Source organism: Capra hircus, chromosome 16 (assembly GCF_001704415.2).
Source record: "Capra hircus breed San Clemente chromosome 16, ASM170441v1, whole genome shotgun sequence".
NCBI classification, from domain to species: Eukaryota; Metazoa; Chordata; class Mammalia; order Artiodactyla; family Bovidae; genus Capra; species Capra hircus.
Genome location: NC_030823.1, coordinates 36,333,343 through 36,477,521, shown reverse-complemented (window position 1 = coordinate 36,477,521; position 144,179 = coordinate 36,333,343). Strand labels below are relative to the sequence as shown.

At 40.2% G+C, this 144,179-nt stretch overlaps 1 long non-coding RNA gene across 1 annotated transcript; it reads right to left on the bottom strand.

Annotated features, from left to right (window-relative positions):
• On the bottom strand, window positions 85,404–141,541 carry LOC108637754. Its single transcript, XR_001919254.1, has 3 exons — window positions 141,233–141,541; window positions 89,484–89,589; window positions 85,404–85,709 (listed from the first exon to the last, which is right to left on the bottom strand). It is a non-coding gene; the product is annotated as an uncharacterized LOC108637754 (long non-coding RNA).

The following is a 144,179-nucleotide window of genomic DNA, read 5'->3' as shown; positions in this document are numbered from 1 at the left end:
GAAAGTGCAATTAATGTTCATCCCTTCCATTTCATAAAATTTCTGATAAATTAACCCATTAGAGGAAAGTTTATATTTGTTATATAATTTGGTGCATTTTCTCAATTTGGTACAATGGTTAGATTCAAAATGAAGGATAATGGACACAAGTCCCATAAGAGAGCTGCTGGTTCTTTGTTGAAATATCTGCTTACACCTTGCTGAGGGTAGAATGAGAGTTAAGGATACCTTACACACGGATTCTAGGTCCCATGGACTAGATCCTTTCTGGAAGTCTTCACTATGGTGCTGCTTGAGATGCCATCAAAGACCCCCATCTCACCATCAAAGGACAGTTTCCAACCCCACCCTCAGCAATCAGTTAATCATCAAGGTTCTGAAGAGTACAGGACAGTATCAATCACTTTGTACAGCAACCTTGTAAGAAAATGTTTTGGAAGAATTATATTTCAGTGTGAAGGGTTTACAAGACAAAGGGGGATTAAACAGAGGCTGTCTGTCATCCCTCTCAGCTTGAGAATTAAGTAAAGTAAGCTTGGGAAAATGTGTGGCATGTAGAAAATTCTCAACAAATGTTGGTTGCCTTACCTATCTCAAAGCTGCGTGTGTGTGTGTGTGTGTGTGTGTGTGTGTGTGTGTTAGTGGCTCAGTCATGTCCGACTGTTTTGCGACCTCCAGGCTCCTCTGTCCAGGGGATTCTCGAGGCAAGAATACTGGAGTGTGTAGCCATTTGCTTCTCCATCAGAGCTTTGTAGTTTTATCCAGAAGTTTCCAATGACAGGATATTTACTGTTGCTATTTAAACCAAATGTCATGTGGGAACAATAGTATTAAAATGGTAAGAAGTTTTGAAATAGTTTCCTTTTGTCTGACTATAAAAGTAGTAGTATATTCCGCATGTAACATTTGGATACAATAGGAAATGTAAAAAGGTACACCAGAGACATTATAGTTGACACATTGCTGTAAAGACTTTTAGTTGCCCTTTTCTATCTTTTCCTCTCTCTTTTTTATAAAACTGAATCACAATGTTCTATACCCTGGCTTTTGTACTAACAAAAATATCATGAATACTTTTAGACTGTTAAATATTCTTAACAATTGCATGGTCTACCGTTTTGTGGTACCATTTTGTCTACCAAAGCCTTTGATTGTGTGGATCACAATAAACTGTGGAAAATTCTGAAAGAGATGGGAATACCAGACCACCTGACCTGCCTCTTGAGAAACCTGTATGTAGGTCAGGAAGCAATAGTTAGAACTGGATGTGGAACAACAGAATGGTTCCAAATAGGAAAAGGAGTATGTCAAGGCTATATATTGTCACCCTGCTTATTTAACTTATATGCAGAGTGCATCATGAGAAACGCTGGACTGGAAGAAACACAAGCTGGAATCAAGATTGCCGGGAGAAATATCAATAACCTCAGATATGCAGATGACACCACTCTTATGACAGAAAGTGAAGAGGAACTAAAAAGCCTCTTGATGAAAGTGAAAGAGGAGAGAGAAAAAGTTTTCTTAAAGCTCAACATTCAGAAAACGAAGATCATGGCATCCGGTCCCATCACTTCATGAGAAATAGATGGGGAAACAGTGGAAACAGTGTCAGAGTTTATTTTGGGGGCTCCAAAGTCACTGCAGATAGTGACTGCAGCCATGAAATTAAAAGACACTTACTCCTTGGAAGAAAGGTTATGACCAACCTAGATAGTATATTCAAAAGCAGAGACATTCCTTTGCCGACTAAGGTCCATCTAGTCAAGGCTATGGTTTTTCCTGCAGTCATGTATGGATTTGAGAGTTGGACTGTGAAGAAGGCTGAGCACCGAAGAATTGATGCTTTTGAACTGTGGTGTTGGAGAAGACTCTTGAGAGTCCCTTGGAGTGCAAGGAGATCCAACCAGTCCATTCTGAAGGAGATCAACCCTGGGATTTCTTTGGAAGGAATGATGCTAAAGCTGAAGCTCCAGTACTTTGGCCACCTCATGAGAAGAGTTGACTCATTGGAAAAGACTGTGATGCTGGGAGGGATTGGGGGCAGGAGGAGAAGGGGACGACCGAGGATGAGATGGCTGGATGGCATCATGGACTCGATGGATGTGAGTCTGAGTGAACTCCGGGAGATGGTGATGGACAGGGAGGCCTGGTGTGCTGCGATTCATGGGGTCGCAAAGAGTCGGACATGACTGAGTGACTGAACTGAACTGAACTGAACCATTTTGTGAATATATTATTTAAGTAATCTCTAATTTTTAAACTTTTGGATTATTCTCAGCTTTTCTCAATTATAGATATAACTGATAGAAACTCATTTATAAATTATTACTGATTATTAAATTAGAATAAATTCTTAGAAGTAGCATATTGACTATTCAGCAATTTAAAAAGCAAAAACAAAATCAAACTATAAAGTCATGAAACATGAATGAATCTGAATTTCATTATGCTGAGTAAAGGAGGCCAGCCTGAAAATGTTATATAATACACAATTCCATTTTTATAACACTCTAAAAATAAGCAAGGGCTTCCCAGGTGGCTCAGTGGTAAAGAATCTCCCTGCCAATGAAGGAGATGTGGGTTCAATACCTGAGTTGGAAAGATCCTCTGGAGAAGGAAATGGCAACCTGCTCCAGTATTGATGCCTGGGAAATCCCATGGAGAGAGGAGCGTGGCAGGCTACAGTCGATGGAGTCACAAAAAAATCAGACATGACTTAATGACTAAACAGCAACAACAAAAAAAAAAGGCAAAACTACAGAACAGACAATACATAAGTGGTTTCAGGGGGTAGGTGAGGGGAGAGAGTCTGAAAACAAAAGGAATTTTCTGGGGTTTTTGAATTGCTCTGTATCCTGTGATGGTGGTTATTTGCCTAAATACATAAACTCATCTCTCTCCAACAGAAACATTAATTTTACTGGGTGTAAATTTTTTTGTAAATTAATTTATATATTTTAATTGGAGGCAAATACTTCACAATATTGTAGTGGTTTTGCCATACATTCACATAAATCAGCCATGGGTGTACATGTGTTCCCCATCTTGAACCCCCTTCCACCTCCCTCTCCATCCCATCCCTCAGGGTCGTCACTGGGTGTAAATTTTTTAAAAAATTTTTAAAAAGAAATGATATTATGGTGTTAAATGATATTTCAAAGATGCTTTCCAGAATCTTAACATATGTAGGTGAAGTTATATGTACACCTGTCTGTGTTTATTTATGATTAAGAGATTCCCATCAATATTACACCAATTTATAGTCCTACCTGTGGGGTATGTAAATGTTCATTTCTGAAAAGGAGAACATTTCAAAGCCAAATAAACAATAACAAGAGAGAATTCAATACAAAGAATAACAAAGTTGCAATGTAAATCAACCTTCTTTTCCTACCATGTATTTCAACGGGGAGAATTCTGAGGAAGGGAGTCTTAACACATATCAAATTTTGGCCACATTCTTGAGAGGAAAAAATGAACAGTGTGTTGAAGGGTTTGTGCCTTAAGAAATTTGGTAGACGTAATGGCACAAGAGATGATACGTGCTTCTGTGCATGCCATCACGTAGCTCCTGCCCTCCCTCTGCCCACTGAAAATGACAGGACTTGGCCTGCTTACAGCTCTGGATATATGGGGATGATGTTCCCCACATGGCCGAAGGGAAACGACTCAGACATCTGCATTCCTGAGGCCAGCTGAGTGGTGTGGTCCTGGTGAATTTCTGAAAGTTTGAATCAAGGTGGCCACAGGAGTGGTGTTACAGAAGATTAATTTGAAGTTGTTTTTCTCCAGGTTTAGAATGAACAAGTAATTTTTAGTAGAAGAAAGTTGGTTGCCAGGCACACTGACCATTTTTCTATGTGGGCCTGATGCCTCATCTTTCTTCAGATAATACTTCCACAGATCATTGAAAAAATACATGAATTGTATTTTAAAGTCTTTAAAAATTTCAAACAAAGAAGAATATATAAATCTCCCACAAATTCATCACCTAGAGATATATTATTCTTTCCTTTATGGTGTATTTAGCTCCAATTTGTGCGTGTGTGTGTCCTTGTGTTTCTTTTATATAATTAAAACCATATTTATACACAGTTTTATGTCTTATTTTTTCACTTAAATACAATACTGTGATAAAACATTTTTTGAAAACTTGTTTTTTCATGGATGTGTACTATTTCATTGTATCAGTTCAATTCAATCGCTCAGTGGTGTCCAACTCTTTGTGACCCCAAGAACCACAGCACAGGCCTCCCTGTCCATCATCAACTCCCAGAGTTTACCCAAACTCATGTCCATTGAGTCAGTGATGCCATCTAACCATCTCATCCTCTGTTGCCCCCTTCTCCTCCTGCCTTCAATCTTTCCCAACATCAATATGCACTAGATTATTTAAAATTAGTTAAAATTATTTAACACTGTTGAATGTTAAATTTTCTTCCATTATTTTACTAACTTGAGTAACACAATGACAAACATCTTCTAACAGAAATCTTCTCTGCATTTCTGATTTTTTCCCTAAGATATATTTTTCAAGAAACATACATTTGATATATCTGAGAAAAGGAACTGGCCAGTAAAGTGTCAGTCACTCAGCCATGTCCAACTCTTTGTGACCCAGTGGAGTTATTCAGGCAAGAATACTGCAGTGGGTTGCCATGCCCTTCTCTAGAGGATCTTCCCAACCCAGGACTGAACCAAGATCTCCTGCACTGCAGATAGATTCTTTACCATCTGAGCTACTGACCAAAAATTTATTTTTCTCTTATTTAATTTACATTCTGCTTGTGTGTTATAGGGCCATCATTTCTTTATGGATTCTATTCTTTGTTTGTTTTAAAACCATAGATGTGGTGTTAACGACCTCTCAGCTTCTAGTTCAGCTCTCTGATCCTGACCACCATCTCAAAGCCCCACACCCATTTGTCAGATATAAAATGTTCCCCATGGACTGGGGCTGTTTTCAGGACAGCCATCTCTCAAGTCCTCAAGTTTCCTTCAACCTCTCCTTATACATCCTCCTTGGACTCTGAGGCCACTTCCAGCAATACGGGTACTTCTCCCTCAGATCTCAGATTTGATCCCAGCTTGGTTCGCCTGTAACAGAAAATCAAAGGTGTGGTTCCCTGGAGCCTTCACAACTGCATTTCTTTCCGATTCTGCCCAGTACGAGGTTCACACCTGCATCACATTTGCATTGAAGTCGAAAAGAAAAACACCCTGAACATGTCCAGAGAGCCAATGATAGGAAAAACCATGGAACTGGTTGAAATTTGTGAATTATTACTCTCTAAAATGAAACCAAAAGGAAGCAGGGCTACTGTGCACCGGGAGCCCATGTGAAATGCAATGAGTTTTATTGGATTGAGTCTGGAGTTTAATATTAAGAGACTGAGGTTCTGTTTCAGTGGTGTGACTTTATGAAAGCAGTTATATCTTCTTGGGCCTGCTTCTACCCAACAGAATATAGAAATTAATATTCCCCACTTCCTTGCTAACACAATATAACCTTTGAAAATGTAAAAATTCATGGTCAGTCTTTTTTATTCCTCAGAGGGAAAGGAGTTAACAGATGACCATTTTTTTCCTAAAACTAGAACTCAGATAAATCTGGTTTTGCATTTGGCACTGCTGCCGAAATACATGACGATCATTTATTGTTGGCATAGAAGCTTCTTGATGACACGAGGCATGTCTAGAAGGACCATCTCCTTTAAGATATATCCAACTAGTGTACATCAAACACCCCCTGCTGCTCAAGTAATTGGCTTTGCTTCCACGTTCTTTAGCTTCCACTTTTGCTTTAGTTCCTCTGCCAGGGCTACACAACATAAAATCCCATTATTGTTGAGGTCGCAAGGATCGGTTATTCATTCCAATAAACGCTGAAATCTTTGTCTCCAGGCTGAAGCTTGTATAATTGTAACAACTAGCATTTATTAAGGTCTCACAGTGTGACGTGGACTGTGCTAATAGCTTTATAGGCATTTTAACATATAATCCTCACAACCACCCTTTGAAAAAAGGTACAAGTCTGTTTCTAGTTTTGCAGATGGGGAAATTGAGGCCTTACTGGTTAAGGAAATATGCAAAGGCTGATGCTACAAAGCCCTATAGAACTTTCAACTTTGAGCTTTCCAGTATATCGTAGTAACTACCTCCTGAAAGAAGATACTTTAGTGTGTAGCTTCTCATTACCCTACTCAATTGAAAATTAAAACTGTAGCAACTTTAATGACAAAAGCATTCAGTTCTAGGTTGTTACTGTTTCCTTTTCTGTGAGAGGAGTTAAATTAGCTTGGGCTTTGTTGAGCTTGACAGCATTCGTTTTGGCTTGTAAAATTTTGCACATTTGGTATGGAAATTACCCAGGGAATATGACTCTTATCCCAAATATGCCGTTTATGCCGGAGTCAGTTTGGGAACTATAACCCCTCTTTTCATGTGTCAGAACTGGTCTTTCTTTCTGTGGAGGTGTTTTTTTTTTTTTTTTCCATTCACTAGAAATGTGTTCTTTTACATGTTTCAGACCTGAAGAACAAACTCTATCAGGTGTGTTTATTACTCTGTTGAGCACATCACTAGTCTGTCTCCTCTCCTTTTTATTTCTAAAGGGACAGTAGCATCTCTACCAAGAAGTTGGTGTGACAATTCTTTATAGAAAAATAATCTTTCATTTAATGGTGCTTTAAGAAATGTCCTTCAAAAAGGAACTAGTTGATATAAAAATAAGTCCGAAGTATCTATGTATATGATTCATATCCAAGTGACTCAAGATTTCTTTTTCTTTGCTAAAATGTTGAGGTCAGAAAGATGGATATCCTAACTAAAAATTCTGAAAGTTAGAAGGTATTTGTTTTCTTATAGACTTTATTAATATAACTCATCTCGATATGGTTTATGTGATGATATTTATAGGCAGGCACCCAGAGTGTGGTAAGTCTGTGTTGCTGATGAAGTAGCTGGATATTTCCTAGAAAAACTTCAGAGCCTACTGAAAATCTACTGCTATACAATGTATAACTACTCTATCTCCCCAAGGAAATGGACTGAAGGAGAATTTGGGGGCAAGGATAAGCCAAATGAGCATATAAGGTCCAAAACTATATACTTCAGAGCAAGACCAGCATCATTTTAACTCCAAATTATTAGCACTATTGGTAGTTTTTCTTTCCATTACTTTAAAAACAATGCATACTTCAACAAATTGCTCTGTGGACTTCCCTGGTGGTCCAGTGGTTAGGACCCAGCACGTTCATTGCCATGGCCCTGGTTTCAATCCCTAATCAGGGAACTAAGATCCTGCAAGCCATGCTGCATAGGTAGAAAAAAAACTGCTTTCATCTTTTATCCATTTGGTTATTTCACTCAGATATTTGGTGTCCTGAGTAGAGTGGTCCTCAAATATCAGTGTCCATAGAACTTACCTGAAGGGGTTGGTTAAGTTATAAAATCTTGAACCACTGCCAGGGATCATAATCCATTGAGTTTGGGGAGATGCCCAAGAATCTTCCTTTTGTCAAGCTTTCAGGACATTCTAAGGCAGGTGCCGTTTTGGGCACACTTTGAGAAGCAGTTTTGTAACATAAAAGGCATAGGATGAGGTCACAAAAGGGTACAACAATGGAAAAGACTTGTTTCTCAGGAAATTCCAAACTAAAAAGGATAATGACTTTTTAATATGCATGATAAATGATAATAGTAACCGCTATTATGTGCCAGGCATCATTTTAGATTGGATAGCTGTTGAATGAATCATCCCAACAGCACTACTCCCATTTTACAGTCGAGGAGACTGAGGTTCATGAAGATTAAGGAACACATCTAAGAGTGGGAGCCCAGGCTCTTATGTACATCTCACTACTTCGGTGTACATCATAATATAAGGCAACACATAGTAAATGTTGTGAGAAAATGACACACTCAAGCTGGTTTAATGAGTACAGTGGAGAAGAACCTCATGTTTATAAGTGCTCAATGATACCTTGACCCACATTTTTTAAAAATTCAATCTTCATCGCTCAGTGAGCTATAAATTATCATTTCATTGTTACCTTTCATTTCCACATATACGAAGAAGGCATAGTAAAATGCCTTGTCCCAAGAGGACTGAGTAAAATGGTAGCTGGAAACTGGCATGGTGCTTGACAGTAAGCACTCAACAAATGTTGTTCCGTCGCTGAGTTGTGTCCAACTCTTTTGTGACCCCATGGACTGTAACCTGACATGTTCCTCTGTCCGTGGGATTTCCCAGGCAAGAATACTGGAGTGGGTTGCCATTCCCTTTTCCAAGGGATCTTCCTAGCCCAAGGATCAAGCCCACATCTCCTGAATTGGCAGGCAAATTCTTTTACCACTGGTCTACCAGGGAACCCCCCCAAAATGTTAGATACTACTATTTTCACTATCATTATTTATAGTTGAGAAATCTGAGGTTTAGAGAAGTTGGTCAAGGTTACCCACTAGCAGTATCTGGGATTCAAACCCCTATCTGCCCAGCTTCCTTTTACATCCCAGCACATAGCTTTGGGGAGAGAAGAATGCTCTTTCAGCTCTGATGACCTGGGAAAGCTCCATGGAAGAGACATCACTAGAATCAGGCCTTGCTAGATGGGTAGAGTTTCAAGGGCAGAAATGATGGGAAGGCACTCCAATTTTTGCCTGAGCTATTTAACCTCACTGAAATTATGTCTATAATTTAACAAAACCCAAACCTCTCAAGACTTTGGCCTTCAGAACTTCTGCCAAAACAAATTTCAGGCAGGTTAAAGAAAAATGTCCCTGGATTCCTTCAAGATACTCACGTGAAATGTGCAGAGAAAGCTTGTGTATTTAGAGCAGAAATAAAAATTGGACCACAAGATTGCTACAGCCGATCGAACACAGTGTCCTAAAGAGGCAGACCACAGACATCCTCAGGAGTTCTGAGTGTTAACATGAGCTTGCAGAGACCACGGCACCATGGACATGGCCCTGCTCCATGGGGTGGAGTGGAGAAATTTCTGCTGCCACAAGCATTTCAGGAGGAAACTCATAGGCTTAAAAATGTAGCCCGAGTCCTTGGAGATACACTGACAGGTTTTAAATCACTTATCAATGAATTACTCTTTCAGTGCAATCCACCAGGGAAGAAAATCAGAGCCCCTAACAGCCTAAGTTTCTCTACCAGTACAATCAGGGCCCATGTGTGCAGAAAGGGTTTCCCTAGGAACTTCCCTGGTGATCCAGTGGTTGAGAATCCACCTGCCAGTTCAGGTGACACAGGTTCGATCCCTGGTCTGGGAAGATCCCACATGCCCTGGAGCAACAAAGCCTGTGCGCCACAGTCACTGAGCCTGCACTCTAACGCCCATGAATTGCTACTACTGAGCCCATGGGCCACACCGGTGAAGCCCTCACACCCTAGAACCTGCACAGTGCAACAGGAGAAGCCAATGCAATGAGATGTCCATGCACTGCAACTGAGACTAGCCCGCTTGCCACCACTAGAGAAAGCCTGTGTGCAGCAACAAAGACTGAGCACAGCCAAAATGATAAGAATAGGAATAAAATTTAAAAATAAAGAAAATAAAGGGCTTCCCCTAACTCATCTAACTAGAGGCAGAGGCAGGGCTACTAGGTCTTGCTCTCCTGGCCCCCGGGCCAATGTTTCTTCTCCATCACAGCTCTCTAGCGGTAAAGAACACACCGGCCAATGCAAGAGATATAAGAAATTTAGGTTCAGGCCCTGGGTTGGGAAGATCTCCAGGAGTAGGGCATGGCAACCCACTCCAGTATTCATGCCTGGAGAATCCCATGGACAGCAGCCTGACAGGCTGTAGTCCATAGGGTACCAAAGAGTCGGACACAACTGAAGCGACTTAGACACAGCTCTGTCAGCCCCACAGGTTCTCTAGAAGGTGCCTGGAAGAGAGTGCATTGACAGTCTTGCCCCCAGGGATACCCCTGAAGAAAGGGGCTTTACGAAATTCCTTTTATGCATCTTTAGAAATCTCCTTTACATTTTATCCCTCTATGGGAAAAGTTTTTTATTTTTCCGTCCATCCAAAAGCTTTTTCACTTAACCAGCTTGTTCATTTATTCATTGATTCAATAAATATTCATGAAGCACTTATCATGCACCAGACACTGTGCTAGTTTCCATGGAGATGGCAGTGAAAAGGAGGGATGACAGTTCAGTTCAGTCACTCAGTCATATCCAACTCTTTGAGACCCCATGGACTGCAGTACAACAGGCCTCTGGGTCCATCACCAACTCCTGGAGTTTACTCAAACTCATCTCCATTGAGTCGGTGATGCCTTTCATCACCTCTGTCATCTCATCCTCTGTCGTCCCCTTCTCCTCCTGCCCTCAATCTTTCCCAGCATCAGGGTCTTTTCCAATGAGTCAGCTATTCGCATTAGGTGGCCAAAGTTTCAGAGTTTCAGCTTCAACATCAGTCTTTCCAATGAACATTCAGAACTGATCTCCTTTAGGATGGACTGGATGGATCTCCTTGCAGTCCAAGGGACTCTCAAGAGCCTTCTCCAACACCGCAGTTCAAAAGCATCAGTTCTTTGGCACTCAGTTTTCTTTATTGTCCAACTCTCACGTGCATGCATGACTACTGGAAAAACCATAGCTTTGACTAGATGGACCTTGGTTGACAAAGTAATGTCTCTGTTTTTTAATATGCTGTCTATGTTGGTCATAGCTTTTCTTCCAAGGAGCAAGCACCTTTTAATTTCATGGCTGCAGTCACCATCTGCTGTGATTTTGGAGCCCCCCCAAAATAAAGTCTGACACTGTTTCCACTGTTTCTCCATCTATTTGCCATGATGTGATGGGACCAGATGCCATGATCTTCGTTTTCTGAATGTTGAGCTTTAAACCAACTTTTTCACTCTCCTCTTTCACTTTCATCAAAAGGCTCTTTAATTCTTCTTCACTTTCTGCCAGAAGGTCTCATCTGCATATCTGAGGTGATTGATATTTCTCCTGACAATCTTGATTCTAGCTTGTGCTTCATCCAGCCCAGTATTTCTCATGATGTACCCTGCATATAAGTTAAATAAGCAGGGTGACAATATACAGTCTTGACATATTCCTTTTCCTATTTGGAACCAGTCTCTTGTTCCATATCCAGTTCTAACTGTTGCTTCCTGCCCTGCATACAGGTTTCTCAAGAGGCAGGTCAGGTGTTCTGGTATTCCCATCTCTTTCAGAATTTGTGGTGGTCCACAGCTTGTGATGGTCCACACAGTCAGAAGCTTTGGCATAGTCGATAAAGCAGAAATAGATGTTTTTCTGGATCTCTCTTGCTTTTTCAATGATCCAATTTCCATGGAGATGCCAATGAAAAGGAGGAATGACAATATCTACCTGTATTGAGCTTACATTTGAGTGGATGGGGAGGGATGGTCTAAACAAGATAAACTTGGTCCATTGGAAACAAATACTAAGGAGAAAACAAAGAGGAAGATAGATAGGAAGTTGGGGGAAGCAGGGGGCAGGAATGAAATTTGAGGTAGGATAGCCAGCGAAGGACTTACTGAGCAGCGAACATCTGGGAAGAAGCCCCTCAGGTACCCAGGCAAATTGACCAGCAGAGCAAAGGCCAAGGCAGAGTATACCCAGCACGCTGGAGGCAGGGAGGGGCAGAGCGGTGGAGTGGGGTGTGGCTCTTCTCTGATTGAAGGGAGTGAGGAGGGATGTCAGTGGAGAGTTTTGAACCAAAGAGCATCTTGATGCACCTTAAGTTTCATCGATTCACTTTGATCACTGCATAGAGAGAACACTGAAGAGGATGGGGTAGCAACAGGAGGCTTACTCCGTTACTGAATTCGCTAGAGCTAGAAGGTATTGGCTGTTACTTTTGAGGTCCTCTAAATGCTAATGATCATTCTATTTCCTCTATTTCCTAAGCCTTGTAAATTTTTCTACCTTGACATCACGTGCATAGAACAAGCTCCAGTATATATTCCCACTGCTGTTTGTCCCCACTAATTCCAAACAATGACAGCTCAGAGACAAAGAATGACAGGGAAAACTGAATTAACAGAGAGAAAAATACTTCATACTGGTTCTCTCACCACCCACTCAAGTCTCCTTCTTATGCATCTTCCTTTACTTCAGAGGCTGGAAAAATGGAAAATACGAAGATATTTTCCAGACTTTCTTATAGCCACGGCTTTCAAGGTGGTTTGAGTTCCGTCAAGCAGACACACCACTTTAAGCCTCAAAGGCAGAAGTGAGCAAAGGAAGGTGGTGGGCATGTAGAGAAAGAGGGACCTTCAAGAAAACATGATGAGTGTGTGTGGAGCAGGAGGGTGCAGGGCAGAGATAAGAGTTCTCTGGGGAGAGCTACCTTTTACTGCCAAAGGTGCCGCCAACTGCTGAGCAGTAATGCAATGGCAGAGAGACCTGTCCTTAAAATATATTCTCCTGGATACACTGTCCTTGGCTAGTACCAACAAGCCCTCTTTGAGATTTTGTAAGCTTCCAATACAGGTAATAAATCTTTTCTGATTGAATGAGTTCAAGATGGCTGCAGAAGATCCAGCTATCTAATCTAACTTTTAGGCATCAGGAAGCCTATGGAAACAAAAGCAATTTCATCAGTGTTCTGCCTCAATTCCAAGGATACTTACTGGAAATCCTTCACAAAAAATTTTAATTTACATCTCATTATTCATAAAAATGTAGTCACATAGCCATATTTAGTTTCAAGAGGGCTGATAAATGTAGAGATTTAGCGAGACCCATTTTTATCTCAGTAACAAAGGATAGCTGTTAGTAAAGAGGAAAATGAAAATTAGATAGTCAACTTGCAGTCTCTGCCACAAAAGTATGAATTCTTTTAGAGCTCTTGATAAATATTGTTAAATAGCTTTTCAGAAATATTTATACTCTTCTCATCATAGAAAATTAAAAATATAGCATGGGGAAACAATTAAATGTACATGTCCAAATGTATAACTGTAGTCATAAAACTGTCTCTTTGTATCAACAAAATTTTTCCACAACTATTTCAGTTCAGTTCAGTTCAGTCGCTCAGTCATGTCTGACTCTTAGCAACCCCATGAATTGCAGCACGCCAGGCCTCCCTGTCCATCACCAACTCCCGGAGTTCACTCAAACTCATGTCCATCGAGTGGGTGATGCCATCCAGCCATCTCATCCTCTGTCGTCCCCGTCTCCTCCTGCTCCCAATCCCTCCCTCATGCGACACATTTTGCAGCTAGGTTCTCTTGAGAGCAAGGATCTTTGCATGCTTGTTCCAATACTTTGGCCACAACTATTTAAGTGCCTACAATACACCAGGCTCTGTTCTAGAAACTAGGAAGCAAGGATGGAACAAGCATGCAAAGATCCTCGCTCTCAAGAGAACCTAGCTGTAAAATGTGTCCCATGAGGGACCGCGCTATCGTTTATATGGAGTTTTTAGGGTTGGCCAGTTCGATGTCGTTGATGGTTGATAAACACTGTGATTTGAGTTTTGGAATGGTTGGCCTGAAGCATTCTTTTCGACATAGCTTGTTTAAATATAGAGTCTATGGTCTGTTGAAGGCACTGAGAATATGTGATAATACAGTTATGTTGCCAGTATACATTAGCAAATAGCACATTACTTACCTAACTGTTCTCCAGGGTGCTCTCATGTTCAGGGATGGGGAAAGGAAGCCTTGCAGCAAAACTCTCTCATCTAAGACAGTGATCCAGTCAATGACGTAAAGAAGTTAGAAGTGTGTGCAGGTCCTTGCAGCATATCTGAAAGCAAGATCCACAACTATTTCATTGTTTAGTACTCCTTTTTATTTGGCAATAAACCCTTTAAGTTACCATGAACTAAAAAAGAAAGAAGACACAAGGAGAACATGGAGGGGACTGTGAGGGTGTATTATGATGCGAGGTTGAGAAGGGGTAACAATGGCAGGTGAGGAAACGTGATAAGTAGCAGGCCTGGCCATGACACTATATAAAAATGTTGCCATTCCATCCTGTTGTACCTGGGAATCATTAAACATGTAAGAGGGACATGATGTCATGAAAGCAAATACGAGGATAGAGGCACTATTAGCACAGTGCCTGGCACCTAGTGAGCCCCTACTAAAATGTTAATTATTCAGATCTTATAATTAGTATTGTTCCTTCATTATGAGCATACTCTGGAAGCTCCGTGGAGGATGAGCAGGGAGTTGTGAGATTAATAAAGAGGATTTGGGCAGTTGTCAGTGGTGAAGAGAATGTAGGGAAAAGAGATTATCAGGAGGAGAACAAGACTTACTGGGAGATAAGGTAGGAAGAAGAATGGGATTCCTACATGGGTGTCTGGTTGTATGGTGGGACCGTTCACTAACAAAGAACATATGGGAAAAGGAATATATTTGTGGGGGCGGGCGGGGGAGGTGAGATGTCTTGGGGACCTCCAGTTCAACATGTCCTCTTCTGCCACAATGTTCTGTTCCAACCTAAAACACCAAGGTCTTGCCATTTCAAGAGACCTGCTGGACTCAGAATCTCTGTTAGAACAATGTGGAGAACAAGACCAATTGTCAGCTCACTCTTTTCTTGCAAACGGCATGTTATTTCTCAGGGACTTTGAAACCTCTGAGCTAATGTCCTAGAGGAAGCAGCGCATTTGCTTGGGTTCCTTTCAAGTCTAGTGTCATGTGAAGAGGTTCATCAAAACCAAGTTTACAATTTCAGTTTTCCTCTGCTCATGTCAGGGACAGCAGCTGAGAGAGGGGACCAGCGGTGCAGGCCCCTCAGCCTCAGTGACAGAGAGCAAGCTGGCCCTTCTGGAGCTCTGTGTGCCCACCTGGATTATTTAAAGTAAGAGCTGAGGAAAAAAAAAAAAAAACATGCTTAAGGACAGCCCACCTGTGGGACTAACTTAGGAGTAACTTCTATAAGGAATAAACTTCTGGTAAAACATCCCCACTCCTAAAATGTAGAATATATTTATATTAGGTATTTTGGAAAAGCAAATGATGGACATAGAAATTAAATACACATTATTAAATTCTGTTTTACCTGCAGCTCACTTATTTTCAGGCCCAGCATAATTGCTTTCAGACCTCAAGCCTGCTGAGTTGGTGATTTCGTTTGGCTCTGCAGAGTCATTGAGACTCAACTCCAGACCCAGGGATAACAGGGCCCTATTTCCTCTAGCCCCCAAGAGGGTCAAAAGCAGAGCCCACACCAAAGAGAAGGGAGATGAATATTTTGGTACTTCTCTGAGTCTTTCCTTCACTCACCCAGGCCACTTGATTAAGTTAAACCTAATCCAGGCTCTTTCCCTGCCCCCATACTCAGGTAACAGCTTTAATTGTTTTTTAGAAATATCAGCGTGCCATGTAGTATAGTGAGTCAGATCGGGATTAGAATCTCATTTCCGCTTCTTGGGAACTCCAAGTTAACTTTATCCCTCTGAGCTCTCAGTGTCCACACGTATAAAATAGGGCTAATAGTAGGACTTAGAGTGCTGTTGTAAGACTGATTAAAATAACATGATGCGTATAAAAGTCACAGCATACTACATTGTGTTCTATAACCTGCAGAGCAGTGTATAAATGATATTACAGGGAGACAGATCAAAAGCGCGTGTTCAATATGGTCAGTGCATCAAGGCCAGGCTATACAAGTCTCCAATAATAAATCACTGAATCTTAACTAAAGACTTTTTAATCAAAGCCAATATTCCAAACGAAGCAATGACATTGGTCATCTACAGTATTTCTGTGAGGGGAGAAACAAGACATAATTACTTTTACAGAAGTTCCCACCAATTATTTTCAGAATACATAAAATCTGTTGTTTTCATCAGGGAAATCAATTTGCGCATTCTGGGGTCTTGTCTCCAGCAGTGACAATTAAAGTTGGAGAAATCACTGAGCACGGCCTCTATCTTTCCAGAAACCTTCCTGTTCATGGGTTAATTCCTCCTTATTCCCCGAAGATTAGACCTGTAAAAACTTTAGGACTTAACACAGGAGATTCAGTTACCCTTTTTATTACTCACTTATCTCCTGTTCCCATGCTATTGTACTAGAAGAATTTTAACCACCCAAATACCATCTAAAACCATGTAAATGTAATTTGCAAGAAAACTTCTGATGGGTCCCTTTGGGCCTGTTTGATATAAGCTTAGTAACAGAATGTATTTTAAGTGAGTCTCTTTTTTTCTGGCTAAACTTTCACATTTGCCCTATGTTTATGTAAGAATGTGCTTGTTCTCTCCCGGGAACTAAGCTTCATCCTCCATGTTTCCTCTGGGGTGTAGTTCTATAATGTCCCGGTGGTTTTGACGACTTCCCAAAGTTCTTGCTTCTACAACTCATGATTAGAGAGATGAAAGCAGGGAGCCAACGGCAGGAGAAAAATGCCTTGTGAACGCTGGTTTTCAATGCTAAGCCTCTCAAGTTCTGGGGGCAGAAGTACCAAGCAATTATAGTAAATGTGGGAAGAAATAGAAATTAAATATCATTTCTGATGAGAAAATGATCATAACATCTTAAGATCAAATGATCTTGGAGGAACAGAGTGTGTCCCACACAGGGAAGACTCCAGCCCTTCCCTTTTCCAGTTCATCTTTCATTCCACTAGGATTGCCCTTCTATGACAACAGCTGTGATCAGTCAGCGCTCGACATAAAATTGTTCAGACTTGGTGATGATTGCATCAGCCTGGCACGTGAGCCTTTAATGTTATGCCTTCCCAGCCTCATCTACCATCCTTGCCCCTCATACCCCTCCAACCACGCTGAACTTCTTCCTCCAATTCACCAGGATTTGCTCGCTCCTAAGTCTTTGCACTGGCTATTTCTTTGGCTTGTTAAAATCCCATGCATTCATCAAGGTGCAGCTTAAATACAATGTCCTCAGAAAAAGTCCATATGCCTGGAGCTGGCATCCTCGCTTTCTCTCCTGTGTGCTTGGGTACTTTTTAACAGACCCCATTAAAGCACTATACAATGTGGGGCTTCCGAGGTTGCTCAGTGGTAAAGAATTCCCCATGCCAATGTAGGAGACACGAGTTCAATCCCTGGGTTGGGAATACCCTGGAGGAGAAAATGGCAACCCATTCCAGTATTCTTGCCTGGAAAATCCCACAGAGGGAGGAGCCTGGTGGACTGCAATCCATGGTGTTGCAAAGAGTGGGATACGACTGAGAATGAGCAAGACACACTTGTTTGTATGTGCTGGGTTTTTTGTACATCCCTTTCCCCTATTTTACAGTGATATCTCAAAGGGTAGGATGTTTTGTAAATTTTATGTGCTCCAGTGTTAAAAATAGTAAATGAATTAAAGAATGAGTGTATGAACCAACTCAGCACAAGGGGCCAATGATGATCTTTGAGAAGATGGGATATTAAGGAGGGACACACTCTCTTCCTCTGCATTGTCTAGACTATTCTACTGAGTTTTTTTGTAGCAGGTTTACCAGGAGCACACAACAACAGATCCCCAGGGACAGATCTTCTGTTTATAGTAAGGCAGGTGCATCTGGTAGAATGAAAGAGACGTTTCAGGTTGCTGACCCTCTCGATCATGAAAATTTACCAAAGAGAGGATGGCGTGATAAGGTGTCCTCCATGAGAATGGAGGGGAACTGTGTGGGAGAAAACAGGGCACAGAGATTCTTTGGCAGAAAAATCACAGCTCTGTGGGCTGGGAAATTCTTCCACTTAAGAGTCATATGCTCTGGAATGTGCAAGGGGAAATAGTCTCAGTAGGGTCTTGACTCAGCAAGGCCTGGAATTGATGTTTGGGGCTGCCCTGCAAGGTCCTGGGGCATTTAGATTCACAGCGGTGTGAGCTGAGTTGCACACGCCGGCGTGTATCAGTACAAGCCTTAAATCAGAACCACCCGTTACACCCCCTCCCCTCTCCCTGGCTCCGAGTCCTGCCCCCCAACCTCCCCCTTCACTGCAGGCTCATTAAGGCCTTTCCCAGTGCAGAGACACTGCATTTTGGGGACTGGTGGAGCGTTTGATATTTTCCACTCTGCGTGTCAAGGGCATTTACAGTCGGCGTCAGAATGCTATGTCGGTCTGAGGAGGCACTTTGAAGTGTTTGCGGTAGAGGCCACATGTGCAGGCAAGATGTGCCTCCTCCCCATCCCCGAGGTTCCTGCTCAGCTCTTTCCCAGCGTCATGTGACAATGAACAACACTGCTTAACCCTTTACTTCTTGGCTAGCTGCTTATGATCCCTGTCTGTGTGTGTGCTCAGTTGCTCAGTCATGTCTGACTCTTTGGGACCCCATGGACTGCAGCCCGCCAGGCTCCTCTGTCCATGGAATTTCCCAGGCAAGAATACTGGAGCAGGTTACCACTTTGTGCAAGGAATCTTCCCAACCCAGGAATCGAACCCATTACCTCCTGCATCTCTTGTATTGGCAGACAGATTCTGTACCACTGAGCCACCTGGGAAGCCCCTAATGATCACTATTATTATTATTTGAAAAGGTACTTTACCTCTTCCTACATCTCAGCTTTGGAGACAGTGTGGAGCCTTTTCTTCTTATCTTCTGGTCACCCCTTCTTGAAACCTTTTTGTGGCAGTTTTTGCTACCACTTTTCATGAACTTACATGCAGAAATGTGTTTCCCCAGAGGACACACAAAGCAAACGCATATCTTTTACTGTTACATAGATAGTAAAAGCAATGGGATGCTTGACACTTTCCCACCAATGCAGAGCCCGTTCAGAGATGCTCAGCCGTCTCCAACAGCAGGGAGCCCCCAAATGGAGCCTTTGTGTTTTCACTTTTCACAGGTAGCCCTTCAAAATCACTCAGCCTATTTCATGAAAGTTGGGGATCTGAAACCCTGGGAAAAAAAAAAAGAAAAATATGAGACCTTGAGAGGAAATATTATCAGCTGACCTAAGTGTCTTACTTAGCTCTGTGGTTTGGCTCATGCAATGGAGCAGGCCTGAGATTGATGACCTCCTAAGCTTTCAACTCTGAGGTTCAGCACTGCTCAGCAAGCTTGGAAAGGTTTTGAATTTGGCAGGATAGGGTGGGTGGAGAAAAAGGACTCCTCTCAGAGACAATACGCGTCAGTCTCTCTTGGGATCAGTTCGTATTCACAAAGCACTTGGCAACCCAGTGAGAACAAAAGAGGTTTTAGTGAACATAAGCCATTTTCAGACACCCAAAGACTGAGACCTCTGGGCCAAGGTGCCTTGCGTTCTGCTCTATCACCAATATCTTTGGAGATATTGACTATAGATGAAATAATCATCTGCAATGCTAGCAGTGTTTATATTTTAATTTAGGGATCTGAAGAACAGAAGAGATATGCCTTGATGTTAGACTATCAAATACCAATAATGGTTACAGTGTGTTAGGCAATAATGTGCTTGAGAAAGCATTATGTTATTTCAAGTCTATAATAACCCTACAAGTTAATTCCTATTGTTCCCATTGGAAACCCAGACAAGTTAGTAATGTACCCAAGGTCATATTAGGAAATGGAGGATGTGGAACAGGGACTCAAAACCTCCTGACTTCAATGAATATCTGTGTTATTAACCTCTGTAACACAACTGTGCCCATACAAGGTCAGAGTTAGTGACCTTGTCATTTCCTAAGACAGCTCCTAGGATGCAGCCTGCCCTTAGCTCACATTTTCCTAGCTCTGAGTCAGGAGTGTTTTATAAATACCTACTGAATGAAGGAATGAGTGAATGGCTCTTAACAAGCCTGGGAAAGGCATTGAACCCTAAGGCAACATCTCTCAATTTCTGTAATGAAAGCCTGACCTGGGACATCTCCAATACAAACAGGACACTTTCCCAAAGAAGTCAGGGATTCAAGTCCTTGGAGCCAGGAATTCATGTTTCCCTGTCCAGAAATCCCTCCCAGATAGCATAAAACTCATGGACTCCCTACATGTCTTTCTTCCTATGCCACGGGCCCTAAGCTTTACTGTCCTGCCAACAATTAGGCACCAGGAAAGCAGATTGAAGAGAATACCAGTTTACACAGCTTGCTAGAGTGACTTTGCTGTTTGTATTTGCTCTGCGTGGGCTCAAGCTCTTTTTTAATAGGGCATTTGCATTCTTGTGAAGGGTCTTACTAAAGTGAGAAAAGTGAAGTGGCCAAAAGGAGAGTTAATAAATAGTGTCTTGTCGCAAAGATGTCTTGTCTTGTAAGTGGTTCCCAGGAGGGCTGCTAGGATGGGATTAGGGGAGGGGTATATCATGCTTTATTTTTTAACATTGGTTGGAACAAGAAACTTTTCTAGTCACTGTGTCCTGGAAATAAAATATTTGATGTGGAATAGTGTCCAAGACATGTGACCCCTAAAAAGCCTACTTGGCCCAAAGCTTGAACCATGTTTTCAATCAAATGCTACTTTGAATCCCCTCTGTGCATTTGACAGTGGAGACCCCAATCCAGTCATTCCCTTATAAAGCCTCTCCTTTTATACGGCTCCCTCTCCTTAAACGAGCTAATTAATTTTGGTCTCTAAGTTCCCAGAAAGAAAGAGATATGTTTTTCCATTGCTGAATGAATTAATCCAAGTATTTTTTATTGGTTTCAGAGTTAAGTTGGCAGCTGATTCTCACAGAAGACGTGATTCGCAGCTAAATCGATTTTGAATTAGGCATTTGTCACGATTCAACCTACTTATAAACCTAAAAATTAGCAACAACAAAAACAAAACCCCTAAAGGTCAAAACTCCAAAACTAAAAGGACTAAGATCTTTATTTTTAAATTATTAAAAGCAGTTGGTGGTCCTTTGTCTGTATTACTACTAAGAATTTAACTTTGTCTTTATTCTTTCATTGTCCTTCAAGTTCTTTACACTTTTTGATTTATATCTTCTGTCTCCTCTTGATTCATATTTTCCATGCTTGCTGATTCACAACATTCATCCTTTACATCTCCTGATGTTTTCTCACTTGAGAGTGTATGTTTCAGATCCGAAGTAGGATGGGAGACCAGTGGGGCTCCATGAAGGAGAATGTTCATGGTGAAACCAAGCAGCACCCTGTGGGGTTCCTGGGCACAGAAGCCTTTCCATGTCCCCCATTTCTTGCAAGGAATAGATTCTGTGACCTTCCATGAGTTCTGAAGGGCTGCTAATCAGGGCAGGGAGGGGATACAGAGACAAGGGAGGAGCAGTCTTGGGGCAGGGTCCTGATTCTACCTTAAGGGACACACATAACAGTATCTTTGAGCTACAGAACTGAACTTCGGTTACAGAACTGAAACCCCCAACAAGTGCAAGATGTTAGCATTCTTCACTCCAGAGAAGACCAGCTAAGGCCAGATTAAAGAAAGGAAGAAGGTCATCAAGGTTAGGGGACAACCTGAGGCCAGATGACAGGAGTGCAGGTCCTGCACACACCCTAATCTTATTAGCAACCCTGCTCTTGAACCATTGCTATAAAAGTGAAGTTGCTCAGTCCTGACTCTTTGTGACCCTGTGGACTGTATAGCCCACCAGGCTCCTGCATCCATGGGATTCTCCAGGAAAGAATACTGGAGTGGGTTGCCATTTCCTTCTCCAGGGGATCTTCCCGACCCAGGGATCGAACCCAGGTCTCCCGAATTGCAGGCAGATGCTTTAACCTCTGAGCCACAAGGGAAGCCCTTTAACTCCTCATCAAATCCTCCTAGGTTGGGACACGCAGGTTTTGAGGGCCTGGAGCCCACTGGGGCCCTCTTGGCCTAGCAAAGCAATAAAGCTATACTTTTCTTTTTTTTTTTTAAAGCTATGCTTTTCTATTTCACTCAAAACTCTGCCTCTGAGATTTGATTTTCCAGTGCAGGCCAAGTTTTCAGATCAGTGACAAATCTCTGCTGCAGCATTCTTCACCTTCAAGTAAAAACAATTTCCTTGGATCTTTCACCTGAACATCTACCTTTCCTTTACTCTTTGTTTCCCTCTTCATCTTCATTGTTTTTCCCTTTCCCTCTGCTTCCTTTCCAGAGGGAATAAAAACAGCTATTGTTCACTAAGTACTGAATATATGCTAAACATAATATTGAGACCTTTAATTTATGTCACTTAATGATAACTGGAATCCTAAAATGTAAGTGATTCTCTCACCATCGTACAGGTGATGGATCAAGTGCCTTGCCCAAGCCAGTGAGTCAACAGAATCAAGATTCCACCCCTTTCTGCCCTAGTCCATGCTATCTATTCCAATCATTTTATTCTCCATTCTCCCGCTGACCTCATGCCTGAGTGTTCACTTTAACGTCTGAATATCTGAGGCTTGAGACCTCGATACTGGGCTCAATCTTCTTTATGCTTTGGCAAGGGTGTGTCAAGGTGAACAGCAGAGTAGTTCTTTAGTTCTTTCTATCAATGTTATTTTATTTAAATAATTTTCCTTCTTTCAAATGCAGCTTGTTTTTATTGCAGAATTTGTATTTTATCCTAGGGTGCAATTTATGAAAAATGAGACTAAGATTAACTTTTATTAGAAAAACTTTCATTAAAAAGAAATTAGTCCACATGTAAAGTTTAAAGTCTTGTTGGTGGCGCTAGTGGTAAGGAAATTGCCTGCCTACACAGGAGACATAAGTGACGCAGGTTTGATCCCTAGGTCAGGAAGATCCCCTAGAGAAGGGCATGGCAACCCACTCCAGTATTCTCGCCTGAAGAATCCCATGGACAGAGAAGCCTGGAAGGCTACAGTCCAAAGAGTCACAAAGAGCTGGACACGACTGAAGTGACTTAGCTAGCACACATGCACATGTTAAATCTTTTTAAGTGTTCAGTTTTGTTTTGGGCTTCCCAGGTGGCAATAATGGGGTAAAGGACCTGACTGACAATGCAGGAGACGTAAGAGATACAGGTTCAATTCCTGGGTTGGGAAGATCCCTGTAGTAGGAAATGGCAACCCACTCCAGTATTCTTGCCCAAAGAATCCCATAGACAGAGAAGCCTGGCAGGCTATAGTCTAGGTTCACAAAGAATCAGACATGACTGAAGTAACTTAGCAGGCATGCACGTAAAGCTTAAGCATTTTGATTATCATTGAAAACCATTTTATTGCCACAAATTCAAATGATGAATTGAATAAGAACCAATTAGCATTTTGTGCCTTAGATAGATTAAAAAAATGATCATTTCAAGTATTAATATAAAGGCATTAGGCCATAAACTGTGGAAAATAGTTCAAGAACCTTTTTTTTTTTCACCTTGAATGTTTTAGGGAAGGACAAAAACAGCTAAACAAAGAATTATCTACTCACCTTCCTTTTATAAAAGTTGTGTTAATAATGGCTTTACTAATAGAAATTTGGTGATGATTTTTCCTCTTAAAAGGTGATATTTTACAAAAGTTAAATGGTAACTTTAGGTTCCTTCTCAGCTTGAAATAACTTATGTTCTGTGATTTCAGTGCTGATAAGGAGAACTTAAATAGCAAAATGAAATTCAAGTTTCCTAAATGGAACTCAAATATTTAACATTTATCTTTTCTTTTATTATTTTGGTATCTACAAACAACTCATAGTCAAGATCATGGTGGTGCTGTTTGTTGTTGTTCAGATGCTAAGTTATGTCTGACTATTTGTGACCTCATAGACTGTAGCACGCCAGGCTCCTCTGTCCTCCACTTTCTCCTGGAGTTTGCTCAGATTCATGTCCATTGAGTCAGTGATGTTATCTAACCATCTTATCCTTTGCCACCTTTTTATCCTTTTGCCTTCAATCTTCACCAGTGTCTTTTCCAATGAGTCGACTCTTTGCATTAGGTAGCCAAAGTATTGGAACTTCAGCTTCAGCATCAGTCCTTCCAATGAATATTCAAGGTTGATTTCCTTTAGGAATGATTGGTTTGATCTCCTTGCAGTCCAAGGGACTCTCAAGAGTCTTCTCTGGCACTATGATTCAAAAGCATCAATTCTTCAGCTTTCAGCCTTCTTTATGGTCCAACTCTCTCATCCATACATGACTACTGAAAAAAAAAAAAATAGATTTGACTATATGGACCTTTGTCAGCAAAGTGATATCTCTGGTTTTTAATATGCTGTCTAGGTTTGTCATAGCTTTCCTTCCAAGGAGAAAGCATCTTTTATTTTCATGGCTAAAATCACTGTCTGCAGTGATTTTGGAGTCCAAGAAAATAAAATCTGTCACTGCTTCCATTTTCCCCCATCTATTTGCCATGCAGTGATGGGACCTGATGCCATTTTCTTACTTTTTTAAATATTGAGATTCAAGCCAGCTCTTTCACTCTCCTCTTTCACCTTCATTAAGAGGCTCTTTAGTTCCTCTTCACTTTCTGCCATTTGGCTGGTTATTGGTATTTCTCCTGGCAATCTTGATTCCAGCTTGTAATTCCTCCAGCCTGGCAAAAACCTCGGTGGCTCAGAGGTTAAAGCGTCTGCCTACAATGCAAGAGACCCAGGTTCGATCCCTGGGTCGGGAAGATCCCCTGGAGAAGGAAATGGCAACCCACTCCAGTATTCTTGCCTGGAGAATCCCATGGACGGAGAAGCCTGGTGGCTATGGTCTGCGGGGTCGCAAAGAGTCAGACACGACTGAATGACTTAACTTTCACTAACTTTCACTAAGCATAGAAGTTAAATAAGCAGGATGACAATATACAGCCTTGACATACTTCTTTCCCAAATTTGGAACCAATCCATTGTTCCATGTTCAGTTCTATTACTTCTTTACCAGGATGCAGGTTTCTCAGGAGGCAGGTAACGTGGTCTGGTACTCTTATTTCTTTAAGAATACTCCACAGTTTGTTGTGATCCGTACACTCACAGGGTTTAGTGTCGTCAATGAAGCTGAAGTAGATGTTTTTCTGGATCCCTTGCTTTCTCCACGATCCAGTGAATTCTGGCAATTTGATCTCTGGTTCCTCTGCCTCTTTGAAACCTGGCTTGGAAGTCTGGAAGCTCTTAGTTCACATACTATTGAAGCCTAGCTTGAAGGATTTGGGGTATGACCTTGCTGGCCTGGAGAATTCCATGGACTCTGTATAGTCCATAGGGTCGCAAAGAGTCGGACACGACTGAGTGACTTTCACTTGCTAACGTGTGAAATAAGGACAGTTTTACAGTAGTTTGAACATTCTTGGTATTGCCCTTCTTTGGGACTGGAATGATTGACCTTTCCTAGTCCTGTGGCCACTGCAGAGTTTTCCAAATTTGTTGACTTATTGAGTGCAGCACTTGGACAGCATCATCTTTTAGGATTTGAAATAACTCACCTGGAATTCCATCACCTCCACTAGCTTTGTTCAAAGTAATGCTTCCTAAGGTCCACTTGGCTTCACACTCTAGGATGTCTGGGTCTAGGTGAGTGAGCACGCTACTGTCATTATCTGAATCATTAAGACCTTTCTTGTATAGTTCTGTGTATTCTTTTTTTTTTTTTTTTGTCCTTGCTTTATTTTATTTTTATTTTTTTTAATTTTATTTTTACTTTATTTTACTTTACAATACTGTATTGGTTTTTCCATACATTGACATGAATCCACCATGGGTGTGTACAAGCTCCCAATCCTGAATCCCCCTCCCACCTCCCACCCCATATCATCTCTCTGGATCATCCCCATGCACCAGCCCCTTTTGGACCCTGAGGGAGAGGGAGAGGGTGGGATGATTCGGGAGAATGGCATTGAAACATGTATACTATCATGTAAGAAACGAAGTGCCAGTCTAAGTTCTGTGTATTCTTGCAACCTCTTCTTAATATCTTCTGCTTCTGTCACTGCTGCTGCTGCTGCTGCTGCTAAGTCGCTTCAGTCGTGTCCGACTCTGTGCGACCCCATAGATGGCAGCCCACCCGGCTCCACCATCCCTGGGATTCTCCAGGCAAGAACACTGGAGTGGATTGCCATTTCCTTCTCCAATGCATGAAAGGGAAAAGTGAAAGTGAAGTCGCTCAGTTGTGTCCAACTCTTTGCAACCCCATGGACTGCAGCCTATCAGGCTCCTCCATCCATGGGATTTTCCAGGCAAAAATACTGGAGTGGGGTGCCATTTACTTCTCCAGGAGATCTTCCTGACCCAGGGATTGAACCCAGGTCTCCCACATTGTAGGCAGACGCTTTACTGTCTGAGCCACCAGGGAAGTCTTTAACATCATACTTCATAGTAACAGATTGAATACTTTCCCAAATATATCAGTTTAACAATGTAGCAGATTAAAGATTAATATATCAAAATGTTATTTGTGTGCACAAGCAATGAACAATTTGAAAATAAAGTTAATATGATAATTTCATTTATAATAGCCGTAATCACAATCGTTGGTGAGGATCTGGAGACATTAGAACCCTCATACCTTGCTCACAGGAAAATAGAGTGGTATAGCCACTTTGGGATATAATTCCTCAAAATGCCAAATAAAGAGTTACTATTTGACCCATCAGTTTCACTAGATATATACTCTAAACAAATAAAACTATGTACACACAAATACATGTACATGAATGATTTAGAATAGCCAAAAAATGGAAAGAATATCAATATCCATCCCTGAAGAATGGTGGTGTACCCATACAATGGAATATTATTCAGCATTAAAAATGAATGAAGTAATGGTACATGCTACAACATTGATGAAAATTGAAAATATCGTGTTAGGTGAAAGAAGCCAATTAGCAAAGACCCCACATTGCTTGGATATACTTATAAGAAATGTTCAGAATAGGTAAACCCACAGACAGAAAGTAAATTAGTGGTTGCCTGATATTGGAAGGTAGGAGGGGAGCAGGAGTGGGGAAATCACAGTTAATGTACATGAGGTATCTACTTAGGGTGTTAAAAAATGTTCTAGAATGAGATCTTGTTGGTGATTGAACAACTTTGTGAATATACAAAAACCCACTGAGCTAAACAAAAAATGTATTGAGAGAAACCTACTCTCGGCAAGTTATAATGTTAGCTGTACAAAAATAAATATGACATGATCTCTGTATTAGAAGAAAAAAATAAAATACCAATTCATCCATATTAAAAAGGGAAAGTGCCAATTCACATTTACCAATTTAGTTAAATAGACAAAAGTGATGAAAGAAAACAGGAAACATGGCAAAATATTCACTCCTACTATTAGTCAAAGAGATTCAACTTAAAATAGCAATAGACTACTCTTCTTTTTAAACGATTAACCAGAAAATTTGAATCCAAACTCCCTGTGCTGGCAAGGGTGTGGTGAAATTGGCCATCTCATGTGCAGATGGCGTCATTTAACTCAGAACTCCTTTGAAAAGCAATTTGGAAATATACATCAAGGACAATAAAAATATTCATACTAGTTGACCTAATAATTCTACCTATGGTGCTCTATCCTAAAGACATAACTTAAAGAATGAACCTGTTTGAGAAAGTAAAGAGACGTATTTATTAGATCTCTACTTGATGCTAAGCGCTTGACATATATTGTTAGCTGTGTATTCTTTGCTTCACTTACAGACAAGGAAACTAATGTTCTGCAAAGTGAGGGCCCCTGTCCCAGTCACATAGCTTATAAGAGACAAGAGTTGGGCTTATCTCAGATGATCCATTCCAAGGGCACTGGGCTCTCAACTGCAGTGGTGGTTTCCCTGGGGGGAAAATATCCCTCCAAAGGTAATTATCATTTTACCTTTGACATAGATCATTTCTGACTTTAAGACGCATGTAAGTCACGGACATTTCTATCTGTAAGCTATACATCCCTGCATGTCTAACAAGATATCCTAGTGTTTCCCCATGTATAAAATTTTGCATGAACACATTATTCTATACAAATGTAAAACTCTATCAAATTGTGACTTGAGTTTTTAAATTTAATACTGTATGTGAGTTTCATAGTTCATATATCTCTAATGTGGAACAATTAGGTTGTTTTCATTTTGTTGATCTCACAGACTGAGTTATACCAAACATCCTTGTGCACATCTCTTTGCACACATGTATGAGAGCCTCTAGACTTGCAGAGTACTGACACATTTAACTTAAATGTTGAAACTGCTCTACAAAGTGTTTGTACCAAAGTAGACTCCTATAGTTACGTGCCAGGTTCCCATTTCTCCACATCTTCTCCACCAATTAGTGTTATCAGACATTAAGTTCTGCCATTCTGGTGGACATCAAATATTATCTACATGTAATTAAATTTTTTAAAGTAAAAACAAAGCAAATACATACAAATTTCCTGGGCTATTTGTTTCTGGATATTTTATAAAAGGAAAGCAGGCATGGTTAAGCCACTTGATTTTCCACCATTTAAAGAATTTACAAAGTTTTTAGTTCACCAGTACTCAAAGATATTTTCTAGATATCAGAAGATATTTTCTAGATATAAAATAGTCACTGAATCTCACTGTATTTTGAGACCTCAAGGCAGCCTAGGTTGAATTTTAACACCGTCTACACAGAAGTTATGTAATCAGGGACAAGCAACTTAAAATAGAAACAAATTCATATTTATCCCAAAATATTGTCGAAAGAGATAAATGGAATAAATAGTACACTTAGTCCAATGCCTGATCAAAATAAGCACAGTGTAAAAGTAGTGATAATACTAACAGAGAAAACAAGGAGTTCCAGAAAGACATCTACTTCTGCTTCATTGACTATGTGAAAGCCTTTGACTGTGTGGATTACAACAAACTGTGGAACATTCTTAAAGAAATGAGAGTACCAGAGCACCTGACCTGTCTCCTGAGAAACCTGTCTGTGCATCAAGAAGCAACAGTTAGAACTGGACATGAAACAACAGACTGGTTCCAAATTGGGAAAGGAGTACAACAAGGCTGTATATTGTCACCTTGCTTTCTTAACTTCTATACAGGGTACATCATGTGAAATGCAGACTGGATGAATCACAAGCTAGAATCAAGATTTTTAGCAGAAATATCAACAACCTCAGATATGCAGATGATACAACATTAAGGGCAGAAAGTGAAGAGGAATCAAAGAGTCTCTTGATGAAGATGAAAGAGAAAAGTGAAAAAGCTGGCTTAAATCTCAACATTAAAAATACTAAAATCATGGCATCTAGTCCCATCACTCCATGGAAATAGAAGGGGAAAAAGTGGATGCTATGACAGATTTTATTTTCTTGGGCTCCAAAATCACTGCTGACAGTAACAGGAGCCTTGGAATTAAAAAACACTTGCTCCCTGGAAGACAAGCTATGGTAAATCTAGCAGCATATTAAAAAGCAAAGACATATTTCACTCCATATAATAGGCTCCAGATTCATCCACCTAGTTAGAAGTGACTCAGATGCATTCCTTTTTATGGCTGAGTAATATTCCATTGTGTATACCACAGCTTCTTTATCCATTCATCTATCGATGGACATCTAGGTTGCTTCCATGTTCTAGCTATTGTAAATAGTGCGGCAGTGTGAACATTGGGGTACATGTGTCTTTCAATTTTGGTTTCCTCAGGGTGTATGCCTATTAGTGGGATTACTGGGTCATATTGTGGTTTTATTCTTGGTTTTTTAAAGAATCTCCAGACCATCTTTGATAGTGACTATATCAACTTACATTCCCACCAACAGTGTAAGAGCATTCTGTTTTCTCCACACCCTCTCCAGCCAATGGGAACTTACTCTATGATTCAGGGAACTCAAATGGAGGCTCTGCAGCAACCTAGAGGGGTGGGATGAGGAGGGAGATGGGAGGGAGGTTCAAGAGGAAGGGGATATATGTATATCTATGGCTGATTCATGTTGATGTTTGCATTATTCTTCAATTAAAAATAAATAAATTGAAAAAGAAAAAAAAGGCAAAAACATCACTTTGCTGGTTTTGTATGTTAGTTTCTCAGTCATGTCTAACTCTCTGCTATCCCATGGACTCAAGTCCACCAGCCTCCTCTGTCCATGAAATTCTGCAATCAGGGGTTTGCAGTTACCATTCCCTTCTCCAGGTGATCTTTCTGACCCAGGGGTCAAAGTCAGATCTCCTGTATTGCAGGTGGATTCATTACCGTCTGAGCAACCAAGGAGGCCCAAAGAAAGCTGAACGCCAAAGAACTGATACCTTCAAATTGTGGTGCTGGGGAAAATTCTTGAAAGCCCCTCCATCAGCAAGAAAATCAAACCAGTCAATCCTAAAAGAAATTAAACCTGAATATTTATTGGGAGGACTGATGCTGAAGCTGAAGGTCCAATACGCTGGCCACCTGATGTGAAGACCTGACTGATTGGAAAAGACCCTGATGCTGGGAAAGACTGAGGGCAAGAGGAGAAGTGAGTGGCAGAGGATGAAATGGTTAGATAGCATCAAGACTCAATGGACATGAATTTGAGCAAACTTCGGGAGATGGTGAAGCACAGGGAAGCCTGGCATGCTGAAGTCCATGGGGTCACAAAGAGTTGGCTACAACTTAGCAACTGAACACAAGAAATTGATAATACTATTGAAATAGTATTTGGTCACCAGATTCCAGATGATCCTGAAGCACCAATTACATTTGGTTCAAAAAATGATCTTCTATGGTAGCGAAATTTTTGCACGTGTTTGACTATCATGGTGAGGAGTAAGAAAATCAAGCTCCTGGCTTTGGCCTTCTTTCTAAGTTTTTATGTATAGAACTCTGAAATATTTCTTAGTGTTTTAATTAATTGATATAAAGTTTAAACACTGAGAAGAGCCCACTTTGTGGGGTGGGCACATGTCAGCTTCTTTCCTCTCATCATTATTATGTGTCTTGGCACAAATCTAAATTTTTTTTTTTTTTTTTACCAGATTGGTCTATATCTTCAGTTAGGTATAGGGAAGAAGTCAGTCAGAAATAAATTCAAGCTACTCAAAGCTAACCCCTTCACTGGTGGCTCAGCGGTAAAACATCTGCCTGCCAAGCAGGAGACACAGGTTCAATTCCTGGGTTGGGAAGATCCTCTGGAGAAGGAAATGGCCACCCAGTCCAATATTCTTGCCTGGGAAATCCCATGGATAGAGGAGCCTGGCAGGCTACAGTTCATGGGGTCACAAAGAGTCAGCCACGACTTAATGACTGAATAACAACAACTCAAAGCTAATCAGTATGAGTTATCTGATCATAAAGAAGGCCTTTCATGGAGAAATCCTGCTGATCCTCCAAAAAGCAGTCACCACATTTTCTTGGCCATTCTGCATATAGCACACTTGGGAATTGTTCATGTGAAAACCTTGGCTAGTAGCATTGCCCAGTGGCCTGGAATTGATTTTGATATTGGAAGGATTATAAACCAGTATTGTACATGCCAGGCTACTCAGCATAACTCAGCAAATACACCTACCCTTCCAGAAGGCAAAGCCAAAATTCTTGATCAATAACCCATATTACTTTTTATATTTTATCTCACGGATAATAATGAGTTCAGTAGATTTCACCTAAAAATGCTTGGTAAAGTTCCCACTTTTATCTCATATCTCTCTGTCAGTTTTTGGCACTAGTAAATTCTAGAACATTCATGAAGGGAACAATGAAAACTTGGATGGGTGTCATATCCAAATTTAGATGTTATCATCCTTGAAAAAATAATAAAGCTAAAAGAATACTATGTACAGTATGTAACTTGTATCCAGTGATAAATATTTTGGAATCCTTTCTACATAGAATCTGAAAAAAAATCAGTTACCTAAAAGTTTTAAGTATTTTTCTCCTTTCTGGAAAGTACAGGCTTGACAAACATTTGAGGCAGTGTATCCCTTTGATCTGGCATAACTTTCCCCAGAGAGAATTACTTAAGTAAACAAAGAACAAATATCTTTCCTAGAATGAAGATGTTTGAGTCAGTGGGACTCTAAGGAGTTAAACTGCTTTCCACAGTAATGAGGATTCCAACTAGTGGAGACAACAATGTATTTCTGGAAACCATTTTCTTTAGAGGAATATTTCTTTCCTAGAATATTTCTTGCCAGTTAGATTACATTACTTAGCCTTAGACTCATGTATGTGTATTTATGTTGCTAAATTGTCCTTCTCACATTGCTGGCCATAAGTGATCAAGCCTAAGACAGATTAATTTTTTAAAAAATCACTCTTTTTTTTTCTAAACAAATAGGCTGTCTTGCTTTTTGAAGGAAGTTAGCAAGAGCAGCAACTCCAACTATACCAACTAATGAGAATAAAATTTAATTTACAGGCTTCCTTGGTGGCTCAGACAGTAATGATCCCACCTATAATGCAGGAGACCCTGGTTCAATCCCTGGGTTGGGAAGATCCCCTGGAGAAGGGAATGGCTACCCACTTCAGTACTCTTACCTGGAGAAGTCCATGGACAGAGGACCTGACAGGGCTACAATCCATGGGTCCTCTCAAAGAGTTGGACACGACTGAGTGACTAACTCTTTCACTTTCATCCTATATTATTATCTTTACACAATTTATTTGACCCTTCTATCTCTGAACACCTCTCTCAACTCTCTTTTTAATTAATGAGCCTTTCTAACCATCAAAGTAATAGAAATTTACCACATCAAGTCTAAAAGAGGTATCCCTAAACACTGGCCAGTTCTTCTCCAAGTTGTCATTCAATTCTTCTGCCTTCAGGCCATGCCATCTTCATCATGTGGCTTCGAAGTTACCATGCTCATCTGCGTCACACTTTGCAAGGGATAAATCATAGAGGCTGGAGCACAGGAAATCTTTATTGCCCAGACACTGAGGTGGTATATATCACTTCCAGTCAGATTCCACTGGTTGAAAGCCAATTGTGAGACACAGATTTAATGGGAATCCAAAAGATAGACTGTGGGCCTAGGAACATTCCGCCCCTCTGGGTCACCACAGAGCACCAAGCTGAGCTCCCTGTGCTATAGAGCAGCTTTCCTGCTAGCTGGCTATTTCACACATGGCAGCATTGTCAATGCCATTCTCCCAGTTTGTCCCACCGTCCCTGCTCACATTCTCTTCTCTGAGCCTTTAATCCTATTTACTCATCAATCAATATTTTTAATTGATAGTTTACAGTTGTCCTTGGGAGGCTACAGTTCTCATTTTTAGTTTATTGCAAGCTGAGACAGGTGGAGATTTTCATATTCCTGAAGTCAGGGGAATAAATTTGTGTGCAGAAATTCTTATGGCTACATGTGTATTCTAGTCTTTATAGTCACCCATCATAAATCAGGAGCCAAGACCAAAACACATATAGAAAAGTAGAAGCATGATTCGCACCACATGTTAGTGGAGGAATGAAGAAGGAAGCCAGATTGGTATTACTAAAGCCCCATCCAAATTTGGCTGCTGATCTCCAGCTCATGGGGTATGATAAATATTAACAGATTCAAAAGTAGGGCCAGCTGAATCATGACAAACAAACTTCAATTATCTCCATAGAACCGAGAAGATCAATTTTAATACTTATAAATTAATCAGAAATTTATTCTGGATTTCTGTATATATCTACTATACTCTTAGATACTTCCTTTTTCCTGCAAAAGTCAAGCTGGATCAATGTGGCTTCCTATCAAGGATGGGTCATATGCATTTCACAGTACAGATAGGCATCACAGAGTTGAAGGTTCAGAAGGATATTCTGAATGCAGCCTGGTCTCCTGCAGAGCCCAGAGGTGCATCCATTGGTGCTACCTGATCTGCCCCTTCTGATGACTACACCTTCTGATGACTCTCAGGAACCACAAACTGAGAGATGTAACATGTCCTCAGTTCCCTGCAAAGGAAGCATCTGGACTTTTCACACACATTAATAATGTATAAGGATAGATAGTCAATATTTTAAGTGCCTGACAGAAATGAATTTGTTTAAGCAGTCACTTAATGCTTATCTTCTTAAATTTAACAAAGCACTTTGACAGGATCTATGAACTGGTTGGGGAGGAATAGCTATGAATAAGCAGTTTATGTAACTTCAGACTGTTGTGAGAGGAGATAAAAAATATATACATCTATTGGCTAAAGGAGACAAAGGTTCAGTAATGTAGAATGAGTATGCTTATGTTCTGGAGATCTAATGTACAGCATGATGAATAGAGTCAATATAATACTGTATCCTGAAAATTTGCTAAGGGTTGTATCTTAAGTGTTCTCACCATAAAAAATCATAACTATGTGAGGTGATGAATATATTAATTAACTTGATTGTGGTAATAGTTTTATAATGTATGCATACATCAAAACATTACACTGTATACTTTAAATATACATGATTTTAATTTGTCAATTATATCTTAAAAAACTGGAAAAAGAAATATATAAATTTAACTAAAATATATGGCATAATCACAGTCCTGAAGAAGAAATATTAACAAGGCATACTGACAGTACAGAAGATGAATGGGTTAATTCTGATTAGACAATATCAAAGAAGGCTCATGGGGAAATGAAACTTAGTTGGGACTTGAAGGTAGATTGGATTACAGATGGTGGAGATGATGCAAGAAAATTTATGAGCAAAGGTGATGAAATAAGCAAGTTCATATGTTTGGGGAGTAGAGAGTAATCTGATTTCATGGAAACAATTCAGTCATTATTCAATAAACATTTATTGAGTGCCTATTATATGTCAGATACTATTAGAGGCACTCCAGAGACATCTATGAACAAAAAAGATTAAAACAAAACAAAAACCCTGTGTTGGATCCTTTATGGGTGGGAGGGGTATAGAGAATATAAGAGAAAGTAAGAAGATAAGAGTGAAAAGGTTGAGGCCAGTGTATCAAGGACCTTGAATCCTTTGCTAACAAGCTAGAGTCTAAGTTTAGAAAAGGGATTTAGAAGTTCTTGCATACATGTGAGAACAAAAGCCCTGAGATAATAAGAGGGAGAGAGGAGATCCAAGGAGAAAATTCTGAGGAATGACAATATTAAATGAGGAATATAAGGGAAGAGCTGGTAGAATGTATGAAAAAGGAGCTGTCAGAATTTAAGTTCCCTCCAAGAAGGTGCGATGCTTATTTTCCATCACTGGATCTTGTGTCTAGCACAGTGCTCTCAGCACGGCGGGTGCACAATAGTGTTTTTAAAGAATGCATTATTGAAAGAAGGGGCTTCTCTGGTGGCTCAGTGGTAAAGAATCTGCCTGCCAATGCAGGAGATGCTGGTTCAGTCCCTGGGTGGGGAAGAACCCTTGGAGGTGGGGAAGAACCCTTGGAGGAGGGCACGGCAACCCACTCCAGTATTCTTGCCTGGAGAATCCCATGGACAGAGGAGCCTGAAGAGCTACAGTTAATAGGGTCACAAAGAATTGGACACGACTGAAGTGACTGTCCATTCTGAAGGAGATCAACCTTGGAATTTCTTTGGAAGGAATGATGCTAAAGCTGAAACTCCAGTACTTTGGCCACCTCATGCGAAGAGTCGACTCACTGGAAAAGACTCTGATGCTGGGAGGGGTTGGGGGCAGGAGAAGAAGGGGACGACCGAGGATGAGATGGCTGGATGGCATCAGGGACTCCATGGACGTGAGTCTGAGTGAACTCCGGGAGTTGATGGACAGGGAGGCCTGGCGTGCTGCGATTCATGGGGTCGCAAAGAGTCAGACACGACTGAGCGACTGAACTGAACTGAACAGAACTGAAGTGACTGACTTAGCATGAAGCATGCGTGAGTTTGAGTTAAACAATGAAAAGACACCAGAAGGACATCAAAGGGTAAAAGAAGAGCAAATTAAGAAATTTCTTCTCTCTTCCTTCTCTGCTGGCCAGTGATTTTGGCGGAGGCTGATTTTCTTCTGCTAAGACCACAGCTCATATTCGATCGTTACAGCTCTTGTTTGTTTCTGATAGCACTTCTCTCCTCACTTACTGCTCCAGGCCTTGCTTTCCTGCTCTGACTAGCTCCTGGAGACTGTGGTTAGCTCTCATAACCTCCCCACAGGGTTATTTCACTTCACTAAAATTTACCTTATTAAAATTAAACCCTTTGAATGTGCTGTTTCCTACTGTGACCATGGCTGATAGGTTAATTAAAAATTTTAAAGAGATCATTCATGATACTTTCGAGATACTATAAATAGATGATTAGGGTGGGGAATCTGAATCCAGGTAGGGTAAGTCAGTCAATCAATAGTAAGTAGGAATGTTGAAGCTGTGAGTGGAGACTTTCTTTTAAAGTAATAGAGGGTGAATGAAAGGGAAAAACCATATGTGAAGAAGAAAGGGCAAGGGGAGTTGTTGCTGGGGTTTTTTTCAAGAACTGGAAAGAATTCATATGTAAATATGTTCAGTGGAATGAACCAGTAGAAAAAGAGAAAAGCAATATAAGCCTCAGAGATGATAATAATAGAGCACTATTCAGAGAAATCAGACCCAAGAACACTGGTTAAAACCTGTGAAAGAAACAGGGACTTGTTGTGGGATGGGAAAGAAAAATGTGAATTTGGTGAAAGGCGCAGATGGAATGGGTGAAAGCGAAGATGAAAGCTAAGACTGGATCTGAGGGTCCCTCTTTTCTGCGCAACACATCATGCAGTAAAACTTGCTAAGATGGTTTCAAAAGACTGTTCAAGATTTGTGAGAAGTGGTAAAGAGGAATATGTTGACATGCTGCGGAGTTAAATTTTATTCTCTAAAATGGTGTTGGATGAGAAATGATGGCAACTCTACTGTTTTATCCTCGATCTTGCAATGATGAGTAGGACCGATTAAAGAAGAGAAAAATTTTTCCATTTTAAAGGAGATTGCAATAGTCCAGGGCAAGAGTTCATGAAAGTCTGACCTGGGCAGTGAAAAATAAGGCTGGATAAATGTGATGCAGAGAGTTGATTCATGCATTTGTTGACTATTTTGTGCCTGACACTACAAGAGGCACAAAAGAGAATTCACCAAGCTAGCTGGGAAAGCCTAGATACACAACAAAAACTATCGTAAAGGAAAAATTTTTGAACCAAGAGTCAGACCCAGATCCTAATTTGTGCCTGTCAACCAACTCAGTGTCAGATCCTGGGTAATTTATTTCCGCATTTGCACCTCAGCTTCTTTGTTTGACCAATGAGGAAGTTAAAACCTGATGGTCCATTTGGTTTCTTGAAACAGTTCTCAAGTAGAAGGAACCACGGCTCCTTGGAGAAATACCTGAGGCTAAAACTGAGGCAGGTAAAATAAAAGATGAGCCTGGAGCATTTTGTGGTACCAAAAAGGAAGAAAGTGCTTGACAAATAAATAGATGGGGACATGTCAAAGGAAGTCAACGAAAGGAAGATTTAAATGGCCGAAGTTGGAACACTTTGGCAAACAAAATAAATCACACAGTATGGAATCATAATCCAAAGTGTAAAATAAATGTACATTAGTACATGTTGACCAGTTGAGTTCAGTTCAGTTGCAGTTGTGTTCTACTCTTTGCAACCCCATGGACTGCAGCATGTTAGGCTTCCTTATCCATCACCAACTCCCAGAGCTTGCTCAAACTCATGTCCATTGAGTTGGTCATGCCATCCAACCATCTCATCCTCTGTTGTCCCCTTCTCCTCCTGCCTTCAATCTTTCCCAGCATCAGGGTCTTTTCCAACGAGTAAGATCTTTGTATCAGGTGGCCAAAGTATTGGGGCTTCAGCTTCAGCACCAGTCCTTCCAATGAATATTCAGGGCTGATTTCCTAGTTTGATCTCCTTGCAGTCCAAGGGATTCTTAAGAGTCTTCTCCAGCACCACAGTTCAAAAGCATCAGTTCTTCAGTGTTCAGCTTTCTTTATTGTCCAACTCTCACACACATACATGACTACTGGAAAAACCATAGCTTTGACTAAATGGACCTTAGTTGGCAAAGCAATGTCTCTGCTTTTTAATATGCTATCTAGGTTGGTCATAACTTTTCTTCCAAGGAGCAAGCATCTTTTAATTTCATGGCTGCAGTCACCATCTGCAGTGATTTTGGAGCTCAAAAAAAGAAAGTCTCTCACTGTTTCCATTGTTTCCCCTTCTATTTGCCATGAAGTGTTGGGACTGGATGCCATGATCTTAGTTTTTTGAATGCTGAATTTTAAGACAGCGTTTTCACTTTTTTCTTTCACTTTCCTCAAGAGGCTCTTTAGTTCCTCTTCGCTTTCTGCCATAAGGGTGGTGTCATCTGCATATCTGAGTTTATTGATATTTCTCCCAGCAATCTTGATTCTAGCTTGTCCTTCCTCCAGCCCAGCATTTCGCATGATGTACTCTGCATATAAGTTAAATAATCAGGGTGACAATATATGGCCTTGACGTACTCCTTTCCCGATTTGGAACCAGTCTGTTGTTTCATTTCCTGTTCTAACTGTTGCTTCTTGACCTACATATGGATTTCTCAGGAGACAGGTAAGATGGTCTGGTATTCCAATTTCTTGAAGAATTTTCCACAGTTTGTTGTGATCCACACAGTCAAAGGCTTTAGCATAGTCAATAAAGCAGAAGTAGATGTTTTTCTGGAGCTCTCTTGCTTTTTCAATGATCCAGCAGATGTTGGCAATTTGATCTCTGGTTCTTCTGCCTTTTCTAAATCCAACTTGAACATCTGGAAGTTCACGGTTCATGTACTGCAGAAGCCTGGCTTGAAGAATTTTAAGCATTACTTGCTAGTATGTGAGATGAGTACAATTGTACGGTAGTTTGAACGTTTTTTGGCATTGCCTTTCTTTGGGATTGGAATGAAAATTGACCTTTTCCAGTCCTGTGCCCACTGCTGAGTTTTCCAAATTTGCTGGCTCATTGAATGCAACACGTTCACAGCATCATCTTGTAGGATTTGAAATAGCTCAGCTGGAATTCCATCACCTCCACTAGCTTTGTTTGTAGTGATACGTCTTAAGGCCCACTTAACTTTGCACTCCAGGGTGTCTGGCTCTAAGTGAGTGATCACACCATCATGGTTATCTGGGTCATTAAGATCTTTTTTTTGTATAGTTCTTCTGTATATTCTTGCGACCTTTTCTTAATATCTTCTGCTTCTGTTAGATCCATACCATTTCTGTCCTTTATTGTGCCCATCTTTGCATGAAATGTTTCCTTGGTTGTTGAGAGAAATGAATATTTGCATTTTAAAAATGAGAAAGAAGAGTAAAATCTTTTTTATAGATGAATTCTAAATAATATATGTAGATACTCTCCACTCCAAGGGGTGAAGCTTAACCCTCCCTTGCACCCAAATGGCCTAGGATTTATGACTCATTTCCAAATAATAGAATAGGGAAAAGAAAAACGTTAACTTTACCCTGGAGAAACCTGGCAAACACAACAGTAACTAAGTGACAAATGTTATTATCACAATAATGGCATCTGGTTATCACGTACTCTCAATATGATGAAATAAGAGGAGCACTTCCTCTCTCTGATCTTCTTCCTCCAAACAACATGACTCCAGCCCGCGTATGAGAAAGACATCAGACAAACTCAAATTGGAGGACATCCTACAGGATCCCTTGCTAAGGCTCCAAAGGACTGTCTAGGACATGTTTTTTTTTTAAAGAAAACACTGAGAAACGGTCACAAATCAGAGGAGACAGAAGGGACATGACAACCAAATGCAATGTGCTTTCCTGGATTGAATCCTGGAACCAAAAGAAGACTTTAATGGAAAAACAGATGAAATTCAAATAAAGTCTGGAGTTTAGTTAATTAAAAAAAAATTGATGGTCTGTAAAGTCTCTTCCAGCTGGTAGCTATAAGAATAGCATTTATTATCTAATTGCTTCATAACTGTGCTCATATTGCTTATAAAGTGCCAAGAACACAAGAGGTAAGGGAACCATTAAAGCAGGATGGAAGGCTTTAATCAACTTTTTTTTCTCTTCTAACTTCCTGTAGCTGTGTTTCAGTGATGTAGTGTGTGGTCAGGGAAAAGCAATTTTTGAGGCAATAAACTAGTGTTTTGGTGAAAGTCTCTTGTCTGTTACTTTCCTAAACCAGCAGTCACACTCTGCCCAAGTAAGAACAGCCTTGAATGAACCAGCAGGTTTCCATTCGTTTGCAACCACCAGTGTTTGAGTCTTCTAAGCTGCGCCATCACAAGGCAGCACACTAGGAGACTGTTGCTATGGTGATGGTCGCGGTGGCAGGGGTACCTTTGGCTCATTTGATTTTCCTGGACAGTTTCTTTGCCTAAAAAAAGTTTATGGAGCCCCAATGTGAAATCATGCTGGCTCTGATTCATGACATTTTCCCGAGACTTTATAATGTTTCTTTTTTCTAAATAAGCAATTTCAGGTCAGGTAAAAATGTGAGTAAATCATGCCTGACTCTTGTTCCAGATGTATCAATTTCTGCTCATTCCCCCACCCCCCACCCCCGGCTTTCATGGCTTTGAGGCAATAAAAATAAGCAATGCCTCCACTCTGGAACCTTTCTGAGTATGCAATATATAAACAGTATACCGTGCAGGGAGCAATATTTCCCTGCCTTGGTTATTACCAACCTTAGCGTTTTCTCTGGCAATTATCTGAAACAGAGCAAAGACGTGGAGTAATGATCTTGGAGCACTCGAGACCCTGGGAGGATCAAAGAGGCTGACGTGACAGTTCATGAAACGAGGAGGAAGCAAACCATCCCCCACTGCCAACACTAACACAGCCCTGTGCTTGAGAGTCTGGGAGAACCCAGTTGCCAAGTGTCTGCCTGCATTTTCTTTGAGGAGGCCAGGCCCGGAGCAGGTCAGGAAAATTACGGCTTTTATCAAGCAGACAGTATGGCTCTCTTTGAGGATGGCCAAAGTCTCAGTCACTGCTGGTAACTGCAACACATGTGGTCTTTTCAAGAGAGGACAGGAGTATTTTCATTAACTGGGAGAGAAAGTGCCTGCGTGAGACTTCATTTATTTGGAATATGAGGGCAAAGCAAAAAGAGGTGAGCTGTTTATAAAGAAAGGAGTGAGGGCTCTGGAGACAGACTGCCTGGGTTTAATCTTGGCCCTTCCACATGTCATTATGTAAAACTTGAGCAAATTCTCTGATTTCTCTGCCTCAGTTCTCCCAATCAGCAAAATGAAAATAACAATCATAGTATCCAAGTCACAGGATTGTCTTGGCAATTAATATATGTGAAATTCTTTAACACTGTCTGGCACATGGTAATGCCTCAGTAAATGTTCATTGCTATCATTGTTTTTATCTTAATCATCATTATTTGGTAATGATAATTATAAATATGATCATAATTCAGGAAATAATCAGGTTTCGTGATGTCCTATAAGCTGCTTTTTCAGATTGTTTATACTCCAAATATTCACCAAGTGTTTAAAATGTACTAGGCATTGTGCTAAGCACTGTAGATAATTCAGAAACAAACAAGTCTGGCTCTTTGCTGTCAAGAATATATATTCTGGTGAAAGAGATAAGGAAAGTATGCACAAAAGATTATTCTACATGATAGAGCATTTTTCTCTCTGGTGTGGCACTGATTATAATGTACTTTGGGATTTTAGGAAAAGAAGTGACTAGTCACTGGCCTGGTAAGTGGGATGGGGTACTTTTCATGGAGGAGGTAGCATTTGATCAGAACTTGAATTACGAGTAGAATTTTTTGTTTAATGGTGGACGTTGGCATGGCTGCGGGTATCAGGCAGGTGAGGGGCAGAGTAGGAAGGACTCAAGGCAGATGAAATGACAGTGAGAAGATACTGAAGAGGTACTTGAGAGATAGGAGTTGTTATTGTTTAGTTGCTAAGTCATGTCTGACTTTTGGGCCACCATGGACTATAGCTTACCAGGCTCCACTGTCCACAGGATTCTCCAGGCAAGAATGCTGGAGTGCGTTGCCAGTTCCTTCTCCAGGGGGTCTTCCCGACCCAGGGATCAAACCCACATCTCCGGTGTCTCCTGTACTGGCAGGCAGACTCATTACCACTGAGTCAGCTGGAAAGCCCAGAGGCCATGAATAGACTTGTAAAAAGGAGTTTGCATTTTTATTTCATAAATAAAATGGGCTTCTTTTGGAATAAATTGATAGTGCTGATAAAACTTTGGATTAGAGGTGTGCTCTAGAAGCTGATTCTGAAAGAATGCCCTGCCATAACACTAACCCTTTCCTAAACAACACGGAAGATACATCCATCATTTATCACCGTTTCCACACATAAGTGTTTTTAATTAAAAATTTAACCACACAGCTTAACAAGACTTTAATTCCTCAAAGATTATGTGTTATAAATTATATAATTACAGAGTACTGTACCAGAGGTTTTACAGAGCATGTTATAATTAATCTGTCGACTGAGATTCATTTTTAAGAAGTTTCTTTTCCATAATGTCATGTGCTTTATTAATATGTGTGGCACTTGGATCCATATAATGACATATACAGTATTTCTTTCACAACAGATTTGGTCAAAAGATCAATTTATTTCAATTATGTACATATATGAGAAGAAACATCAACAAAAATAGGTTTTTCAGATATTCCTTGAAGTTAAATTCAAAACTTCACTCCAAATGTTAAGTTAAATAGAATATTTTGGAGAGGCATAAATGCATCTGTATTATCTTTTGGATACTAAGCAACTTGAATTCGGGATCCATTCTTTTCTGTTTTGAAAGCTATTTTGAAAAGCCCTTACCATATTTCCACTCTCCCTCTTTCCCTTTCTTTTTTTCCATCAATCAACTCCTCTCTGCTAGATACCATATCAGATGCTTCCTTATCAGTTTCCATCAGTGTAGGTGTTTTTATTTGTTTGTTTGTTTTCCTATTAAGCTCCATGGTCAATGATGATGGAAAAGCCACAAACCAAGCACCATACCATTTGTTTCATGAATTTCTCTTACAAAACTCACTCTTTAATTAGAGAGGTACTACTGCAAAGGTTTTCAGAAAATTCTCAAGGCACTCCTTGAAGAACTTATAATCTACCTTTTCATTGCACACAGACCCTCCAAGGAGAGGTTCTGGGTAACTGTGACATTTGAGGTCAATTAGAATTCTTAAGACAGAGAAGGCACTGGTGAACCACTCCAGGACTCTTGCCTGGAAACTCTCATGGACGGAGGAGCCTGGTGGGCTGCAGTCCATGGGGTCGCTAAGAGTCGGACATGACTGAGCGACTTCAGTTTCACTTTTCGCTTTCATGCACTGGAGAAGGAAATGGTATCCCACTCCAGTGTTCTTGCCTGGAGAATCCCAGGGACGGGGAGCCTGGTGGGCTGCCATCTATGGGGTCGCACAGAGTCGGACACGACTGAAGCGACTTAGCAGCAGCAGCAAAATTCTTAAGAAATGAATTCTGGTTATGATTCCTGTACAACCTGAAGGTAAGCCAGTAACAACCTATCTGATCTTTGGTTTCCTAAACTAGTATTTCATTAGTAATACTGTCTGCATACTGCAGAATAATTAAAGCAAAATGTGATCCACTGGACCTGACAAAACGTGGTCCACTGAAGAAGGGAATGGCAAACCACACCAATATTCTTGCCTTGAAAACCCTGTTAGTTCAGTTCAGTCGTGTCCAACTCTTTGCGACCCCATGAATCGCAGCACACCAGGCCTCCCTGTCCATCACCAACTCCTGGAGTTCACCCAAACCCATGTCCACCAAGTTGGTGATGCCATCCAGCCATCTCACCCTCTGTCGTCCCCTTCTCCTCCTGCCCCCAATCTCTCCCAGCATCAGAGTCTTTTCCAGTGAGTCAACTCTTCGCATGAGGTGGCCAAAATATTGGAGTTTCAGCTTTAGCATCAGTCCTTCCAATGAACACCCAGGACTGGTCTTCTTTAGGATGGACTGGTTGGATCTCCTTGCAGTCCAAGGGACTCTCAAGAGTCTTCTTCAACACCACAGTTCAAAAGCATCAATTCAGTGCTCAGCTTTCTTCACAGTCCAACTCTCACATCCATCCATGACCACTGGGAAAACCATGGCCTTGACTAAACAGACCTTTGTTGGCAAAGTAATGTCTTTGATTTTTAATATGATTTCTAGGTTGGTCATAATTTTCCTTCCAAAGAGTAAGCGTCTTTTAATTTCATGGCTGCAATCACCATCTGCAGTGATTTTGGAGCCCAAAAAAATAAAGTCTGACACTGTTTCCACTGTTTCCCCATCTATTTCCCATGAAGTGATGGGACCAGATGCCATGATCTTAGTGAACAGTATGAGAAAGCAAAATGATATGAGACCGGAAGATGAGCCCTCCCAGTTGGTAGGTGTCCAATATGCTACTGGGGAACAGTGGAGAAATATCTCCAGAAAGAATGAAGAGACTGGGCCAAAGTGGAAATGATGCTTAGTTGTAGATGTGTCTGGTCATAAAAGTAAAGTCTGATGCTATAAAGAATGATATTGCATAGGAATCTGAAATGTTAGGTCCATGAGTCAAGGGAAATTTGACATGGTCAAGCAGGAGATGACACAAGTGAACATTGACATTTTAGGAATCAGTGAACTAAAATGGATGAGATTGGGTGAATTTAATTCAGATGACCGTTATACTTACTATTGTGGGCAAGAATCCTTTAGAAGAAATGGAGTAGCCCTCTTAGTCAACAAAAGAGTCTGACATGCAGTACTTGAGTGCAGTCTCAACAATAACAGAATGATCTCAGTTAATTTCCAAGGCAAACCATTCAATATCACAGTAATCCAAGTCTATGCCCAACCACTAATGCCAAAGAAGATGAAGTAAAAACAGTTCTATGAAGACCTACGAGAACTTCTAGAACCAACACCTAAAATAAAGATGTCCTTTTCATCATAAGGATTTGGGATGCAAAAGTAGGAAGTCAAGAGATAACTGGAGAAACAGGCAAACTTGGCCTTGGAGTACAAAATGAAGCAGGCAAAGCCTAACAGTTTTGTCAAGAGAACTCTCTCTTCCAACACAAGAGATGACTGAGATTTAATCGACAACAACACATAGTCAATAGCAAAATCAGATTAATTATATACTTTGCAGTCAAAGATGGAGAAGCTCTAAACAGACAGCAAGAACAAGACAGCTGACTGAGGCTCAGATCATGGACTTGTTATTGCAAAATTCAGACTTAAATTGAAGACAGTAGGGAAAACCACTAGACCATTCAGGTATGACCTAAATCAAATGCCTTATGATTACATGGTGGAGATGATGAATAGATTCAAGGGATTAGATCTGGTAGACAGAGTGCCTGAAGAACTATGGATGGAAGTTCATAATATTGTACAGGAGGTAGTGACCAAAAGCATCCCAAAGAACACTAAATGCAAGAAGGCAAAGTGGTTGTCTGAGGAGGCCTTATGAATAGCTGAGAAAAGAAGAGAAGCGAAAAGCAAAAGAGAAAGGAAAAAGATATACCCAACTGAATACAGAGTTCCAGAGAATAGCAAAGAGAGATAAGAATGCCTTCTTAAGTGAACAATGCAAAGAAATAGAGCAAAACAACAAAAAGAGAAAAACTAGAGATCTCTTTAAGAAAATTGGACATGCCAAGGGAACATTTCTTGCAAGGATGCACACAATAAAGAGGAAACGGCAAGCAGAAGAGATAAGAAGAGGTGGCAAGAATATATAAGAGAACTATACAAAAAAGATCTTAATGACCTGGATAACCATTATGGTATGGTCACTCACCCAGAGTCAGACGTCCTGGAGTGTGAAGTGGGCCTCAGGAAGCACTACTATGAACAAAGCTACTGGAGGTGATGGAATTCCAGCTGGGCTATTTAAAATCCTAAAAGATGTTGCTGTGAAAGTGCTGCACTCAATATGCCAGAAAATCTGGAAAGCTCAGCAGAGGCTACAGGACTGGAAAAGGTCAGTTTACATTCTAATCCCAAAGAAAGACAATGCCAAAGAATGTTCAAAGTACCCTACAATTGCACTCATTTCACAAGCTAGCAAGGTCATGCTTGAAATCCCTCAAGCTAGGTTTCAGTAATATGTGAACCCAGAACTTCCAGATGTAACGGCTGGATTTAGAAAAGGCAGAGGAACCAGAGATCAAATTACCAGCATCCATTGGATCATAGGGAAAGCAAGAAAATTCCAGAAAAAACATGTGCTTCTTCTTCATTGACTATGCTAAAACCTCTGACTGTATGGATCACAACAAACTGTGGGAAATTCTTGAAGAGATAAGAATACCAGACCACCTTACCTGTCTCATGAGAAACCTGTGTGCAGGCCTAGAAGCAACCACTAGAACCAGACATGGAACAATGGACTGGTTCAAAATTGGGAAAAGAGTATAACACGGCAACATATTTTCACCCTTCTTATCTAACTTCTCTGCAGAGTATATCATGCAAAATGGTAGACTGGATGAATCACAAGTTGGAATCAAGATTGCCAGGAGAAATATCAATAACCTTAGATAGGCAGATGATACCACTCTAATGACAGAAAGCAAAGAGAAACTAAAGAACCTCTTGATGAGGGTGAAAGAGAAGAGTGAAAAGCTGGCAAAAAACAATATTCAAAAAATGAAGATCATGGCATCCGGTCCCATCACTTCATGGCAGATAGATGGGGTGGGGGGGGAGTGGAAACAGTGAGAGATTTTATTTTCTTGGGCTCCAAAATCACTGCAGACAATGACTGCAGCCATGAAATGAGATGCTTGCTCTTTGAAAGAAAAGCTATAATAAACCTAGACAGAGTATTAAAAAGCAGAGACATTACTTTGCTGACAAAGGTCCATCTAGTCAAAGCTATGGTTTTTCCATTAGTCATATACAGGTGTGAGAGTTGGATCATATAGAAGGCTGAGCGCTGAAGAACTGATGCTTTTGAATTGTGGTGCGAGAGAAGACTCAAGAGTCTCTTGGACAGCAAGGAGATCAAACCAGTCAATCCTAAAGAAAATCAACTCTGAATACTCATTGGAAGGACTGTTGCTGAAGCTGAAGCTCCAGTACTTTGGCCACCTGATGCAAAGAGCCGACTCATTGGAAAAGACCGTAGTACTGGGAAACATTGAAGGCAGGAGGAGAAGGGGGCTGGTGACAGAGGATGATATGGTTGGATGGCATCATCAACTCAACGGACATGAGTGTGACCAAACTCTAGGAGATAGTGAAGGACAGGAAAGTCTGGTGTGCTGCAGTCCATGGAGTTGCAAAGAGTCAGACACAACCTAGCAACTGAACAACAATATGAGCAAAGCATTTTGAGCCCCTTCAATAAAAAGAATTGAATGAATTATTAAATAAAAATAACAGAAATGGCAATAAAGCCAAGGTGAAACAAAATTGTGCTAAATGAATTCAGTTCTTCCTCTACAGAGATTTTCTACACCCTAATGGCACCCCAATCCAGTACTCCTGCCTGGGAAGTCCCATGGGTGGAGGAGCCTGATAGGCTGCAGTCTATGGGGTCGCTAAGAGTTGGACACGACTGAGCGACTTCACTTTCACTTTTCACTTTCATGCATTGGAGAAGGAAATGGCAACCCACTCCAGTGTTCTTGCCTGGAGAATCCCAGGGACGGGGGAGCCTGGTGAGCTGCTATCTATGGGGTCGCACAGAGTTGGACATGACTGAAGTGACTTAGCAAAAAAGCTGACTGAATAATATTTTTAAAATGGAAAACTGAATGACTGACATGTAGTCCATTAAACAAGAGTGATACAATTCTGTACATCTAATTAGTTAATTAAAACCAGCCTTTCATAACAGAAAATAATTTCTAAAACTATCTAAAGTGGTAATAGTTTAGAGAACACTGACCTCCATGCACAGCTATGGGACGTTGAACTTCTTTGACCTCAGTTTCCACATGTGCAAAACAAGGAAGTCAGACTCCAAGGTCTATAAAATTCTTTCCAATACAAAGTCTAAGACTCTTGAAATCTCTTAATGATAACCTCCAGCATAAATTTCCAACCACTAATTTGAAAGTTCTTAGCATTTAAAATAGTCACAATTTTGCTGCTCTTCTGCTCTAGCCCACTTCAAAACTCCTACCTTTTGATGAGTTAGCCAGAGAACATAATGTTTTCTCAGAGCTCTTTGTTCCGAGTAGGATTATGCTCCAGTTAGACTTCCTCTGGTTTACTTATTCCACATTTTACAAAAATTTGGCATCCAACTGCTCAATGAAACACTGCACCACAGATGAAACCTCCAGATCATTTATTACCTACAGTCCTCTCAAATTTGTTCCCAGAGTATGAGAATCTGAGAGTAGCTGAAAGAACACTTCTAAACCTGAACTCTTCTCCCCAGAGGCAGTTGAACTCAAGGTGTGTGAATCTGGTCACCTTGTATGTCATCAGAGGAGTATACAGCCAGGGCCAAGTATATTATAGTTCTCAAATATCACCACCACTTGTAGTTAGGTGATATCAGGTTGAAATGAACAAAGGAAGTTGAATAACTATAGTCTTTTTCATAGAATTTTTGTAAGGTTTTAAAATAATGTATGTAAATCTTCTGATATAGGGAAGGGAAATAGTAGGTGGTGGTTGTTATCAAGGAGTCTAGGTTTACTGGGCTCAACTTTCACCACACCCATTCCTTGCTCTAAGGCCTTCCCCAAAAGAAACCTGCAGTTCCTCACAGTTATTTCACTTTCGCGTGTGTGTGTGTGTGTGTGTGTGTGTGTGTGTAATAAAGTTTTATTAAAGTATAGAAGAGATAGAAAAAGCTTCTGACATAGACATGAAAAAGGGGCAGAAAGAGATCCCCCCTGCTAGTCTTTAGCCAGATGTTGAAGCTTTCCTGGTGGCTCAGATGGTAAAGCATCTGTTTGCAATGCAGGAGACCTGGATTTGATCCCTGGGTTAGGAAGATCCCCTGGAAAAGGAAATGGCAACTCACTCCAGTACTCTCGCCTGGAAAATCCCATGGATGGAGGAGCCTGGTAGGCTACAGTCCATGGGGTCACAAAGAGTTGGACACGACTGAGCGACTTCTCTATGTATATATAGGTACTAGCAGTCTGCTAGTTAGAGTCTGCTAATTTGAGACATTAGCAGAGGCTGGCACCAGGCCCCTCACCCACAACATGCATTTTGAGAAAACTTTGGCACAAGGTGAGTTGTCCTGGACCATAAAATGATTGACATGAATCTTGAAGAAAGTCAGGTTTCCAAGCAAATATAATCTCATTAACATATCTTAAGAGAACATTTGCATGAGTAAAACATGCTGGTTTGACAAGTCCATTTCACTTTATAGTGCCATTGGGCCCATTGCATATGCTGCTCCCTTTGTCTGCTCCAACATCCACCCACCCCCACCATTCCTTTAACCAATTCAGTTCAGTTCAGTTCAGTCGCTCAGTCGTGTCCTACTCTTTGCGACCCCATGAATCACAGCACTCCAGGCCTCCCTGTTCATCACCATCTCCCGGAGTTCACTCAGACTCACGTCCATCGAGTCCGTGATGCCATCCAGCCATCTCATCCTCTGTCGTCCCCTTCTCCTCCTGCCCCTAATCCCTCCCAGCATCAGAGTTTTTTCCAATGAGTCAACTCTTCACATGAGGTGACCAAAGTACTGGAGTTTCAGCTTTAGCGTCATTCCTTCCAAAGAAATCCCAGGGTTGATCTCCTTCAGAATGGACTGGTTGGATATCCTTGCACTCCAAGGGACTCTTAAGAGTCTTCTCCAACACCACAGTTCAAAAGCATCAATTCTTCGGCGCTCAGCCTTCTTCACAGTCCAACTCTCACATCCATACATGACCACAGGAAAAACCATAGCCTTGACTAGACGGACCTTAGTCGGCAAAGGAATGTCTCTGCTTTTGAATATGCTATCTAGGTTGGTCATAAGTTTTCTTCCAAGGAGTAAGCGTCTTTTAATTTCATGGCTGCAGTCACCATCTGCAGTGATTTTGGAGCCCCAAAAAATAAAGTTTGACACTGTTTCCACTGTTTCCCCATCTATTTCCCATGAAGTGATGGGACCGGATGCCATGATCTTCGTTTTCTGAATGTTGAGCTTTAAGCCAACTTTTTTACTCTCCTCTTTCACTTTCATCAAGAGGCTTTTTAGCTCCTCTTCACTTTCTGCCATAAGGGTGGTGTCATCTGCATAGCTGAGGTTATTGATATTTCTCCTGGCAATCTTGATTCCAGCTTGTGTTTCTTCCAGCCCAGCGTTTCTCATGATGTACTCTGCATATAAGTTAAATCAGCAGGGTGACAATATACAGCCTTGACGTACTCCTTTTCCTATTTGGAACTAGTCTGTTGTTCCATGTCGAGTTCTAACTGTTGCTTCCTGACCTGCATACAGATTTCTCAAGAGGCAGGTCAGGCGGCCTGGTATTCCCATCTCTTTCAGAATTTTCCACAGTTTATTGTGATCCACACAGTCAAAGGCTTTGGCATAGTCAATACCAATTACCTCCTATTTTACATTTCAAATTTCAAAATGTATTCGTGAATGAACAAATACTTATTGAGCACCCGCTGTGTCTGAGGCACTAACTTTGATGCTGTACCTATACGAGGGAACAAACCAGATCAAAACCCAGCATGTGTTTCCTTAATATGTCTTGTAATTACCAACATGCTCTTCTTTATCCCTGCTGGACTGTTCCCTAGGGGTAAGGACCATGCCTTTCATAAAACATAGTATCTTTTGCTATTTTCAACAATATGGATGGAGTTGGAGTGAAATAACTCAGACAAAGACAAACACTGTATGATATCACTTATATGTAGAATCTAAAAAATACAACCAAATAGTGAATATAGCAAAAAGAAATGGACTCACAGACATGGAGAACAAACTAGTGGTTACCAGTGGGGTGAGGGAAGGGGAGGGGCAAGACAGGGATAGGGGATTAAGAGGTACATACTGTTATGTATAAAATAAGGTGCAAGTATATATCATACAACATGGGGAATATAGCCAATATTATAGAATAACTATAAGTGGAGTATAACCTTCAAACATTGTGAGTCACTATATTTTACATCTGTAACTTACATAATATTGTACATCAACTATACTTCCTTAAAGAGAAAAATAACACAATACTAAACAAATGTCTTGTGTAAAGTAGGTGCTCAATATTGAACAAATAAATTAATGAGCAAATAAAAATTAAGAAGGACTGAGAATAACTGGAAATAAGAAAAGGACAAAATTTTGGTCACATTGTCAGCTGTATGAGCAGAAGAGATTTTTCAGTCCCTGCTCAACTGAACCCTAAAAACTTTCTGCTAGTTGCTAAGGACCTTATTCTAAAAAATCACAGTTCTCAAAGAACTGTACATCTGTTTGATTCCAAGCAAACATTTAAGTTTCCCCTGAATTTTCATGTTTTTCCCAAAGGAAAAAACATTAAGATGTTTGTAATGAAGCTAATAAGGCAGCAGAGAAAAAGGAATGGAACTTTCCAAAGGAGCTGAGGTGTACATTGACTTACAAAAATGGCTTTGAAGAGATCAGTGAAAAGGGTGACAACTTGTGAAAGAAGAGCATGAAAAGTATCTAATGGATAGAGAAGAAAAGTTAAAAAGCAGGAAGAAAAAAGTTGTTAAGAAAAAAGCACTATGGAGGAAAGATATTAACAGTTAAAGACCATGAAAACGGCAGAAACAATATAAGTATACAGTAAATATGAGATGGTTGGATGGCATCACCGACTCGATTGACATGAGTTTGAGCAAGCTCTGGGAGTTGGTGATGGACAGGGAAGCCTGGCATGCTACAGTCCATGGGGATCACAAAGAGCTGGACACAACTGAGTGGCTGAACTGAACTGCACTGATACAGTATATATAATTATTCTGAGTTACTCATGAAATTGCTATATTTGATTTACTCAACAGCTCTGTAAGTTCTGTAGTGTATGTATATGCTAAGTCACTTCAGTCTTATCTGACTCTTTGTGACCCCATGGGCTGTAGCCCGCCAGGCTTCTCTGTCCATGGGATTCTCCAGGTAAGAATACTGGAGTGGGTAGCTATTCCCTTCTCCAGGAGTAAGTTCTGTTAGGGAGGTTGTTATTCTTCTCATTTCATAAATAAGGAAACTAGGACTCAGAGACTTGCCTGAAAATTACATAGCCAGTAATCAAAGTTCTCAGATTTATGGCCTAAGAATTTTCCCACAAAAAGGGAAAAGATAAGATCAAAAATCAAAGAATAAAGAGCAAATAGTGCCCCATAAATGCTTGTTGACTGAATGGGAAAGCATAGCATAGAAACATAGCATAGAAACCAGAGAGTGGAGACACAAATTTCAACTTCAATGGAGACTGTTGCCCAGGAATCACAAAACAGTTGTAAGACTTTGGCTCCTTGTACCCACAGTTATCAGTGTGATGTAACTAAGTGGAAGAAATTACTATTTTGAATGTAAAAATTGAGAGATTATTGAACAGTATGTCAATAATTTAAGAAGAGTATCCATCAGGGTCCCAGTGGGAAACAGATGACATACCCAAAGGGTGAAAAGCATTTAATGAAGGGACTATTTACAGAGATGGAGGCTGAAAGAATAACCCATGGACTGATCACAGAGGGAAGTGATTTATAGCCTAGGCCTGAAGGGCAAGGAAGGGAAGCATGGACCCCGTTGAGGGCTGTGGCCACGAGAGAGGGCTGTATGACAGGACCTGAGTTCTTTGGGTCTCTGACAGGAGAATGCAGCAATTGTAGTGATGGCAGGGAGAGGGAGATGGAGCCAAACACCTTCTTCTCCAAAAATATAAAACCAAAAAGTAAGAACAAGAATAAGGGGAAGAAAAGAGGGACTATACTACTTCCACAAGATGTGAAAGAGAGAGAGAAAAAGGTGTGTAAGTTTAGGAAATGGAATATATATATATACACACATATATGTAATATAAATGCATGCTACATTACTTCAGTGTCCAACTCTTTGTGACCCTATGGACCATAGCCCACCAGACTTCTGTCCATGAGATTCTCCTGGAAAGAATACTGGAGTGGATTGCCATGGCCTCCTCAAGGGGACTTTCCCAATCCAAGGATCAAACCCATATCTCTTATGTCTCCTGCTTTGGCAGGTGGGTTCTTTACCACTAGCGCCACCTGGGAAGCCTATTATATATTAAATTATATATAAATGTTATATATGTATACATACATACATGTATGCATACATGGTTTATTTTTAAATTTTTTATCCATTCATTCTCTAACAATATAATGAGCCTATTATGGCAGATGTTTAAAACTCCTGAAGTTAATATGACAATAGTACAAAACTCCCGCTCCAGAGGAAATCACATTCTGCTGGGGAAGAAGACATGCAAGTGAACAACATGAGCATAGATAATAATAACACCAGCAAAACAATATGGTGTGTTATAAAAGACATACATGCATAATTTCATGGTGGAAAGAGCAAGCGCAACCCTGCCGGGGGAAGGGGGAAATGATAGTGGAGAGCTGCTTGTGAGTGGGATGACTTCCAAGCTGCAATTTTTTTTTTAATTTTTCTTCGGTTGCTTGTACTTTTTATTTATTTTTTAACTTACACATATACAGTTTTTATTTAAAAATTAAAGAAGGGAGCCATGGCCAGACTGAGCCCAGACTGGGCCGTCCCATTTCACAAGCTGGAGAACTGAGCAGTATTTTTGAAAGCAGGCAAATGAAATGAAGGCATTCCAAGAGGCTAGTTTGTGAAAAGGGACAGAACCAAAATGGGCCTGATGACTTGGGAAGCTGAAATAACTCAGCAGGGCTTGAGTTAAAATGTGTGGTTTCATGCTAGGTATTCAACAGATGGCGGCAAGTCACTGTTGGTTTTAAAGCAAGAAAGTGCTATGGTTAGACATATAGACTAGAAAGACCATTATTGAACAATTGCTTCCAGTTTAGAGAATGGAAAGGAAGTAATGAAATGAGAAAAAAGAACAATCAGGCATAAGTTTATTTTCACTAAATTTCTGTTTGTCATTGGTCATGATTTTGCAGGTTTATTATATGTGCTTCAGAGGCCATTTTGATGTAAGAAGAGAAGGACTTCCCAGATGGTGCTAAAGTGGTAAAGAACTTGCTTGCCAATGCAGGAGACATAAGAGAAGGGGGTTAGATCCCTGGGTGGGGAAGATCCCATGGAGGAGGGCATGGAAACCCTCTCTGGTATGCTGGCCTAAAGAATCCCATGGACAGAGGAATCTGGAGGGCTACGGTCCTTAGCTTCACACAGAGTCAGGCACGACTGAAATGACTTAGTATGCATGTGCTGAAGGAGAAGAGAAAGTGAAAGATGGAATTTATTTTCACCATGGTGTCCTTGGCTTGCTGACATCTTGGAGCAGTACTGTAGGTAAGGGAGATCTCCGTCTCATGCACTGACCTGGGTAGGACCTTAACACTTAAGAATTTCCCTTCTGTTTCCCTTCTGAATGTGGCCAGCTCACCACCAGCCAGCCACTGAAAGAGAAACGGGGAAGAAATTTCATCCTCTAGCCGATACACCATTGGCCACAACGAGAAATGGAGCTGAGAACTGGAGAAGCAAACCAGAGTCCTCTGCTTCTCTCCATTATTCCCAACAACAGATGGAAAAAAAGGCAAACCTTCACCTCCTGTGGTCGGTGCTCATGTTCAACTAGGAACTTCATTCTCAGTAGCTACAGATTTTCCTAATCTTTCATCTTAACTTAACTTGACACTGGGTTCTATTGCCTTTCACGAGAAAGGTCTTGGGAGGTTGTAAACCTATGCGGTTGGGAAAAGAATGTTCTGCACTAAATGGGGAAGGAGAGGAGCTGCAGACTTCCAACTTTCACAGCTTGTCTGCTTGTGGAAATTGTGCTGCAACGTACTCTTGAAATCGTTTGGGTGGGCCTTGTTTCTGAGGAAATAAAGAGGCCCCAGAACCTCCCAAGTGAGTGAAAGAATGATTTCCAGATAGTCAAGTGGAGCTGCCTCTGGCTGCATGAGCTGGATATGGTTGGCAGTCTTTCCCCGTGGCTGGCCAGTATCCTGAGGTTAGCAAAGCAGAAGGCAAATCTTTGGGGAGCTGAAAGACATGTGCACGTGCCAGCATTTTTGACAAATGCTCAGTTAATTGTTTTCTATGATTCTTCTCTTGAGACACAGACTATGTATACCAGGCACTAAGCACAACCCCCTCCCACCCTCCTACACCCCAGGGGAAGCTTCATAATTACACACATTTGGGCCAAGTGTCTACCCCACAGGAAATGGACAGATTGCCCCTGCAAATGAAAGAATGATGCAGGGCATGGGAAAGCAGAGAAATGAAAGAAGATCAACTCACGTAAGGAAAGCCAGAGAGTTTCTATACGAACATGAGAAACTCGGGGTTTCTTATATGGATACCTAGGAAACACTGGTCAGAAGAGGCCTGGGTAAATTGAGGAGAAATTTGGATTGTTCTATATCTGATAAATCATTCCATACTTGGAAACCCTAGCATTCCAGGATGGAATTCAATTTGGGATGAGTTCCTGGAAATTGTGGCATGTACAGTGGGTTCAAAAACAAATTATGCATATGTAGAGGCAAAATGGGATTTAAACTGTAATATCCATGAATTTCATGACTGCTTTCTTCCAGATCTAGCCATTTTGCAATTTTGCCTCTTTTTTCACCTCGCAGTTTCTCTAGTTATGTGTTCATCTCTTGCCATTTGTTCATCAGATATTTATAATATGCACTAAGATGCCTACCACTCTGCTCATGTTAAATTAGAAAGTTGAATCCCCTCTGAACAATGTTCTGATCCATGCTAATTGGATCAGAACCTTGCCTATCACATAGTCGTCTGCTTACTCAAGCAATAGATTGGAATGGTTAAAGAGCCCCGATTCTACTCCTGACACTGCTCTAGAGATTGGCTTCAGGGAAGGATAACTCAATTTTGATTTATTTTTGCCAAAGGTTTTGAATCAAGAAATTTATGCATTGGACTTCCCCGGTGGCTCAGACGGTAAACACCCCACCAGCAATGCTAGGAGACTGGGTTTGATCTCTGGGTCGGGATGATCCCCTGGAAAAGGAAATGGCCACCCACTCCAGTAATTTTGCCTGGAGAATTTCATGGACAGAGGAGCATGGCCGGCTACAGTCCATGGGGTCACAAAGAAAATTCAACCTTTCTCTATGATATCAGTAAGATACTTTTTTGTTGCTTCCATTAAAGGTCAAGTTTATGAACCATAACATCAGTAACATGCTAACCCAATTTCACAACAAAATCTGGAATCTAAGTTTCAATAAGAAAAGTAAATTTCTGAGTTACTGATTTAAAGATTAGTTATTTGTTGTCTTTGAATACAAAACTGTCAAAGAAAATGCAAACTTCCTTGAAAAGAAGTTGAGTGTAAAAGCTGTTGAAATCGCAAAGGTGAGAGAGAAAAGAAGTTGGGTGATGACTGTGAACATCTAGAGAAATCTGTAAATAAACTTGAACACAATGTTAACTGAGAAAACTAGAATGCAACAGAAAGCATCAACAATAAAAAAATTAATCAAAACTTTTGTCATCAAGAAATAAATGTTAGACAAGAATTAATATTGGTGAATTCAGATTTTAAAATTTGACCAAGATACTCAGTATAAGAGGCAGAATAAAATGAAATAAAGACAAAGAAAGGAGTCTGTAAACAAGGGGACAAGAGGAGACAAGTTGGACTTACTTTTCCTTTACAAAAAACAAAAGGAAATGAATGACAAAAAATTCATCTTGAGCAATCATATTGACTTCCACTAGGGGAAAAAAGTGTATTGTTTTAGTTTGTTTCATTAAGCAGGAGACAGTTGGGTCTGTCTGAGACAGAAATAATAACCATAAAGTTTTACCAAATTAAAGATCCCACTGCAGTTCTGAAATGAGAAAAAAGACTTTGCATACAGAGTGTACTTTAAGAAGCAGTAGTGAAACATTCTGGTATGATTTGTTTGGGGAAAAGAAAGGAGGGGAAAAAAAAAAACCAACCCTCAATGAAGCCTCTTTCAGACATGTATCATGGGCTTCTTGTCACTGAACTCTTCCATATTAACAAACTAAATTGTTCTTCCTTTCATTCCTTTGGCCACAGGCAGACGAAATTCACCAAAGTCTCCACCACAGACATTCTCAGATGGTGCTAATAAAAAGAAGAAACCCACACTAGAATTGGTGGTCCACATTGTGAGAGTCACTAAATATTATCACAAAGCAATAATTATCCTAGAGCGTGCTTGGTGGCTCAGCATTCTGAGCAAGTGTCAAGAGCATACAGTTTCAATGATGTTGCTAATGGGAGCTCGTGTTTTGTGTTGGGTGGTCTTTTGTGCTGCCTGGTGGTCTTGTTTCTGCCTGCTATGACAACACTAATGGTTTCATGTAGTCCCCAATCCCACACAGTATTCACTTGTCTCTCTTTAGTAATGCATGACAAGTCATAAAAGACAGACTACCCAGAAATGACACTGCGATTATTCCAGACATTTTCTCTCCTGGTGGTGACAGTTCCAAATCAAGTTGGCTCAGTATTTAAGTCAAAGTGTTTTTCTAACTGGCAGTTCAAAATGCAGCCTTAGATCTGGAAAATCAAACTGGGCTCCTCTTGCCTCTTCCATCATTGCTTGTAATAAATATTCAACTGTTGGACCACAGCTAGAAACTTATGATAGATGATATAGAATAGATTCCAACTCTCTTTTTTCCAGATGCAAAGAACTCATCTTTTGGTTAGAGAGACTTCACTACCTTTTAATAAGCATAAGCAGATCATTTTACAGACTTTCTTGCCACAGTCATTTAGGGTTTATTTCCCAAGGTCTCACAAAGAGAAGAAAGAGAAGGTTCATAGCTGCAAAGGATATCAATATAACCTCTGTTCAGAGGGTTAGAGAGTCATTTATCCCAGAATTAATCCAGGCATCTATCCCACTTTAGGGGCTTCCCAGGTGGTGCCAGCGGTAAAGAACCCGCCTGCCAAAGCAGGAGACATAAGAGACGTGGGTTCAATCCATGGGTTGGGAAGATCCCCTGGAGGAGGGCATGGCAACCCACTCCAGTATTCTTGCCTAGAGAATCCCATGGACAGAGGAGTCTGGTGGGATATAGGCTATGGAGTCTCGAAGAGTCGGACATGACTGAAGCGACTTAGCACGCACGTGCATATGACTTTTAACTCTAAAACCAGTATTGAAACGTTCTTCATCATAAGCTGACCCGTAACTCTGTACTCACAGGACTAAAGACCAAGAATTTAATCTCAGTAGAATTTTTAGAGTCATAAATTGGGCTGGGTTTGGGGATTCAGTTCTAGTCCCCATAAACCACCCATCCTAAAGTAATTTCCTTGCAAACCCCTTCAGTATTCACTGCCTCTACCATTTACTGGCTATTTTACATTTGGCTTTGTGGTTAAATTTTCACAGTCATTCCTCTGTCTATTTCTTATCCTACACTGTGTGTGTGTTAAGTCACTTCAGTTGTGTCCGACTCTTTGAGACCCCATGGACTATAGCCCATCAGACTCCTCTGTCCATAGGATTCTCCAGGCAAGAATAACTGGAGTGGGTAATCATTCCTTTCTCCAGGGGTCTTCCCAACTCAGAGATTGAACCTGTGTCTCTTACATTTTCTACATTGGCAAGTGAGTTCTTTACCACTAGAACCACCTGGGAAGACCCATCCTACATTAGACTGCTGTTCAGTTGCTCAGTCATGTCCGACTCTTTGTGACACCATGAACTGCAGCACACTTTGCCTCCCTGTCCTTCACTATCTCCCGGAGTTTGCTCAGACCCATGTCCATTGAGTTGTAATGCCATCCAATCATCTCAACCTCTGTTGCCAGCATCTCCTCCCACTCTCAATCCTACCTACACTGTAAGTTTCTTGAAATAAGATACCAGAAATATTTATCTTCATATACCCAACCACAGGACTGAAAAAGGTCAGTTTTCATTCCAATCCCAAAGAAGGGCAATGCCAAAGAATGTTTAAACTACCACACAACTGCACTCATCTCACTCTCTAGGAAAGTAATGCTCAAAATTCTCCAAGCCAGGCTTCAACAGTACGGGAACCATGAACTTCCAGATGTTCAAGCTGGATAAAAAAGGCAGCAGAACCAGAGATCAAATTGCCGACATCTGTTGGATCATAGAGAAAGCAAGAGAATTCCAGAAAAATATCTACTTCTGCTTTATTGATTATACCAAAGCCTTTGACTGAGTATATCAGAACAAACTGTGGAAAACTCTTCATGAGATGGGAATATCAGACCACCTTACCTGCCTCCTGAGAAATTTGTCTGCAGGTCAAGAAGCAAGAGTTATAACTGGACATAAAACAATAGACTGGTTCCAAATTGGGACAGGAGTAAGTCAAGGCTGTATATTGTCACCCTGCTTATTTAACTCATATGCAGAGTACATCATGCAAAATGCTGGGAATCAAGATTGCCAGGAGAAATAACAATTACCTCAGATACACAGATGACACCACCCTTATGGCAGAAAGTGAAGACGAACTGAAGAGCTTCTTGATGAAAGTGAAAGAGAAGAGTGAAAAAGCTGGCTTAAAACTCAACATTCAGAAAACTAAGATCATGGCATCTGGTCCCATCACTTCATGACAAATAGAAGAGGAAACAATAGAAACAGTGACAGACTTAATTTTGGGGGGGCTCCAAGATCACTGCAAATGGTGACTGCAGCCATGAAATTAAAAGATGCCTGCTCCTCGGAAGGAAAGTTATGACCAACCTAGACAGCATATTAAAAAGCAGAGACATTACTTTGCCAACAAAGGTCCATCTAGTCAAAGTTATGGTTTTTCCGGCAGTCATGTATGCATGTGAGAGTTGGACTGTAAAGAAAGCTGAGCACCAAAGTATTGATGCTTTTGAACTGTGATGTTGGAGAAGACTCTTGAGAATCTCTTGGACTGCAAGGAGATCAAACCAGTCAATCGTAAAGGAAATCAGTCCTTAATATTCATTGGAAGGACTGATGTTGAAGCTGAAACTCCAGTACTTTGGCCATCTGATCAAAGAACTGACTCACTGGAAAAGACCCTGATGTTGGGAAAGATTGAAGGCAGGAGGAGAAGAGGATGACAGAGTTGAGATGGTTGGAGGGCATCACCAACTCAATGGACATGAGTTTGAGCAAGCTCCAGGAGTTGGTGATGGACAGGGAGACCTGGTGTGCTACAGTCCATGGGGTTGCAAAGAGTCAGACATGACTGAGTGACTGACCTGAACTGACCCAGTGCCTAGCTCTGTGCCTCATACATAATAAAGGATCCATACATTTTTTTAGTGAGTAGATTAAATTTGGCCCTGTTGGATTGAAGAAAGTGAACACAAGGATGAATTGTTCTTAGTCTCTTTCCTCAGGGTCTTTCTATTTATTACATGGCTGGATACAGAGTGAATGCTCAATAAATCCTAGCTGGTTAGTCAATTCTCAGTTACTTTTCTCTAAGTGGAAAGATAGCTTATCAAAACGAATGTATGCCAGCAAAGCCAAGTACTGTTTTATTTTACTCTTTCTGGTGTAATGAAACCTTTCCTCTTCTCACTCAACACCCCAAGTAACTAAGAACAAGACTGCATCTAAGCATAGGAACTGTTTACCACACTAGCTGTAATATCTGAAGCCAAAACTTGAACGTACGTTCTTACACCAGGAGAAGATATTTGAAAATACAACCAGCATACAATCATCCAAAGTGTTTGGTTTTTAGTACTTCTTAGGCAGGACATAGATGGGCCCCAGGCTAGGCAGCTGGGGTTTGACCCCTATAGGCAAGTACTCCAAAACAGGAGGAGCAAGAGAGGAGCTGAGCCCTGTGCAGATAAAGCATAGAGACTACATATTCCTCATTCTTGAGATCAAAGACCTTCCCAACTATATATGCATGGAGAGGCTCCTTCAAGATCAAAAAGGGAGTAATGTCAACCTACCTACAAGCATCTTTGCTAGAATCCATCTTGGCTACAAGATGCATGCACATGGAAGGATCCTTAGATAAACCAAATATGGACTCAGAACCAAGCAAAGCAAGATGACTGGCCAAAGGAAACCCAGGAGAAATGCCCCATATAAGTAATTCCAAGTATCACGAGGGTGCAGCTCCCTCTCTGAGGCCTCCCTGTGTTTATCCGCATGTCTATCTACATGTATCCATTTCCTCTTAATAAACACTTTATTTGTTGTACTACTTTCTTCTTCTTTGTGGAAATTCCTGCAAAGCCAAAAGGCCCAGGACTTGTCACTGGCCATTAGCCTAGTGGCTAGGATTCAGCTCTCTCACTGCCGTGACCTGATTTCAATCTCTGGATGGGAAACAAAATCCTGCTTTAAGTAACTGCAGGCAGAGCCCACCTGAGATCATTTCTGATCACCAAAAAAAAAAAAACAGGATACTTATTATTCATTAAGAATTTCCAGTTGGACCTTCACAATTGTATGAGGAAATAAATATGAGCCTATTTTGAAACTGTATAAACACATAATGCAAAAATTAGGGCTATAAACAGAATATGTATTTCTGCATTAAAAGTACTTTAATTTGTGAGTGTACACATGAGGAAATTATTTAAGGCCTTTACTAATTTACATACATTCTTCATTGTGTCGCTTAAAACATGAGCTCTAATGTGAACCAAAGCCAAAAAGACCAGAGAGGGAAATAAAGCAGATGGCAGAAGACTAGGGTGTGGTAAGAGCGAAGGGAAGAAGGAGGATGAAGGAGGATGAAGGAGGCAATTTGCATGTATACAACCTGAGAGAGAAAATCGGAAACTTAACATCTATTCAACAGATTCATAACTGTGACAGAGGTGCCAGGCACAGAGCTAAGAACAGTAGAAGACACAAGGATAATAGAATCCAGTTTGATGTGGGAAAACTCACAGTCTAGGGGCACTGTTGGTAGGGAGTGGGCAGAGAGGAAAAAAGGACAGCTACTCATATAAATATAATAGAAAGCAGAAGTGATCATTGCCAGAGGAGAGGTTCACATAAAGCACTGTAGGAGTTTAGTGAAAGGAAATATCTCTTCACTGAAGGATGCTTTAGGGTAATTTTATAAAAGAGAGGATGTTTAAGCTCAGCCTGAGATAGAAGACATTCAGGAAGTACAAAAGGAAGAAATGGCACTCTATATGGAAATAACAATATGCAAAATACATAAAAGCAGGAAGTCTATTAGATCCATTTAATTAGTATCAAGTGTTCCATTTTCTCTGAGGTTTAAGGTAAGCATAGGGACATTGTGAGAAATGGGGTTGATAAGGTAGATTGTGGCTGGATTAAAGATAGCATTGAACAGCAAGCGAAGGGATTTGGAATTTTTTCAACAGTTTCTGGGAGCCACTCAAGGTCTAATGAAATCTAACCGGTATTTTCAAAAGGTCATCAGAAGGATATTATATTTCTATGATCTGTGTCACTAACTTGGTGGATCAACAAAGACCCTCATGGGCTCTTTAAAACACAGGGAAATTTTTAAAAATAATTTTAATATGCATGTATATGTATAACTGGATCATTTTACCATATAGCCATTAAGAAGATTTTGGCTTTTCCAGTGAGTGACATGTGAAGCCACTGAGGGTTCAAGGTCTAGGATTGACAGGATCTGACTTGGATTTTAAAAGCATCAGCTGGCTGCTATACTGAGAACAGACTTTAGGGAGTCAAGTATTTTCAGAGGCAGTTACAGTAATCCAAGTGAGGTAAGACCATGTCTGGGCACAGATTAGTAGTAATAGGAGTAGCAAAAAGTGGTCTGATTCAAGATACATTTGTTAGCAGGGCCAACAGAATTTTATGGTGAATAAAATATGGAACGAGAGAAGAGAGGACTCAAGGAGGACTCAATATTGTTGATCCGAGTAACCAGAAAGACAGAGCTGCCAAAAACTCAGGTGAAGAAGGTAACATATGGAGTAGGTTTTGGAATTCAATTTTGTACATATTATGTACATATGGAAATGATACATAGGCATTTAAAATTCAAGACAGAGGGCTAGAGATATAAATTTGGGAATCTAATATAATGATGGTATTTAAAAATACAAAACTGGGTAAGTTCACCAAGAGAATGAATGTTGATAGAAAGGAGAATCTGGGCTGTTACAACATTAATAATTCTGGTAAAAGAGGAGGAACCACCAAGAGAGATTGAGAGAGCATAACCAGGAAGGCAGGAGGAAAAACTAGCGAGTGTGTGTCTGGAAGCCACGTGAGTAGAGGGCACCAGGAAGAGGATCCATCAACAGCATCAGATGCTGTGCTCTGAGCACTGAGAATGACCGTTGGATTTATCATCAAGGTTGTGAGGGACCCTGACCAGAATAACTTCAGTGGACCGGCAAAAGCAAAAACCTGAATGTTCAGTTGTTCAGCCATGTCTGACTCTTTGCAGCCCCATGGATTGTAGCCTGCCAAACTCCTCTGTCCTTGAAATTTTCCAGCAAGAATACTGGAGTCAATTGTCATTCCCTTCTCCAGGGAATCATCCCGACCCAGGGAAAAAACCCGCATCTCCTGTGTCTCCTGCATGGACAGGCAGATTCTTTACCAATAGCACCTCCTGGGAAGCCTGACAAACCTGAATGGAGTGGAGTGAAGAGAATGGGAGGGGGAAAGCTGGAGACAACAAGTATACACAATTCTTCTGAGAAGATTTTCTGCAAAGGGGAGCAAGAAATGAGGCACTAATAGTAGAGAGAAGTATGAGCGGGCGCTACTCGTCCTTGCAGTGCGCAGGCTTCTCACTGAAGTGGCTTCTCTTGCTGTGGAGCACAGGCTCTAGGCGCACAGGCTTCAGTAACTGCAGCATGCTGGCTCAGTTGCTCCTAGGTATGAGGGCTCTTCCTGGACCAGGAATCAAACCTGAGTCCCCTATGTTGACAGAAGAATTCTTAAACACTATGGAAGTCTCTTATGGCCATTAAAGAGGTAGTAAAGTTAAACGAGGCAGTTAGGTGGGCCCTACTCTGACAAAGCTAGTGTCCTTATGGGCTTCCCTGATGCCTCAGTGCCTTATGGGCTGCCCCGGTAAAGATTTCACCTGCAATGGAAGGAATGCAGGAGTAGCAGGTTCAGTCCCTGGGTCCAGACGATCCCCTGGAGGAGGGCACAGCAACCCACTGCAGTACTCTTGCCTGGAGAATCCCATGGACAGAGGAACCTGGCGGGCTACAGTCCATGGGGTCACAAAGAGACACGACTGAAGTGAATAAGCTTGCCCTGAGTGTTATAAGAAGAGGAGATTAGGACACCCAGAAATGGACCTCAAAGATGCACACACACCAAGGGAAGACCGTGTGAAGACCACAGTGAGCAGGTAGCCATCTGCCAGCCAAGAAGACAGACCTCAGGAAAAGGCAACTCTAACTCCTTGATCTTGGACTTCTAGACTCCAAAATTGTGAGAAAATAAATTTCTGGTGTGTCAGCCACATAGTCTGTGGCATTTTGTTATAACAGCCCTAGGAAACTTACATAGTAGTTGTTTTTATTCTGAGTTTTTTTTTAATTGAAGAATAATTGCTTTATAGTACTACACTGGATTCTACCAAGCATCAGCATGATCAGCCATAGGTTTACCCATGTCCCCTCCCACTTAAATATCCCTCCCTCCTCCCTCCCCACCTCACCACTCTAGGTTGTTACAGAGCCCCTGTTTGAGTTCCCTGAGTCATACAGTAAATTCTCATTGGATATATATTTTATGTGTGGTAATGTATGTTTCCATGTTACTTTCTTCATACCTCCCACCCTCTCCTTCTAACCCATCCCAGCCATGTCCATAAGTCTGTTCTCAATGTCTGTCTCCATTGCTGCTCTGCAAATAGGTTCATCAGTACCATCTTTCTAGATTCCATATATATGTGTTAGTATATGATATTTGCTTTTCTCTTTCTGACATACTTCACTCTGTATAATAGGCTTTAGGTTCATCCACCTCTTTAGGACTGACTCAATGCATTCCTTTTTATGGCTGAGTAATATTCTATTGTATACACATACCACAGTTTCTTTCCATTCATCCATCAGTGAGTATCTAGGTTGCTTCCATGTCCTAGCTATCGTAAACAGAATGGCAAAGAAAATTGGGTTACTTGTGTATTTTTTAATTTTGGTCTCCTCTGGGCATATGCCTAGTAGTGGGATTGCTGGGTCATATGGTGGTTTTATTCCTAGTTCTTTAAGAAATCTCCATACTAGTCTCCATAGTGGCTGTATCAATTTGTATTCCTACCAACAGTGCAAGAGGTTCCCTTTTCTCCACACGCTCTCCAGCATTTATAGATTTATTTGTAGATTTTTTTTATAATGTCCATTCTGACCTGTGTGAGGTGATATTTCATTGTAGTTTTGACTTGCATTATTCAGAGTTTTTAATTTTTGCTTCTGTTGGTGGGGTCGGGGGGATAGTTCTAAAATGGAAGAAACAATAATGGCATGTTTGCATGTTTTTTAGGAGATATCCAGGGAGAAAAGATAATCTGGAAGGCAGAGGAGAAAAACTGGTAAGAGAGATGTTGTTGAGAAGGTGACAGTGGATCAGATCTGGTCTTGTTATTTATTTCTCAGAGCTCCTCTTATCTTCAGGCTTCAGTCAAGGACCTTAAACCTTCTCTGATTTCTTGATGGTGATTGTATCAGAATCAGCAAACTTAAAAAGGGAGAGGAGGAGACTCTACAAACTTAGATTTCTAGAAAAACCATGGATCTATTAAAACAAATAGATCAGAAAAGGAGAAATTATTTTTTAGAGGAAAAGAGAGTGACAGAATTGAGGAAAATCGAGAAAAAAAGAAATAAAATGAATTTAACTTTGCATTTGTAAGATGTGTAGGTGAAAATGTTCTTGTGGGTGCCAAAATTGTTGAGAAAACTTTAGCAAAATTCAATGAAAGAGATAAGGTGAGTCCACAGTGAATCTTTCCTAAATGGTTACATATCCCGTGAATGGTTTTCTTACTATGAAGTGTTTGTGCCATCACACCACCACAACCTCCTTTTTTTTTTTTTTTTAAGAAAAAAAAAGGACCTAATAGTTATTAAGATAAAGTCATTGTGATGAAAATGTGGTTTGGTAAAGGAAAGTTGGTTAAGAACAAGTTCTGTTTGGGGAAAGAATAATAAATATTCAGTCTTGGCATTTTCAAGATGTTGAACTATGGGCCTAGGATAGCACACAAGCCCATACAGAGATAAAGGCAGCAACACTGGGATTGTAGAGTAAGCATGAAGAAACATGACTGTCAAATCTTATAGCATTCCTGGAAATTAGGACATCTATAAATATCAGCCCCATTTTGTAATGGTGGGAGAGTCTTGGTATATCAAGGCTACGAGATTAGATTCATAATAAATGTAATTTGAAGTGGTCCAACATGTCACAATGAATCAGTACCAAAAGAAGGACTGGAACCCAGGACTCCTGGCTCCTATCCAGGACTCTACCCACAAAACTGTATTTCCTGTGTTTTTATTTTAATCTTGAACTAATTCTCAATCTCTCTCATGCGCTCTCCAGCCCTCTTTCCCTCCCTTTTTCACATACCATAGATGACCCTTGTACACATCCTCCATAAATCACTCTATAATGGAGCGCCTTTGTTGTTCTCTTTGCTAGGTACCCAAAGGAAGATTATGGCAGAGAATCAGGGCTCAGCATTAAGGGAGATAATTGAAGGTCATTCAGCTGAAAATAATTCATATTTATCCATGGCTTCCTTTACCAGAGCATCTGGTTTCCGTTAGCCAGCATGGTGTCCTCTGGTTCTGACTGTGGTGGCCCATGGTAACCACATTTTTGCTAAAAAAGAAGAGTGCTTTCTTACATCTGTTCCAGAGATGTTTTTCCATCCCTCTTTGTACAAAGCAATGCTCTGCATTTAGATGAACAAAGACTAAAGCTTCATGCTGTTAGGTACTGATGACTGGCCTGCCCCTGGGCAGCTTCTCTGGGACTTTCTCTTTCTGTCAAGTTCAATCATAGAATGAAAGATTAGGAAAGCTAAGGCCAACCAGTTCATCTTACTAACTCCTGCCAGAATGTCAGTTCTAAGGAGATTTAGATTTACATTATTTGCAAAGAGATTTTCTGTTCTTATCTCTATATACAAAGAATATATTAATTCACTCATTAAACTCTTAGCTGAAACCTGTGGGCAGGATTCATTTTACCTGCCCACAATAGACACTCATCTTTAGTTTCACTTACCTATGACTGCTGTCTTAGCAACAGGAACTCATACCTATATCTAAACCAGAATCTCTTTCAGCCTGTTTATCAATAAATGATTTTTTTTTACCATTAACCTACTAGTTATCTCTTAAGAAACATATTAGTTAGTTGAAGGGACAAAGCATGAGAGAGAAAAGGAAGTGAGAAAAACCCATTATGCATAAATATTAGAAACACAAAGCTTGAAAGTATAATCAGTAGTAGGTGAATTTTGACCTTAACCTAAACTAAATGACATCACTACAATTAATAGTAGTAGTTAAAACTTACAAAGTACTTTCTGTATATTATGTTTAGTGCTTTAGGTTCACTATCTCATTTAATTCTCACAACAAAACGATGAAGTAAATGATATTCCTTCTTATTGGAATATAATTGGTTTACAATGTTGTGCTAGCTTCTGCTGTACAATGAAGTGAATCAGCTATATGTACATATACATCTCCTCCCTCTTGGATCTCCTCCCCACCCAGTGCCCCATCTCACTCATCTAGGTCATCTCAGAGCACTCATTTTAAGTAAAAATTTGAGTGCCATCAATATATTTGTGGAGTCCTGGCAGGAAACAGATGGAGCACTCAAAAATAGTTAATTGGAGCAGGTTTTAATAAAAGCCCTATTTACCAAAGTGTAGGCAGAGTGTATATTCTCACCCTGCTTATTTAACTTATATGCAGAGTACATCATGAGAAACGCTGGACTGGAAGAAACACAAGCTGGAATCAAGATTGCCGGGAGAAATATCAATAACCTCAGATATGCAGATGACACCACCCTCATGGAGAAAGTGAAGAGGAGCTAAAAAGCCTCTTGATGAAAGTGAAAGAGGAGAGCGAAAAAGTTGGCTTAAAGCTCAACATTCAGAAAACGAAGATCATGGCATCTGGTCCCATCACTTCATGGGAAATAGATGGGGAAACAGCGGAAACAGTGTCAGACTTTATATTTTTGGGCTCCAAAATCACTGCAGATGGTGACTACAGCCATGAAATTAAAAGACACTTACTCCTTGGAAGAAAAGTTATGACCAACCTAGATAGTATATTCAAAAGCAGAGACATTACTTTGCCGACTAAGGTCCATCTAGTCAAGGCTATGATTTTTCCTGTGGCCATGTATGGATTTGAGAGTTGGACTGTGAAGAAGGCTGAGTGCTGAAGAATTGATGCGTTTGAACTGTGGTGTTGAAGAAGACTCTTCAAGGTCCCTTGGAGTGCAAGGAGATCCAACCAGTCCATTCTGAAAGAGATCAACCCTGGGATTTCTTTGGAAGGAATGATGCTAAAGCTGAAGCTCCAGTACTTTGGCCACCTCATGCAAAGAGTTGACTCATTTTAAGACTGTGATGCTGGGAGGGATTGGGGGCAGTAGGAGAAGGGGACGACCCAGGATGAGATGGCTGGATGGCATCACCGACTCGATGGACATGAGTCTGAGTGAACTCCGGGAGATGGTGATGGACAGGGAGGCCTGGCGTGCTTCGATTCATGGGGTCACAAAGAGTCGGACACGACTGAGTGACTGAACTGAACTGAACCGAACTGAGGCAGAGTGTAGGGCTTCCCTGATGGCTCAGCAATAAAGAGTCCACTCAAAATGCAGGAGATGCAGGAGATATGAGCATGATCCCTCAGTCAGGAAGGTCCCTTGGAGGAGGAAATGACAACCCACTCTAGTATTCTTGCCTGGGAAGTCCCATGGACATAGGAGCCTGGCGGGCTACAGTCCATGGGGTCACAAAGAGTTGGACATGACTGAGTGACTGAACACACATGTCTGGCATGGTGTAAGACAATTTATAAGGGATAATGCAGTGCTCTGATGCTAGTAATGTTGTGGGCATTCCTATCCCTGACCCTGGGAGAGGGAGAGAATGATTTCCTGAATCCAGAAGGAGAGCCAAGTGGGGAGGACTATATGACAGGGGGATGCAGCCAGCCTGTGGGAAATCCAGGGGAAGGCGTAGGGGAATAAATACTCCATGTTCCTTCTCTTCAACTTAGCTAAAACCCACCAAGGGTCCCAGATCAAAGGAACCTGTGAATAAATGTGCTGATGTCAGACTATGGGGAAGAGAGAATGGTGAAGAGAGTAGAAAGTGGATCTAGATGGGCACAGTCACTTTCTAATGTCCCAGGAATCAAGGTCACTAAGTGATGCAGCAGGATTTTAAATCCATAACTGTCTGACTTTAGAGCTCACACTCTTAACCGTCTTGCTCTACTGCTAATGGCTTTGAAATAGCAAAGAGAAGGGAGGTTAACTGAGATAGGAGAGAGTATCAGGAGATATAGAGAAGAAAGGAGGCTTCCCAGGTGGTGCTGGGGTAAAGCATCCACCTGGCAATGCAGGAAGCATAAAAGACTCAGGTTCAATCCCTGGGTCAGAAAGATCCCCTGGAGGAGGGCACGGCAATCCACTCCCGTACTCTTGCCTGGAGAATCCCATGGAAAAAGGAGCCTGGTGGGCCACAGTCCATGGAGTCACAAAGAACTGGACACAACTGAAGCGACTTAGCACACATATACAGAGAGGAAAGGCACATGCACAGCTATGATATTTACGAGATATGAACCTCTGGCAAGACTTTCCTGAATTCTGTTTTCTCATCTATGAACTACTTCTATAACACAAAATGCAGTTCTTCTTTCTTGGTGCAGTTAATATCATCAATTTCTTTGTCATTGTTCTGACTCACCCTGGAAAAGAGATGAATCACCCAAACTTTTGCTCGGAGACCGTAGTCTTGCTGTGACAGAGTTTATGGCATTGTGAAAAACTGCCTGCTTTGTAAGTCACACATCATTGACCAGAGGTCTGAAAGAAAGTGGCCATGAAATCTTCTGTTATTTTTCTTGCTGTCTTTATCTCACATAATAAAAGTACCCTGGAGAAGGAAATGTCAATGCACTCCAGTATTCTTGCCTGGGAAATCCCACGGAGAGAGGAGCCTGGCAGGCTATAGTCCATGGGGTCGCAAAGAGTTGGACATGACTTGGTGACTAAACAACAATAGAAGCACCCACTCATTTTATCAAACCTGATTCAAGGAATTTTGTATCTACTGCACAAGAAATGATAGGAGAGGTGATTTGATTTATAAATTGCTCTCTGCTCTCTTTTGGAGTCACTTTGACAGAAGTGATCAGTTGACAATAAATGGGTCTGAGAGTAGCAATGCTCTTAAAAGTACATATGGTGCCAAGACCCTATGGGGTCTAAAAAGATGTCTCATAGCAGCTTACAAAATCCTGTTCAGGAATTTCCTGTGCCAAAAGCAAAGATGAAAAATAGGACTGCAAATCAGAGAAATCCAAGCAGGCAGGAGACAAATAGAAAATGCATGACAGGAACAGTTTAGAAAGAAGTCCAAGGTAGTAACAGAGCCTTCATTCACATGTGACATGAGAGAGTATCAGATCAAGTTAAAAATCAAGTTTCCAGAATAGAACATAAATACAAGAATAGGAAAATATCTAGCTTATTTCCTAGAACTTGTAAGAAAAAGAGAAATGGAAAACATGGGAAAAGATAAGAGACCTAAGAGATGAATACAGAAGACCCAAAATCCAAAGAATTAAGTCTTGAGAAGAGAAGAGAAATAATCAAAACAATAAAACAAGAATTAAAAAAAAACAAAAAAACTGGAGGGTGAATTCAAAAGCATGATTCTACCAAATGCCAAGTCATGTAAGTGAGAAAAGAATCATACTTAGGAAAATCATTGTAAAAAATTAAAACAAAAAATAAAATGAGCAGATTATAGAGGCTTCCAGGGAAATTTGTACCTGAAGGCTCTATTAGCCAACACTATGGTGGTTATCATTTTGAAATATATACCTGGAATCAACACTGTGTATACCTTAAACTTACACAATGTTCTGTGTCAATTATTTCTCAATAAAGCTGTGGGAAACAGCTTCCAGGGAGAAAAACAGACTTCCTGTCAGTAAAAGCGAATGCTATATTTTCAAGCTCAAGGGTCATTTTTCAAACCCTAATTTTATTTTTTCATTTTTTCATGACTTCATACACATGAAAAGAAAGTGAAAGTCTTAATGGCTCAATTGTGTCTGACTCTTCAATCCCATGGACTATATCCCACCAGGCTCCTCTGTCCATGGAATTCTCCAGGCAAGAATACTGGAGTAGATTGCCATTCCCTTCTCCAGGGGATCTTCCCAATCCAGGGGCTGAATGTGGGTCTCCTGCATCGCAGGTGGACTCTTTACCATCTGTCAGGGATAGACATATATGTAGAAAAGTGGTTGCACAATTAGACTAATTATGCAACCCACTCCAGTGTTCCTGCCTGGAGAATCCCAGGGACGAGGGAGCCTGGTGGGCTGCCATCTATGGGATCGCACAGAGTCGGACACAACTGAAGTGACTTAGCAGTATCTCCTTACATAATTACTTGTGTGTGTGTGTGTGTGTGTGTGTGTGTGCGCGCGCGCGCGCGTGTGTGTGTGTGTGTGGTAATAACATTTAAGATCTATTCTCAGGCTTCCCTGGAGGCACAGTGGTAAAGAATCCACCTGCCAATAGAGGGGACATGGGTTCAATTCCTGGTCCAGGAAGATACCACAAGCTGCAGAGCAACTAAGCCCAACACCACAGCTGTTGAGTATGCTCTAGAGTCTGGGAACCACAACTACTGAGCCCATGCACTGCAACTGCGGAAGCCCAAGCACCTAGAGCCTGTACTCCACAATAAGAGAAGCCACAGCTCTGAGAAGCCACATACAAAGCAAATAAAAAGCTTTAAAATTAATAATTAAAGATAACTATATGGAAAGTGAAAGTCAGTCAGTTGCATCCAACTCTTTGCTACCCCATGGACTATACAGTCCGTGGAATTCCTCAGGCCAGAATCCTGGAGTAGGTAGACTTTCCCTTCTCCAGGGGATCATCCCAACCCAGGGATCAAAGCCAAGTCTCCCTCATTTCGGGCAGATTCCTTACCAGCTGAACCACAAGGAAAGGCATAGTCCAAATAGTAACAAATAGGTCAATAGTAGCATGGTAGCACAACTGTCATCTGGAGATTTGGGTCAGGGAAGACCTAGAGAAAGAGAAAATAGCTAGGGAGTTATTTCAGTTATCCACATGAGAGACAATGGGCATCTGACCCATGGTTGAGGCCATGGAGTAGAGATTAGTGGACAAATTTAAGAAATATTTAGGAATTAGAATAGACGAATTAGGAGGCTGATAACACAGAGGGAAGAGTCAAGACAGACTGCATGAAATCAAGTCATAAAACATTACCATCACTGAGAAAAGAAATGCAGAAGGAGAAGAAGGTTTGGTGGGTACAGTGGAGAGCTCATTTGAACCTAAGATACTGAAGGGATAGCCAAGCCAAATGACCAACTGGTAGCTAGATATATGGTCTGGAGCTCTGGAGAACAGAATCCTTTAACATGTGGTATCATAAGCTGTGAGAGAGGGTGAGTTGACAAGTTCTCTAGGCTTGAAAATCAAAATATTAATTTAAAAATTTCTGGGGAAAATAGTTTAGAATAGTAAGAAATGAAATGTATATGAAATCCTTCTAAAGCTATATTTCAGTTATTTTGATGCTCAGAGATGTTAAATTTAAAAGAATGCATTCCAACATGAAAAGATGCTCAACATCTCTAATCCTCAGAGAAATGAAAATCAGAACCATAATGAGATATCATCTCATACTGGTTAGAACGGTTATCATCAAAAAGACCACAAATAATATATGCTGGCAAGGATGTGGAGAAAAGGGAACCCTCATACACAGTTGTTGGGAGTGTAAATTGGTACAACCACTATGGAGAACAGTGTGGAGTTTCCCCTAAAAACTAGAAGTAGAACTACCATATTATCTAGCAATCCCACTCATAGCCATATATCTGAAAAAAAAAATGAGAACACTAGTTCAAAAAGATATATGCACCCCAATGTTCTTACCAGCATTATTCATAATTACCAAGATATGGAAGCAACTTAGTGTCCTTCAATAGACAAATGGGTAAGAAAATGTGGAATACTACTCAGTCATAAAGAAAGAATGAAATTTTGCCATTTGCAACAACATGGATGGACCCAGAGGGTATTATGCCAAGTGAAATATGAATGTAACAAGATAGAAGCAGACCCACACAGGTAGAACAAACTAGTGGCTACCAGTAGGGAAAGGGAGTTGGGAGGGGTAAGATAGGGATAGGAGACTAAAGAGATACAAACTAGTATGTAAAAAATAGGTAAGTTACAAGAATATATGGTGCAGGGAACATAGCCAGTATTTTATAAATTTATAATAATAAGTGGAGTATAATCTATAAAAAATTTTATCACTATGTTACATACATAAAACTAATATTGTAAATCAACTATACCTCAATTTTAAAAAGAATTTAACAAGTTAAGAAAGAAAAGAAGGAAGGGAGAAAGGAAGGAAGAAAAAAAATATGTGGGTTAGAAAAAAAAAGAATACATCCCATTTCATCCAACCAAAATAATTTCAGAATAACAAGCATTTCACTTGTGTCCCCTCAAATTCCATGAAGTTGACACATAGTCCTTCAAGATTATTCTTATTTCTCTCTTCAATTCACTTTTACAGACCACAGTGAATCTCCCTGAAATCCTGACACAATCGTATCTTGTCTTCTGTTCCCCCACTCCCCACGTTTACTTCTCAACCTTCCATTACAAAATCTCAAAAACCATTCAAGTAAATCAGGACTATGGTTTTCACAGTAGGGGAAAAGAAACAGCATAAGTAGGTCAAGCTAGAGTCCTTTTTAGTGTCATGGAAGGAAAAATGTTGGAAATACGCATATGTTGATAAGCCTTGTCCCATTCTGTGTGTGCTCTTCCTAAATAATGACCCAGCAGTGGGAAGAGCTCAGTGTCGTTAACAGCACAGTGGTTTCCAGAGGAACGCCAGCCTTCCATCCACCAACAGTTCTCACAGTGCTACAGTTTGGGATCTGGCCTTTACCTTGTCAGTGTCTCTTTCTATCATCACTCCTGGGAAGACTAATCAAACTAATCAAACTCACAGGGGATTGAAATTTATCAATCCAATTAGACTGGCCCTTCCTCCACTTATTTTGGGAGAACTACTCTTTCCAGGTTCTAGAATAGTGATCTTTTTCCCTCCCAGGGTATTACCTTCTCGTTAGCAGAAGAGTTGATAATGAAAATACTACTGGGTGAACAGAAAATAAAAACAAATAGAAATATGAATGATCTTAAGCAAAACCTCCTCCTCATGCTAAAAGTGAGGCTGCAAAATGAAAAGTCATTGCCCCACAACATCCTGCAGCAATTGAATATTTGTGTCTCCTAATTCCCTGACTCTGTACTGGCCAGTTGCATCTTCCTCCAGACTGAGCAGTCTTCTGTGCATTCAACTCTTTCTCCATATGAAATACAATACAATTGGTTTGCAATTACTAAATTAAAATCACATTCTAGAACTGCCTGCTTGAAATTACACCCAGGCAGCCTTTACTAGAGTTTTGTGTGTTCCCAAATGCTTGAGACACTTATTTACAGACAATCTCCAGGCCTACTCCCACACATGGCAAACCTTATTTCTCCTATTTCCAATTTAGGAGGAAGCATCTCACTGCTGTCCTGACTGTATGACTGCTGCTCAACAAAAGGGAAACAATCAATCAATATCTCTCATCCATGCTATATCCCTCCCTCTCTTCTTCTCTCTCTTCTGCCTCTCCCATCTCTCAAATGTAACTTCTATGATTATCCAAAAGCCACAGAAACATAAAAATAAAAATTTTTTCATCTTTACAAATCAGAGTCCCTATCAAGATTGAAAAACAGTCAAGTCTAAGTCAAGCATTAGTAGAAGCTCTGTGTTAGTTTTCATAGATTTTTTCTCTTTATTTTTTCATAGATTTTTTTCTCTTGGTCATGTTTTTTGCAATTTTTACTTTGATATAGCACAAAGATAACTTATATTCCACAATTCACACAGCCGCTTTCATCGATTGATCTGTTTCATGTTCCCCCATAATTCCAATCGTTATTTTATCTTTTCTCTCCTTTTGATTGTTAGCCTGTTGCTTGCAGACACTGGGACAGGGGTGTGACTGTATCATAACACAGTGCTTGACATGCAGGCAACGTGATGATTCAACACGGCAGGACAGGCATCGATGCCCTGTGCCCTCTGTCTAGACATTTCTTGTGCCAGTTCTCTCTGGATCTCACAGCTCCCCTCGTCTCTTTTAGAGGTAAAAACACAGGAAGTATTTAGAGGCAGAAACACAGAAACAATCATTCAGTTTGATGACATGCAAACAGAGTGAAAAATAATTCACCTGGACAAATAAGGGATGAGGTGAAGATGGGGAAGGAGACTCTAAAGACTGGAAAGAGAAGAGGAGTGGGGAATGTAATGGATTGTTCATTCCATTTTCTGGCTCTTTCATGCCTCCTACCTGTATCAGCAGCAATTTTCTTTTAAGCGTTTAATAGCATTTCACTTTGAGTCTTGAGCTCTGGATGGGAGTCTGGAAAAGCTATTGAGAACTTAGTTCTTCCTTCCGCACCCCCACATGCACGCAGAGAAACCCATACACAGACACGACCGGCACACCCATGGAGAAGCCACATGTGCACCTAAGAACACATGGACCAGCAGACAATAAAAACGCCCAGCGGCAGCCAGAACTGTTCCAACCACACATGCCTTCTGCTGCAGACAGCACATGTGCTTGCATTCTCACACCCACAGAGACACAAAGACCCACACACAGATGCCACAGCCACACCCACAGTCCGTCCTTACTCAGCTCTGACTTTCCTCCCACATCCCCTGTTTGAACACAGGACTGTCTCTAATTAGAATTTCTCAAGTCCGTCTTTGCCTGACTAATCAAACTTCTCACTGTACAGCCTCATGAAAACTCATCTTCTAAAATGCTCAAAATAACTGAGAATGGAAGAGAAGCAGAACACAGGTCGCTGACACTTGGGGGAACTGAAATTTGGAAAGTTAAGTGGAGAGGCTGTCAAGGTTAATAGTGTCCCACCTTCCCACCAGATATTTCAGTAGATGGACACCTGGGTGATCTGGAAATGGTGACAATGGAGTAATTACAAAAGACCACTGGTCCTACAAGGAAAAGAGAATATGACCTATAAGGGGAAGAAAATGAACTTGAGAACCAAATAGACTCAGATCCAAAAATAGCAATGTCATTTACTAACTGGTAACTTGGACAAGTTATTTAATCTCTGAGCAACAGTTTACTCAATAATGAAATTTACATTCCAGTATCTTTATGAGAATTAAGTGTAATGATATATGTAAAGTGATTATTATAGTGTTTGGTGTCATAAAAATCTGTTTTATTTTTGTTGTTGAAGTTGTTCCCAAAACATCCTGTGAGTTCTCCCAGCAAAAGACTCTTAATTTTCAGACACTCTTAAGACAAATAAGAAAAGTTATATACTCACTCTTTCCTCAGGAACAGAATGCATTGGTAAACAATATTTGATAATGGAAAAAAATGAATGGGCAAATAAGTGAATGATTGAATGAATGGTGTAACTGTATTATATACCTTGCTGTTCTTAGAATCATCAGTTACTAATATTAAATCTATCATGTAGTTCTAGTGCTAGAGGTCTCTCAGTTTAATAGGAGAGACAACTCAGGAAAACCTAATTTTAATAAAATGAGAGAGAGATTGCAAGGTTTTATTAAAGCAGCAGGAAAAAAGTATTATAACTCTGCAAGAGGGCAAGAGGATGTCCCAAGAAAGTTTTTCCAACCAGTGATATGCAATCTAAGTCTTGAAAGGTTTTATTGGGCAGAAAAAACTGAATAAGACATTTTAGGAAGAAGAAGGATCATGGGCAAAAGTACAAAAGCACAAACTATGTTTACTTGGGACAAAATGAATAGGCCAAAGTAGCTAAAATGTTGAGAAATGAGGTGCCAGTTCAGTTCAGTCACTCAGTCGTGTCCTACTCTTTGAGACCCAATGAACTGCAGCAGGCCAGGCCTCCCTGTCTATCACCAACTCCCGGAGTTTACTCAAACTCATGTCCATTGAGTCAGGCAACCATCTCATCCTCTGTTGTCCCCTTCACCTTGCACCTTCAACCTTTCCCAACATCAGGTTCTCTTCAAATGAGTCAGTTCTTCATATCAAGTGGCCAGAATATTGGAGTTTCAGCTTCAACATCAGTCCTTCCAATGAATATTCAGGACTGATTTCCTTTAGGATGGACTGGTTGGATCCCCCTGCAGTCCAAGTGATGTTCAAGAGTCTTCTTCAACACTACAGCTCAAAAGCATCAGTTGTTTGGTGCTCAGCTTTCTTTATAGTCCAACTCTCACATGCATACATGAATACTGGAAAAAGCATAGCTTTGACTAGATGGACCTTTGTTGGCAAAGTAATGTCTCTGCTTTTTAATATGCTGTCTAGGTTGGTCTTAACTTTTCTTCTAAGGACTACGCATCTTAATTTCATGGCTGCAGTCACCATCTGCAGTGATTTCGGAGCCCAAAAAACTAAAGTCTGTCATTATTTCCATTGTTTCCCCAACTATTTGCCATGAAGTGATGGAACTGGATGCCATGATCTTAGTTTTCTGAATGTTGAGTTTTAAGCCAGCTTTTTCACTCTCCTCTCTCACTTTCATCAAGAGGCTCTTTAGTTCATTTTTGCTTTCTGCCATAACTGTGGTGTATCTGCATATCTGAGGTTATTGATATTTCTCCCGACACTCTTGATTCCACCCTGTGCTTCATTCAGCCCCACATTTCGCATGATGTACTCTGCACATAAGTTAAATAAGCAGGGTGACAATATACAACCTTGACATATTTCTTTCCCTATTTGGAACCAATCCATTGTTCCATGTCCTGTTCTAACTGTTGCTTCTTGACCTGCATACAGATTTCTCAGAAGGCAGGTCAGGTGGTCTAATATTCTCATCTCTTGAAGAATTTTCCACAGTTTGTTGTGATCCACACAGTCAAAGGTTTTGGCATAGTCAACAAAGCAGATGCTTTTCTGGAACGCCCTTGCTTTTTCAATGATCCCATGGATGTTGGCAATTTGATCTCTGGTTCCTCTGCCTTTTCTAAATCATTTGAATATCTGGAAGTTGACGGTTCACGTACTGTTGAAGCCTGGCTTGGAGAATTTTGAGCATTACTTTGCTAGCGTGTGAGACAAGTGCAATTGTGTGATAGTTTGAGCATTTTTAGCATTGCTTTTCTTTGGGATTGGAATGAGAACTGACCTTTTCCAGTCCTGTGCCCACTGCTGAGCTTTCCAAATTTGTTGACATATTGAGTGCAGCACTTTCACAGCATCATCTTTTAGGATTTAAAATAGCTCAGCTGGAATTCCATCACCTCTGCTAGCTTTGTTTGCGGTGATGCTTCCTAAGGCCCATTTGACTTCACATTCCAGGGTGTCTGGCTTTAGATGAGTGATCACACCATCATGATTATCTGGGTTGTGACGACCTTTTTTGTATAGTTCTGTGTATTCTTGCCACCTCTTCTTAATATCTTCTGCTTCTGTTAGGTCCATACCATTTCTGTCCTTTATTGTGCCCATCTTTGCATGAAAAGTTCCCTTGGTATCTCTGATTTTCTTGAAGAGATCTCTAGTCTTTCCCATTCTATTGTTTTCCTCTATTTCTTTGCACTGATCACTGAGGAAGGCTTTCTTATCTCTCCTTGCTATTCTTTGGAACTCTGCATTCAGATGGATATATCTTTCCTTTTCTCCTTTGCCTTTTGCTTCTCTTCTTTTCACAGCTATTTGTAAGGCCTCCTCAGACAACCATTTCGCCTTTTTGCATATATTTTTTTTGAGGGGATGGTCTTGATCCCTGCCTCCTGTACAATGTCATGAACCTCCATCCATAGTTCTTCAGGCACTCTGTCTATCAGATCTAAACCCTTGAATCTATTTGTTATTTCCACTGTATAACCGTAAGAGATTTGATTTAGGTCATACCTAAATGAATGGTCTAGTGCTTTTCCCTACTTTCTTCAATTTAAGTCTGAATTTGGCAATAAGGAGCTCATGATCTGAGCCACAGTCAGCTCCTGGTCTTGTTTTTGCTGGGCCAAATGGTAACTCTGGAAAAATAGTTTTGGGAGCTAGCTTATGGAAGACCTTGCATAATGAGAGTCTTTGCACACAAAGACATTATCTTTAACTCAGAGGGTGACAGACAAGAAAATGGCCTGATCAGATTTGCATATTTAAAGAGATCACTCTAACATAAGCACAAGTATCAATTCAATCAGGACAAGATGGAAGCTGAGATGTCAGTTTAAGTCCTCAAACTTTTTCATGTGCGTTATTACAGTGGTATCCCTAAGGCAAGAAGACAGAGTATATAAAGAAGAGGATTTTCTCTGCAAAATCTGTTAGAATGTTCGCAAGAATTAGGAAATGTTTGGAATCTGTGTAGTGAGTAAGAAGGAAGAATTACAGATGACTAAGAATACAAGATTATGTGATTGGCTAAATGTTGTTTTGTTAATCAAGATAGAGAACTAGTTATCTATTGTTGCATAATGATTTAATCCCCAAAACCTAGTGGCTTAAAATAACAATCATTCTATGATCATCTCTTACGGTTTTGGAGGCCAATTGCCTTAGCTCTATGGTTCTTGTTCAGGATCCCTCATGTGTTGCAGTCAGATGGTGGCTGTGGTTGGAGTCATCTCAAAGGGTTCTTCTTTCTTGTGCCTGGATATTCATACCAGCTGTCCACTGGGACCCCATTTGGAGCTGTTGACCACTTGGCCTCACCATGTGGCTTAGGCTTTCTCATGGCTTGGTGGCTAGATGAGCAAGTGTTCCAAGAGAACCAGGTAGAAGTGAATAGAATTTTTAGGACCTGGCCTTAGAAATTACGTAGTCTCTTCTGCTGCTAGTCACTTCATTAATCAAAGTCATCACAAAGGTCCACCAGGTTCAGTAGGGAACAGAGATCCTCAACTCTGGATGAAAGGACTTGTAATGTCACATTCCAATGTTACAGTGAGATATGTTGCAACAGTCATCTTAGAAAAATGCAATCTGCCACAAGAACATAGAAGAGCAAATCTGAGTCCTGTTTTAAATGTGTCGAATTTCAAATGTCTGCAGAATATCCAGATGAAAAAGATAAATGAGAAATCATAAATTTGGTTTTGGAGTTCAGGAGATCTGAGAGTTAATCAGAATATGTGTAGTAATGGAAGTCATGGGGCAGATGCTATTGTTTCCAGGGAGTAGGGAAGAAGAAAGGAAAGAAGGTAAGAGAGGGGAGAAGGAAGGAAGGCAGGATTATTATTTTCCTAGGACTTCTAGAACAAAGTACCTGCAAACAGGAGCTAAACACAACAGAAATGTATTGTTCTCATGGTCCTGGAGACTAGCAGTTTGAAATCAAGGTGCCGGCAGGGCCATGATCCCCCAAGCCTCTCATGGAGGAACCATCCTCACCTCCTCTGGTTTCCTTAGCCTCCTGGTGTTCTTTGGTTTGTGGTAGCAAAACTCCGGTCCCTATCTCCCTCTTCACATGGCTGCCTCCCCTGTGTATATATGCTCTACCAAATCTCTCTTATCTTTAAAGGACACAAGTCATATTGGATGTAGAAACCACTTTACTCCAGTATAATCACTTGTTAATTTAGCCAATTACAGTTGCAATGACTATTTCTAAATAAACTCACATTCTAAGGTACTAGGGGTTAGAGCTTTAATATACCTTTTCCACGCATGCTCAGTCACTGTTGTGTCTGTGTCTTCGTGACACCATGGACTATAAGCCCTCCAGGTTCCTCTGTCCATGGGATTCTCAAGCAAAAATACTGGAGTGGGTTGTCATTTCCTTCTCCAGGGGATCTCCCCAACTCAGAGATCAAACCCACATCTCCCACACTGACAGGCAGATTCTTCACCACTGAGTCAACTGTAAAGTCCAATATATCTTTTTAGAGGGGTCATAATTCAGCCCACAATAGGGAAGAAGGGGAAACTATGACAGAATCAAAAGCCCAGAGAAATCACAATGTAAGGAAGTAACAGAGGAAGAGAAGCAGTGGGGAAAAAATCAGAAGAAACAGCCTGGGAACTCCACATGGCACAAGGATTTGGGGACAGAAGAGAGAAAGACGCGGTTAAAAAGTACTCAGTTAACAAAAGGACAGAACAGTTTCTATTTGAGTCTATTGAGTCTACTTCCCAATAGAACAGTTTCCATTGGGAGTTTCCATTGGGAGATTCTTGGAAACTTTTGTGGGACTAGACTTAGTAGAGGAACAGAAGCTAATTTGTGAGACGCTAACAGAAGGAAAATTAAGAGGCAGCCAGCCGTCAGTCTACATCACTGGGCTACACAAATTTGAGAGTTACTCCTTTAAGAAGTTTGCTCCAAAGTTAACACTAGCAATCTCTTCTTCCTATTAGCTAAGTTCCACATATAAAGCTCAAAAGAAAACTTGAAAGTGAGAGGAAGAGAAAAAGAAATGTAACTGTGAGGAGCTAGCTGGAACTGCCATTTTAGGAACTTTCCTGTGGTTTTCCCAGAACTGGAAAAGCAGTCTTCTGACATGATCTTGTCTAGGGTGGCTGCTTAATGCAGAGTATCCAGAAATCTTTCACAAAAGTGAGAACTGTGGATGTCAGGACAGGATGCTGCAAAAAGAAAATGCGTGATTAATTTAAGGAATAATAGCAAAGGTTTGGAGAATGGAGAGAGAATGAATACAAATGCCAGGAGAAAAATGACATGGCCTGGGCTAGGCTTAATTATTTATTTCTTTGATCCCTAGGGAGCATCCAAGTATAGGGGCCATTCTAGATAGCTTTCTTTAAAACTGTGGTTTCCGCAAGTGAGCCACGGAGGAAGAAGCCTTTTTTCTTCACCAACACTCTTCACATACCTGTTGCACACCCCCAAGACCCAGACCTGCTGAATTTCTCACTCTTCCCTGAATCTCCTGCTCCTCTTCCATGTTTTATTCTCATATTCTCTGCTTTCTTCCATTAAATAGTTCTAACTTTTGCTTTTCTCTTATCCCTTTCTCGTAGTCCATCTAATCTTGGAAAAGACAATGGAAAAAATGCTCTGTCCCACCCCCTTTTCTAAAACTTTTGCGTCATCCATAAAATCCATAGTTGTCATCTTTTTTTTGTGACTATTTCCCAAGTCACAGTGACAGAAAAAATAAAAGACAACACTTGCAGAGTTCCCACAGAAGATGGAATAAGGTGTTCACATGCCCTGAACTGCAGGCCATCAACTGAATAGAAATGGCAGAATTCAAGCTGGAGTTTTACAGGCTAAATGTGGTCAGTGCAATGGCTCCTAATGTGTCCCCAAAGGGCAACTGATCCTTTATCCTTAGCAATCTTTATTCCTAAGGAGAATGAGAATTTTGGCTTAGGATTCCCATCAGAGGGAGTTTTGTTCTAACTGTTTGAGTGCACAGAAGTACTAGTGATCTATCTCAACCTGTTATCAATAGCTTACTGGGAGCAATGGGGTAAGGTGTATGGGATAATAAATGGACAAAACTTTAAACACACAGATAAAAGAGTGAATAGGAAATGTGTTAAGTGATGCAGCTTAGCACAAGTTAACAAGTAATATAACTATTCCCATGTGAAGTATAATGAGCAATATAATTTGGGAGGCAACAGATTTTAGCAGACAAGAGAGTAGACTCTAGAGCCAGGCTCCCTTGGTTCATATCTTAGTGCTACTGGGGCAAGTTATTCAGTATGTGTGTGCCTCAGTGTCCCCAGCCATAAAATGGGAATGGCAATAATACTGATACCAACTTCCTAGAGAAGGCTAAACGAGTTCACACAGATAAATATTTTAGTAGTGACACCACATAAAATTTACTTTTATTATGAAAATTAACTGTTAAAGAAGTACCTAAACTATACTGTATTATTTTAAAATTTTGGCCTCTAATAATATATTTCATGATTCCCTGGTGGCTCAGATGGTAAAGAATTCATATAGCATGATGCATTTTTATATAGTACATAGTACAATAGAACATTTTTAGTTTAAATATGTTTTATTTTAAGCCATTTTTCTCATAAACACTTTAAATTTTTAAGCTCTAAAATGTTTTTTTAAGTGTAGCATTTTGTAAATGCTGTTTGTTCTTTACTCAAATATCCAAAAATATAAACAGAATATATTTGGTTTTTATAAAAGGAAATAAAATGAGGTTAATGTTGAAAATGAAAAGCAGATTTCTTTTAAAACTTGGCTTTAGATAAACACACATGCTATTGTTTTCCACAATAAAATGTAGCCAGCATTTTGGAAGGACTGGTATCCTGAGTATCAGTTTTAAATAATGAAATTTAAAATCCAGATTCTTAACCTCTATCATGTTTAAGGTGTGACCTTCAATAAATTGGCAGTCCATCCCGGCTTTTGCTTGGTAAATATCCAAGTGACACTGAACCAGCTAACTCTGGGTACCAGTAACACACATGTCATTGCCAGCGCCTTTGGGCTTCCCTGGTGGCTCAGTGGCAAAGGATCTGCCTGCCAAGCAGGAGACGTGGCTTCAATCCCTGGGTGAGGAAGATCTCCCAGAGAAGGAAATGGCAACCCACATCAGTATTCTGCTTGGCAAAGCCCATGGACAGAGGAACCTGCAAGCTACAGTTCATGGCATCACAAAAGAGTTGGACATGACTTAACGACTAAACAGCAACAGCCATAGCCTTTAAATGTGTTGCCTGCACACACACACGCATACACACAGACACAGACACATCTGCATCCGTTAGAAATACTTAGAGTAGCGGGTAACCTAACAGTGTATGTGGGATTGTTGTTTTCATACAACAAAAATGTGTGCAGGTAAATGGCTTCTGGCACTGGTTTACTGGTGCAAAATTGACAAGGCTTTCTCTTCAGCTTGTAGAATGGTTGTTTCGTAAGCTGTCAATTTAACTAACACTCCTGGCAAGAGGAAAGCGAGGAGGCAGTAATGTACTACATCGCTGATGTCCGTCCTTGCATCAGAAAAGCAGAAACATCCCTAGAAACTCCCTTCCCCTCTTCACACACACACACAGCCAACTTCTTCTTAGTTTTGTCACCCAGAATTGGGTCACATGACCACCTGTAGTTGCAAAGGAGTTTGGGAAAGTGCAGGACAAATTGCTAATGACTGCCTCAGGTTAAACATGATTCATCATCCGGGCCTAGGCGTTACCACCCTAAACAAAACTGAGGCTCTGCTATCAAAGTAGAGGGGACTATGGGGTAGGTAACAAGTAATGTCTGTCACAATAACTGACCACTTATTGGGAACCTGTATGTAGAAAGCACAGGCCTAATCACTTTACATACATCTTATCATTTAATCTTCACACCACTGTGAAACAGTTACTTATAAATGCTCTTTGTTCTCCATTCTTTATAAATAGGAAAGTGAACCTCACCAAAGTTGTAAGTACCTTGTCCAAAGTCACACAACTGGTAAAATGCAGACTGCGATTTGAACTCAGGTCTGATTCTAAGCTCACATATTTTATATCACATCATACTGCCCATCATCTTGACCATCAGTCCCTTGACCATCCCTAGTTCTTTCTGGCTACAACACATACCTCTGACTTTACACAGTCTTGATCACAAGCCTAGCCCCCCACCTAAAGTGTAAGACATTCAAAATCTTTATTTAGAAGATGGCATACTGTCTTCATGCCATCTTGGGGCTTCCCAGGTGGTGCTAGTGGTAAAGAACCTGCCCACCAATTCAGGAGACATAAGAGATATGGGTTGGATTCCTGGGTCTGGAAGATCCCCTGGAGGAGGGCATAGCAATCCACTCTAGTATTCTTGCCTGGAGAATCCCACAGACAGAAGAGCCTGGCAGGCTCCAGTGCATAGGGTTACAAAGAACTGGACACAACTGAAGTGATTCAGCATGTACACATGTGCCTTTCATACTGTCTTCATATATGTCAAAATGCTGGCAGTTCAACAGTGAATAGGACAAACAGGCTCCTGATCTTTCAGTTTCTGTTCTATAGGGGAAGAAAGGCATTAACCAGGTAAACAAAGATAATATCAGATAATGACAACCACCTGAAGAAGATAATGAGATAGTAATGTGATAGATAGATAAATAATGTGATAAATAATAAATAATGTGATAGATAATGTGAAGGTAATGTGATAATGAATAATCTACAGGCTACTTGTGATGAGACACCTAGAAAGTACTGAATTCTGATTGATAAAAGGAAACAGCCTGATCAAATTTAGGGAAAAGTGAACTCCAGGCAGAGGGGCTAAGAAGTGCAAAGGTCCTGAAGCAAGGATTTTTATATGTATAGAAAGTTGGTCAGGGACATTGGAAAATAAGGATTGAGAAAGACATGACAAGAAATGAGATCTGAGTGGAATCTGTATTTTATTCAAAATGCAATGGGAATTTGTATAGGTTTTACATAAGCAGGGGTAACATGATCCAATTTTTTTTTTTTAATCACCATGGTATCTGTGAAAAGAGTCTTGACAAGGCATATGAGGGAAAGTAAAGATTTCAGTGAAGTGGCTTGGCCAGCGAAGCACTAGCAGAAAAAGAGCAGACAGACGGTGCAAGACAGGTAAACATAATGACACAACTTACCTTTGGGGAAACTTGTTTTTTCATTCATTCCATTTTTATCTTGGCTTTGCAAACCACTCTATTTTATCACATTCATATGCCTGTGCTCCAATGAATTGTGTCCACTAGTTTTTTCTGAAATGCTTTTATAAAAAAAATAAATAAATGCTTTAACATTAATTGAGAAAATTCAGCCAGATATTTAGCATTTTTTCCTCTAGGCAGTTCTGAAGCAGTCAGTTCATTCAGCATCTGAATTCAGAGCACCCATATCTTCCTAGAAGAATAAATAAATAATAGTCTCATATCTTTTTATAAATGCAGGCTGTCAGAGGTTTAGATTTGCATAATTTGCCATAATGAATTATAAACTTTTTTCTTTTTCTCTGAGCTCGTGAAATTAGTCAGGATAATAGAAGTAAGGTTCTCCCAGAAATTGTGTCCTGGGGTTAATCAGTGTGTTCCTAATTGGAATTATGAGTGGAGTAAGTAAGAAGAAACACATGTCACTTTTGGAAGCTTCCAGGGTAAATTTACTATGGCTGGACACAAACTCCTGGAAAAACCATCTTCATTTAATTGCAGTGGGAGCTGATAATAGTACTGGTGTTTTTTAGAGTGCAAGTTAGATGAATATTACCCAACCCGTCCTGTTTTGCTTTTCTGTTATTTAAGCCCTTCAACAATGCCTGGCGAGCCATCCTCAGAGTGTGCCTTGTATATCAAGCTTAAGCTTCTTAAATTATGGTGGAAAGGAGATATGTAGCAACAGAATGAATTCTGTGCAAATAATTTGAATTTTCCTTTTCATGAATGAGGATAAAGATGGCTTTATCCAAATGCACAGGAGGAAAACAGGGCCTGGCCATTATCCGAGTAATTGAACAATGGAGAGAACTAAACTGAATGACTGAGGCTCAAGCACTCCAAGCAGGAAATCTTGGGCTCATGGATCTTTATAGACTTTATAGACCTTAAAGACCCAGCTTTAAGGACTTTAAAAGAGAAGCCCTGTATTTGGGAATCTTCAGAGGGAAGAAGCCCTGTATTTGGGAATCTTCAGAGGGTTGAAAACAGATCTCCAGGTGATCAATGCAGAGTGAACGTTTTCAGTTACAATATCCAATTAAAACATTCTTGTACAATTGAAGGAAGGAAAGAAATCAGAAGACATTTAATGCTTTTTAAATCCAGATAAGTTTTACTATAATAAAAACACATGCCAACTCCTTGACTTCCTGGCCTAATAAGTCCCAGGTATGGTTGTGAAGCCAGATCCAAACTGTAAGAACAATGAACCAGAAAGTCTTGGTGGAACTGTGAAGTTTCTAGGGTCCCATATTCTGAGTTAGTCTCAGCAGCCAAAAGAGTGATTTATAAAACATTGGGGAAAATGGGTTTTTACTTCCAGGATCTAACTTTCAAGTAAATATGAAGTATCTCCTGGTCATTAGAGATTGCAGCCAGTACTCAGATCACCTATATCACCTCATGTTAATTAAACAAACATTAAAAATAAAAGAATGAGAGTTGTTATTATTTACCACGTGTATTTTCAATCACAGCACACTATTAGCTTCTGTTTATCACAGACTTCCCTAATCTAGGGGAATCTCTCTGTGTGGCTTTTAGATCTTCTTATTGGTTTGATAAGTAGATCTGGTGCATTCAGAATCTCAAATAACTGTTAAGATATCATTCCCTACCCCAGCTGATGATTGCTCATCTCACTCTTAATCATGCAATTCCGTCCTCCCCACCCACTCACAGTAACGCTGTTTATGTGCTGCATTGATCTGAAGGCAGTAACATTTGTAATGCAACCATGCAACTTTCTCTTTTCAGCAAGCCAAATAAATCACTACATATTTCTGTGCTTCTCCTTTTATCAGCGATTTGGGTGTCATCATCCTTGTCGCCCACTTTGCTTTGGAGAGGACTGATGTTCATGGAACATTATGAACAAAGAAGAAAAGCCGCTTCTAAGCACCTCCAATGACTATTTTCATGTTTTAACTGTCATAGCAAGGAGGAAAATCTTCACAATTTGGAAGGCTTTCTGAAAATTAGCCCCACTGCACCAAACCTTTGATCTTTTGGTCAAACTGTCAATCTCTGGGGAACTCAGCTCTCTTGTGAAATTTTCAGGCTGTTCCCAAAACAATTGGTTGCATAAGTTCTGAGAGCCAGACCCGCAAAACTCCTCTATGTTTTGGAAAGTTCCCTAAATAGACTTAGGTAACGATGGCACTGGCACGGAGATGGATGGATGGTGCTGCCCTAGCGCTTCCAAACACACACAACTCACTCTTTTCCTATCTCTTGACAGCTCCTTTCTTTCCTCCTATTCCCATATTTTTTATTTCCCACTCCTCTCCTCTCCTTTGTCTCATTCTCCCTTCCCTTTCCCCCCACACACTTCCAAGCCTGAGATCAGGCTCTGACTTCACCAGCTTTGCTTAGGCAAGTCTGCTGCTTGACCGAAGGATGAAAGATGTTTCTGGGTTTAAATAAAACCCAAGTGGGACATCACATAACACATGGAGAGAGGTTCTGGCTGCCAAGTGCTCCAAGGGCAATTTTTCTCACATTGTTTCAGAACTTTTGCTCCAGGGTGCTCCAAGAGGAAGTCAGAAATTGGGTTTGAGATATGTATGATCTTGTGCCAAACAATTGAAAACAAATAGTCGGTTTACAGTTTAGACCTTGCTAGTTTTCACTTTTCTGATGTATAAAGTAAAACAAAGATTCCCTTGTTTTAATAGCAGGGGTGTTGGTTTTTTTTTTTTTAATTTGCTAAACTGAAATAAAAGTAAATTGAAAATAAACTGAATAAACTGAAAAATGTACAAGATATAAATTTATATTTTAGTGCAGACCTCAGTTAATGTTAAAAAGCCTTGCATAAAATTATGCATGCTATTATATGTTTTTTATATGAGTAAATAAGTTTATGCTTGCCAGTTTAATACATAATTATGAGGTGTATTTTTTGCACATTATTTTTTCTGTCTGTTTTTATAATGTCCTGTTTAGATATTGGTCCAAATTGCATATTGTTTATATTCTCACTGGCCTTTGCCATTGCTATAGTTCCATATGTGCATTTACAAACCTGATATCTTCATTCCAACCTTTTTGTAAAAGATATCTTTTGATTTCCTTATGCAATATACTTTTTTTCAGATAAAAAATAATAAGTGTAAATTGATAACAGCTTATTTATATCTATTCATACATTTACCTATTATTAAGTATAAAATTGATACTAAATATAAAGAAATACATTTACAACTTGAAAAAATACATTGAAATATGTAAAATGAAATAAATAGGGTTACTGAAAATTTTTATCTATTTAAGGTTTTGGGACTTCCCTGGAGGCTCAGTGGTAAAGAATCTGCCTGCCAATGCAGGAGACATGGATTTGACCCCTGGGTCAGGAAGATCCCCTAGAGAAGGAATTAGTAACCCACTCCAGTATTCTTGCGTGGGAAATCCCATGGACAGAGGAGTCTGGCAGGCTACAGTCCAAGAGTTGGCCACAACTTAGTAATTAAACAACATCAAGGTTTTTGGAGTAAATCATGAACTGATTCTAGAAACAATTTTAAGTGGAGGACATTTGTTAGTGTGAGTTAACCTGGTGCATTTTCTCTGGGAGTTTCCTCCATATTTTCTTCTTGTGACAACCTGTGATATTTCATAGTTAGTAGGGTCTCCCCTGTGAGCATATGTTAGGAGAAGTCATTGGAGCTGAGATTAATAGCTTCAGTTATCATACTAAATTTAAACAGATTAACTTAAATGCAATTTACTTTTCAAAAAGCAGGGAATTATTGGCAATAGAAATCAAATGAAATCTTTATTCTAATAAAAATATAATTGGATCAGAATTCCTAACCATTCAAACTTACCTAAAAAGAGGCTGTCCCACTGTGTTCCTTCCCACTACAAAGATTTCAAAGTAGTGTCTGTAATCATCCTCACTTGCTCTTCGTACTGCTCCCTTAACTCCTATTCCTGTGAGGGAAAAGATTCATGGACTATTTTAAGAACTATAGAGTAGTTTTTACAAATATGTATATTTTTTGTAAAAGATACTCCATAGTTCTACAGGCCATAGGGTTGCACAGAGTCAGACATGACTGAAATGGCTTAGCACTTAGCGCATTTTAAGAACTATAGAGTAGCTTTTACATATATGTATACTTATTCTCTGAAGTATATATTACTTTTCAGAAGATATGCCAACACAGTTTTAAGGAAATCAGTTTCCAGATACTCGACTTCCATATCTACTCTTTCCTAAAATAAATTTGCCAAGGTTGACGTCTTCAGTGAAATAGCTGTAGCCCTTCTCTGTCCCACTTCCTTTGCCCATAGCCTGTTTCTCACTTGACAAAGGAAAGGTACACCTGTCTCCTATCCCTTGGGTGCTCTGCATGGTTCTAAGATACAACCATCTCTAGGATGGCAAAATAGCAATTTTAAATATTCATGTCACTTTCATTTGATCAAAACAGCATAAACTTCCACCACCTACCACACTATGAAATGTACTTCCAATACAATTTTATTTTTGACTTGCAATACTTTGAAAAGTTATAATTAATATAAGTTGTTTTCCATCATTTGCATATGAAAAATGACTGTAATGATAATACAGAGAAAAGTTTAACTCTTAGAACTCCAAGGTTACAGAAAATTTATCTTTCTTTTTTGCAACATCTTGGCTGATCTAAAATTGTAACAAAAGGAATTTAAATTTAGACATGAAGTTCTTGACTAAAGATTATTTTAAAAAACAGAATAGGAATTGTTTCTTTTTGTTGCATAAGCATATGAAAAAGTAATTAATAAAATATATTTAAACAAAAAATATATTAATTTGGTGTAACATTTTGAGGAGGAGGTGGAATGGGAATATAGTTTACAGGAGAAAAGAGAATGATGTAAAATGTCTAATTGTTAAGAAATATTCATGCCTTTAAAAATACATGACTGTGGGGGTAACGTTGTTGTTCAGTAGCTAAGTCATGTCTGACTCTTTGTGATCCCATGGACTAAATTTAAGTGAGCTAACAGTTTCACCTTAAAATTTCAATGTAAATGTGCCATAAATTTTATCCTTTGAAACTGTATATATTTACAATTAAACATTTTAGTTATGAACTTTAAAATGTGCAAGGGAGAATCATAATCTATCAAAATTATCTTAAAGGACATGAGAAAAAAACAAAGAAGTTCCTTGATAAAAAGAACATGCCTTCCCTTATGAAACATATTCCTAACGGAAAGAAATCAGACAAGTAGGGGAAACACCATGTGGCATTTTTTTGTTCTTATAGGAAATATGTCCTGTCATTCCTCCTTCCACCTGAAGACTCTCAGTTTAAAAAAAAAATTCAAAGTAGCTTCTTTTCCTTCGGTCTAAGTGGAGCTTAATTTCTGAAATGGCAAGAAAATATAAATGGATTCCATAGGTTACATTACACTGAGAAGAGCTTCCAGTAATTCCAAGTGACTGGGTTAACCTTGTGCTTCCCACATGTTCAACCAAATGCCTGTAGCCAACTAAATGCTGTGCCTGGCAGCAGGGTACTAACATCCTACCTAAATGAAATCAGGTTAAAAATATACATTACAGACAGACTTGAGTAAGAAAGAGAAAAGTACAGAAAGTGGTCAAAAGGGTACTGATAGAAGGAAGAGGTTTGAGCCTAGCTATGACAGTACGAAGATCTGGGAGCTGATGGATTGCATGTGTTATCAGTGTGTGTGTGTGTTTCCCCCTTCATTGCCTACCTATCTGCTATGGACTGAAAGTGTTCCTGCTGTTCATATGTGAAATCTGATTCTTCAGTGCAAATTTATTTGGAAGTGGGGTCTTTGGGAGTTAATTAGGTCAGAAGGGTAGAGCCCTTATGATTGGATTGGTGCCTTTATAAGAGGTACAAGAAAAATGATTTCTCTGTCTCTTTCTCTCTCTGATTAGTGAGGATACAACAAAATGGCAACCATTTGCAAGCCAGGAAGAGACTCCTCACCAGAACCCCATCATACTGGCCCCTAGATCTTGGACTTTCTAGCCTCTAGAACTATGACAAATAAGTGTTTGTTTAAGCCACCCAGGCTATGGCATTGTGCTGTAGCAGCCGGGACTGACTAAAACATGACCTTAGTCTCTGCAGTGAAGCATGGCCCAAATCTCAGTGCCCTAATTATTTGATTTGCTCTTCCCTACACCAGGTTTCAGGCATCCTTGGTGGCTCAGAGGGTAAAGCGTCTGTCTGCAATGCAGGAGACCTGGGTTCGATTCCTGGGTCAGGAAGTTCCCCTGGAGAAGGAAATGGCAATCCACTCCAGTATTCTTGCCTGGAAAATCCCATGGACAGAGAAGCCTGGTAGACTACAGTCCATGGGCACAAACAGTCGGACACGACTGAGCGACTTCACTTTCTTTCACCCCAGGTTTTACCTCACCTATCAGTAAAATAAAACCCAGACCTCTTTATCTCAGAATGTGTTTCTGAGCCGAAACCATTGCTAAGAAAACTTAATGCCTGAGAAGGGAACAGGGAACCATAAAGATGAAAGAACAAATGGTGAAAAAGTGCAGAGAAAAAAAGAAGATGAAACCTGGAGACAAGTAGGAAACACATAAATTAAAATCATGAAAGCCTATCATACAGTCTCCATGGAAAAGGATTCTATCACTAGTTGAACAGATATAAAGCAAATTAATTTTACCCTTCTTATCAATATTTTAACTCAGTCATTCAATACTCTGTAAAAATCACTTTGGAAATGCCATCTATTGTATATTATGAAAAAACCTACGAACAAAGTCATGGATAATATCTTACTTCACCAACTAAATTTTAGTGAACTAGTTTTGAGTAGATTTAGTCTTTCCTAGTGGTCTGGTAAAGATAATGAGAGAGAGTAAAACCGATTCTTATATTTCACCCCCGAAAGATTTACACTGAATTTACTGACATTTAAGCTTCTAGGTGGTTGTTCAGCTACATGGGCTCTATCCAAAAGCTAGGAGGCCATATAAGTTTCTGTAAAATTTGAAAAAGTTCAGATATTTTAACCACAATTGGCTTAATACTACTACCGCTTTCCATTCTGACTTCCCTTCCCATATACTTCTGCTCCAGTGAACTGGTGTTACTGGGACAATGCGCTACTGGGGGAGACTGCCAAGGGGAAGTTGTGTTAGTAATAGATCTAGTTTGGGTTTCGTGGGCTATCGTTATGGGGTTTGCAGTCACTTCCATGTATCCAAAGTTACTTCTAGCCATGCTCGTGTAGAAACGGTATCACCAGGCTGCCTCCTACCACTGCTCGTGCTTTCCTCCCAGTGTCACTAAATCAGGGTGCAGGGCTGGAGGTCTTACTAAAATGTGAACATGCCCTGTGCTCCCTGTGTTGGGAGTATGTGAAGAATGGGAAAAAAAAAAGAGGGGGGGGGAAACATGAAATGCATGAAGCCAGAAGCCAGTCTGAAGAACACTGTTCCAATCCCCAGTTTATAAACTCTTAGCTTATCCTCAATGATATGCTTTTTCATAGTTACCTAGTCAAGATGAACTTTTTCTCCTGGCAAGAATATAATGCAGCCTGTAGTTAACTTTTTTCACTTTGATAGGAACTGTGAGAAATAAACTACTAGACTGAACAGAATTCCTGTGATTGTAGAGCACAAACTGGAAACTGTAGTAAAAACAGTGAGTATGTCTGTGTATTTAGCCACAATTGTATTCTTCTAAACCAGGAATAATAAGAAACAATTTACAGTCAGCTAAGCTAAAAGAGAGACTGAGATATTTTTCTCTTCCTTTTGTGGAAAATATGACAAAATCATTTTATTATTAAAAGGCAATCAAAGAAATATCAGGATATGTCAAATTGAAAGTGAAAGTCGCTTAGTCATGTCCAACTTTTGGCAACCCCATGGACTTTACAGTCCATGAAATTCTTCAGGCCAGAATACTGGCAGTGGGTAGCCTTTCCCTTCTCCCTTTCCCTTCATCTTCTCAACCCAGGGATCAAACCCAGGTCTCCCTCATTGCAGGCGGATTCTTTACCAGCTGAGCCACAATCAGGCAGTCAATTATTAAAAAAACACTGCTCTTTTACTTGATTTTGTGATGATTGTAATATTAAATATCTCTAAGACTTATTTGGGGGATTTCTTTTCTCTTTCTAAATAAATCTCAGTTTTTGCTTAATTCCTAATATTGTAGAAGCTCCATGCTTCACTAAACCTCGTTTTCTGTGCTCCTAAGTCCATGCCTCATCAACAAGACACAAGTGAATCTGCTACCTCTTGTCTCCCACTCAAAGCGACATCATGAGCTCTGCCTCCTGATTATGAGGAGCAATCATCGAATTGCTCTAATAACAGCTAAACGTTATGAACATGTATTTCTTTTTCTTCTACGGAGCTAAACAAAGGCTCAGTCTCTGAATTTCCAGATGCACTTAAAATGAAATAATGATGTGGGTCCAGTCTTGCCCTACTTTAAATTAATTACTCCAGGAAGAGACATTAAAGCTTTCAGACCACCAGTGTGCATAAATCCTTTAGTACCCCAGACCATACATCCTCTCTTGATTATCTGGGGCACAAAGAAAGGTAAGCTCAGTAAATTAGGCTACTTTATGATCCATTTAAATAATCTGAAAAGGAAATTAATACTTTTATTACTTTCTGTAAGTGAAAAACTTCCTTAAAAATCTATAAGAATTATTTATGTTATAGTAGTTGGGACTGCCAGAGCCAAAACATGGATCCAGAGAAATAATGGAAGGTTGGCAAAAGGATACATGGCCAACACAAATCAAAATGGGATAAACAAGAAGACCTAGGAACTAATCTGAAATTGAAGAAAATAGTCTAACAGAGTCAAGAAAATTCACTCAATTAAAAATTAGGCTGTTCATTTAAAAATAAAATATATCTTAGTCTTTTTGGATATACTGAGTTTTTGCTGGAGTTGTTGAAAGGATGGAAAAGGAGTATGGAGAAAAAGTGGCATTTGTGACCTCCATCCCACATTGCTACCATCAATACTTATTATGTGGGGAAAGTTCCATTCATCCCTTTGCAAATACTGTGCTCAAACTTTGTATCCACAACTGAGTAGAAAAAGTAAAAAATACTTTAATTGGATAGGAAAGAAAACCAGGGTTATTTCTCTTATCTTTTACCCATTTCAGCCTTAGTCTACTCCAGCCATGCTTGCTTCCACTCTTTCTGACACACTAAACACAATCTAATCTCAGAGCCTTTGAATGGGCTCTTCACTCTTCCCAGGACACTGCCCTTCCCCACCCATATTTCCTTGTAGCTCACTCCTTTACTACATTTGAATATCTTGGCTCAGGGACTTCCCTGGTGGTCCAGTGGCTAAGACTCTGCACTCTCAACGCAGGGGGCACAGGTTCAATCCCAGGTTGGGGAACTAGTTCTCACATGCTGCAACTAAGAGTTTACATGGAACTCAACTAAGAAATCCCACATGCTGCAACTAAGAAAGACCCAATGTATGCAAATAAATGTTTTTTTTAAATAAATAAAATACAGATCTCTGTTCAAATATCACCATATCTGAGAACTCCTACTCCATAACTCTTCATTCCCTTACCCTGTTTTATTCTTCTTCTTAGCATGTCACAGATATTATATTCCCACTCAAAGTCCTCAAGAACTAATGGACATTTGGAGATGCGACTTCACTGTTGGATAGCTGAAAAGAAATACAGCAGTCAGCAATTAGCAAACTACAAATGTGTCATACAAATGTTGACTTCCAATCTGATGCATCATACTATCTTACATGAGAGCTTCTCAAACAAAGCTCATAACTAGCTCTTAACTGGTGATAATTATAAGTTAAACTTATTCCAATGATTTGTTTCCTTATATAATAGCCTTTATATCAGTCAGGATTCCCATAAGTATCAGTTGGATAATCAAATTAAGAAAATTCTGGGAAATTCCCTGGAAGCCCAGTAGTTAGGGCTCAGTGCTTGCACTCCTGGAACCTGGGAACTGAGGAAGGAAACTTCCTGATGAAGAAACTGAGGTCCTGTAAGCCCCACAGCACAGTCAAAAAGAAAAAAAAATGAAGAAGAAAACTCCAGGAATTTTCAGGGACCTATTCAAATGCTTTAATAGTTTCAGGGGGTTCCTGTACAAGAAACTAGGTAGCTAAAACAGAAACAAATTCATTATGGGATGGGTTAGGAGGCCAGAAGCCCAAGATCAAGCCTTGATGGCAGGGTCGGTTTCTTCTGAGGCCAGTAAGGAGGAATCTTTTCCATGCCTGGCTCCTAGCTTCTGGGGCTTTGCTGGAGCTCTCTAGCATCCTGTAGTTTGCAGATGCATCACCCTGATCTCTTCCTTCATCTCACATGCTGTTCTTCCTGTGTGCATGTCTCTGTGTCCAAATTTCTCCTTATTCTAAGAACATGGTCACGTGGAAGTAGAAAGTGAAAGCGGTAATCGCTCAGCCATGTCTGACTCTTTGCGATCCCATGGACTGTAGCCCGCCAGACTTCTCTGTCCATGAATTCTTCGGGCAAGAATACTGGAGGAGATAGCCATTCCCTTCTCCAAGGGATCTTCCCGACCCAGGGATCAAACCCGGGTCTCCTGCATTGCAGGCAGATTCTTTACTGTCTGAACCGCCAGGGGAAGCCACATTAATGACCTCATATTAACTTGACCATTTTCAAATAATCTATTATATTTCCAAATAAGATCATATTCCTAGACACTGAAAGTTAGGACTTCAACATCTTTTGAGTGGACATGATTCAACCTGTGACACATGGTATAGATATTCATAGAGAATTGCACTGTATACTCCAGCAAATAGAACAGCAGAGCTGTTACTACCGCTAGGCCTCAAAGGATGAGAAGAAGGTTTGGATACTAGCAAGCTGCCACAGAAAAGCAGTGATCTTGGTTGAGCAACAGAGCCAGCTTCAGATGACCCAAGAGGAAGAGAGCTGAGATAATAAATACTCTGACCTCATGTTCCTCCCTTTTCCAGTCTTCTGCCAGGGCTTCCCTTTGTTCCAACCCAACCTGAATTCAGACAGCAAAGGATCCTTTTGCTATAACATTTTAGAAACATTCCTAATTTTTAATGTAATCTTACTGTTTTTAACTTTTGGCTTTTAGCATTTTAAAGAGGAATTTACCTGAAAGATTGGTTTACTTTAGAATTTTTTCTTCCATTTTTATTGAGATGCAATTGACGTACATCACTGTAAAAGTTTAAAGTATACAGCATAATAATTTGACTTATATGCATTATGAAATTATCATAATATGCTAGTGACTATCCATCATATCATATAGATACAAAATTAAAGAAAGCTTTTAAATTACATAGTGATTAAGGAATCAAATCCAAGAAGAAGATATACAAATGTTAATATATGTTATACACACACACACACACACACACACCCATCATCGAAGCACTAAAATACATAGAGCAAATGCTAACAGACATAAAGGGAGAAGCTGACAGTAACACAATAATGTAGGAGACTTTATAACACCCCATTTACGTCAATCCACAGATCACCTAGACAGAACAGTAAGAAAACCCTGGCCTTAAATGACTCATTAAATCAAATATTATATATGCATCAATCTGTGGTGCTGAAGAAGACTGTTGAAAGTCCCTTGGACAACAAGGAGATCAAACCAGTCAATCTAAAAGGAAGTCAGCCCTGAATATTCATTGGAGAGACTGATGCTGAAGCTCCAATACTTTGGCCAGCTGATACGAAGAACTGACTCACTGGAAAAGACCCTGAAGCTGGGAAAGATTGAGGGCAAGAGGAGAAGGGGGCAACAGAGGATGAGATGATTGCATGGCATCACTGACTCAATGGATGTGAGTTTAAGCAAACTCCAGGAGATAGAGAAGGACAGGGAAGCCTGGTGTGCTGCAGTCTAAGGGGTTGCAAAGAGTCAGACACAGACTGAGCAACTAAAGAACAACAAAAACAACATATATACATGACATTCTATCAAATAAAAAAAAAAACAACAACAGAATACACATTTTTCAAGTGCACGTGGAACATTCTCCAGGATAGATCACGTGTTAGGCCAAAATATGAATTTCAGTATATTTAAGAAAATCAAAATCATATCAAGTATCTTTTCTGATCACAACATTAGCCAATTAAAAATCAGCTACAAGAAAAAAATGCAAAAACACAAACATGTGGAGGCTAACCAATATGCTACTAAACAATCAATAGATCACTGAAGAAATCAAAGAAAGAAACAAACAAAAACCTGGAGACAAATGATAATGAAAATACAATGATCCAAAACCTATGGGATGCAGCAAAAGCAGTTCTAACAGGGAAAATTATAGCAATACAAGCCCACCCCAAAACTCAGGGAAAACAACCTCAAACAACCTAGCTTTACACCTAAAGGAATTAGAAAAAGAACAACAATGACAAAAACATGCCATAGAGTGTTAATAGGGTGAAAAAAATTATAAAGATCAGAGTAGAACTAAATGAAATACAGATCAAAAAACAATAGAAAAAATTAACTGAACTAAGATCTGGCTCTTTGAAAAGATAAGCAAAATTGATAAATCTTTAGCAAGATTCATCAACAACAAAAAAGAGAAGACTCTGATCAATAAAATCAGAAATGTTAGCGTCAGTGATTTCTATTTTATTTTTCTCTTATTGGTATAAACAAAATGCAGGGCTTAAGAGGAATGAAAGTGAAAATCGCTCAGTTGTGTCCCACTCTTTGTGACCCCATGGACTATACAGTCCACGGAATTCTCCAGGCCAGAATACTGGAATGGGTAGCTGTTCCCTTCTCCAGGGAATCTTCCCAACCCAGGGATCGAACCCAGGGCTCCTGCATTGCAAGCAAATTCTTTACCAGCTGAGCCACAAGGGAAGCCCAAGAATACTGGAGTGAGTAGCCTATCTCTTCTCCAGTGGATCTTCCTGACCCAGGAATCAAACTGAGGTCTCCTGCATTGCAGGCAGATACTTAACAAACTGAGTTCTCAGGGAAGCTTAAGAGGAATAGCTTGGTGAATAAAGAAGTTTCTTTTCTCGCTTGAATTGACTTGATCAGCCCATCTGCTAATAGGATACCCTCTGCATTCCTCGCTCCACCATGTACAAGATAGTTGGAAATGACTTGTTTGTTAAGCATGTTTGTTCTTGTGTGAAATGAGGACTGGAAGAGAAGCCAGGAAGTCAATAATATTGTGTGTGATGTGACTTCTCCCATAACCTCTCAGATCTTCAGAAAAACCATAAAACTAATCACGTATTTTGGGAAAGTGGAGTCTATGTTTGGATGATGCAGAATGAGTCCAAAGCAAAGCAGAGAAAACCATGAGGAAGAAAGCCATTAAGAATTCACAAAAATTGTAGAGATGGCTCTGAACTTGCATAGGTACTGAACTGGAATTTTAAACCAAGCTGATCTAAGTCTCCACAAGATAGTAGAACCACAGCTGACAGCTGGGAAATGTTTAAGAATCCTTAGGGATTTTTATACTTCAAAATTTTCCAATCCACTTTTCATAATCTTTACAGTCAAGAACTTCATGTCTTTATTTAAATTCATATTGCTGCAATTTCAGCTCAGCCTAGTAGTTGTAGTAATAACCATAATAGTTGCCAGGTATGAGCAGTCAAGTCAGATTGTCTGGGTCTGAATCTCAGCTACACTGCTTATAAGATCGGGAAAGTTACTTAAACTCTCTAGACTATGGTACAGTGTCTTCTTCCACAAAATGGGTTTACAATATCTGTACCCACCATAATATTGTTGTGAATGCCAAATGAGTTAACAATTACAAAAACTTGAAGTATCTAGTATAGAGTAAGTGCTTGATATTTGTTATTGGTATCATTACCATATGCCAAGCATTCTGCTGTTTTACACTAATCATTGTGTTTAATGCTCACAGTGACCCTCAGAATTAACTGTTATAATCTGCATTTTATAGATAAGGAAATCAAGGTGCAGGAAACTTAAATTTGAATAAAGAATGGCAATTTTATATGTGTCTTTTCTGTATTTATTATGGAATCAATATGATTATGGAGAAATATGTATCTAATAAAGAGCATAAACATTAATATTTTATAAAATATAAATAAATTTGTCTCAATTATGTCATTTTTTAGTGTTCAGTAAGACTCTCAAACTAAGAGTTTAAGTGTCAGTTTCATTAATATTCCATATTCTTTTTCTTTCAGTGAAGCAATAAAAATAATGTATAAGAAAGAGATGTAAACCATATTGCTTTCCAAAATCTAGCACCTTGACTTTTTGTTTTCTTGGTTCTTTCACAAGCAGTCTTTGAAAAATAATATATCCCAACTGAAAGTAGCTTTCCAAATAAATACATAATTTTGCAATTTCCAGCTAGTCTATAAAAACTCTAATAGATAACAACCACTTTTCCTTTCTCACTAATATTATACATTTTTTATCAAAAAAATAATATAATATCCTTGGTACAATTTTCCTGCAAAAGTCCATGATCTTTCTAGCTTCTGATTTCCTAACTCTTTGGGTATTTCCAATATTTTTTCTCAGAGAGCATTTTAATATTCCTTAGAAATAACACTGAATTATCTAAACGGTTCATCTCTGACCATAGTCTGTCTATTTTGGAGCTGAATCTATAATTTGAAGTTAGCATTAAAACCTAGGTCTTCCCAGGTGGCACAGTGGTAAAGAATCTGCCTGTCTCTTTTGAGGCGGGAGCCTCTTTCGATCCCTGGGTTGAGACAATCCCCTGGAGGAGGAAATGGCAACCCACTCTAGTATTCTTGCCAGGTTAACCCCATGGATGGAAGAGTCTGGTGGACTATAGTCCAGGGGGTCACAAAGAGTCTGACAAGACTTAGCACCTGAGCAGCATGCATGCCTTAAATCCTATTGTCATAGTTTTGCATAAGCCAATCCTTCTTGCAGATACAGAATGCTCTGGTAAGACTGTCATTGGCACATAAGCATCATCAAATGTTTACATTTCCCTTCTCTTGCCTGCTACTGATTCTTCTGCTATTTTTGCAAGTAATTCTTTACTATAAAGTAGTTCAAATTCTGCCTTTCATTTGATTCAAGGATGGAGTGAGAAGTAAGCCTGTGGTGCAAGTACAATGATCTTCTGGGCCTCAAAGTACACTCTGCCAGCTTCTAGGGCATTTTGCCACTTATCACTAACTAGTCCATGCCATGATATTAAAAAAATAAAGGGACTTCCCTTGTGGTCCAATGTTCAAGAGTCTGCCTTCCAGTGTAGGGGTCATGGGTTCAATCCCTGGTTGGAGAACTAAGATCCCACATGCCAGGGTAGTGGGGTAGGGGGCAATTAAGCCCATACGTTGCAACTACTGAGGCTACATGCCCCAACTAGAGAGAAGCCCGAACACTGTAATGAAAGATTCCACATGCCACAACAAAGATCCCCCATGCCACAACTAAGACTTGACACACAAATAAATAAATATTTTTTAATAAGAAGTAAAGTGTACAGTACAGTCTAGAGGGCATGGGATCTAAAAGGTCAGGGGTATAGACTTGGCACTTATGTTCTATTGCTGTGTAGCATTTAGTGAAAGATTAATTTCTTCAAAATTCAGTTTATTCAACTTTAAATGACAATGCTGTTTTCCTACTTTCCCAAGATCATAAGCAACTTTAACATCCTCAGATGAAAGTTGCCAGGTGAAATCACAGTATAGCAGTTCTCTCCAGAGACTGACCATGCATACTTCTCAGTTGAAGGGCCTGTTCTCTTTGCCTACCTGTGATGTTCATCTCTGGGTCACCACTTGCTGTTCCTCAGAGGCTCCTCTGCCTTCATTTCTGTGACAGTGGCTCTGTTTTCTGCCTATCTTTTGGACTTCTTTTCCTTCACTTTCCTCACCATGAGCACTGCCTAGCTTCTACACCTTTGTCCCCACACTCAGGAAACAGGCACAGAGGTGAGGATCCAGGGACAGGTATCATCATCCTTGTCCTCAGGTGGCTTTTAGGCTGGTAGACAGAGACGAGCATGAGAGTAAATAAGTGAACTGATGTGTGATGAGTGACTTCGAGTTCCCTCAAGTATGGAATTATTTATCCTTCTCTCACTACTAAATTTTTTGGGGGAAAAAAAGAACTACAGTGGCTACTGTGTATCATTGGTTAAAATTTCTCAAAGCAATACTATCTCCCTGTCTAACTCCTGGTGAGTTGGTTTCCTAGAATGAGAGCTTTTCAGAAGCAGCCCTTTTTTTTCCAGATAACTGAACTGAGCCCAGAGAGACAACCACTTGCTGACGACCACACAGCGTGTAAGTGGCAAAATGGGACCACAACCAGACCTCCTGGCTCTTGCTGCTCCTATTGTTAGACCCTATAGCGACTCTTGGTGGGCTGAATTTTCCGTATTATTCCGTAAGTAATTCAATACTCAATGGAGTAATGATTTGGTATTTCCCTCCTGCTCCACAGAGGGCAACAGCAAGGCCTTCAGATCTGAAGAAGGATAAAAATCCGCACCTCTCCTGACAGTTTATGGAAGATTTACCTGGAAAGCCAATGACCTCTGACTCCCAGGCTGGAGAAATGGTTCTGAGTCCATTAAAATTCATGCTCAGAGTCTGATGGTTCATAAGGGAGCTGCTGTAAGAGAAATCATTCCTTGAGGTCACACGGTGCATTAACCCCCTTGCTCCTCGTCACAGTGATGACGGCTCAGATAAACATTCATGGATGGAATGAATCCTTAGCTAGAGGAGAAAGTCTATCTGGATAAAGGATAAACGACCTTCCCCCTCAATGCTGCCTGATGTGGGGGACAGTAAAGAAGAGCAAACACTGACAGAAACCTGATATTATCTGGGGAGTTGATTTTAGTAGTCAAGACAACATCCAGACATTCTATGGCCAAGTTGAGAACTGGAAGAAATAAAAAAGGAAGAGGAGGGAAAGGAGGGGAAAGAGAGAGAAAGAAAGGAAAGGAAAGGAAGAAGCAGAGGGTGGAAAAGAGGGATAGAGGGAAGGGAAGGAAGGAAAGAAGAGAAATTGGAAAGAAAGGAAAAAAAAGAAAAGAAAATGTCAAGAAGGAAAACTGTCTCACCAAACTGACGCCTGTCAGATAAAAGAGATTGGGGCCATAAATTCCTTCCAGCGTTTCTAATGGGATTTTAATACAGCGTTTGGCCATCATCTTTTTTTCATTCCTCTAATGACATACATGCCCGAAGTGTAGCCACGGAGCCTCTGAACTCTGTATATTTCTGTAATACACAAAGAAAACAGCCGTCACATCCATTTTAAGGAACTTTTAAATACATTGCAGTGAGGTCTATAGGCCCCGAATCCAAAGGGACCTGCACAAAGCCTGTCTGTACATCATCTGTGACGGGCCTGATTTCTAGCCAAGGCAGGTTTTTTTTCTTTTAAATAATAAAATAAAATACTGTTTTTTTTTTTTTTAAGAAACATTATATTTTTAAACTGGAAATAATTGTATTTTGTATCTTATGCAGCATCTGAAAGTGATTTAGTTGAACAATGTGGTTTCTGATTGGTATTTGAATTGGTTCCAGAACATTTTTCATAATAACCATCTTAAAGATCCCAATTATCTGATCCTTTTTCCCCCCTTCACATGGTTTCATAGGAGGTTTCCAGAGAAAGAGAAACCTTCAGGGGCAGGCAAGCCAACTCCCATCTAGCTAAGCAGTGTTTGCCTGCTAGGCTCAAAGGGAAGGGCCTGCTGGTTGTTCTGAGTGGTCCAGGATACATTTATGACTCAATAAAGGAGGCCTTGGCATTACCAGAATAATTACTTACTCAAACAAGCCTATAAAACCAAAGGGTCGCCCCAACAAAAGGCAAACAGGGAACTTTTTTCTTTTAGTGTTAACATGTAAATCTAGTAAAGTGTATTTAGATTTCTATAAAATCAGCTCTTGGTGCAAAATGAATGGTGGATTTACCAGGTGGGCAGCAAAATCAACTCCCCAGGGTTACAGAGGAGCTAAGGGAAAGCAGTCCTGTGAAATATGAAAGAATGCTCATCCATAGATGGACTCGGCCTCATTTGTAGCAGGCAGGAATTGCGGTGTATTGGAGAAAGAAGGTCCTGAAATCACTTGGATCTGATGCAGTCTTCATGACTTGAATGTTATTACCAGGGCAGTGATCCAAACTCTGCATCTTGTTTGTGTAAAGTGGAGATAATGTAATACTTTTTCAAGGCTCACTGGAAGAAATGAAAGGAATAATACATGCGAAGGGTTTAGAATGATACCTTATATATAGTAGGACACACAAGAAATTGTATTCATTGTTATAAGTAATGGGCTTCCCTGGTGGCTCAGTAATAAAAAATCTGCCTGCTAGGACAAGAGACGCAGGTTCAATCCCTGTGTAGGGAAGATCCCCTGGAGAAGGAAATGGCATCCCACTCCAGTATTCTTGCCTGGGAAATCCCATGGACAGAAGAGACTGGTGGGCTATAATCCATGGGGTTGCAAAGAGCCAGACACAACTTAGCAACTAAACAATAACAAAAATTATAAGTAATGGAATCATTGCAATAAATAGTACTTTTCATTATGACATATATTAATGAGAATACAAGTAATAAAAAAATTTTTAAAAACAAAAAAATTAATAATGAGAATAAATATTTTTGAGTGCTGTGTCAGCACATAGTACCTGAGATTATACTAAGCACTTTAAATCTTATATCTCCTTTAATTCTCTCAATGCAAAATTCCTATCTAAGGTGTGAAATCTAGTAAGTGGCAGAACTAGGAATAGGCTGCCACATGAAGCAAATAAAAATAGGATACCCAATTAAATTTTAAATTCAGATAAATAAGAAATAATTGTTTTAGAAAAAAGTATCTCCCAGATATTGCATGGGACATACTTATATATCTGGCAAACATAAATTAGATTTACTTGAAGCCCATGCTCTTTTTTTTCTTCACTATACAAAGTTACATCCAGAATATAACTGATTCCTTGTATATTTAATTCTCTAGGTTCCCCAACCAAGAGTTTTTTTGGTTAAAAAAAAAATCCAGAAATTGTATGTGGTTACCAACTATCAGAGAAAGTCAAAATACTTAAGGCAAATAAGATAAACGAGGGCAGCTGGCTGGATGGCTGGTAAAAGAACTGTAAATCAAGTCCTGTGTCCCATTGAGATGATGATCTTAAAGTATGTCAGCAATTATTAAAACACTTAAAAACAAAGTGGCAAAATAACATTTAATGTTTAGAAAAACATTTTTGCACCATAACATGCAGCTATAAATTATACTTTAAAATGTTTTCTTAATGATGTGAGTTAACAGTCTGATTCATTCATTCAACAGAAATTACTGATTGTCCTATATCAAGCCACTATGTAAAGGTTGAATGAACAAAAACAGGTGCTGTGCCCTGCTCCCTAACAGAATTTATAGTCTAGGAAAAAGACGTAATGTAATTAAATGAGCATACAAAAAATATTAAGTTATAGTCATCACAAGATCTATGAAGGAAAATTACACAGAGAGATGCATGGAGAGAACTTGAGTTCAGAAAGGACATTCATGAAATAGTATAACCTGAGATAAAGTCAGGTTTCCCAGGTGTCTCAGTGGTAAAGAATCCACTTGCCAATGCAGGAGACAGAGGTTTGATCCCTGGTCGGAAAGACTCCTTGGAGGAGGAAATGGCAACTCACTCCAGTATTCTTGCCTGGGGAATCCCATGGACAGAGGAGACCAACAGGCTATAGTCTATGTGTTGCAAAGAGTTGGACACAACTGAGCAACTTAGCACTGTATGCACAAGCTAATATCTGAAGGATGAACAGAATTAATGGGGAAGTTTTAATGACAGGTACCCATCTACATTATTCATGATCCTACCCTGGAATTGTCTTCAAGTGTTCTATGGGAAAGAAATAAACAATTATTGTTTTGAGTCATTGTATGTTTGGGTCTAATGATTTAATTGTTGCTGCAGACTAGTCTGCTATAGGGCTTCCCTGGTGGTTCAGCGGTTTGAGAATCTGCCTGCCAATGCAGGGGACACTGGTTTCATTCCGGTCCAGGAGGATCCTGCATGCCATGGGGTGACTAAGCCGGTGTACCACATCTACTGAGCCCACGTGCCTAGAGCCTGTGCTCTGCAGCAAGAGAAGCCACCACCATGAGAAGCCGGTACACCATAAGGGAGAGCAGCCTCTGTTCACCGCGACTAGAGAAAGCCCATGCACAGCAATGAAGATCCAGTGCAGCCAAAAATAAATTTAAAAAATTTTTAAGACTAGTCCACTATAACCAGTACATTATCTTCTGCCCCTCCCCCACCTACCCACAATGCTGCCCATTGTGTATTGTCTCCACATCAGCTGAATAGATCTTTCAGTTCTTCATGCTTGCCATGCTCCCTTCTTTTACTGTGTCCTTGCAATTCCAAGTTAGAGGTGGTGTTGACTGATCCTGGGGAACCCACTGTCAGAGATGCATGCTATGCTGAAATTAGTCTATCATCTTAAACATGTGGCATTCAAAGTCATCATAAGTTTCACCATCTCAGTCATCTGGTACTATGATGCGGTTTTTACGGGCCAGGCCTGAAAATAACAGAGTATCATTTTAGCTCTCATTCCATTAGTTAGGTTCAGTTACAAGATCATCACTAACAGTTAGGGAGACTGGGAAATGTAAACCATCTATGTCATGAGAAAAGAGAAATGGGTGTTATTAACAACCTGCAAACTCTACAATGAGCAGTTGGAGCTTCACGATACAGGATCTTACAAGCCTTGTTAAAAGATTTGGGTTTTATCTAAAGATCAGTGGAAATCCAATAAAGGAATTTAAGCATATAGAAGTGACACAATAAGATTTATATTTTTTAAATGTGACTCTGTCAACAAACTGCAAAACAGATTTGGAGAGTACTGAGTGGTTGTGGGGAGATCAGTGAGGAGGATATCATAGCAATCCAGGCAAGAATTCTTGGTAGCATGGAACAGAGTGGTAGCTGGCGGTGCTAGAAATGGAGAGAAATAGATGGATGCAATAATATCATGAAACATAGCATTGATTACACAGCAGTAGGCAAATATGTGATGTCCATTTTCTTTGGTAAACTAATTTATACTTTTTGTCATCCCCCTGACTCCTTAGTTTCTTTTGTACCAGTAGATTTCCTGATTAGCATCAATAACAATGAAAATACAAGTAAGAATCTTCATAAGGAGCTCCTTGAATTTGAAAAACGTTATCAAAAGGGCTTTGAGAGATTCTATTCAGATTCTCTGAGGTGTAAAGTGGTGCAAAACAGCCTGATTTTTTTAATACCACACATCCTGGGATCGAACCCCGGTCTCCTGCATTGCAGGCAGATTCTTTACAGTCTGAGTTACCAGGGAAGCCTCGTGTAAAATAAAGTTTAAAAATAAGAAAAAGATATTATAATGTGCATTTTGACAAGAAATCAGAAAACACAGGACTTGTGTTACTTTCTGATTTTCTTTTTTTTAAAAGGAGGACAGTAATACCTGCGCATTCTACATCTTGAAATTTGGTTGTTGTGTGAATCAAATGTCACAGAGATCACATCTACTGAAATGCACAGTGGTTCATATTAACAGGGCTCCCTGGTGTTTGAAGTTTCTATAATTGCTTGCTCTAACTATTTACGGAGACATTCATTAAAGTATTTGCACATAAAATAAAAAACTGCACGTTCAAAAGCCTGTTCATTCTTTTCTTGTTTTTACTGCTACCTAATATAAGAGTAAGTGAAAGTTGCTTGCCTAGTATAATAGGCTAAAAAACGCAAGATATACAAGCTTGTTATTCAGTGTTCAGTTTAATTGGAGAGTTGAGAGTTTGGTGGTTGTTTTTATTGGTATAAAAGAGGAAGGCTACTCAACCCTCTAGATAAAAATGTCCTTTTTCATGGCTACTAGACCTTGATTTTTTCCTCTTATTCATCTAACAAGTTAAAAATAGTAATAAGCAACATATTAAATACCAAACACCATTCCCATAATACATGTAAGTACACACACGTATATCCATCCATATATATATATAAATATAACTCTCACATCCATACAATGTGGAGGATACTATTATTACCGTCTCCATTTTTCAGTTGAAGAAACTGATGCGCTGAGAGACAATGAAACTTGAACAGAGTCATAAAGTTAGTTAATAGCTGAGCCAGACTTCAAACTCAGGCTCTATCTACTGTATTTCCTCTTCATAATGTATTAAGTGCTGAATTAAGTGCTATAGTCTGCCCCTAACAAGATTATTCTAACTGAAGCTATTGCATTATTTTCTCCAGAAGAATTTTCACCAACAGTATTCTAAACAAATTACTCCAAGAATTACCACTCACTTGACTCCATTGCTATTAAAGTGAGGCCAGTAAGATTATCCCAGATGGGTGGAGAAACTGGAAAATTCCACAACCAACTTCAGCCAGTTAAAGTCTTGCCCAGCAAGGAGCAGTTTACCACCACGAAGTTATTCAATCAGGGTGATGAATTCCAGGATCCACAGAGATAAGAAAGTATGGATTCTGGATTCTGATGGTAGAAAAGGCTATATTTAAACTGAACCTTAGAAGTCGAGTAGATGCTCACTGATTTGACAAAGAGAAAGTGATTCCAGCTAGGGCAAAGGGAAAAAAAAAAAAAAAAGCACAGGAAGGAGAAAGCAAAGAGCAGCAAGAGTGGAGAGAGTAGAAATTAAGTAAGAGGGAAGGCTGGCAGGTGGTCATGGAAGACTTTATGGAATTTAGGAACTTTATTCCATGTAGCTCCAGGAAGCCTCTGAAGGATTTTAATCAGCTGAGTGTGGCCCAGATCATGAACTCCTTATTGCCAAATTCAGACTTAAATTGAAGAAATTAGGGAAAACCACTAGGCCATTCAAGTATGACCTAAATCAAATCCCTTATGATTATACAGTGGAAGTGAGAAATAGATTTAAGTGACTAGATCTGGTAGACAGAGTGCCTGATGAACTATGGACGGAGGTTCATGACATTGCACAGGAGACAGGAATCAAGACCATCCCCATGGAAAAGAAATGCAAAAAAGCAAAATGGCCATCTGAGGAGGCCTTACAAATAGCTGTGAAAAGAAGAGAAGTGAAAAGCAAAGGAGAAAAGGAAAGATATTTGCATTTGAATCTAGAGTTCCAAAGAATAGCAAGGAAAGATAAGAAAGTCTTCCTCAGTGATCAATGCAAAGAAATAGAGGAAAACAATAGAATGGGAAAGACTAGACATCTCTTTAAGAAAATTAGAGATACCAAGGGAACATTTCATGCAAAGATGGGCTCAATAAAGGACAGAAATGGTATGGACCTAACAGAAGCAGAAGATATTAAGAAGAGGTGGCAAGAATACACAGAACTGTGAAAAAAATCTTCGTGACCCAGATAATCATGATGCTGTGATCACTCGCCTAGAGCCAGACATACTGGAATGTGAAGGCAAGTGGGCCTTAGAAAGTGTCACTACAAACAAAGCTAGTGGAAGTGATGGAATTCCAGTGGAGCTATTTCAAATTCTGAAAGATGATGCTGTGAAAGTGCTGCACTCAATATGCCAGCAAATTTGGAAAACTCAGCAGTGGCCACAGGACTGGAAAAGGTCAGTGTTCATTCCAATCCCAAAGAAAGACAATGCCAAAGAATGCTCAAACTGCTGCACAATTGCACTTATCTCACACCCTAGTAGAGTAATGCTCAAAATTCTCTAAGCCAGGCTTCAGCAATACGTCTACTGTGAACTTCCAGATGTTCAAGCTGGTTTTAGAAAAGGCAGAGGAAGCAGAGATCAAATTGCCAACATCCACTGGATCATTGAAAAAGCAAAAGAGCTTCAGAAAAACATCTATTTCTGCTTTATTGACTCTGCCAAAGCCTTTGACTGTGTGGATCACAATAAATTGTGGAAAATTCTGAAAGAGATGGGAATACCAGACCACCTGACCTGCCTCTTGAGAAACCTGTATGCCGGTCAGGAAGCAACAGTTAGAACTGGACATGGAACAACAGACTGGTTCCAAATAGGAAAAGGAGTACGTCAAGGCTGTATATTGTCACCCTGCCTATTTAACTTATATGCAGACTACATCATGAGAAATGCTGGGCTGGAAGAAGCACAAGATGGAATCAAGATTGCCGGGAGAAATATCAATAACCTCAGATATGCAGATGACACCACCCTTATGGCAGAAAGTGAAGAGGAGCTAAAAAGCCTCTCAATGAAAGTGAAAGAGGAGAGAGAAAAAGTTGGCTTAAAGCTCAACATTCAGAAAACGAAGATCATGGCATCTGGTCCCATCACTTCATGGGAAATAGATGGGGACACAGTGGAAGCAGTGACTGACTTTATATTTTTGGGCTCCAAAATCACTGCAGATGGTGACTGCAGCCATGAAATTAAAAGACGCTTACTCCTTGGAAGAAAAGTTGTGACCAATCTAGATAGCATATTAAAAAGCAGAGACATTACTTTGCCAACAAAGATCCATCTAGTCAAGGCTATGATTTTTCCAGTAGTCAAGTATGGATGTGAGAGTTGGACTGTGAAGAAAGCTGAGCACCAAAGAATTGATGCTTTTGAACTGTGGTGTTGGAGAAGACTCTTGAGAGTCCCTTGGACTGCAAGGGTGTCCAACCAGTCCATCCTAAAGGAAATCAGTCCTGGGTGTCCATTGGAAGGACTGATGCTAAAGCTGAAACTGAAGTACTTTGGCCACCTCATGAGAAGAGTTGACTCACTAGAAAAGACCCTGATGCTGGGAGGGATTGAGGACAGGAGGAGAAGGGGACAACAGAGGATGAGATGGCTGGATGGCATCACCGACTCGATAGACATGAGTTTGAGTAGACTCGGGGAGTTAGGATGGATACAGAGGCCTGGCATGCTGTGATTCATGGGGTCGCAAAAAGTCAGACACGACTAAGCGACTGAACTGAACTGAACTGAACTGAACTGATCAGGTTTAGGGGAATGATTGTGGTTTCAGCTTTAGACTTTCTAAGGCTGAGCAAGTCAAACTGAGGGAAATCCAGAAGAAATGTTCTGTGAACAAACAGACATGCATTCTAGTTGAGGAGAGAGATGTAGGCTGGAAAAAGATTTGCAAAACAACTCCAGTCAGCTAGCTACGGAAGTCATGACTGTACAAGAGATTTCCCAGGTGAGTATATACCAGGAGATTTTTTAAAGGAGAGATTAGGATCTTGAGGTCTACATTTGAGGGTGGGGACAGATGAAGGATGAGCCTGAAGAGAAGCAAAAGTCAAGAGAATTACTTGAACAGGACATAAGCCAAGGGAGGAGAAAGCATTATTTAAAAGCGTGCGGGCAAAGATGTCAGATGTCTCAGGGGGTCAAATGAGGTAAAGGCTGAAAAACCCTTGTTCTTTCAGTGGAGCGGCAGGACCAGCTCTAAAGAGCAGGAGGTGAGACATGAACACGAGGTTCAGAGATGAAATGCAAAAGCAGGTGGAGAGGACTCTTCTGAGGAAGGTGAGACAGAGACAGCAGTTTGGCAACCATTCTATGCTGTGTACCTCCTTGGCCCAGTTTCTTTAAGAGACAGGGAGGCAGCGCTAAGTTACCTAGCCCTTGTTTCTCTGACAGTCTCTTACAATAGATCAGAGTTAGAGAGACCCCTCCCAGATGGGATTTCATCTGGGATTCCAGCAACCTGTATTTAGATTGTCTTCCAAATTCCTAAGCTGTGCAATAGGACACATTGGACCCTTCTTTGGAACTCACTTATCTTATATACGATGATAACATACATATGTCCCAAAATGAAGGTCTTAGATATGTCAGGGGCACGTTGACTAAACTGAGTTTTCTCTTGTTATAAAACCCTGGTGATTATTTTTATTTTCTTCAGGGTTTATTAGTCATTTTAGTTTCTAATAATCATGCAATCACAGGAGTATCAGCTAAAGACAAAACTCATCAAACAACCCCAAATATATAAAAATTTCCCCACTAGCCTTTTACCATATTTAAACTTCCATGGTTTGTTATATTGACTGCTCTCCTTCTTTTTGATGTGATCTTGGACATGTCACTTAAGCTCTCAGGATCTCAGTGACCTCATCTATCTAAAAAGGAGACCAGACAAGTTGTTCAGTAAAATAATATTATCCTACACCAAGGGTTAGCAAACTTTTTCGTAAACACTTTTGGCTTTGCAGGCCATATAGATTCTGTTGCTACTACTCAACTCTGTTGTCATACTGAAAAAGAAGCTAGAGACAAATGTGTAAACAAATGAGCATGGCTGTGCCCCAATAAAACTTTATTTACAAAAACAAACCAGGCTGGATTTGGCCTTCTGGCTGTAGTTTGCCAACTCCTGTTCTAAACATTAAAATTAACTCCTTCCATTTACAAAGTTGGACCTCTTAGAATCACCCGCTAAAACACCCATATCCCAGAAAAGGTAAATTATGCAATTATTGTCAGCCATGATGTGAAAGGAGCCACAATCTTTAGCCTATACACTGCAAATGAGAAAAGCAGAGAAGTATTAACTAAGGGTTAGTATTTTATGGGTAAACACTCTGGTTTTCTCCAAATGCTAAGTGCAAAAAATACATAAAGAATCCAGGCAAACTTAAAATTCAGTTAGATCCAATAATTGAAACAATCTATTTTAGAAGTAATTAACATCTTTTGGTTACAAATTCCCATTATCTTTGAAAGCCTCCTTCCCCTGTGTAAATATATGAGTGAATGAGAAAGAGAAGGGGGAGACTTGTGGGATCTCAGGGTGCTCAAAATTCTCCAAGCCAGGCTTCAGCAATACGTGAACCGTGAACTTCCAGATGTTCAAGCTGGTTTTAGAAAAGGCAAAGGAAGCAGAGATCAAATTGCCAACATCCACTGGATCATCGAAAAAGCAAGAAAGTTCCAGAAAAACATCTATTTCTGCTTTATTGACTATGCCAAAGCCTTTGACTGTGTGGATCACAATAAACTGTGGAAAATTCTGAAAGAGATGGGAGTACCAGACCACCTGACCTGCCTCTTGAGAAACCTGTATGCCGGTCAGGAAGCAACAGTTAGAACTGGACATGGAACAACAGACTGGTTCCAATAGGAAAAGGAGTACGTCAAGGCTGTATATTGTCACCCTGCTTCTTTAACTTATGTGCAGACTACATCATGAGAAATGCTGGGCTGGAAGAAGCATAAGCTGGAATCAAGATTGCCGGGAAAAATATCAATAACCTCAGATATGCAGGTGACACCACCCTTATGGCAGAAAGTGAAGAGGAACTAAAAAGCCTCTTGATGAAAGTGAAAGAGGAGAGCGAAAAAGTTGGCTTAAAGCTCAACATTCAGAAAACAAAGATCATGGCATCTGGTCCCATCACTTCATGGGAAATAGATGGGGACACAGTAGAAACAGTGTCAGACTTTATATTTTTGGGCTCCAAAATCACTGCAGATGGTGATTGCAGCCATGAAATTAAAAGACACTTACTCCTTGGAAGGAAAGTTATGACCAACCTAGATAGCATATTCAAAAGCAGAGACATTACTTTGCCAACAAAGGTCTGTCTAGTCAAGGCTATTTTTCCAGTAGTCATGTATGCATGTGAGAGTTGGACTGTGAAGAAAGCTGAGCATTGAAGAATTGATGCTTTTGAACTGTGGTGTTGGAGAAGACTCTTGAGAGTCCCTTGGACTGCAAGCAGATCCAACCAGTCCATTCTAAAGGAGATCAGTCCTGGGTGTTCATTGGAAGGACTGATGCTAAAGCTGAAACTCCAGTACTTTGGCCACCTTATGAGAAGAGTTGACTCATTGGATAAGATTCTGATGCTGGGAGGGATTGAGGGCAGGAGGAGAAGGGGACGACAGAGGATGAGATGGCTGGATGGCATCACTGACTTGATGGATGTGAGTTCGAGTGAACTGCAGGAGTTGGTGATGGACAGGGAGGCTGGTGTGCTGCAATTCATGGGGTCACAGAGAGTTGGACACGACTGAGTGACTGAACTGAACTGAACTGAAGGGAAGAACAGGGTCCTCAGGAGCAGTGCTCCTCCTTCTGTCTCTGGATTACCATCTGGGTCAACATGGGTGCTGCTTGCCCTGCTAGCATGCAGCAGTTGAGGGCTGTGGGCAGTACAACTTTCCATCTAGCCAGTCTTAGCTTGGACATGGTGATCCTTTTCTGTGGAGGTGGTGGTTTAGTCAATAAGTCGTGTCATGGACAGTAGCCTGCCAGGCTCCTCTGTCCATGGGATTCTCCAGGCAAGAATACTGGAGTGGGTTGCCATTTCCTTCTCCAGGGGATCTTCCCAACCCAGGAATCAAACCCAGGTCTCCTGCATTGCATGCAGATTCTTCACCAACTGAGCTATGAGGGAATCCCAATCCTGGGCGGACTCTGCATCATCTCTGCTCTTACTGGTGTTAGAGAACCCTTTGAGGTCTGGCTGTGACTATCATTAGGCCCTGGGTTAAGAGGTCTTCATTGCAGCTCTTGCTATAAAACCATTTCATTCTTTTCATTTCTTAGCCAGATTTTCAGCTCTTTTTGAGATCTGTTAACGTGCATGAGACCAAGCATGGCTCAGAAAAAGTCAGCTTTGGAGCCTGTCTGCCTGAGCTCACTGCATTATCAGGTCTCTGTGACTATGGCCCAACCTGATTTAAAACAGCCACAAAGGTGGCTTCATGTCCGATCCCAACTTGTTTCTTGGAGTTCCCTTCAATTTACCTAATGATAAAGAAGGAGAAAGGTGTCTGACTGCTTTACTCTCTCTCCTCTTCTCTTTCTCACCATCTCTGGAGTCAAAAGAGCAGCTGGTTCTCCCTGGACTAGTCTTCCATTTTACCCTCCTGATGCCATTGTCGTTGTTGTTCTTTAGTCTCTATGTCATGTCCAGCTCTTTTGCAACTGCCGTGGAGCTGCCCAAATATCATAGGAAAAGACCTATCTTTTCTACACTGGAGGAGTAATCACAGAGCATAAGCCCTTTAGGCTAAGTTGTAACTAAAAGGGAGCAATGAAGAGATTTGGAGAAGACTTTCTTAATGCCAGGTTGGCCCTCTGGCCTAATGTTTTGTTCACAATCTATTTCGTATGTTAGAAGCTGACTGATTCCTATCTTTCTCACTGAATTCCTTATGCAAAAAATTATAATCTCCCCTCAGGTTGATGGATGGATGAATGCATTCAAAGCACTAAAGATCTTATATTCTAATAGGTAAAATAAGGAGCGCACATTTCCAAAGTATTTTATTGTGCATTTAATTTCTTAATTTATTCAATAGTTTTTCCTATGCAGACAGCTGAATAAGGGGAGGTTCTTGATAAAGCTAAGTTTAGGATGGGGTTGGTATCAGTGCTGAAGAGTATGGAGAGGTACCTGGCAGTGTGTCAAGGGAGGCACGCTGAGCGTCCAGGGTACAGTCCATGACCACACAACAGAGGGAAAAGGGGAAAAGTTGTAGAAACATATTTCACAAATGTATCTAGGACCACTATTGGCAAATATTACCAAGGGAAGAAAAGGAACTGAAGCATGAATCCATCTGCAATCCAGTAAAATATCCTGGGAAGAAGGTTGAAGTAATAAGCTAGAGCAATGATATTGCATTAAGGCTGGAGCTTTGAGTCAGAGTGTGTGTGTGTGTGTGTGCGTGTGCATGTGTGTGGGTACTCAGTCATATCCAACTCTGTGACCCCATGGACTGTAACCCATCAGGCTCCTCTGTCCATGGAATTTTCCAGGCAAGAATGCTGGTGCGGGTTGTCATTTCCTTCTCCAGAGAATCTTCCTGACCCAGGGATTGAACCTGCTTCTTTTGCTTTGGAAAGAGGATTCTTTAACATTTTACCACCTGGGAAGCCCTTAAGAGTCAGTAGCTTCAATAAAATAGTGCCAAAGAACATAGAACCTTGTTCAGAAATGGGGCAGATTTATTTAGTTGATTGTCCTTATGCGCTTCCCTTGACCATGGGACCTGACTCAAAATGGAGGAGGTATTAATGGTGAAGGGTCCATAAGGATGCCCCCCAAGAGAACAGCTCAAGAGAAACATATGTGAAAATATTTAGCAACTGGATAGGAAGTTTATATTTCACTACAGTTTGGATAATCGCTTATGGTCAGAAACCTTTACCTATGATTTAAATGCCATCTTGCTGCCTAAACAGCCAAGGAAAATACATAGGTAATTTACTCTTGACTTTGAATTGTATTATATAATTTTAGAATCATATTTTTCCCTAATTTTGTCCTCCCATGGCTGATATCAGCATTTCTTGATATGCACTGATTAGTAAAGAGATGGAAGAAGTGAGTGAAACAAGTCAATCTAGCATTAGAAAGCTCCTCAGAGAGTGGAATGTGTATTTCATTATTGACTCCACGTACGATTCACAAAACAATCCCAGGCACTAGGGGATACAGAATAAAGATTACACTGATTCCAATCCTTAAGGAGATTAAGGCCTGATGGGAGAGAAATAAAATACATAAAATCATCATAAATACATACAGATGTGTACAACAATTACAAGAGTGAGATGGTCATATGGAATCAAGAATTAGGCTGATTAGTTGGGGAATGATTAGGTAAACTCCAAAAAGATACATAAGGGAAATAGAGCTATAGTATTCAAGGTTGTTATCAATGCAGTTTCACAGAAAAAACTTAGTTTCATGATACTCCTGGAAGTCTAAATCTGTAGCATGCCACCCCAGCATTTAAGAAACTTTATTTCTAAGACTTACCATCTGGTACCCAACATAACTGCAGAGTTTAAGGACCTGTTATCAACCCTCATAGATTACTACTTCTCTAGTAAAAACATCTCAGTTAAATATGAGAGTTTGCTATAGTGTGAAAACAGATGTATGTATGAATATGTATGTATATAAGCAACTCGAACTTGTCAGGTACCCACAGCTGTAGGGTATTTGCCCAGTGGGTTATCTCCAGTCAAAGAGCCAAAACTACTTCCTTTGGCCCTGCCTCCCTTCACCATAACACAGCAAACATTCTCATACATAAATATTTGTGCACTAGGACAGGTGCAAAAAATAATATACTGTGACCTACTCTGAAGCCTGATATAAACAGGTTTTTAACTCTCCACTCTCTGGGATCTTCTGATCTTCTTCTCCAAGTCAGAGGAATTAGAAAGAGAATTGTCTGCCTGTCAGAGAAGAATGCTTTAGATATAATTTTCAAGAAGGGAGATATTAAAAGCAGAGGCCATTGAGAAATCGTAATTTTTGCCCAAAGATGGAACCAGAAAAGATATCTCATTAGAGAAAAAAGAACCAGAAATAAAAAATACATCAATACTGCAGAGTCTAGAAAGTGCTTAGAAGGCTCTGGAATCCTACAGGCTGTTTCAGTCATTTATTTGCCTTGCCAAAACCCCACCCCATGGTTCTTAAAAAAAAAAAAAAATAGCCCATAGGGACTGAAAACGTTGACTAATAATTCTTGAATCCATCTCCACAATATTATTCCTCTCTGCCAAGGTCAGTTTTGGTCACTGCATGGCTGGAGGTCTGGGCTTGCTGTTCCCAGTTTTAGTTTTACAGTAGTTATGGAGCCCTCTATATTTGCAAGGGCCCTCCTGTCACTTATTACCTACCCATCCAGACCACCCACCCACACTCCCACACAATACATCCAGACACACCCACAAATACCCAGATTCTTTAAACCTTATGGTGATTCAGGCTACAGGAAAATTGTTTGCTCCAATTGACTTGTCTCTACATTCTCAGAGTTCCCCAAAATAAATGCTTCCCCTCTCGGGGACCCATTTGTAAGTCTTTCCACTTGGCAAACATTTACAGAGCACCTACTGTGTGTTGGGTACCGAAGGAGGTAGGAGCTAAAGGAAGCTACCCAGGAGGCCAGGAAATGCAGGAGTTCCCAGCTGCCCTTAACCAGATGGCAAGGAGGGAAGGGAACAAGGGGGAGGTAAGGCCACATCTAACTGGGGAGACCATTTCTTTCATCTACTTTTTCTCCTTCTTTTTTCTCCTTTATTCATTTCCTCTCTTTCTCTCTTCAGCTTTCATGTCTCTCTGACTCCCTTCTCACACTCCTTCTTTCTGTTTTTTCTACTAAGATAAAACCACCTCAGAGTTTCCATCAGGCTTGGGAGCTATCACTGTGCTTCTCCTGCCTCTGAATAAACTACTCATGAAAGTAGCAGACCCTGTGGCTGTACAAACTCTCTTTATGTACAAAACATAAAGGTGGGGGGGAAATACTTGTCCTAACTCAGAAAACCTGGTTTTGGGGAAACCGCATTCCTCCACTCCCTGACATTGGTGCCTGCCTATCAGAAAGGCTGGGAGTGAGAATGCAGGCCTGAGTTTAGCTGGACGTCCAGCCTTTCGCAGCCTCCCGGGCCCTGAGCCCTTATGATAATTTATGAGGTGTCAGGATATTCTGACCACAAGGTCGGAATAGAATGGTTTTTACACTTCAGCTGCCATGAAAGAGAAACAATTTAATTCTGTTTCTCTCTGGCACTGTCTGTTTTCACAATGAACGGGGGATTTGGGTCTCCTGGAGATTATTTGTCTAAGCACAGAGCGTGACTGCTGCTGAGATTTGAAATGTCTGATTTTGACTCTCCTTCTCCTTCCTTCTCAGTGAAGGAAGGAAGCACTTGCCTATCTTATTGTCCCAGAGTGAGACAGGAATCCATTTCATCGTGGCAATAGTTATGTGCTAGCGACTAAACCAGACTTCAGAGTCACTCCATCCTCCTCTAACTTTTAGTGGGAAGGAGTGGTTGGGGTAAGTAAGGGGTATGAGATAGCCCTCTCCAAAATTCAGCAGGCCCCAGAGTCTTGGCCAAGTCGTGGTCTTGAGTCTGAAGCAGTGTTTCCCTTGGCCGGCAGGCACAGTCTCCTGGCTCCTCCTGAAGCTGCAGAACCAAAGACATTCCACGGAGCAGCCCGAAGCTCTGCCTGCCAGCAAAACCCAACGTCTCCTTGGAGAAATCACAGAGTAGGATTGCAATACTCCAACGACGGAGCAGCCAAGACACAAACGCAAAGCAAGTTTGCTTCTCAGGACCCCACCAACCCTCTCCTCTAAGCCAGACGGGGAAGGTCATCGAATGCGACAGATAATCACATTACAGAACAGTCACCCAGGAGCCTACTTGACAGAGAGGGGCTCCTGGATTCTTGGGCCTAGAAGCAACAGACCTTTCTGGACCAGGTCATGTGATCTGCTCTGTTAAACTCATCTTCCAGGGTTTGGCCACCTGACAGGCACTAGAGGAGTACCAGAATGAAATAGAGTACACTTCATCAATCTTTTAAAGTTTAACTATAATTAAAATGAAAAAAGTAAAACTCTACATAATAGGCAATAATTTTAAAGAAACATCAGTGAGAAAAAGCAAGGGTACAATACAATGAAAATAATATGCTATGATGTTTTTTAAAAGAGGCTGTTGTATATTTACATATTTTAAAATAGACATTGTTTAGGAAAAGAGAAGAAGCTTGTTTGGGGGTTCTTTAGAAAAGGGAACCAGAAGCCCGAGGGTCAGAATTCAAATGGAGATTTTCTTCTCACAATGTATTTTTTTTTAATCTAAGAACTGATATTAATCTTTCAATTAAGAAGCAAAGTAAAATTCTTGAGAATAGTAAAGAGAGAGAAGTAAGAAGAGAAGCAAATGATTCCAGCTTAAAATGCAACTTACTATTGCGCCAGACAATTCTCAAAAAAATCACTCCCCTAAATTTAAGCAGTGAATTCTTGGTGGGAAGGGTAAAGGACCTATTTGGTAAATAACCTCTTTGAGTTCCCTTAATAGTAGTACTAAAGTGCATATGGAAGAATTCCTTGCTTTCATGTGGGTGAGAAGATTACTCCCCCCAAAAGGATTTCAATCAATAAGATGGAGCCTCCTGTAATTAGCATCCAATAAGCTTCAGTTTCAAGCAAAGTGCTGAGTCAAACTGGTTTGCCCTTCCCTCTTCCCTAAATCAAAGTTTCTGAAGTCCCTTCTCTATACAACTTGTCCCAATAGTAATCAGTCTTTGCATTTCCAGAGAATGTCATTGACCCAGGGAGATGGATGTGTGGGAAAGAGCATTGGATCCTGGGTCAAACAACATGTGTTCCAGTATTAGCTCTCTCTGGGGAAAATTGATAAATTGTTTAATCTCTCTAGACTTCAGTTTTCTCATCTGTAAAGATAAAGATTTGAATGAGATACATTGCCTTAAATGTCCTAAATGCTACACATCTCTGGTTCTATAAAAACACAGTCATCAAACTGTATGCAGATAGAGCCTGGTAAGTATCGCAGGCCTGTCATGCATTTCTATGGTTCCACTTGACCTTTGGGCAGCTGCATATATGAAAGTACTTTCTGATTTACTTCTTCGTTAAAAAGGGATAATTGAATTGCTGTCCCAAAATGCTCTTCACCACCAGACCATGAAAGCAAGATTCTAAAGTACCTTCAGCCTTGCCATGTGACAAGCAGAAGAATCTACTACATTATGAATTAAGCCTCAAAGGTATCTTGGTATTGCTTTAGGACCATGGCTAGCTGGCTCACTGCCCCATCCATCATCTGATAGGGAGAGGCTGTCACTGGGGGCTACATCCCTGGTTAGACAAGAAATGCTTCCAAAATGAAGACCTCTCTCATTTGTCCTCACACAGAAGGTGTCTGGGATATCAGAAAGTCCTTTCTCCATGTCAGGACAAAGTAGTCTTATAGAACAGCTTCATAGTGATGCCGTGGTCATGTGAACCACAGAGTCCAAAGAGATGGTGAGAGAGAACGTATAAAAAAGTTGCCAGGACAACAACCCCATTAACCCACTTTACTCTCAGGTGGGAAACTTAAGAACTCAGTTGGTTAGCAGCCAACTTGAAATACATCTGATTATTTATCTGTGACTTTCTCCTTCTCCAACATGTTTCCATTCAAAATATAACTGTCCCTTATTTCTTTCCCCAAACCTTCCAGTTCATCATTGCCATGTGTGTCCTATTCTTCTCAACCCCATAACACCATCTTGATTGATCTTTTCTATTTGGCTGTATTTTTTCATTTATAAACCTGCTACAATTTTAGTATTCTAATTTAGTGGTGAAAAACACAGATTCTAGAGAGAAAAGATAGTGTAGGGGTTAAGAACATGAACTCTGGAGATAGAATACCTGGTTTAAAAGTCAATCTCTCGCCTTTACAAGATGGCAGCGGCTAGACGAACTAGGGACTAGTAGCTTTGGATGTACCATTCTTGAGGGAACATGAGTTATTGTACTGGGCCCAGCTGTATCACAAGAAGGTCGTTGGTTATTCTAACAACAGAGAATTCTAACAATGAACAGATCCTTGACAAGACATCCAAAAATGTTTGAACTAGATTGGTGAATGTTCCTGCTGATTGTAATGTAATGAAGTTATAGATTCAAGTGAATGAAAATGTAAAACTTACAACTGCAAGGTTTAAAATATTTGGTTGTGGTTCTGAAATTGATCCAAGCTCATTAGTCTTCAAATTGGTGAAAGGAAAAGAGTTGAAGAAGCCATGACTATCAAAAGCACAGGTGCTGCCAAGGAACCATGCCTTCCTCTCAAAAAATTGCACTGCTCCTTGCTAACTGAAAATGCAATCATGATGTCCCTGGTAAACTCTAAACTGAAAAGTGATCTCAAGAAACAAGAGAGACGAAATAAGCCAGTGGATAAACCTTCACTGAATCAAGTCCTTTGTCTTCCTAGTCTCAGAGTAATCACCATAAATGTCAAAAGGCCCATTACACTGTCATTAAGGATTATGAGATAATATACAACATTTTGCCATTCAGATTATTGTTGTGATACAAGTGAAATATATAGATTAATTGCTCAGAATGGTTTGATTTATTTCAGTCTGCCTGCATTGCCTTAACTCAACTGATGTTTACTTTGAATTATGTGATTGTGGCTGAAACAGTTCCTTGATTAAATTAACACTAATAATTTCCAAAGCATGCTTAAGAGTAATTATTCTTGTTGTTTATTTGCCCAGTCATGTCTGACTCTTCACAACTCCATGGACTGCAACATGCCAGGCCTCCCTGTCCCTCACCATCTCTCAGAGTTTGCCCAAGTTCATGTCCCTTGCATTGGTGATGCCATCCAGCCATCTCATCCTCTGTCACTCTCTTCTTTTCCTGCCTTCTATCTTTCCCAGCTTTGGGATCTTTTCCAGTGAGTCTGCTCTTTGCATCAGGTGGCCAAAGTATTGGAGCTTCAGCTTCAGTATCAGTCCTTCCAACGAGTATTCAGGGTTGATAGCCTTTAAGGTTGACTGATTTGATCTCCTTGCTTAAGAGTAAAGTCCATAAATAACCACATTTTCCTGTATCTGTTGTTAAGGAATGAGATGTTATTAGGCCTCTTGATGTGATTATTTGAAAGAGCCAATCATTGGGCATAAAACAGATGCACATGAATAATACATTAAAAGAATGTAAGAAGCCAAAACCAACAAAACACAAACTTGCCTTTTACTGTGTAAGCTTGGGAAATTTCTTAACCTGTCCATGCCACAGTTTCGTTTCCTCATTTGAAAACTGAAATGATAATAGATACCTCACAGTGCAATGTCAACAGTTAATTGACAACATAGATAAAGTGCTCAAAACAATGCCTGACACATAGCACTATGCATTAATATTGTTATTGTTGCTGGTGTTGATTGTCTTAGATATTAGATTATCCTTGAGGCCCTTGGCTCACTGTGTTGGGTTCACCAAAAAAGAGTAAGAAGGCTATCACTGAATCTTTCAGGACTTTTCTGAGCCTCTGACTACTTCACCCCTTGTCACGACTGTCATTAGCTGTTTCTTCATGTGCTGTAGCGAATGTAAAGCTTCATCCATCTTTAGTGACACATGTTTACTTACTTACATACCTATCTCTCACTTGTCCACATCCTCTCAAAAAAATAAAGCTTGTCTTGCTCTTTAATTTTGAATCATTCTCCTCCACCTTCCTGCTCAAAGCCCTCCTAGTATTTAGATTGGAATAAGAACAGAATAGCTGAAAGTTTGAAAGGAAGAGTCTAACTAACTATAATATTTCGTGGGATTCTTGCTTCCTCACCATCTTTGTGTCCATTAGGCAAAATATTCCATTCGAGTCTGCTCTCAGTTGAGGGAGACTAAGGAAGGCATTTTTCCATGTGAAATAAATAAGGTAGTATAGCAAACACCGTTAATTATTTACCCAACATCCACCTCCCCACCCCTTACCTGTTAAATAAACTTCAAGTGTAATTTAGGTAGCAAGCAGACTCCACACTTTTGAAGAAGTGTAACCCCTTCTCCAGCCCCACTTGCTATTCCATTCCCTTTGCAAGTGATTAGAGGTTGTCATATGACTCAGCTCTAGCTAACGAAACATAAGAGAAAGCCTGCTGGGGGGGCAGGGAGGAGGAAGTTTCTGGAAACTATTTTCTTTCTTAAAAAAAGAAGACAAAAATCACACAAGGAAGAAAACTTTCCTTCTATTCCTAAATGTCATGAGATGAGAATGTGAAGCTGGGAACTGTGGCAGTTAACTTAGCATAATGAGATACAAGTCTAAGGACCAAAAGCCAATATGCTGACAATGGTAGAGTAAAAATAGAGGGAAAAATGGGTCTTGATAACATAACTGAGCCATTCCTACTGCCCTGGAAAAGTTTATCTCCAGACTTCTTTTAGTAAAGTGTAAAGCAGCTATAATTCAGTCTTCTTTTTTGTTTCAATAGTTTATTTTTATTTAGTTGCATCGAGTCTTCATTGCAGCATACAGGAGTTGTGACATGCAAACTGTTAGTTGCAGCATGTGGGATCTAGTTCCTTGACCGAGCCCCCTGCATTGGGAGTGTGAAGTCCTAGCCACTGAACCATCAGAGAAGTCCCTGGTCTTCTGTTCTTGATAGCTGATCATAATATATGCAAATAAATTAGAATAATTAAGTCCTTTTTAATAGCGCATTTATTCATTCTTGAGAATCTACTGTGAGATTTAATAAATAATTATTTATACTTTTAAAGACCTTTCTGTATTTCAAGGTATTGTTGCACCTCTATGATTTCTTCTTTACAGTTTTTCTCTTAAAAGATACTTATCCTATAATGTTTCAATTATCTCAGCTCATTTTACTCCAAATTTTCATAAGTAAAAATGTTTTTATTTTCTAAAATTGCAAATTTAAATAAGTATAATTTTTTATTTTTTTCTCCCTCCTATACTTTTCATCCTTTCTTAGGGAAAATCTTGCTAAGAGCATTGAGTTGGAGTCATAGAGACCCAGAGTCACATCTACTAGCCATGTGGGTGGGTAAGCTACTTATTTCTTTGCCAATTTCTTCATCTAAATATAATATCTAGGGCTATTACCTAGATGAAATGAGATGACATGGTAAAATGCTTCTCTAAATCTTGGGACAGAATGAAGACTTTACAAATTATAGAGTAAAAAAGGAAGAACTGGGGATGGGGAAGAAAAAGTGAAGGAGGAAGAAGAAAAGGAAAAAGAGGAAAAGAAAAATATAATGAGAAGAAGAAAAAGAAAAGAAGGAGGAGGGCCAAGGGAAGTAAGGGGAAAAAAAAAAGAAAAAGTGGGAAAAGAAGCAAGAAAAGAAAAAAGAAAAGAAGGAGGAAGAAGATAGAAAGGAGAAGAGGCAAAATAAGGGGAAAAGACAAAGAAGAATAAGATGAGAGAAAAAGTGAGGATGGTGATAATGATGATGATTTTAATTCAAAGAAGAACTGAGAATTTAAGGTAAATTTTACAGCCCAGACAAAACTCCCATCATCCAAGTCTTAATACACTGTGATTTTTTCCCTCTAAAGCTTTGGTATTATGTATGGCTGACTCTAACTCTCATGCAGCTTGAATCTGGTTACTCCAGTATCACTACAAAGAAAATTATAAAGGATTATAAATTTGGGCAGTAGTCCTCATATTTCAAAGAAGGGGTCGATTCATTTAGATTCCAGTGCAATCAAAGAACTTGAAGAAGTCCCTGGAGTTTGTTTTTGTCAAACGTGAGGTACTGCTAAATTGAATGAGTGAAAAATGAGTGATTCATTAGATTTCTTCTATAATGACCAGGTGTCCTCCTTCAGTGATGATGGAACAAGAGGAAAGAGGCTTTTTTTCTGATACAAGAGAGAGGACTTCTTGACAGTGCGGGCTAATAAAAACCTTTTAGTTACCATCCTATTGGTTAGAAGTCATTTCCTACAATGTCTAAAAAACTGGACCTATTTTACATAGTCAGGGTAAAGTACAGGGCAAGTGATGATAGGTGGAGGACAAGAAAAAACTCTCAAGGAACTTCTTTTTGTACTGCAGCCAGTTCCCATTTATTTTCTACTATGGGGGGTTCAGTTCAGTTCAGTCACTCAGTCACTCAGTCGTGTCCGACTCTGCAACCTCATGAATCGCAGCACGCCAGGCCTCCCTGTCCATCACCAACTCCCAGAGTTCGCTCAGATTCATGTCCATTGAGTCAGTGATGCCATCCAGCCATCTCATCCTCTGTTGTCCCCTTCTCCTCCTGCCCCCAATCCCTCCCAGCATCAGAGTCTTTTCCAATGAGTCAACTCTTCACATGAGGTGGCCAAAGTACTGGAGTTTCAGCTTTAGCATCGTTCCTTCCAAAGAAATCCCAGGACTGATCTCCTTCAGAATGGACTGGTTGGATCTCCTCGCAGTCCAAGGGACTCTCAAGAGTCTTCTCCAACACCACAGTTCAAAAGCATCAATTCTTCTGTGCTCAGGGAGAAGGAGATGGCAACCCACTCCAGTATTCTTGCCTGGATAATTCCAAGGGCAGAGGAGCCTGGTGGGCTACAGTCCATGGGGTTGCACAGAGTTGGACATGACTGAGTGACTGACATGGGGGATTGGTGGAGGGGGTCTTCTTTCACTTCTTTAGGTTTGTTTGTGAGCATCTGCTCTCTCTCCTCATCTTCCTGTCTCTCTCAAATGCTGACATGGGTCCTACATCTGCAGCCCTCTCCTTCCTGCTATGAGAAACACATCCACCCTTCCCCTTTTGTCTGTCCTTCCCACTCTACCCAGTTGTGTTTCAAGCTTTCGTTGGTATGCATTCGAGCCTGAGACTGTCTGACTTTCCCAAGTAACATATTCCCGCCCATATCCTCCTCTGTTTCAGGTTGCATTGGCGTTAGCAACTGCTTCTCAGAAATGTCCTTTGATATTATTGCTATTTCTCATTCTCACCTCTGTAAGGTTAGAACTCATACTATCCTTCATCACCATTACCCTAACCATCACCCTCCAGCCCTGATGCTCCTACCTTCCACATTTAAGCTTTCACTTTGGAATTTTGCTACCTTGCTTCACAATTCCAGTACAGTGATTTCACCCAAGAATGACAATAGAAGGAAATGCTTGCATTGGCCTGAATTAATAATGAAGAAAAGGGAGAAGTCTAATGTTTTCAGTGCCAAATATGTGTATACTGTTTGTTGTGAGTAGCCCTTGGGGAGAGAGAGGTTTCAAGTTCAGCATTTATGGGCACATTTTTCAATTAGACAATATGCTGTATGGTATTTCCCTTCCTGCCCCTACCCCTTCCCTTTTATTACCACATGACTTCATCTCCCCATGTGACTGACAGAGCCCATTGGGCTCAACATTGATAAAAAACATCTGGGGGAGAAAAATTGCAATTTAGAAAACAATTAAGTACATCAATTTCAATTCATTTAGTTGGCCAGAGAAAGAAAAAGTTCTTTCAAAGAGGTAACTTGATCTACAGTGGTCATGGATTAAAGGGCACACAGATCTGTTTTCACCAGGTCATAGTGTGGAGGAATGCATCTTAGCCCAGAGGTTTAAATGCAGACATAAACTCCTATTTGCAATTTTTATCAAAGAATAAACCTCTGAGGATTTCCTTAATTTTCTCATTTCTTCTCATTTCTAAGACATTTTCCCCTATTCTTCCCAAATTCCCAAAACTTAAAGAGTTTCCTCCATGGATGTGTGTTCCTCTCTCAAATGCTCACCATATGCTCATTTGTTGTGGGAGCTCTGCAAGTGAACCTTGGTTTACTGTTAAAGACCCCATTTGAGGTGGGGTGTTTATGACCTCCCCATCCACTTTCCTCCCTAACTCTGTGAACACCCATGGGTCCATTAGGCGTTCAGAACCTTTACAAATCAGGATATACCTTTTTGTTCACAAACCTTAAAGAATTTTTTTCCAGTTTTACTAAGAAATAATTTATGTTCATCACTGTATAAGTTTAAGGCATACAACATGATGGTTTGATTTATATCTATTGTGAAATGATTTCCACAATAGTTTTAGCTAACATCCATCTTCTCATATAGACACAATAAAAAGAAAAGAATGGAAAAAAGGAAAAAAATTTCTCTTTATGGATGAAGACTCAATATTTACCTTCTTAACAACTATTCTATATATCATTCCGCAGAGTTAGTTACAGTCTCATGTTGTAATTACACTGGAGGGTTGTGCGTTTTGATCACCTTCCTTTAATTTTCCCTCTATCAAACTCACTCTTCTGGTAATCACAAGAGCTTTTGCTATGAGCTTGGTTTTGTTTGGCTTTTTTTTTTCTTTTTTTTAGATTTGATACATAAGTGAGATCATATAGTATTTGTCTTTTTCTGACTGATTTATTTTGCTTTGCATCATGCCCTCAAGTTCTAAATGGTAGAATTTCATTTATTGGCTGAATAATATTCTGTTATGTGCATATATACAACTTCTATTTGTAATTTTTTAAGGATCTTTCATACTGTTTTCCATAGTGGTATCTTGTCCTTGAATAGATGTTAGTCAGATTCTTCTAAGGGGGAGCAAAGTTAGAATTAATCTATGCCATCACCTTGGTGATGTCATCCCCCAAATAAAGAATTTTAGTACCAACAAGTTTTGGCTCTGGGTGCCTCCTCCCTTGCCAGAAACATATCTAGGTAAATATTATAACCACTGCTCTCATTTATTAAACACCTACCATAAAACAATCACTGTAATTCCCATCTTGATCATAATATCTAATTTACTTGGCACATCAATAACATTAAATACATATTATCATTCCCAAACTTTACAGATGACAAATTGATGACCTTATTTTAAGACATTAAGATTTTTATCCCCAATAAAAGAGCAAAAAATTGAGCACAGATTCCTCAGCTTCTTAGGTTTGTGCTCTAAATATCACATACAGAAAAATAGCTGTTGAGGAAATAAATTCCAGAAGGTAGAATTCATTGATAACTGAATTGTAAGTCTCTAGCCACTTTTAATTAAGAGAATGTATGTAAAATAAGGAATTAGTGCCTGGTCTGAAGTAGTTCCTCAATAAATGATAGCTTAATTATTACATGAGCTTCCCTGGTATCTCAGAGGGTAAAGCATCTGCCTGCAGTGCAGGAGACCCAGGTTCAATCCCTGAGTCAGGAAGATCCCCTGGAGGAGGAAATGGCAACCCACTCCAGTACTATTGCCTGGAAAATCCCATGGATGGAGGAGCCTGGTGCAGGCCACAGTCCATGGGGTCGCAAAGAGTCAGACATAATTATTACATAAAACCATCTTCACTTGGTCCCCTACCTTTACCCCCAAACTCTATGGTACACTTGGGATTAACATGTACACTGCTGAGATTTCCTTACAGTCTCTACTTAAAATCATCACCTATGTAGTCTAAGGACCTAAAAGCAAGATCCAGAAGCAGGTATTTTATGTGATCTGATAGAGAATTATTAATTATCAGGAAATCCCATTCCAAGTAGAGGCCAATGGTTGGAAAAGATCCTAAAGGTGACCTAGCTCATTTTCTATTAAAGTCTGCCTTGGGAACCAGCTTAAAATATACCCACTCTTGGGATTTCCCTGGCAGTCCAGTGGTTAAGGCTCCACGCTTCTACTGGAGGGGGAGCAGGTTCGATCCCTGACGGGAGAAGTAAAATCATACATACCAGGCGGCAGGGCCAAAGAGAAAGCATCCATTCTTACAGCATGTGTTTTGTTTTGCCTACTGTAGACAGAGAATGCAACTATAATAATATCATGAGGCCATATGGAAGTGTGGGGTTAGAACATATTCATGCTGTGATGAGCCAGAGGTGACTGACAGGATCACTCAACAAATGGCACTAGGAGGGCTGATGGCTAAAAAAACATGAACAAAGAGTGGATTTGATGTTAGTGAATAGATGGTAAATAACAGTGAAAAGGATGTGTGAATTAGAAGGCATTTGAAAGGCAGAGGGAGCTGGCCACTGGAGGGGTTGCCGTTGAACCAAGGAACCTACAGGCTACTGAAACTCAAGGGTTTAGTCTCTGGTGTAGGAAATCAAGGGGTGATCTGGCAGCTCAGGAAAGTCAGAAGGTTTCTGGGGAGAGTTTATTTGACTTAATTGTAACAGTAGAGAGATGGAAAAAAGTACCTAATTCCAACAGTAGAGTACTTGGGTCCCTGGAAAATCTTTGCTCTAAGTGAGAAATGGGGACACCACGGTGAATCGGAAGGTTCAAGGCATATCTGTCAAAAGAGGTCTCTTGGTGGAATTTGATAAAATGAGAAGTCAGAATGGCCTACTTCTTAAAGGTGAACAATTAAACAACAGCAGGAAGGCAGACCTGGGCACGGTGACAGCAAGGGAAAGATGGAATTAAAAATGTATCTAAAGATTACTAAATCCCTCACTATCCTCCATTCCATCCTGAGTCCAGTAACTGACCCATGAAGAAATCTTGTGCTTGGTTTCGTGATGAAAATAGGATGAGAACAGTTACCTCCTACTGGCTCAAATTTGCTTGCAGAGAAAGGAAACAGTTGTTCAAGATATGTTGGTTTCAGTTTCTGTTTTTATTTTTTGTTTATTTTGGTTTGGTTTGGTTTTTAACCTCCCCAGGTCAGCTTGGGACAGTAAGGCAACTCAAATGGAAAGGTACTGCTGAACTTATCAGAACCATTTGTCTTCTTTGACTTTAAACGCCAGGCAGAAAATGTTGCAAAATAAGATTTCCAGTCTTTCTGGCCCCTGTTCCTGCCAAGAATGCCCCATGACTGCCCTCTGAGAGGTAACAGCCTTTCAGATGGTCAGGATACCCTGAAGCTTGCTAATAAAAAGAAAATGATTTTCCATACAAAGTAAACAGATCCCTACCACACATCTCAAAGGGCTTGGCTTTAGATGTGAGTGAAGGTTTGGAATAGAGTTTTAATTTTTATATTACAGAAGCTCATTCTGAGCTTGAATATTCATGTTTTTCTTCAAAGCACAACAGAACCCCCTGTCAGGAGATATCCAGCAACTGCATTCTTGTGGAACAGCTGTACATTACTCTGCTTTTTGTTTTCTCTTTCTTTCCTCTTCAAGAAACGAACTTGAGTTTCCTTTCGGGGACCCAGTAAAAACCCTCTAGGAAGCAGGAAGTGTTTAGAGGATGCATGCTGTTACCTAGAAGCTTGCTTCAATGGAATCTAGTCTTCTCTAAGTTCCCCCCTAAAGCTGAAGCCTACTTTTTAGCAGCAACAAATCATAACAGGCAGATTCTGAACCAGAAGATCCATCTTCTTGGGCCACATTGCTTTGTCATTGCACAGCTGAGCAGAAGGTTTGTACAATAAAATTTTCCATGTGAATTAAAAAGAAAAAAGAGAATAATTTTCTCCAACATCATCATTTTATTTATAAAACACTTCTGAGTTCATTGGCAGAAAATCACCATCTAATATAACATACAGGGTGGTCCATTTAAAATAGTCCCCTTTAACACAGGATAGTTTTAAGTGTGGCCCATTCTAAGTGGGTCACCAGATGTATTGTTATGTCACTCCTTCCTGGCATTGTAAAAATAGGGAAGGCTTTCAGGGGTTGGGAGTATATGTGGCAATGCAGGGAAGCTGACTGAGCTTTAGAACTGTGAGAAAACAAGGAATTTATAAGGAAGCCTGATACCCAGGATATAAAAGTACAAGAAAATAAATTTAAAAATGTATTCAATCACAGGACCCTTATTGTCACATGCAAGGGTTTTGGTTGCTATTATGTTTTGTTTTGATGTTTTAGGGTTTTTTTCTAAACTACTCTGATGGTTGCATTTCATTTACTCATTCAGAAAATAGTCATTGATCATCTATGTTGGGACAGCCCTCTACTGAATGTTGCAGGTAACAGTAAAACAGCTAAGGCAATGCTTTCCAGAGCCTATATTCTATTGTAGAGAGATAAACAGATATATCCATGGTATATTGCTGACATAATGTTAGATACTGATAATGCTTTGGGGAGAAATACGGAAAATGAGGAGGAAAGGGAAGAGGAGAATTAGGGAAATCCTCTTTAGTAAAGAACTTTATAGTAGAAACCTGAAGAAAGTAAAAAGGTAAGTCATGTGCACATACCGAGGAGAGGAAAGAGCAAATGCAGAGGCCCATAGGCAAGAGCGTGCCTGGTCTTTTCAGGAATGGCAAAGAAAGAAGAACCTAGACTATAGGTCTCTGGGAGACTCCAGCTTTATTTAAACCTTCCTAAAGTTGACTCATTGGAAAAGACTCTGATGCTAGGAGGGATTTGGGGCAGAAGGAAAAGGGGACGACAGAGGATGAGATGGCTGGATGGGATCACTGACTCGATGGAGTGAGTTTAAGTGAACTCCGGGAGTTGGTGATGGACAGGGAGGCCTGGCATGCTGTGATTCATGGGGTCGCAAAGAGTCGGACACGACTGAGCGACTGAACTGAACTGAACTGAAAGTTAAAGGATAGAAGTGGAATGGGAGAGAACTTGGGTTACTGTTGTTCAACTGAAAGTAGAAATTGAAGGTGGTGCTAGTGGTAAAGAACCCACCTGCCAATGCAGGAGACATAAAAGATGGGGATTCCCTGGATCGGGAAGATCCCCTGGAAGAGGTCATGGCAACCACTCCAGTGTTCTTGCCTGGAGAATCCCATGGAGAGAAGCCTGGCTGGCTGTGGTCCATGGGATCACAGAGAGTCAGACATGACTGAGGCAACTTAGCACAGCACAGCACAGAAATTAAAGTAAGGAGACAATAATTAACCTTCTTTCCAAGCCCCCCAGGAAAGTAATCACAGAGGGTGGAATATGGTTAGTGGGGACTTAAAGGTTGAGGGAAGAGAGAGAACTTTGCCCACTAAAGCAAATGGGGGCAATCACAACTGGACTGAAAATGAGGTGACCGTCATTATGCTCTACAAGGCGGGCATCTGTAGAAGGGATCACATTTCAGATTAAAAGCAATCCACCATAACTTCCCAGGGACATTTAGATGTGAATATGCCTGTTTGTGCACTGAGTCACCCTTATTCCTGATCACCATTGTTTGAACCTGGGAGGGAAAGAGTGACACATGCATCATACACCCAAGCCCCAGATTAGAGCCCGCATTGAGTGTTCATCTTTCCTTAGTCAAGGAGCTAATCCTCCACTGTGGACAGTCTGGGCTCCTGGCTCCTCAAACCATTTCTTCTGAAGCCAAGCTTATGGTCCCAGGACCTGCTCACATTCCACAGAGGGTTAAGGTTTCTCATTCATCTCTGTTTGGGCCCTGTCCTCAGATTAGCGACCACTGAAACATAATCCTTGTGATGAGGAATGAAAAGCCTGGCATAGAAGATGTGTGTTTGGCATTTGTTTATTTACTTATTTTTTTTAATATTTATTATTTTATTGACGTATAATTGATTTACAATGTTATGTTAGTTTCAGATGTATATATATATATATATATATATATATATATATATACACACATATATATGTTCTTTTCAGATTCTTTTCCATTACAGGTTTTTACAAGATATTGAATATAGCTCCTTATGCTATACAGTAGGTCCTTATTGTTTATTTTACATATAGTAGTGTGTATATGTGGGCTTTCCTCATAGCTCAGTTGGTAAATCATCTGCGACAGTGCAGGAGACCCGGATTCGATTTCTGGGCTGGGAAGGTCCCCTGGAGAAGGAAATGGCAACCTACTCCAGTATTCTTGCCTGGAAAATCCCATGGACAGAGGAGCCTGATGGGCTCCAGTCCATGGGATCGCAAGAGTCGGACATGACTTAGCAACTAAACCACCGCCAGTGTGTATATATTAATTTCAAACTACTAATTTATCCCTTCTCTCCACTTCCCCTTTTGGTAACCACAAGTTTGTTTTCAATGTCTGTGGATCTATTTCTGTTTTGTAAATAAGTCCATTTGTATCATATTTTAGATGCCACATATATTAGATTGGTGCAAAAATAGTTGCAGTTTTTACATTGTTGAAATTTGCCATTTGATATTGGAATACATTCTTAAATGTGGTTAAGTTATATATCATTTTAAAGTGCATTTCTTGCTTTATGGTTTTTTTTGCTAATTGCTTATTACTTGCTGTTTATTTTAGTTATGTTAAACAAATCATGTTAAACAAAAAGAAAATTTGAGTGATTTTCTTATTCAAGTTCAAAATGGGTCATAAAGCAGCAGAGGTAACTCAAAACATCAACAGTGTATTTGACCCAAGACTGCTAATGAATATACACTGCAGCGCTGGTTTAGGAAGTTTTGCAAAGAAGACAAGAGACGTGAAGAGCACAGTGGCCAGACATTGGAAACTGACAATGACCAACTGAGAGCCATTATCAAAGCTGACCCTCTTAACTGCTATACAAGAAGTTGCCCAAGAATTCAATGTCAACCATTCTATGGTCATTCAGCATTTGAAGCAAATTGGAAAAGTAAAAAAGCTCAACAAGTGGGTGCCTTGTGAGCTGATCACAAATCAAAAAAAAATCATCAATTTGAAGTGTCATCTTCTCTTACAACAACAAACCATTTCTCTATTGGATTGGATTGTGACATGTGATGAAAAGTGGATTTTATATGACAACTGGTGATGACCAACTCAATGAGAGGGTCAAGAAGACACTCCAAAGCACTTCCCAAAGCTAAACTTGTACCAAAAAATATCATGGTCACTGTTTGGTGGTCTGCTACCTGTCTGACCCACTATAGCTTTCTGAATCCTGGCGAAACCAGTACATCTGAGAAGTACACTCAGCAAATCAATGAGATACACCAAAAACTGCAATGCCTGCAGCCAGCATTGGTCAACAGAAAGGGCCCAATTCTCCACAGCAATGTCTGACACCACATAGCACAATCAGCGCTTCAAAAGTTGAATGAATTGGGTTACAAAGTTTTGCCTCATCCGCCATATTCACTTGACCTCTCACCAACTGACTGCCACTACTTCAAACATCTCAGCAACTTTTTTGCAGGGAAAACACTTCCACAACCAACAGGAGGCAGAAAATGCTTTCCAAGAATGTGTCAAACCCTGAAGCATGGATTTTTATGCTACATGAATAAACCAACTTATTTCTCATTAGTAAAAATGTGTTGATTGTAATGGTTCCTATTTTGATTAATAAAGACACATTCGAGCTTAGTTATAATGATTTAAAATCCATGGTCCAAAACCGCAAATATTTTTGCACCCACTTAACAAGGAATATCATAGAGTATCTCTTTCTCTTTCTGACTTACTTCACTTAGTAAGATAATCTCTAGGTCCATCCATGTTGCTGCAATATATATATATATTTATATATTTATCATCTTTTGGTAGACATTTAAGTTGCTTCCAGATCTTGGCTATTGTAAATAGCGCTGCTATGAACATTAAGCGTATGTAACTTTTTGAATTAGAGCTTTCATCTTTTTTGGATATGCAGAGGAATAGGGTAGCTGGATCATATAGTATCTCTATTTTTGGTTTCTTAAGAAATTTTCATACTGTTCTCCATAGTGGCTGCACCAATTTTCATTCTCACCAACAGTAAGAATTTATCTCTCCAGCATTTATCATTTGGAGACTTTTTAATGATGGCCATTCTGACCCATGTGAGGTAATAACTCATTGCAATAGTTTTGATATGCATTTCTTTAATGTTTGCTTATTTTTAAATAAATTTAAAAATACTCAGTTTCCTATCTCACAGGACTGTCAAAAGAACTACATGAAATCACGGAAATAAAGAACTTAACCATTCACTGAGTGTTTATTACTATTATTATTTTCCACTTCAAAAGAAATTTCAAAGAGTGGAGTTGAGGAAACGACAAAAGAAAGTACTTCTCATATACCTTCTGAGCCAGGCAAAGGGCTGAAGGGCTAATATTCCAAAGACAGACTAAAATTTCACATCAAGAAATGGTAGCTTGACCCAGTGCAACACCCAGAGAGGCCTGATGAATGGGAATCAACAGGCCATTGGATATTTCATTGTTTGGTGGGCTGGCTTCGTAATTTAAATTCAGTTTTTAACAATATATATCGTCAGAGAACATCTGGCAGACACAGAGGGCCTGTCTGCTGCATTCCTTTTTCCTTCTTGACAAATATTCCTAGAGGGGGTGAGAACTAGACATTCTTCCAGGACATCCTTTTTATCTTACAATAACCCAAATCCTTTCTGTATACAAATTTAATCCTGTAGTGCAGAAAAATTGCAGCCTTCTTCATCTGGCGAAAGTCCCAAGTGCAGGTGTTGGCTGCCTTCCCAAGATTCTCATTTTAAGAGTCCCTATCAAGAGACTGCTTCATTTCGTCTCTAGTGCATAGCATGAAGATGTTACAAGTTTTAAAATTTTCTCGTTATTTCCTGATCTCAATTGCTGAGGACACTCAGACACTGAAGACAATTTGGAGTATCTTCCCAGCTCTGCCCCTCTTTTACCTGTGTTCCACAACTACACCCACAATTTGGTGTGGAGAGGATTGGATACCCACAGTCATATTGCACAGCTGATGGGACAAGAAGCGAGACTCTGATCTATGTCAGGTCATTGGGGATTCTTTCCAGTGAAATGAGAATTGAGAGCAAGATCAAGGGCTACTGAGAAAGAGTTAGCCACTCCCTGTGGCTAAATCCAGAACACACAAACCAAGAAGCAATGGTTGCCCATGTTTTCTGTTATGCAAGGAGGAAGCAGAGAATGCCACCCACAGGGAAAGAGAAAAATGAAGCATCAAAGGTGAATCCAGCCTCTGTACCTTGACACTGAATTAAATCTCAGAGACAAAGTTTTGAGTGAAGTAGAAAAGAACAGCTTTACTGCTTTGGCAGGCAAAGGGGGACACAGCAAGATAATGCCCTCAAACCTGTCTGTCCCAACCTGGAGGGGGAAGCAAGGATTTTTATAGCAATGGTTCAAAGAGGGCATGATCAGCTCATGGGCATTTTTCTGATTGACTGGTGGTGAAGCAAGTGGGAGTCAGCATCATCAACCTTCTGGTTTCAACTGGCAATATATACAGTTAACTTCTCCCACCTGGTGGGGGTTTCAGTATCTGCAAAAGAGCTCAAAGATATTGTTAAGTATATCCTTTGAAGGGGAACCAAGACACTGCCTCAAGACTTCACTATTTCCTTTGACTGTTCCTCCTTTGACTCTGTATCCCCTCCCTTCCCTAAATAGAAATTGTTTGAATTTGCTCATTGGAATTCAGGGAAGGTCAAGGAGGCGGACTGAAACTTGTTCTTGTTATCAAGAAACGGCACACAGAAAGGTTTTTTGTGCCCATAAGCACCATAGAACCCTGCTCAGTTTCAGTGTATGTGCCTAGAGAAGCAGAGGCTAAAGGTGGAGAGGGTCTATTTCCTGGTTCTCAGTGGCTTTCTTACCTCTGGTCGCATCCTGAGGCCCCGTTGTACCCTGCCTTGAGTTTTATAAGGCACCCTTGCATCCATATACTAAAAATTCTCCTTTGTAACCCAGCTAGAAAGTGATCTAGTACATTTCTTGAATCTTCTATCTTCCATTTCTCTCGGTGCCCTGACCCTGCATTTTGTATACAGGGAGGGAGAGACACATTCTCCTATTTAGAGCTCACAGATGACTAAGCTACTTAACCTGCAATTATATTTCCATGTTGGGAATGCATATTACTCCATCCCTCAATTTCCACGGAAAAAAAAACATGTGTGTGCATGTATACTCAGTCTTTGTGACTTTATGGGCTCTAGCCAGCCAGGCTTCTCTCTCCATGGAATTTTCCAGGCAAGAATACTGGAGTGGGTTGCCATTTCATACTCCAGGAGATCTTCCTTACCTAGTGATTGAACCCAGGTCTCCTGCATTGCAGGTGGATTCTCTACCGGCTGAGCCATGAGGGAATAGGAAGGCACAAATTTCCATTCCATTTTCAGGAGATATCAGTAGGAGAGGAAGGGAGCATTTCTGTCCATTATCCTCTTCTAACTCATGCTTTCACACAGAAAAAGCAGTAACTTCCCTCACTGAGATTGGGAGAAGTGACTGAACTCCCAGTGTAGGCATTATCTTCTCTTTCTTGCTCTAGTTTCACTGTGGAAAGAAAGTGTAGAGGCCTGACAACCCTTTCCCATCAGTCCTGCATCATCCCTGGGTCAAGGGAGATTGTAGATCTCCTTGTAAATGTTTTGGCAAATATCAAATCTTCAGCTCTGATTCTTTACTGCTGAGGTGAAATGCAATGGGCAGATGAGGGTAATCAAGTCCCAAGATCTAGACTTGTAGAGGGGAGACAGGGCTTGTGAGGAGGGCTTAAGTGGGCTGCAGATGCATGACACATCACATGATACATTACATGATAAAGTAATATTTGGTTCCTGAGTCTATTCCTAAATTGGATAAGCCATTTAGAGGAAAGAATATGATCGGTTCCTCAGAATCCTCAGCAGTCTTGAAGATACGTTAAAGAATGTTGAGTTCCATGAAAGAAATAAATACCTAACTACACAATAACTACACCATAGTGCGTACTCATTAAGACTTTGCTGTGTGACTGCCTATTTAAAGATGGGTAATCTATCATGGTGTCTTAGTTGTTCTCCTTTATTTCCTAAACTGGTTAAAAGTAACATATTTATAGATAGTGACAATAATTAAAAATCTTCTAGTCTTTCTTGACTCCTTTCTTTCTCTCATTGGTCTTGTTTATTTGCCAAGCAGTGTCAAACTTTTTTGCGACCCCACGGACTATAGCCCATCAGGCGTCTCTGTCCATGGGATTCCCCAGGCAAGAAAACTGGAGTAGGTTTCCATTTCTTTCCAGGGGATCTTCCTGACCCAGGGATCAAAGCCACATCTGCATTGGCAGGCAGATTCTTTACCACTGAGCTATCAGGGAAGCCCCTCTCTCTTATTAACCGCATCAAAATAATCAACTCTTATATGTTTTTACCTTCCAAGGGTTTCCTCTGGTCTTATTTATGGGCATTACTTAAGTTCAGGTCCTAGTTTTAATTACTGCTGAAGCTTTCTGTCTGTCTTCTTTGCCTCCAATAACTTTCACATTGTAGCAAGATTTACCTTTATGAAGCAAGTCTGATGAGGTCAGTGCCCTGACTAAAAGCTTTAGATAGTCCTACAACCGTTTACTTCTAGGAATATCTGAGTGTATTAATATAAGACATCACAATTTGCAAATTTAAGCAATCTACAAATTTCAGCAAGTTCATTTTCTTCCATCATGCCTAACGATATCTCAGTATGTTTACGTCTGCAGCACCATGCCCCATCCTGATACCCTAGCCAGATTTATATAATTACATTTCTTCATACATGTTATTAAATGCCCAACTATGCCTGTAATATTCTTTTGTTGGCGAGGCCACAAGAATAACAACTTGCCCTTGAAGTCTCGGCTAAAAGTTTAAATCTTATGTGAATTTGGCTCCATCCACGCTCCTCACTGCTATTTGCAAATCATTCTCATTCTCTTTCCTCCCTAGACACTCTCAGGATTTGAGTTACATATAAATAAATTATATTACTCATTATCTGTCATTGTTGACGTCACTAATGAACCCCTAGAAAATATCCCTTTATTTTCCACAGATTTATGTTCTTTGTTCACTTTCCCTCTCTCTAGTACTGCTAATGTCTTCATTCTTTGATGACTGCAATATACACAGTAGATGACTTAACGCAGCACTTCAGCCTCTCAGCTTCTTAAACTCCTCTCTTCAAGGGATCCAGTCCTCCACAACTTATGGGCCTTTCATTCATATATTCAATAACCCTAGACCTTCTCATTACCAATAATCCCTCCATGATCTTAATTTAATTCATTTTATTCTCTGATCATAACCTCCATTCATCCTTCTATTGCCCCAATTCCAACTTCACCAGTACCTCCAATCAATTGATCTTTCTGTTTTTTCTCTGCCTCTAACTTTCTTAATAGTCTCTCTTTCTCCCCTACTTACTCATTTTAAATTCCACAGTCAATCAATATACTCACTTCTTTGTATATACCCTCAATTCCTTGTTGTATTCACTTGACAAAACCACAACCTTGGTTAAATTCATCTTTTTACCTAATTTGTGCTTTCACTCATGCAAAAAAATGCACTGAAGACAAATGCTCTTGATTATGAAACTCAAGTGAACCCATATGCTGCTTGATGCTCATATAATACTATTTTTCTCCCATTTAAAGTCAATTCCTTCACTTGAAAACTAGATCCCATCTTGTCTTACTTACTCAATAACATTGCTCTAGCAATTCTCCCATTTCCTCTCCTGAATCACAAATGTCTCCCTCTCTACCAAATTTTTCCCATCAGTCTACAAACTCAATCGAACTATTTATCCCCTCTTAAAAACAAAAACAATATACCCTCCTCTTAGCCTTACTTCCCTTGCTTCAGTTCAGTTCAGTTCAGTCGCTCAGTCATGTCCGACTCTTTGCAACCCCATGAATCACAGCACACCAGGCCTCCATGTCCATCACCATCTCCTGGAGTTCACTCAGACTCACATCCATCGAGTCTGTGATGCCATCCAGCCATCTCATCCTCTGTTGTCCCCTTCTCCTCCTGCGCCCAATCCCTCCCAGCATCAGAGTCTTTCCAATGAGTCAACTCTTCTCATGAGGTGGCCAAAGTACTGGAGTTTCAGCTTTAGCATCATTCCTTCCAAAGAAATCCCAGGGTTGATCTCCTTCAGAATGGACTGGTTGGATCTCCTTGCAGTCCAAGGGACTCTCAAGAGTCTTCTCCAACACCACAGTTCAAAAGCATCAATTCTTCAGCGCTCAGCATTCTTCACAGTCCAACTCTCACATCCATACATGACCACAGGAAAAACCATAGCCTTGACTAGATGGACCTTAGTCAGCGAAGTAATGTCTCTGCTTTTGAATATACTATCTAGGATGGTCATAACTTTCCTTCCAAGGAGTAAGCGTCTTTAAATTTCATGGCTGCAGTCACCATCTGCAATGATTTTGGAGGCCAAAAAAATGAAGTCTGACACTGTTTCCACTGTGTCCCCATCTATTTCCCATGAAGTGATGGGACTGGATGCCATAATCTTCGTTTTCTGAATGTTGAGCTTTAAGCCAACTTTTTCCCTCTCCTCTTTCACTTTCATCAAGAGGCTTTTCAGCTCCTCTTCACTGTCTGCCATAAGGGTGCTGTCATCTCCTTGATGTTGCCTTATTTGCTCACAAGTGTTTCCCTTTCTAGTAGAACCCCTTGAACGAGTTGTTTATATTCATTCTCTACAATTCTTTTCCTCCCATATTTATTAATAAATGCTCCAACCCAGCTTTTGTTCCTACTTACTTATCAAAACTGCATGGTCAATTCTCAGTTCTCCTCTTACTTAAAATACTAGAAAGAGTTGATAGCCAATTCCTTTGTTTTCCTTGATATACTTCCTTTGCTTTGGCTTCCAGAATGCTCCACTCTAGCTTTACAGTATTGTTCACACTTCAGTCTCCTTTGCAGTTTTTCTTCTTCTTCCCGTTCTCTTAACGTTTAACTGCTCCTTTGTCATTCTATGTTCACTCATTCTTTTACACTCTCATCCAGGATCATGGCTCTGAATACCATCTCTATGCTAATTTTCCACTTCTCCCAGACTTCTCTCCTGAACTTCAGACCTGCATATTCAATGGGCTTCTCAATACCTTCACTGAGTGTCATTGTCATCTAAAAACACACAACTGTTGAGCTTAAACAGTTCTAATTCCTGATCTCTCCATGAAAACTGTTTCACTATCAACTTTCCTTATCTCAAATGATAGAAACAATGTTCTGGTTCAGGTCAAAAAAAATTTACACTCATCTTTGACTTCTCTCTGTTACATTCCCACACACAATCGTTTAGCAAATAAAGTTGGCTGTCATTTCAAACATAGCCAGAATCAAACACTCCTCAGTATCATCATTACTGCCACCCTGATCTGAGCCACCATTACTTTACTCCTGAGTTTCTGCAATATGATAATTTAGGGATTAGGATAGGTTTTTTGTTTGGTTCATGTGTGTGTGTGTGTGTGTGTGTGTGTGTGTGTGTGTGTGTAAGGGCCATTTAGTAAATGTAGGCCATGTTGTCATTGTGGCAACTTTAGTGCAATTAGGTGTAGCCATACTCTGATATACATTTATTTACAAAAAAGCAACAAGTAGAATTTGGACCATTAGCCATAACTTACCACATCTTCGTCTATCTGGTCTCCTTTCTTCCATCCTCACCCTACTGTTACCTTTGCTCAACACAGCAGCCAGAAGAATTAAAAGCACAGGTCATATCATGTCCCTTCTTTGCTCAAAACTCTGTAATGTCCTCCATTCTCGGTCAGTACAAAAATCCTTTCCATAACCTACCAGACCCTGTGTGATCTGGCCCCAGGCATATCCCTAAAGCTCTTCTCTTACTACATTCTCTCCCTCATTCACTCAGCTGCAGCTGCACTAACCTCCTTATTGTTTCTCAGATAGCCCAGGCACACTCAAGACTTGGAGTATTTGCATCAGCTGCCCGTGTGTGGGTATTGGCTAAATACCGATATAGCCAATGCCCTCACCCTTTTAACTTGGTGCTCAAATGTCACGTCCTAAGCAAGACCAATCCTGGCCACTATTCGAAATTACAGTCTCCCTCTATGAATCTCAATTCCCCTTACTTTCCTCTATTTTTCCCTGTTCTTTTTCCAAAATTTGCCACTTTCTAACATTAAAAAATAATTTACTAATTTATATTTATTGTAATACTATCTCTTCTAGAATACATGCTCCACAAGGCCAGCTATTTTTGGCTTTTACTCCCTGTGTATCCTGAGACCATAGAGCAGTGTGTGGCACATAGTAGGCATCCGGAAAATATGTACTGAATGAATGGAATCTGTATGAACTCCTTCCAATCCCAGAGATGTAGTAAGTCAATCTATTCTCTATGTTATTTAATTCTTTGTACATACTATTATTTTAATCTTTTTATCCTAATTTATTATTATTTTTGTATCTCTCTTGCCCATTACAGAGTCACATTCTTCTTGGACAGCTCCTGCATGTTTATTTGCAGTAAGTGATACAGCCTGTCACCTAGAAAAAGGACAAATCATGCCAACCTAATGAACATACAAAGGTGCTATATATGTGTAGTTCTCTGACACCAAGTCACTAACTCTGCAAGTCAGTTACTATTTTAACAGTCTCTCCTTAACCCCACTTCAGATGTATGTATACACACACTCTACTAATTGAGATAATTTTAAACTATTTTTCACATATTTGCTTAATTAGCTTGCAGTGATCTTTGTGAAAACACTGGCCTCTGATGATTATAAGAGGTATTTTTCTGGCATAGACACAAAGCATCAAAGAATCAGCTAGAACTAAAGAAAGCAATAACACAACTGGTTTTAATTATTCCTGACAGGCAGCTGAATATATCTCACACAGGTCTTCTCCCCAGTACATCACTCAAAACAGAGCAGTTATAGGAAATGGTGGAGTTACAGAATGGGGCCAAAATGTGTCCACAGTATAAAGCAGCTCATCTTTCATGTGGGTGACCTTATTCATTTTGTTTTATATTTTTATGATGATCCTGAATCTATAAAATTGTTGACCCCTTGAGATTTGGCATGCTTCTATACTATTGCTGAGGAGTGGTGGCTCAGGTTCTCAGAAGAGGAGGTAGGTGAAGACTGCACCCTTTCATGAATCATTGGATAAACCAAGGGGTCCTCCAAAGTTCACCTACAGCTGCAGACATGTTTGCGATTAATTCATCTATGAAGTACAGGTGTGCACCTTCCACTTCTCTTCAATTTTCAGAGAAGGATTGACTTCCTCTAAGCCTAGCTGCTCCTTCGGACTTGCTGCTTTGCAGGAAGCAGATGAGGATTACAAGTCACTTTGTTAAGACCTACTCACAATTTTAGGGCTTCCCTGGTAGCTCAGATGGTAAAGAATCCGCCTGTAATGCAGGAGACCCAGGTTGGATCCCTGGGTCGGGAAGATGCCCTGGAGAAGAGAATGGCAACCCACTCCAAAATTCTTGCCTGGAGAATTCCACGTGGTCTCAAAGAGTTGGACACGATTAAGTGACTAACACTTTCACTTTATTTTTTTTTTCTGTTTCATTCACAATTTTAACATGTTTCTCTTATGAGGTATACCTTCGCACCTAATGAAACGATGGGTCTTTGGTTGGCCATATCCTTGAATTGGCTGCTATTGAAAAAAGAGATTTCGTAACTAGGCAGGATTTTGCCCCAGGACCTGACTTTCTTGCCACAGTCTTCTCCCATAAGTCTGACCCCTGAGCTTACTGCTGCCTTGTCTCTGTGCCTTTCCTGGTTCTTGCCAGTTTGCAAGAAGTAACCAGGTTACTCCTTGGACCTGTCTTGTACATTCCAGTGCTCATGGAACTTTAGAAGCTCTTGGTTTTTCTTGCTGCTTTGCTCTGATTCCTGTTTGATGCCTCTTGAAACAGACTGTCCCCTGAGTCTCTCTACTTACATGCTTTCAGTAAAATTTGGACTTCCTTCAGTGAGGTAGTTGGGCTTCCCTTGTGGCTCAGCTGGTAAAGAATCTGCCTGCAATGTGGGAGACCTGGGTTCGATCCCTGGGTTGGGAAGATCCCCTGGAAAAGGGAACAGCTACCCACTCTAGTATTCTGGCCTAGAGAAGTCCACGGACAGTATGGTCCATGGGGTCACAAAGAGTCAGACACAACTGAGCGACTTTCATTTCACTACTTCACTTCAGTGTAGTAGGGGATATAGGTTTCCCTGGTGGATAAGTGGTAAAGAACTCACCTGCCAATGCAATAGATGTGAGTTTGATCCCTGAGTCAGGAAGATCCCCTGGAGAAGAAAATGGCAGCCCACTCCAGTATTCTTTCCTGGGAAATTCCATGGACAGAGGAGCCTGGCAGGCTACAGTCCATGGGGTCTCAAAAGAATCAGATACAATCTAGTGACTAAACAACAATAACCAGGGCATATGATAAAAACTGAGGCTCTAACATGAACGTCCCATTAAGGAGCTCAGAGTTTAATAGGGGAAATGACAGGTAAGCAAGCAATGACAATGGCACATGATAAGTGCTGTGACATGTTAAGCAGATGGTATGAGGGCGGCACATAGTAG